The sequence below is a fragment of the Gymnoscopelus microlampas genome (assembly GCF_963454915.1).
Source record: "Gymnoscopelus microlampas genome assembly, chromosome: 14".
NCBI classification, from domain to species: domain Eukaryota; kingdom Metazoa; phylum Chordata; class Actinopteri; order Myctophiformes; family Myctophidae; genus Gymnoscopelus; species Gymnoscopelus microlampas.
Genome location: NC_139951.1, coordinates 41,536,902 through 41,659,096, shown reverse-complemented (window position 1 = coordinate 41,659,096; position 122,195 = coordinate 41,536,902). Strand labels below are relative to the sequence as shown.

General features: G+C 41.8%; 3 protein-coding genes across 4 annotated transcripts; 1 reads left to right on the top strand and 2 right to left on the bottom strand.

Moving 5' to 3' along the window:
• Positions 1 to 26,764: 26,764 nt before the first annotated feature.
• Positions 26,765 to 57,415, bottom strand: polr3e (polymerase (RNA) III (DNA directed) polypeptide E). Its single transcript, XM_084078571.1, has 21 exons — positions 57,278 to 57,415; positions 55,898 to 56,001; positions 55,392 to 55,442; positions 55,104 to 55,181; positions 53,591 to 53,706; positions 53,062 to 53,144; positions 52,733 to 52,840; positions 52,022 to 52,071; positions 51,785 to 51,904; positions 50,926 to 51,011; positions 50,171 to 50,215; positions 49,845 to 49,936; positions 49,375 to 49,495; positions 48,701 to 48,782; positions 48,513 to 48,572; positions 47,615 to 47,772; positions 46,992 to 47,056; positions 45,591 to 46,108; positions 31,711 to 31,788; positions 30,635 to 30,760; positions 26,765 to 28,172 (listed from the first exon to the last, which is right to left on the bottom strand). The coding sequence occupies exons 2-21, from the start codon at positions 55,934 to 55,936 to the stop codon at positions 28,116 to 28,118; spliced, it is 2,133 nt and encodes a 710-aa protein (XP_083934697.1). The 5' UTR covers positions 55,937 to 56,001; positions 57,278 to 57,415; the 3' UTR covers positions 26,765 to 28,115.
• Positions 57,416 to 80,010: 22,595 nt separating this feature from the next.
• On the top strand, positions 80,011 to 88,035 carry LOC311059505 (NACHT, LRR and PYD domains-containing protein 3-like). Of its 2 annotated transcripts, XM_084077507.1 has the most exons (9): positions 80,011 to 80,466; positions 80,811 to 80,948; positions 81,582 to 81,659; positions 82,483 to 84,235; positions 84,525 to 84,686; positions 84,833 to 85,006; positions 85,590 to 85,763; positions 86,612 to 86,658; positions 86,864 to 88,035. In XM_084077507.1, the coding sequence occupies exons 1-9, from the start codon at positions 80,421 to 80,423 to the stop codon at positions 87,382 to 87,384; spliced, it is 3,093 nt and encodes a 1,030-aa protein (XP_083933633.1). In that variant the 5' UTR covers positions 80,011 to 80,420; the 3' UTR covers positions 87,385 to 88,035. The 2 variants fall into 2 exon arrangements, with proteins under 2 accessions (XP_083933633.1, XP_083933634.1); XM_084077508.1 differs by lacking the exons at positions 80,011 to 80,466; positions 80,811 to 80,948 and having other exon boundaries at positions 81,610 to 81,669; positions 82,461 to 84,235.
• Positions 88,036 to 88,070: 35 nt separating this feature from the next.
• sec24c (SEC24 homolog C, COPII coat complex component) lies at positions 88,071 to 120,606 on the bottom strand. The gene is made up of 23 exons (XM_084077504.1): positions 120,465 to 120,606; positions 116,512 to 116,681; positions 111,638 to 111,761; positions 111,241 to 111,410; positions 108,371 to 109,276; positions 107,699 to 107,853; positions 104,706 to 104,814; positions 104,031 to 104,158; positions 101,747 to 101,885; positions 100,970 to 101,085; positions 98,318 to 98,442; positions 97,162 to 97,353; positions 96,951 to 97,044; positions 96,399 to 96,515; positions 94,833 to 95,003; positions 94,112 to 94,208; positions 93,864 to 94,009; positions 93,190 to 93,328; positions 92,792 to 92,910; positions 92,444 to 92,623; positions 91,587 to 91,772; positions 90,935 to 91,024; positions 88,071 to 90,607 (listed from the first exon to the last, which is right to left on the bottom strand). The coding sequence occupies exons 2-23, from the start codon at positions 116,660 to 116,662 to the stop codon at positions 90,467 to 90,469; spliced, it is 3,795 nt and encodes a 1,264-aa protein (XP_083933630.1). The 5' UTR covers positions 116,663 to 116,681; positions 120,465 to 120,606; the 3' UTR covers positions 88,071 to 90,466.
• Positions 120,607 to 122,195: the final 1,589 nt, after the last annotated feature.

Genomic DNA, 122,195 nt, shown 5'->3' with positions numbered 1-122,195 from the left:
AAAATCACAGAATAAAATGTTTTATGGTCATGATTCACCAGGACCCTGGATGGCTTGATTCTAGGCTTAAAATAATTTCTATAAATATGTTAAGAAATCTCTATGGGAGAAATGCATGGACTATTTTTGAGTGGAACCAGAAAATGCCCACCACTGCTGTGCCCTATAGGTATTTGTTATGAGGGACTCCGGTCAACCATATAGGGTTTAAGTGGTTAAACAGTCCGACTCATTCACAATGGAAGATTGTTTCGTTTTTTATCACCAGTACCAAAACCTTGTTATTTATGGTGCTCTGGCGGAACCTGGTTCATGTTTTCATAAACGACAGTGTAGCCTTGCAGAAATCAAGTAATAATAAGTAAATAATAATAAGTCTTCTGGGTAACCCATGTCTATAATGCATTATAAGCATACTCATAATGCATTATAATCTGCTTATAGGGTTAGGCTTTATAACAAAACTCATATCACATTATAAAGCATTCTATAATGATTTATAAGGTCAAGTATTATAATGCCTAATTGCTGGACATTCAGACCTTTTCTTTGGCAAGTATCATAGTGTGTTATAATTATCATAGTTGTAATACATTATAATAATGTGATGTATTATATTCACTGAATATAATGCATCACAACATTATTGCAAGTCACTAAGTGGTCATTGTGTGCTTTGAGTAAAGTAATTACATTCCTGAAGGTGTAGGCAGAAACTGTGTGTTCTTGTATAAATAGAATGCTAATTATTTTTACTTTCATTTAAATTAATTTATTGCTTTAGCCAAAAGCAAAAGTCACTGAGTGACCAGCAATTATGAAGTGATAGGATACTTACACCGAATGAATATAAGAGTGTTTATAATGTGTTGCATTATGAGTACTTGTGATTGCTCATACCTGTAATTTTACAGTGTTATAAACTGATTACATGGCCTTTATAAGACATTATAAAATGCATTATAATGTGTTATGATTATTGTCATAAAGCGTTATGAGTATATATATAAGTTCTGGTAACTGTAATTATATATTGATATAGGTAGATTATAATGCATTATAAATATGTTTATAATGTATTATAGACATGGAATGCATAGCAGGTTTTACTGTCTTCTGAACTTGTAGCATGTTTTTTTTCTTAAGAAAGATGGCTTGAATAGTTTGCGATCAGATTAGTTGGGCTGTGACTGAGAGTTGTATTACGGTTAAATTAGGGCTTACCAAAAAAAATAAACTGTGAACTTGAGAATGCCTTGAAATAATATAACTTGACCACAGCCCACTAATAGGTGATTTTAGTGTACTGTGGAATGTGTATTTCTTTGTCGCATTGCTGCCTATCTTACATGCTCCCTGGTTTTGCTTGATCATGCGCACATAGTTTGTAGATATTGCTGTAAAATCACTTTGAGATGCACTTTAGAGTTGCACAGGGATTATCAACGCTTTGGTGACACTTTACGTTGCGGTTCTATATACAGTTCTAAGGCCTGAGTTATGCGACAAGATCTACAAGCTCGCAGATCTACAAGCTCACAACGCGTTGCAGAGCGACACGTTTTGACCTTGTAGATCGGCTGTTTTTGCCGCGCGACACCCATGCACGAGCAAGTATAAATCAGGCATTTAGACTGTGACATGCTAGTTGTCTTAACTGTTTTCTAGACCAAAAAAAAAATTGCCACATGTGTGTGCAGTATGTATGTACAGTATGTTTATTACCAGTATACTCTGTTAAATGCAGACATGTGAATGTGTTTTAAATGTTTTTTTCACGTTCATTTATATCTGTTGACGCATAAAATCTGTCTGAGAAGGCAAGCTTATCAGCAAAATGTGTCCATTGCCTTGGTTTTTTTAATTCAAGAAATTGTCAAATTATTGGTTCAAATCAGGGTGATGCTTGTCCCAAGTGAAATAATGACAGTACGGTAACACATTATGAAATAAGTAAGGAATTGAGGAATTATGAAAAACGCATATCGAGGACTTATGTGACATCTTTTGCAAAAATGACTTGTATATCATCGTAAAGGTCTATATGGGCTCTATCAGATGGTAATTATAGTGTTTTAATTTTTAAAGTAAAGGCTGACAACCTAAAAGGCGTAAGTGATAACCTTCAATGAGTATGGAGCGCAAAAGGCGGAAGTGCATTGAACTTGGAGCGCAAAAGGCGGAAGTGCAGTTCAAGTGCATTTAAACTCATAATGCACTGAACAATTAATACAAGATGGTGCAGTTAAGGCAAGGAATATTAAGGATGCTGCAGAAGTTGATGTCAGTTTCTATGGAAGTCCATAGGACCAAAAATGTAAAAATAAATAAAATCCACAATGATCTCAGTACTGGGTTTCCAAGTCCCAGACCTACTGTAGTTGAATGTGAAATTGCTATGAATTTGGTAACATGAACAAACTTCAAAAGTCATTGACTGAGTAATGAATAGTCCCCACTCCTTTGGGGTGTTATTTTGTCACATTATCATACTATAATTCTAGTAACCTCTGTCTGTAGTGGTGACTGTCTGTAGTGGTGAAGCCGGTTCTCCTCAGTGGCGTTCTCCTCAGTGGCTGGAGCAATTGCTCTTTTGCACACAGCCATTGACCATTACCATCTGAACTTAGGATAGAGCAGCCGCCTCCCAAGCAGAAGTCACAATTTCAACTGCCACCCTTGCCAGGGTCAAAAACTTTATATTTGAAATCCGAACGTTTATGCAGAATAGATGAATGAATGGGTCAAAAATGGCCTTGCCCCACTGGAATACAGTGTGACTGATATGAATTAATAATATACTGGACCGTACGTACGTAATATACTGGACCATACGTAAAACACAACACTTAGTGTAGTGTAGTAGAGTGGTTCTCAAACTTTTTATTTTTTAATATCAAGGACCCCCGAATTAATGTATTTGGCCGTGGACCTCAATACAAGATTTGTGTTGACTAATTATGGGTCCTGAGGCTGTTAGGAGTAGGTTTCAGGCAATTTAAAGTTGATTGGTAGTGACCTTTTTTTTGGTCCCTAACATTCATCGAGCTCTGGACTTAGTACATTTTTTTCCGTTTCGGTAGTGACACTACCGAAACGAAAAGAAAAAAAAATCCCCCAAAAACCTGTTAGGAGTACGTTTCAGGCAATTTAAAGTTGATTGGTAGTGACTTTTTTTTTGGTCCCTAACATTCATCGAGCTCTGGACTTAGTACATTTTTTTCCGTTTCGGTAGTGACACTACCGAAACGAAAAAAAAAAAATGTTCCCCCAAAAACCTGTTAGGAGTACGTTTCAGGCAATTTAAAGTTGATTGGTAGTGACTTTTTTTTTGGTCCCTAACATTCATCGAGCTCTGGACTTAGTAATTTTTTTTCCGTTTCGGTAGTGACACAGTGGCGTCACTACCGAAACGGAAAAAAAAATGTTCCCCCAAAAACCTGTTAGGAGTACGTTTCAGGCAATTTAAAGTTGATTGGTAGTGACTTTTTGTTTGGTCCCTAACATTCATCGAGCTCTGGACTTAGTCATTTTTTTTCCGTTTCGGTAGTGACACTACCGAAACGAAAAAAAAATTGTTCCCCCAAAAACCTGTTAGGAGTACGTTTCAGGCAATTTAAAGTTGATTGGTAGTGACTTTTTTTTTTGTCCCTAACATTCATCGAGCTCTGGACTCGAAACGAAAAAAAATTGTTCCCCCAAAAACCTGTTAGGAGTACTTAGTGATTTTTTCGGATTTAACTTTTGTTTCGGTAAAATAAATTTTACCGAAACGAAAATTACCAATCAACTCTAAATTGCCTGAAACGTACTCCTAACAGGTTTTTGGGGGGACGATTTTGGCCTCCACACTTAGTGATTTTTTCGGATTTAACTTTCGTTTCGGTAGTAAACTTTCGTTTCGGTAGTGACAAAATGGTGAAAAAATAAATGTACTAAGTCCAGAGCTCGATGAATGTTAGGGACCAAAAAAAGTCACTACAAAGTACTACCAATCAACTCTAAATTGCCTGAAACGTACTCCTAACAGGTTTTTGGGGGGACGATTTTGGCCTCCACACTTAGTGATTTTTTCGGATTTAACTTTCGTTTCGGTAAAATAAATTTTACCGAAACAAAAATTACCAATCAACTCTAAATTGCCTGAAACGTACTCCTAACAGGTTTTTGGGGGGGCGATTTTGGCCTCCACACTTAGTGATTTTTTCGGATTTAACTTTCGTTTCGGTAAAATAAATGTACTATGTCCAGAGCTCGATGAATGTTAGGGACCTAAAAAAGTCACTACAAAGTACTACCAATCAACTCTAAATTGCCTGAAACGTACTCCTAACAGGTTTTTGGGGGGACGATTTTGGCCTCCACACTTAGTGATTTTTTCAGATTTAACTTTCGTTTTGGTAAAATAGATCTTACCGAAACGAAAATTACCAATCAACTCTAAATTGCCTGAAACGTACTCCTAACAGGTTTTTGGGGGGACAATTTTGGCCTCCATTGATGTCTTTCCTATGATTCTTTCCTTTGCAGACTGGCTTCCAGAAGATCAACTGAAAACTACCAGGAAGGCTTTACGTGTCAGCCATCTGTTAGCTCAATGGGTTGAGACGCAGTATTCATGATCCAGAGGCCATGAGTTCAAATCCCTTTGATGTCTTTCCTATGATTCTTTCCTTTGCAGACTGGCTTCCAGAAGATCAACTGAAAACTACCAGGAAGGCTGTACTTGTCAGCCATCTGTTAGCTCAATGGGTTGAGACGCAGTATACATGATCCAGAGGCCATGAGTTCAAATCCCACTGGTGTCTTTACTGTGATACTTTCCTTTGCAGACTAACTTCTAGAAAAACAAGTTAAAACCACCAGGAAACCTGTAACTCTCAGCCAACAGCATAGCTCGACTGGTAGAGCGTCTGTCCAATGACTTGACTTGACTTGAGTGGGTTCAATTCCCACTCGAGTCAAGTGTCCCCGGTAACTTGGGGCAACGGATAAATTGACTGATATCCTTAGTGATGCTTCCCTATGCAGACTAACTTCTAGAAAAACAAGTTAAAACCACCAGGAAACCTGTAACTCTCAGCCTAAAGCATAGCTCAACTGGTAGAGCGTCTGTCCAATAACATGACTTGACTTGACATTAGTGGGTTCGATTCCCGGATAAATTGACTGATATCCTTAGTGATGCTTCCCTTTGCAGACTAACTTCTAGAAAACAAGTTAAAACCACCAGGAAACCTGTAACTCTCAGCCAACAGCATAGCTCGACTGGTAGAGCGTCTGTCCAATAACATGACTTGACTTGACTTGAGTGGGTTCGATTCCCACTCGAGTCAAGTTTCTCTGGTGGTTTTAACTTGTTTTTCTAGAAGTTAGTCTGCAAAGGGAAGCATCACTAAGGATATCAGTCAATTTATCCGTTGCCCCAAGTTACCGGGGACACTTGACTCGAGTGAGAATCGAACCCACTCAAGTTAAGTCATGTAAATGACAGACGCTCTACAAGTTGAGCTAAGCTGTTGGCTGAGAGTTACAGGTTTCCTGGTGGTTTTAACAGAGAAATTTGATGTCTCGGCGGGAGTAATTGGTTCGACTCAAGACTCTTTTGGGTCTTGAGTCTTGGGAAAGAAAAAAAAAGTGTGCTAGTTGGATTTGAACCGGGAATCCTCTGGTTGCAAGTCCTGTATCTAAACCACTACACCACAGAGGTCCTTACATGTTCTGTTGACTTGCGTGGAATTTTCTGAAAGATTATATAAAGGTAAAAGCCCCAGGTAAAAGTTAGAAAGATGACCTTGCGAGATTTGAACTCAGGACCTTCAGTGTGTAAGGCCTGAATCTTAACCACTGCTCCACCATGGTACATACTTTCTATGGTCTCTTACACGCTGTTCAGTGAAAGATCAGATAAAGGTGCAAGAGTCAGGCATTTGTTGGAAACCTGTCCTGGTTGGATTTGAACCAGTAACCTTCTGGTTGCAGGTCCTATATCTAAACCACTGCACCACAGAGGTTCTGACTTGTTCTGTTAACTTAGCCTGGGAAAGTTTGTACCCTTTTCCCTTTAAATATCCATTGCCATTGACAATGCATTAGGCGCTTAAAGTTAAATATTTCAAAAACTACAAATCATTTCAAAGTAAAACATCTCAAGGATGCATGTCCACAGCAAGGGGGAATTTTGAACTGTGAATGGAGTTTCTAGGTGAAAGTGTTTTTTTGAGGTCCCAAAACCTTCCATCCGCCTCCATTCTAAATCTCTGAACTTTTAAAGGAGTACAATTCTAAAACTATGCAACATTTCAAAGATTCCTTTTCAGGCAAACATGTCCAGAGTAAGACAAACATTTTAAAGTATGAATGAGGTTACTAGGCGTAAGTATGTAGTTGTAAGCCTGCCTTTAAATGTCCATTGCCGCATCGACAATGAATGGGGCGCTTAAAGTTAAATATCTCCAAAACTACAAATGATTTCAAAAGAAAAAATCTCAAGCATGCATGTCCACAGTAAGGTGGAATTTTTGAACTGTGAATGGAGTTTCTAGGTGAACGTGTTTTTTTGAGGTCCCTATACCCTAACCCTAACCTTCCATCCGCCTCCATTCTAAATCTCTGAACTTTTAAAGGAGTACAATTCTAAAACTATGCAACATTTCAAAGATTCCTTTTCAGGCAAACATGTCCAGAGTAAGACGAACATTTTAAAGTATGAATGAGGTTACTAGGCGTAAGTATGTAGTTGTAAGCCTGCCTTTAAATGTCCATTGCCGCATCGACAATGAATGGGGCGCTTAAAGTTAAATATCTCCAAAACTACAAATGATTTCAAAAGAAAAAATCTCAAGCATGCATGTCCACAGTAAGGTGGAATTTTTGAACTGTGAATGGAGTTTCTAGGTGAACGTGTTTTTTTGAGGTCCCTATACCCTAACCCTAACCTTCCATCCGCCTCCATTCTAAATCTCTGAACTTTTAAAGGAGTACAATTCTAAAACTATGCAACATTTCAAAGATTCCTTTTCAGGCAAACATGTCCAGAGTAAGACGAACATTTTAAAGTATGAATGAGGTTACTAGGCGTAAGTATGTAGTTGTAAGCCTGCCTTTAAATGTCCATTGCCGCATCGACAATGAATGGGGCGCTTAAAGTTAAATATCTCCAAAACTACAAATGATTTCAAAAGAAAAAATCTCAAGCATGCATGTCCACAGTAAGGTGGAATTTTTGAACTGTGAATGGAGTTTCTAGGTGAACGTGTTTTTTTGAGGTCCCTATACCCTAACCCTAACCTTCCATCCGCCTCCATTCTAAATCTCTGAACTTTTAAAGGAGTACAATTCTAAAACTATGCAACATTTCAAAGATTCCTTTTCAGGCAAACATGTCCAGAGTAAGATGAACATTTTAAAGTATGAATGAGGTTACTAGGCGTAAGTATGTAGTTGTAAGCCTGCCTTTAGGGTTAGGGTTAGGTTAGGTTGAATGTGAAAAGTAACACATTTGTTTTAAGTTATTCAATGTTAGGGACCAAAAAAAGTCACTACAAAGTACTACCAATCAACTCTAAATTGCCTGAAACCTACTCCTAACAGGTGTTTGGGGGGACGATTTTGGCCTCCACACTTAGTGATTTTTTTGGATTTAACTTTCGTTTCGGTAAAATAAATTTTAGCGAAACGAAAATTACCAATCAACTCTAAATTGCCTGAAACGTACTCCTAACAGGTTTTTGGGGGGACGATTTTGGCCTCCACACTTAGTGATTTTTTCGGATTTAACTTTCGTTTCGGTAGTGACAAACTTTCGTTTCGGTAGTGACACAATGGTGAAAAAATAAATGTATTTGTCTTGTTTGTTGTTCAAGTCAAAGCACCAGGAAGGCTGTATTTCTTGGCCAACAGTTAGCTCAATGGGTTGAGACGCGGTATTCATGATCCAGAGGCCATGAGTTCAAATCCCACTGGTGTCTTTACTGTGATGCTTCCCTTTGCAGACTAACTTCTAGAAAAACAAGTTAAAACCACCAGGAAACCTGTAACTCTCAGCCAACGGCTTAGCTCAACTGGTAGAGCGTCTGTCCAATAACATGACTTGACCTGACTTGTGTGGGTTCAATTCCCACTTGAGTCAAGTGTCCCCGGTATCTTGGGGCAACGGATAAATTGACTGATATCCTTCGTGATGCTTCCCTTTGCAGACTAACTTCTAGAAAAACAAGTTAGAACCACCAGGAAACCTGTAACTCTCAGCCAACAGCATAGTTGTACAAGTTATTCTACGGATATCAGTCAATTTATCCGTTGCTGATATCCTTAGTGATGCTTCCCTTTGTAGACTAACTTCTAGAAAAACAAGTTAGAATCACCAGGAAACCTGTAACTCTCAGCCAACAGCATAATAATACAAGTTATTCTACGGTCAAGTCAAGTCATGTTATTGGACAGACGCTCTACCAGTTGAGCTATGCAAAGTGAAGCGCATCACTAAGGATATCAGTCAATTTATCCGTTGCCCCAAGATACCGGGGACACTTGACTCGAGTGGGAATCGAACCCACACAAGTCAGGTCAAGTCATGTTATTGGACAGACGCTCTACCAGTTGAGCTAAGCTGTTGGCTGAGAGTTACAGGTTTCCTGGTGGTTTTAACTTGTTTTTCTAGAAGTTAGTCTGCAAAGTGAAGTTTCTCAAAGATTATATAAAGGTAAAAGCCCCAGGTAAAAGTTAGAAAGATGTCCTTGCGGGATTTGAACTCAGGACCTTCAGTATGCAAGGCCTGAATCTTAACCACTGCTCCACCATGGTACATACTTTCTATGGTCTCTTACACGCTCTTCAGTGAAAGATCAGATAAAGGTGCAAGAGTCAGGTTTTGGTTGGAAACCTGTCCTGGTTGGATTTGAACCGGTAACCTTCTGTTTCCAAGTCCTGTATCTAAACCACTGCACCACAGAGGTTCTGACTTGTTACTTAGCCTTTAAAACTTTGTACCCTTTTCCCTTTAAATATCCATTGCCATTGACAATGAATGGGGCGCTTAAAGTTAAATATTTCAAAAACTACAAATCATTTCAAAGTAAAACATCTCAAGGATGCATGTCCACAGTAAGGGGGAATTTTTTAACTGTGAATGGAGTTTCTAGGTGAAAGTGTTTTTTTGAGGTCCCAAAACCTTCCATCCGCCTCCATTCTAAATCTCTGAACTTTTAAAGGAGTACAATTCTAAAACTATGCAACATTTCAAAGATTCCTTTTCAGGCAAACATGTCCAGAGTAAGATGAACATTTTAAAGTATGAATGAGGTTACTAGGCGTAAGTATGTAGTTGTAAGCCTGCCTTTAAATGTCCATTGCCGCATCGACAATGAATGAGGCGCTTAAAGTTAAATATCTCCAAAACTACAAATGATTTCAAAAGAAAAAATCTCAAGCATGCATGTCCACAGTAAGGTGGAATTTTTGAACTGTGAATGGAGTTTCTAGGTGAAAGTGTTTTTTTGAGGTCCCAAATTCGTCCATCGACCTCCATTCTAAATCTCTGAACTTTTAAAGGAGTACAATTCTAAAACTATTAAACATTTCAAAGATTCCTTTTCAAGCAAACATGTCCAGAGTAAGATGAACATTTTAAAGTATGAATGAGGTTACTAGGCGTAAGTATGTAGTTGTAAGCCTGCCTTTAAATGTCAATTGCCGCATCGACAATGAATGGGGCGCTTAAAGTTAAATATCTCCAAAACTACAAATGATTTCAAAAGAAAAAATCTCAAGCACGCATGTCCACAGTAAGGTGGAATTTTTGAACTGTGAATGGAGTTTCTAGGTGAACGTGTTTTTTTGAGGTCCCTATACCCTAACCCTAACCTTCCATCCGCCTCCATTCTAAATCTCTGAACTTTTAAAGGAGTACAATTCTAAAACTATGCAACATTTCAAAGATTCCTTTTCAGGCAAACATGTCCAGAGTAAGACGAACATTTTAAAGTATGAATGAGGTTACTAGGCGTAAGTATGTAGTTGTAAGCCTGCCTTTAAATGTCCATTGCCGCATCGACAATGAATGGGGCGCTTAAAGTTAAATATCTCCAAAACTACAAATGATTTCAAAAGAAAAAATCTCAAGCATGCATGTCCACAGTAACGTGGAATTTTTGAACTGTGAATGGAGTTTCTAGGTGAAAGCGTTTTTTTGAGGTCCCAAATTCGTCCATCGACCTCCATTCTAAATCTCTGAACTTTTAAAGGAGTACAATTCTAAAACTATTAAACATTTCAAAGATTCCTTTTCAAGCAAACATGTCCAGAGTAAGATGAACATTTTAAAGTATGAATGAGGTTACTAGGCGTAAGTATGTAGTTGTAAGCCTGCCTTTAAATGTCCATTGCCGCATCGACAATGAATGGGGCGCTTAAAGTTAAATATCTCCAAAACTACAAATTATTTCAAAAGAAAAAATCTCAAGCACGCATGTCCACAGTAAGGTGGAATTTTTGAACTGTGAATGGAGTTTCTAGGTGAACGTGTTTTTTTGAGGTCCCAAATTCGTCCATCGACCTCCATTCTAAATCTCTGAACTTTTAAAGGAGTACAATTCTAAAACTATTAAACATTTCAAAGATTCCTTTTCAGGCAAACATGTCCAGAGTAAGACGAACATTTTAAAGTATGAATGAGGTTACTAGGCGTAAGTATGTAGTTGTAAGCCTGCCTTTAAATGTCCATTGCCGCATCGACAATGAATGGGGCGCTTAAAGTTAAATATCTCCAAAACTACAAATGATTTCAAAAGAAAAAATCTCAAGCATGCATGTCCACAGTAAGGTGGAATTTTTGAACTGTGAATGGAGTTTCTAGGTGAACGTGTTTTTTTGAGGTCCCTATACCCTAACCCTAACCTTCCTTCCGCCTCCCTTCTAAATCTCTGAACTTTTAAAGGAGTACAATTCTAAAACTATGCAACATTTCAAAGATTCCTTTTCAGGCAAACATGTCCAGAGTAAGACGAACATTTTAAAGTATGAATGAGGTTACTAGGCGTACGTATGTAGTTGTAAGCCTGCCTTCAAATGTCCATTGCCGCATCGACAATGAATGGGGCGCTTAAAGTTAAATATCTCCAAAACTACAAATGATTTCAAAAGAAAAAATCTCAAGCATGCATGTCCACAGTAAGGTGGAATTTTTGAACTGTGAATGGAGTTTCTAGGTGAACGTGTTTTTTTTAGGTCCCTATACCCTAACCCTAACCTTCCATCCACCTCCATTCTAAATCTCTGAACTTTTAAAGGAGTACAATTCTAAAACTATGCAACATTTCAAAGATTCCTTTTCAGGCAAACATGTCCAGAGTAAGACGAACATTTTAAAGTATGAATGAGGTTACTAGGCGTAAGTATGTAGTTGTAAGCCTGCCTTTAAATGTCCATTGCCGCATCGACAATGAATGGGGCGCTTAAAGTTAAATATCTCCAAAACTACAAATGATTTCAAAAGAAAAAATCTCAAGCATGCATGTCCACAGTAAGGTGGAATTTTTGAACTGTGAATGGAGTTTCTAGGTGAACGTGTTTTTTTGAGGTCCCTATACCCTAACCCTAACCTTCCATCCGCCTCCATTCTAAATCTCTGAACTTTTAAAGGAGTACAATTCTAAAACTATGCAACATTTCAAAGATTCCTTTTCAGGCAAACATGTCCAGAGTAAGACGAACATTTTAAAGTATGAATGAGGTTACTAGGCATAAGTATGTAGTTGTAAGCCTGCCTTTAAATGTCCATTGCCGCATCGACAATGAATGGGGCGCTTAAAGTTAAATATCTCCAAAACTACAAATGATTTCAAAAGAAAAAATCTCAAGCATGCATGTCCACAGTACGGTGGAATTTTTGAACTGTGAATGGAGTTTCTAGGTGAAAGTGTTTTTTTGAGGTCCCTATACCCTAACCCTAACCTTCCATCCGCCTCCATTCTAAATCTCTGAACTTTTAAAGGAGTACAATTCTAAAACTATGCAACATTTCAAAGATTCCTTTTCAGGCAAACATGTCCAGAGTAAGACGAACATTTTAAAGTATGAATGAGGTTACTATGCATAAGTATGTAGTTGTAAGCCTGCCTTTAAATGTCCATTGCCGCATTGACAATGAATGGGGCGCTTAAAGTTAAATATCTCCAAAACTACAAATGATTTCAAAAGAAAAAATCTCAAGCATGCATGTCCACAGTAAGGTGGAATTTTTGAACTGTGAATGGAGTTTCTAGGTGAACGTGTTTTTTTGAGGTCCCTATACCCTAACCCTAACCTTCCATCCGCCTCCATTCTAAATCTCTGAACTTTTAAAGGAGTACAATTCTAAAACTATGCAACATTTCAAAGATTCCTTTTCAGGCAAACATGTCCAGAGTAAGACGAACATTTTAAAGTATGAATGAGGTTACTAGGCGTAAGTATGTAGTTGTAAGCCTGCCTTTAAATGTCCATTGCCGCATCGACAATGAATGGGGCGCTTAAAGTTAAATATCTCCAAAACTACAAATGATTTCAAAAGAAAAAATCTCAAGCATGCATGTCCACAGTAAGGTGGAATTTTTGAACTGTGAATGGAGTTTCTAGGTGAACGTGTTTTTTTGAGGTCCCTATACCCTAACCCTAACCTTCCATCCGCCTCCATTCTAAATCTCTGAACTTTTAAAGGAGTACAATTCTAAAACTATGCAACATTTCAAAGATTCCTTTTCAGGCAAACATGTCCAGAGTAAGACGAACATTTTAAAGTATGAATGAGGTTACTAGGCGTAAGTATGTAGTTGTAAGCCTGCCTTTAAATGTCCATTGCCGCATCGACAATGAATGGGGTGCTTAAAGTTAAATATCTCCAAAACTACAAATGATTTCAAAAGAAAAAATCTCAAGCATGCATGTCCACAGTAACGTGGAATTTTTGAACTGTGAATGGAGTTTCTAAGTGAAAGTGTTTTTTTGAGGTCCCAAATTCGTCCATCGACCTCCATTCTAAATCTCTGAACTTTTAAAGGAGTACAATTCTAAAACTATTAAACATTTCAAAGATTCCTTTTCAGGCAAACATGTCCAGAGTAAGACGAACATTTTAAAGTATGAATGAGGTTACTAGGCGTAAGTATGTAGTTGTAAGCCTGCCTTTAAATGTCCATTGCCGCATCGACAATGAATGGGGCGCTTAAAGTTAAATATCTCCAAAACTACAAATGATTTCAAAAGAAAAAATCTCAAGCATGCATGTCCACAGTAAGGTGGAACTTTTGAACTGTGAATGGAGTTTCTAGGTGAACGTGTTTTTTTGAGGTCCCTATACCCTAACCCTAACCTTCCATCCGCCTCCATTCTAAATCTCTGAACTTTTAAAGGAGTACAATTCTAAAACTATGCAACATTTCAAAGATTCCTTTTCAGGCAAACATGTCCAGAGTAAGACGAACATTTTAAAGTATGAATGAGGTTACTAGGCGTAAGTATGTAGTTGTAAGCCTGCCTTTAAATGTCCATTGCCGCATCGACAATGAATGGGGCGCTTAAAGTTAAATATCTCCAAAACTACAAATGATTTCAAAAGAAAAAATCTCAAGCATGCATGTCCACAGTAAGGTGGAATTTTTGAACTGTGAATGGAGTTTCTAGGTGAACGTGTTTTTTTGAGGTCCCTATACCCTAACCCTAACCTTCCATCCGCCTCCATTCTAAATCTCTGAACTTTTAAAGGAGTACAATTCTAAAACTATGCAACATTTCAAAGATTCCTTTTCAGGCAAACATGTCCAGAGTAAGACGAACATTTTAAAGTATGAATGAGGTTACTAGGCGTAAGTATGTAGTTGTAAGCCTGCCTTTAAATGTCCATTGCCGCATCGACAATGAATGGGGTGCTTAAAGTTAAATATCTCCAAAACTACAAATGATTTCAAAAGAAAAAATCTCAAGCATGCATGTCCACAGTAACGTGGAATTTTTGAACTGTGAATGGAGTTTCTAAGTGAAAGTGTTTTTTTGAGGTCCCAAATTCGTCCATCGACCTCCATTCTAAATCTCTGAACTTTTAAAGGAGTACAATTCTAAAACTATTAAACATTTCAAAGATTCCTTTTCAGGCAAACATGTCCAGAGTAAGACGAACATTTTAAAGTATGAATGAGGTTACTAGGCGTAAGTATGTAGTTGTAAGCCTGCCTTTAAATGTCCATTGCCGCATCGACAATGAATGGGGCGCTTAAAGTTAAATATCTCCAAAACTACAAATGATTTCAAAAGAAAAAATCTCAAGCATGCATGTCCACAGTAAGGTGGAATTTTTGAACTGTGAATGGAGTTTCTAGGTGAACGTGTTTTTTTGAGGTCCCTATACCCTAACCCTAACCTTCCATCCGCCTCCATTCTAAATCTCTGAACTTTTAAAGGAGTACAATTCTAAAACTATGCAACATTTAAGGGATTCCTTTTCAGGCAAACATGTCCAGAGTAAGACGAACATTTTAAAGTATGAATGAGGTTACTAGGCGTAAGTATGTAGTTGTAAGCCTGCCTTTAAATGTCCATTGCCGCATCGACAATGAATGGGGCGCTTAAAGTTAAATATCTCCAAAACTACAAATGATTTCAAAAGAAAAAATCTCAAGCATGCATGTCCACAGTAAGGTGGAATTTTTGAACTGTGAATGGAGTTTCTAGGTGAACGTGTTTTTTTGAGGTCCCTATACCCTAACCCTAACCTTCCATCCGCCTCCATTCTAAATCTCTGAACTTTTAAAGGAGTACAATTCTAAAACTATGCAACATTTCAAAGATTCCTTTTCAGGCAAACATGTCCAGAGTAAGACGAACATTTTAAAGTATGAATGAGGTTACTAGGCGTAAGTATGTAGTTGTAAGCCTGCCTTTAAATGTCCATTGCCGCATCGACAATGAATGGGGTGCTTAAAGTTAAATATCTCCAAAACTACAAATGATTTCAAAAGAAAAAATCTCAAGCATGCATGTCCACAGTAACGTGGAATTTTTGAACTGTGAATGGAGTTTCTAAGTGAAAGTGTTTTTTTGAGGTCCCAAATTCGTCCATCGACCTCCATTCTAAATCTCTGAACTTTTAAAGGAGTACAATTCTAAAACTATTAAACATTTCAAAGATTCCTTTTCAGGCAAACATGTCCAGAGTAAGACGAACATTTTAAAGTATGAATGAGGTTACTAGGCGTAAGTATGTAGTTGTAAGCCTGCCTTTAAATGTCCATTGCCGCATCGACAATGAATGGGGCGCTTAAAGTTAAATATCTCCAAAACTACAAATGATTTCAAAAGAAAAAATCTCAAGCATGCATGTCCACAGTAAGGTGGAATTTTTGAACTCTGAATGGAGTTTCTAGGTGAACGTGTTTTTTTGAGGTCCCTATACCCTAACCCTAACCTTCCATCCGCCTCCATTCTAAATCTCTGAACTTTTAAAGGAGTACAATTCTAAAACTATGCAACATTTCAAAGATTCCTTTTCAGGCAAACATGTCCAGAGTAAGACGAACATTTTAAAGTATGAATGAGGTTACTAGGCGTAAGTATGTAGTTGTAAGCCTGCCTTTAAATGTCCATTGCCGCATCGACAATGAATGGGGCGCTTAAAGTTAAATATCTCCAAAACTACAAATGATTTCAAAAGAAAAAATCTCAAGCATGCATGTCCACAGTAAGGTGGAATTTTTGAACTGTGAATGGAGTTTCTAGGTGAACGTGTTTTTTTGAGGTCCCTATACCCTAACCCTAACCTTCCATCCGCCTCCATTCTAAATCTCTGAACTTTTAAAGGAGTAAAATTCTAAAACTATGCAACATTTCAAAGATTCCTTTTCAGGCAAACATGTCCAGAGTAAGATGAACATCTTAAAGTATGAATGAGGTTACTAGGCGTAAGTATGTAGTTGTAAGCCTGCCTTTAGGGTTAGGGTTAGGTTAGGTTGAATGTGAAAAGTAACACATTTGTTTTAAGTTATTCAATGTTAGGGACCAAAAAAAGTCACTACAAAGTACTACCAATCAACTCTAAATTGCCTGAAACCTACTCCTAACAGGTTTTTGGGGGGACGATTTTGGCCTCCACACTTAGTGATTTTTTTGGATTTAACTTTCGTTTCGGTAAAATAAATTTTAGCGAAACGAAAATTACCAATCAACTCTAAATTGCCTGAAACGTACTCCTAACAGGTTTTTGGGGGGACGATTTTGGCCTCCACACTTAGTGATTTTTTCGGATTTAACTTTCGTTTCGGTAGTGACAAACTTTCGTTTCGGTAGTGACACAATGGTGAAAAAATAAATGTATTTGTCTTGTTTGTTGTTCAAGTCAAATCACCAGGAAGGCTGTATTTCTTGGCCAACAGTTAGCTCAATGGGTTGAGACGCGGTATTCATGATCCAGAGGCCATGAGTTCAAATCCCACTGGTGTCTTTACTGTGATGCTTCCCTTTGCAGACTAACTTCTAGAAAAACAAGTTAAAACCACCAGGAAACCTGTAACTCCCAGCCAACACCTTAGCTCAACTGGTAGAGCGTCTGTCCAATAACATGACTTGACCTGACTTGTGTGGGTTCAATTCCCACTTGAGTCAAGTGTCCCCGGTATCTTGGGGCAACGGATAAATTGACTGATATCCTTCGTGATGCTTCCCTTTGCAGACTAACTTCTAGAAAAACAAGTTAGAACCACCAGGAAACCTGTAACTCTCAGCCAACAGCATAGTTGTACAAGTTATTCTATGGATATCAGTCAATTTATCCGTTGCTGATATCCTTAGTGATGCTTCCCTTTGCAGACTAACTTCTAGAAAAACAAGTTAGAATCACCAGGAAACCTGTAACTCTCAGCCAACAGCATAATAATACAAGTTATTCTACGGTCAAGTCAAGTCATGTTATTGGACAGACGCTCTACCAGTTGAGCTATGCAAAGTGAAGCGCATCACTAAGGATATCAGTCAATGTATCCGTTGCCCCAAGATACCGGGGACACTTGACTCGAGTGGGAATCGAACCCACACAAGTCAGGTCAAGTCATGTTATTGGACAGACGCACTACCAGTTGAGCTAAGCTGTTGGCTGAGAGTTACAGGTTTCCTGGTGGTTTTAACTTGTTTTTCTAGAAGTTAGTCTGCAAAGTGAAGTTTCTCAAAGATTATATAAAGGTAAAAGCCCCAGGTAAAAGTTAGAAAGATGTCCTTGCGGGATTTGAACTCAGGACCTTCAGTATGCAAGGCCTGAATCTTAACCACTGCTCCACCATGGTACATACTTTCTATGGTCTCTTACACGCTCTTCAGTGAAAGATCAGATAAAGGTGCAAGAGTCAGGTTTTGGTTGGAAACCTGTCCTGGTTGGATTTGAACCGGTAACCTTCTGTTTCCAAGTCCTGTATCTAAACCACTGCACCACAGAGGTTCTGACTTGTTACTTAGCCTTTAAAACTTTGTACCCTTTTCCCTTTAAATATCCATTGCCATTGACAATGCATTAGGCGCTTAAAGTTAAATATTTCAAAAACTACAAATCATTTCAAAGTAAAACATCTCAAGGATGCATGTCCACAGTAAGGGGGAATTTTTGAACTGTGAATGGAGTTTCTAGGTGAAAGTGTTTTTTTGAGGTCCCAAAACCTTCCATCCGCCTCCATTCTAAATCTCTGAACTTTTAAAGGAGTACAATTCTAAAACTATGCAACATTTCAAAGATTCCTTTTCAGGCAAACATGTCCAGAGTAAGATGAACATTTTAAAGTATGAATGAGGTTACTAGGCGTAAGTATGTAGTTGTAAGCCTGCCTTTAAATGTCCATTGCCGCATCGACAATGAATGGGGTGCTTAAAGTTAAATATCTCCAAAACTACAAATGATTTCAAAAGAAAAAATCTCAAGCATGCATGTCCACAGTAACGTGGAATTTTTGAACTGTGAATGGAGTTTCTAAGTGAAAGTGTTTTTTTGAGGTCCCAAATTCGTCCATCGACCTCCATTCTAAATCTCTGAACTTTTAAAGGAGTACAATTCTAAAACTATTAAACATTTCAAAGATTCCTTTTCAGGCAAACATGTCCAGAGTAAGACGAACATTTTAAAGTATGAATGAGGTTACTAGGCGTAAGTATGTAGTTGTAAGCCTGCCTTTAAATGTCCATTGCCGCATCGACAATGAATGGGGCGCTTAAAGTTAAATATCTCCAAAACTACAAATGATTTCAAAAGAAAAAATCTCAAGCATGCATGTCCACAGTAAGGTGGAATTTTTGAACTGTGAATGGAGTTTCTAGGTGAACGTGTTTTTTTGAGGTCCCTATACCCTAACCCTAACCTTCCATCCGCCTCCATTCTAAATCTCTGAACTTTTAAAGGAGTACAATTCTAAAACTATGCAACATTTCAAAGATTCCTTTTCAGGCAAACATGTCCAGAGTAAGACGAACATTTTAAAGTATGAATGAGGTTACTAGGCGTAAGTATGTAGTTGTAAGCCTGCCTTTAAATGTCCATTGCCGCATCGACAATGAATGGGGCGCTTAAAGTTAAATATCTCCAAAACTACAAATGATTTCAAAAGAAAAAATCTCAAGCATGCATGTCCACAGTAAGGTGGAATTTTTGAACTGTGAATGGAGTTTCTAGGTGAACGTGTTTTTTTGAGGTCCCTATACCCTAACCCTAACCTTCCATCCGCCTCCATTCTAAATCTCTGAACTTTTAAAGGAGTAAAATTCTAAAACTATGCAACATTTCAAAGATTCCTTTTCAGGCAAACATGTCCAGAGTAAGATGAACATCTTAAAGTATGAATGAGGTTACTAGGCGTAAGTATGTAGTTGTAAGCCTGCCTTTAGGGTTAGGGTTAGGTTAGGTTGAATGTGAAAAGTAACACATTTGTTTTAAGTTATTCAATGTTAGGGACCAAAAAAAGTCACTACAAAGTACTACCAATCAACTCTAAATTGCCTGAAACCTACTCCTAACAGGTTTTTGGGGGGACGATTTTGGCCTCCACACTTAGTGATTTTTTTGGATTTAACTTTCGTTTCGGTAAAATAAATTTTAGCGAAACGAAAATTACCAATCAACTCTAAATTGCCTGAAACGTACTCCTAACAGGTTTTTGGGGGGACGATTTTGGCCTCCACACTTAGTGATTTTTTCGGATTTAACTTTCGTTTCGGTAGTGACAAACTTTCGTTTCGGTAGTGACACAATGGTGAAAAAATAAATGTATTTGTCTTGTTTGTTGTTCAAGTCAAAGCACCAGGAAGGCTGTATTTCTTGGCCAACAGTTAGCTCAATGGGTTGAGACGCGGTATTCATGATCCAGAGGCCATGAGTTCAAATCCCACTGGTGTCTTTACTGTGATGCTTCCCTTTGCAGACTAACTTCTAGAAAAACAAGTTAAAACCACCAGGAAACCTGCAACTCTCAGCCAACACCTTAGCTCAACTGGTAGAGCGTCTGTCCAATAACATGACTTGACCTGACTTGTGTGGGTTCAATTCCCACTTGAGTCAAGTGTCCCCGGTATCTTGGGGCAACGGATAAATTGACTGATATCCTTCGTGATGCTTCCCTTTGCAGACTAACTTCTAGAAAAACAAGTTAGAACCACCAGGAAACCTGTAACTCTCAGCCAACAGCATAGTTGTACAAGTTATTCTATGGATATCAGTCAATTTATCCGTTGCTGATATCCTTAGTGATGCTTCCCTTTGCAGACTAACTTCTAGAAAAACAAGTTAGAATCACCAGGAAACCTGTAACTCTCAGCCAACAGCATAATAATACAAGTTATTCTACGGTCAAGTCAAGTCATGTTATTGGACAGACGCTCTACCAGTTGAGCTATGCAAAGTGAAGCGCATCACTAAGGATATCAGTCAATGTATCCGTTGCCCCAAGATACCGGGGACACTTGACTCGAGTGGGAATCGAACCCACACAAGTCAGGTCAAGTCATGTTATTGGACAGACGCACTACCAGTTGAGCTAAGCTGTTGGCTGAGAGTTACAGGTTTCCTGGTGGTTTTAACTTGTTTTTCTAGAAGTTAGTCTGCAAAGTGAAGTTTCTCAAAGATTATATAAAGGTAAAAGCCCCAGGTAAAAGTTAGAAAGATGTCCTTGCGGGATTTGAACTCAGGACCTTCAGTATGCAAGGCCTGAATCTTAACCACTGCTCCACCATGGTACATACTTTCTATGGTCTCTTACACGCTCTTCAGTGAAAGATCAGATAAAGGTGCAAGAGTCAGGTTTTGGTTGGAAACCTGTCCTGGTTGGATTTGAACCGGTAACCTTCTGTTTCCAAGTCCTGTATCTAAACCACTGCACCACAGAGGTTCTGACTTGTTACTTAGCCTTTAAAACTTTGTACCCTTTTCCCTTTAAATATCCATTGCCATTGACAATGCATTAGGCGCTTAAAGTTAAATATTTCAAAAACTACAAATCATTTCAAAGTAAAACATCTCAAGGATGCATGTCCACAGTAAGGGGGAATTTTTGAACTGTGAATGGAGTTTCTAGGTGAAAGTGTTTTTTTGAGGTCCCAAAACCTTCCATCCGCCTCCATTCTAAATCTCTGAACTTTTAAAGGAGTACAATTCTAAAACTATGCAACATTTCAAAGATTCCTTTTCAGGCAAACATGTCCAGAGTAAGATGAACATTTTAAAGTATGAATGAGGTTACTAGGCGTAAGTATGTAGTTGTAAGCCTGCCTTTAAATGTCCATTGCCGCATCGACAATGAATGAGGCGCTTAAAGTTAAATATCTCCAAAACTACAAATGATTTCAAAAGAAAAAATCTCAAGCATGCATGTCCATAGTAACGTGGAATTATTGAACTGTGAATGGAGTTTCTAGGTGAAAGTGTTTTTTTGAGGTCCCAAATTCGTCCATCGACCTCCATTCTAAATCTCTGAACTTTTAAAGGAGTACAATTCTAAAACTATTAAACATTTCAAAGATTCCTTTTCAAGCAAACATGTCCAGAGTAAGATGAGCATTTTAAAGTATGAATGAGGTTACTAGGCGTAAGTATGTAGTTGTAAGCCTGCCTTTAAATGTCCATTGCCGCATCGACAATGAATGGGGCACTTAAAGTTAAATATCTCCAAAACTACAAATGATTTCAAAAGAAAAAATCTCAAGCATGCATGTCCACAGTAAGGTGGAATTTTTGAACTGTGAATGGAGTTTCTAGGTGAACGTGTTTTTTTGAGGTCCCTATACCCTAACCCTAACCTTCCATCCGCCTCCATTCTAAATCTCTGAACTTTTAAAGGAGTACAATTCTAAAACTATGCAACATTTCAAAGATTCCTTTTCAGGCAAACATGTCCAGAGTAAGACGAACATTTTAAAGTATGAATGAGGTTACTAGGCGTAAGTATGTAGTTGTAAGCCTGCCTTTAAATGTCCATTGCCGCATCGACAATGAATGGGGCGCTTAAAGTTAAATATCTCCAAAACTACAAATGATTTCAAAAGAAAAAATCTCAAGCATGCATGTCCACAGTAAGGTGGAATTTTTGAACTGTGAATGGAGTTTCTAGGTGAAAGTGTTTTTTTGAGGTCCCAAATTCGTCCATCGACCTCCATTCTAAATCTCTGAACTTTTAAAGGAGTACAATTCTAAAACTATTAAACATTTCAAAGATTCCTTTTCAGGCAAACATGTCCAGAGTAAGACGAACATTTTAAAGTATGAATGAGGTTACTAGGCGTAAGTATGTAGTTGTAAGCCTGCCTTTAAATGTCCATTGCCGCATCGACAATGAATGGGGTGCTTAAAGTTAAATATCTCCAAAACTACAAATGATTTCAAAAGAAAAAATCTCAAGCATGCATGTCCACAGTAAGGTGGAATTTTTGAACTGTGAATGGAGTTTCTAGGTGAACGTGTTTTTTTGAGGTCCCTATACCCTAACCCTAACCTTCCATCCGCCTCCATTCTAAATCTCTGAACTTTTAAAGGAGTACAATTCTAAAACTATGCAACATTTCAAAGATTCCTTTTCAGGCAAACATGTCCAGAGTAAGACGAACATTTTAAAGTATGAATGAGGTTACTAGGCATAAGTATGTAGTTGTAAGCCTGCCTTTAAATGTCCATTGCCGCATCGACAATGAATGGGGCGCTTAAAGTTAAATATCTCCAAAACTACAAATGATTTCAAAAGAAAAAATCTCAAGCATGCATGTCCACAGTAAGGTGGAATTTTTGAACTGTGAATGGAGTTTCTAGGTGAACGTGTTTTTTTGAGGTCCCTATACCCTAACCCTAACCTTCCATCCGCCTCCATTCTAAATCTCTGAACTTTTAAAGGAGTACAATTCTAAAACTATGCAACATTTCAAAGATTCCTTTTCAGGCAAACATGTCCAGAGTAAGACGAACATTTTAAAGTATGAATGAGGTTACTAGGCGTAAGTATGTAGTTGTAAGCCTGCCTTTAAATGTCCATTGCCGCATCGACAATGAATGGGGCGCTTAAAGTTAAATATCTCCAAAACTACAAATGATTTCAAAAGAAAAAATCTCAAGCATGCATGTCCACAGTACGGTGGATTTTTTGAACTGTGAATGGAGTTTCTAGGTGAACGTGTTTTTTTGAGGTCCCTATACCCTAACCCTAACCTTCCATCCGCCTCCATTCTAAATCTCTGAACTTTTAAAGGAGTACAATTCTAAAACTATGCAACATTTCAAAGATTCCTTTTCAGGCAAACATGTCCAGAGTAAGACGAACATTTTAAAGTATGAATGAGGTTACTAGGCGTAAGTATGTAGTTGTAAGCCTGCCTTTAAATGTCCATTGCCGCATCGACAATGAATGGGGCGCTTAAAGTTAAATATCTCCAAAACTACAAATGATTTCAAAAGAAAAAATCTCAAGCATGCATGTCCACAGTAACGTGGAATTTTTGAACTGTGAATGGAGTTTCTAGGTGAAAGTGTTTTTTTGAGGTCCCAAATTCGTCCATCGACCTCCATTCTAAATCTCTGAACTTTTAAAGGAGTACAATTCTAAAACTATTAAACATTTCAAAGATTCCTTTTCAAGCAAACATGTCCAGAGTAAGATGAACATTTTAAAGTATGAATGAGGTTACTAGGCGTAAGTATGTAGTTGTAAGCCTGCCTTTAAATGTCCATTGCCGCATCGACAATGAATGGGGCGCTTAAAGTTAAATATCTCCAAAACTACAAATGATTTCAAAAGAAAAAATCTCAAGCATGCATGTCCACAGTAAGGTGGAATTTTTGAACTGTGAATGGAGTTTCTAGGTGAACGTGTTTTTTGAGGTCCCAAATTCGTCCATCGACCTCCATTCTAAATCTCTGAACTTTTAAAGGAGTACAATTCTAAAACTATTAAACTATTAAAGATTTATAATGGAGGTCGATGGAAGATTTTGGGACCTCAAAAAACACTTTCACCTAGAAACTCCATTCACGTCATTTGTGCTGACCGACATGCATGCTTGAGACTTTTTCTTTGAAATCATTTGTAGTTTGGGAGATATTTAACTTTAAGCGCCCCATGCATTGTGGATGCGGCAAAGGGAAACGAGTACAGGCTACTAATCCTACATACTTACTGCTAGTAACCCCATTCATACTTTAAAATGTTCATCTTACTGTGGACATGTTTGCCTGAAAAGGAATCTTTGAAATGTTTAATAATTTTAGAATTGTACTCCTTTAAAAGTTCAGAGATTTATAATGGAGGTCGATGGAAGAATTTGGGACATCAAAAAAACACTTTCACCTAGAAACTCCATTCACAGTTCAAAAGTTCCACCTTACTGTGGACATGCATGCTTGAGATTTTTTCTTTGAAATCATTTGTAGTTGGATATTTAACTTTAAGCGCCCCATGCATTGTGGATGTAGCAAAGGGAAACGAGTACAGGCTACTAATCCTACATGCTTACTGCTAGTAACCCCATTCATACTTTAAAATGTTCATCTTACTGTGGACATGTTTGCCTTAAAAGGAATTTTTGAAATGTTTAATAGTTTTAGAATTGTACTCCTTTAAAAGGTCAGAGATTTATAATGGAGGTCGATGGAGGATTTTGGCACCTAAAAAAAACAAAAAAAAACTTTCACCTAGAAACTCCATTCACAAATTTAAAATTCCACCTTACTGTGGACATGCATGCTTGAGATTTTTTCTTTGAAATCATTTGTAGTTTTGGAGATATTTAACTTTAAGCGCCCAATGCATTGTCAATGCGGAAACTGACATTTAAAGGGAAACGAGTTTAGGCTACTAATCCTACATACTTACTGCTAGTAACCCCATTCATACTTTAAAATGTTCATCTTACTGTGGACATGTTTGCCTTAAAAGGAATCTTTGAAATGTTTAATAGTTTTAGAATTGTACTCCTTTAAAAGTTCAGAGATTTATAATGGAGGTCGATGGAGGCACCTAAAAAATAAACAAAAAAAACTTTCACATAGAAACTCCATTCACAATTTTAAAATTCCACCTTACTGTGGACATGCATGCTTGAGATTGTGGGGGTCCCCGGACCCCACTTTGAGAACCAATAATATAGCGTACTAAGGCACATCTACAAATTGTGGCTAGTGATGGTCTAGTGGTCTAATCATAGGGCTCTCAGCACAGACATACCATGTTCAAATCCCAATGCTCTTGTAAGTTCATTGTTGGAGTACTTTGACATTTTCAAGGCTAAAATACAAATGAACGCTTCATTAGTACCTAGAGACACGTACAGTGAGTGAGTAATAGTATAGTGGACTAATGGCCAAAAGCTCTGCACAGAGGTCCCATGTTCAAATCCCAGTCATCTTATATAGTTCACCCCCTGTATCCCACTAGCCTACAACACAGGATAATATTTCTCACATTTAATAAATCCATGTAGCTTATCAAACCAGTAACCAGTATATGGGGTGTGCTTCATGGGTTGGCAAAGCATTCACCTTTGAATCATATGGTTTCTCTGTTAATACTGAGCAGTAGCATCTGTTTTCTTCCTGCTTTGACTAACAACAAACAATAACGATAATTATGCAGTTGAATTTATTTTTGTTTTTAAATACAGGTATGTGTTGTTTGCTGTGCTGTTGCTTGTCTGGATTTTTTATGGAGCGTTTTTGAGCACAATGGAAACAGGACTTTGGCTTTTTTGTGATAAATCCATTTGGCTTCTGAGGAGCAACAAGTTCAATAGCTCACTGTGTAAAAACATTCTCTGCATGGTTCAAGGGTCCTGGGTCGATAGGACCAAAATGTTATGACTTCATAGTTTTTTTGCGATTGTACTCTGTATCAATTAAATATATATTAAAATCGTCATACTATTTAGTACACGCACTGTATAGTATGTTAAGTGCTGCTGACCACACTGAAACACTAGACAACCACCAGTACTCTCCAAGGCTGTCCTTCTCAATATTCACTTTGCATGATACATGAACTTGGAACCCAAACGATGAGCTAGAGTCCTTCTGCACCCCCCGACAGTTTTGAATGTGTAAAAAGATGACAATAGTCTCTCTTCAGCATAAAAGATTGTATGGATTACATTATAGGCGCATTTGTTTTATTTTATTTCAAATAGGTTTTTATTGACCGTCAATGAATCTGTCAATCACATTCAGACACAGCAAGCAATCCTACAAAGATTACCCAATATAATTCACATTGTCATGTTTCACCCAGGTATTATCAAACATTACACATCCAACTGAATGTGATCCATCTCCACATTTGGTTAACAGTTACAGGGATGTTTGGAATCAGCAGCGAGATAGAGGGATACTTTTATGATTGCCATCAACTTTAGTTCACTCAGCTATTAAAATACATCAACTGCATTTCCATAAATTGTCAGTCAGAGAAGCGCTTAGAAAATTGGCATCATAACATTATAACCAAGTGGGTTTCAATCATGTTCAGTTATGTGCCACGAAGCTCTCTCTGTTTTCAGGTTTTAATTCCAAATCCGGTGCAGTATTGGGTTGGAATGAAAACTAGGGATGCAACTATGGATTATTCCATCGATTACAAATAATCAAATAATGACATTTGTTTTTAAATATATACCTGTAATGTTATACATCAATGAATTGATTTTTTTCTTTTAAAGAAATCCAATAGATAAAAGAAAATAAATAATAGACTCAATTTATATATCTGATTAACCACTTAATCCCCATTTTATAATTTGTGCTACAGCAGTGTTGCGCGAAAATATAATCTGTTAAATTGATTAATTTGTTTAATTGTTGCATCCCTAAAGAAAACCTTAAACCTGAGCACATACAGCCCTCCATGGCACATCACTGATAAACTTTTGCTCATACTGCAGCAGCGTAATCAGACATTTAACAATATCTGTCTTTCCTACATGGAACCAAATATCTTTTCTTTTCAACACACAACTTAACAGGCTTGTTAAGCCTTTTATATATCTCAAATATATGGCCATTGTGTAAATGCATTCAACCTTATGAACCGGCAATTTCTTTGCGTGGTGACGAGGGGTGGTGTGTAGACATACAGTATCGTAACCTTATTTAACCCTTTTAGACCTCGAACGCATCTGTGTCATTTTAGATGTCTTTGGCTATTCAAAAATAGCAGATATACAAGCTCATAGCGCGGCACCGTGCCGCGCTATGAGCTTGTATATCTGCTATTTTTGAATAGCCAAAGATCTGCCATATTTGAAAAATCGTGAAAATTTGAGCAAATAATTCAAATAAACTCAAATCTTTGCTTCTGGGGGTCGCTGGAACAAAACATTTTGAGATGGGGGTCCGCGGCCAAATACACATAATTTTGGGGGTCCTTGACATGAACACGTTTGAGAACCGAAGGCAAAAAAACTGTTAGGATTTAGAAGACATTTGTAGAACCGCCCAGAAGCAAAGATTTGAGTTAAAATGTTTGCTTTAAAATATATATATATATTCAAAGATTCGCACACATTTTCACGATTTTTCAAAAACAGCAGATCTGCAGATCTTGTAGATATGCTTGTAGATCTGCTCTGATTCTTTCAATAGCCAAATAAATCTAAAATTGACACAGACGCGTTCCCGGTCTTAATGGGTTAAATGAAAGCTTTACACCCCCAAAAAAGTAAATTAAGTTGGCTTCTTTTGTAACGTGCTTTATCCGTAAGGCCTCGATCGATGTGACATATGGATGACAGAATGCATTCAAATGAAATGTATGCGTTATTCGTTCAAAAGGCCACAAATTAGGCAAAAAATCGAATTACTCTTAACCTTGAATACTGAACACTAGCTTCAGTTTAACGAAATTTTGTAAAAAAAAAGAAAAAAGAAAACACGGTATTTGAGGTCACAGATTCAAACGCAAACCATTTACATAAGTGGTTCTCAAAGTGGGGTCCAGGGACCCTCAGGGTTCCTTGGGGGGGTTCCAAATGGACCCTTACAGGTAACTCTGAGTGTGTACAAATAACTCTGAGAGTGTACAAACGGAACCAAATGGACCCGTGTAAGGGTGTAGTCACACCGAACTTAGAGTCTGCTTGTGCGGCGGATTCTGCCAATGCTTTTCAATGGGAATGGAGCGGTTTGTTGCCATTTGCGGATTTCCGCAAAAAAAAAAGAAGCTCCATTCCCATTGAAAAGCAGTGGCAGAATCCGCCACATAGGCAGAATCAAAGTTCGGTGTGTGACCGTACCCCAAGGGTCCATTTAGTTCCATTTGTACACTCTCACAGCTATGGGGGTCCTTGAAATTAAATAAATTGAGAAAAAAACAAAACAGTTTTCTCAGGGGTTTTCGTCCCCATCCACCATGCTCCACGTCAGAACACGTGTCTTCTGTGCACAGCAGATGGCTGACATCTTTGTCCTCCAAGTCCGTCCCCGAGAGAGCTGGGGGGGGGGGGAGAGAGGCTGTGATTGGCTCGTCTCCGGCCGCATTGTCCCTGCCACGCAGAGCCCTCCCGCTTCGACTGGAAGGAAAAGTGTTTTGGATCGGGTCGACGATGTGCGACCGCAGAGATGGGGTAGGTTGGGGTGGGAGGAGCGTGGTCTCTCAGTGTCAGGACTGCATCGTTCCTTTCAGGTACCACATTCCTCCAGTAACAGTGCAGCACTCCTGGGAGGAAAACATGACCGCAAGGCATGGTTAGAATGGTGCAGAAACAGGACTGCATGGCATGGTTAGAATGGTGCAGAAACAGGCCCGCAAGGCATGGTTAGAATGGTGCAGAAACAGGACTGCATGGCATGGTTAGAATGGTGCAGAAACAGGCCCGCAAGGCATGGTTAGAATGGTGAAACAAACTGGCCGCCTATTGTGAAGACTAAGTTGCATATACTGTACAGTATGTCAGTGGTTCTCAAACCTTTTTACTTTCAAGGACCCCCAAGTTTGCCCCAGCATTAGGCCACGGACCACTATAACTCAGAGAGTTATAGACCTGCAAGGGTCCATTTGGTTCCCAACTATCAATCATTTCACTGGGGGTCCCGGGACCCCACTTTTGAGAACCACTCCCGTACATGATTGTTTGGTTGCCTATAAATACAGCAAAGACAGTTACGGAATTAATGATATACTATGCGGTCAATGCAAGATACATATTTTACACTGTGTATGACACTATGTATTTGAGTAAATACACTCATGTTTTAGTTGTCAGACTAGTAGATTGCGTCATAACTGTCTCGCTTGAACTGCTATATTAAGAAATGAGGAAACATGACGACACATATGATATCTGGACAAGTCACAATGACCAGCCAATGACCCTTGTGTCTAAAGGTCTGTGATTCAAATAGAGAGGAGAGAACAGACACATGCACATATTAGGTCTGCAGCAGTGGTGAGCTGTGGATTTTTGAACTAAGGGTACTGTATTTTATGACGTCACGCGCGCGCACATAGCCACTCAGCTCAGTGCTAGTTGAAATACTGTATTCAACATGTGATTATTAATGTAATCATATGTATTATTATTTTGTTGTATTGTTGCATTGTTAATTTGTTGTTATATTTTTGTTTCAAATTAATTATTTTATTTTCCTTCTAATTTTATATAAAAGCCCTTTACATACTCACCCACACATAAGTAGGCCTACTTAAAATAATCAGACAACTTGTCTTTGTCTTGTCTCAGAGAACTGGGTCCTCTGCTAAGCGATCCCCTTCACACCTTGCAGTGCAGAGATGTTGTCTGTCATTGTGAGAGGAATGTAACACATTCAATTCAAGTCCGTGTCTTTTCTCGAGTAGCCTAATGTTATGCAAAGCAGCCAGGTAGACGCTATAGAGAACGGCTCGCCACTGACGGCGCGAACCTTGAGAGGCTATTGTTTTTAAACTTTAAGGCGTTAAAGACCGCCGCTGACGGTGCGTGCACGCGCGCCCCCAGCTCCCACAGTGTCAGAACTAAGGGTTCTCCCTTAGTACCCCCTACAGCTCAACCCTGGTCTGCAGCATCAATTTTGATGATGGATGCAGGATGCTAATATTGAAACACCTTGTGATAAGAATAGATTTCACTATGTCTGGCTGATAGTATAAAAGCACCGAGCAGGAACTACATGGTGATTGATGCTGCCTGCTTCTTCTTCTGCGTGCTAGATCAAACCTAGGATGTTGTAATGTATACTTTGTGCTGAATAAATGGTGAACATGCAGACTGTTCTGTCATCCTTGCTTGGGGTGCCTTGCTCCTCGTGATATTCCACAGCAACAGATATCAAATATCTACTTTTAGCTGTCTAAAAGTGGCATTACCTTCAAGCCTTGCTTTACAATTGTTCAAACAAATGACCTACACATCAGTGGGTCCCAACTCAGGGCCTAGTGGACTAAATGGTGCCGGACGTCTACGCTAGTTACTTAGCCTCGCAAGGCACGACACACTGTGTGGATATTAATCTGGTCCCTATCAACGATAGATTTTTTCCCAAGGGGCGGTTACAAAAAGATCCCAACGGACTCTATTGGTTAGACCTAAAACCAATCAGAGCAGAGCTTCCTGCTACGTCACACACAAGCACTGGTGCTGAAATAGTAAACAACGAAAGCTAGCTCCACTCGTATTTAGTCTGGTAACCAGTATATGCAAGCTATTCTTAACACATCTTTCTTTCCAACAAAAGCTTTAAGGGCAATTGTTTGTTCGTCTTTTAGACAAGAAATATTTTCTAACGCGTTTACTACCGATGCTATGGCGGCGTCCATCTTTGTTGTGAAAAACTGAAAACGAGTCTCCTGCATTGTACGTCATTGCTCCAAATAAGGTGATAAGCCCGCCCACATTTGGATACTGGGATAATGAAATCTCTATTGAGGGGGGCCAGACCTAATCTGCCGAGGGCTAAAGTGCGATGCAATTTTGCAAAGGCAGATTCGTCTGGAACCAGGCTACTAGTTACTTGCATTCACCGGCAGTCCCAGGTATATCTAGTCCCTTATTAGACCTTTAAAGGCAGGAATGCATCGCCATGTGAATCAATCAACTCCCTGGTAAGATAGAAATCCAGCATGACCCATGGACATTTGAATTCAGGCATAGTCCATCTGCGACGGCGCTCGTCTCGTCTCACCTTGAGCAATCGGTCTATGTCTGCCTTTGTGACATCTTCTCCAAACTCCTGGGACAGTCTGTTTTGGACCACGTTCCTCCTGACCCGGTGGGTTTTGGAGAACAGTTCGTAGAGCAGCCGCCGGTGCTGATGAAGGAAACAAGACAATTTGAAGACGACAGAACAGATATTCATGTTGCATTTTGGTGCCTAATAATGCTATATAATGTTTTTTTTCAAGGTTTTAAAGAGAAAATACCATAAAAAATACATTATTTTATGTTATATTATAATTAAAATCTTAAGTGTTTAGCCAGTTATTTGGGGGCCCACTTGCAATATCCTCACGGCCCACTGGTGGGCCCCGGCCCACAGGTTGAGAATCACTGTTATAGGTGACAGCTTTCATTGTGTGCATAATTAACCCCTTCAATCTGGGAACGCATGCTGTGTCTTTTTAGATTAGTTTTAGCTATAACAATTATTTTATACTTTGGGCTATTCAAAAATAGCAGATCTACAAGCTCATCGCGCGGCACTTGGTGCCCACTATGAGCTTGAAAAATCATGAAAAAAAAAGCAGAATTGAGTTACAAATGTTTGCTTTCAAAGATTTGGACAACTTTTCATGATTTAAAAAAGAATTGCAGATCTACAAGCTCACATGAGCTTGTATATCGGCTATTTTTGATTCTTAAAATGACACAGATGCGTTCCCGTATTGAATGGGTTATGTGTAGGCCTGTCACAATTATTACATAATCGTCTAGTCGCAATTATTTTATACAATCGCAATTATTTTTGCATAATCGTCATAATCAATTCCTTGTTAAAAAAATGTCATTTTCAAAAAATGTCAAAAATAGTGGAAATAGCCGATCTATAAGCTCAAAACGCGTCGCAGCGCGACGCGTTTTGAGCTTATTTTGTTAATTTTTGAGCTTATTAATGTTTTTAAGTATAAAGTAATTAAATGTGTTATTTGCCATATCTACCCTGTGCAACTTCTGTTTACAGAAGCTAAAAGCCAAACAGATATGTAATGTATGTGTTACATAGTGTGTGCCCCTAGTTATGTGTCATTCCACGGTGCTTACCTTATCGAAGGTCTCTCCACTCTCCCACAGAGCAAACACTTTCTGCTCATCAGGGGCGAGAGATGTCTGAGCAGGAAACTGGAAGGAGAAATAGATATAAAAAAATAAACAAAAGGTTAGAACACAAGAACTTGACAGTTGGAACATTTAATCCCTTGACCCACCTGCGGAAATCCACATGGGAAAAGTAATGGGGTTTGGGATTTGGAACCGGATCCAACATTGAGGAATCATCACATTTTTGGAAACCGTTTAACGAAACCGGTTTTATCACGCTGTCAGAGCTGGTGTGTGGACTTCACGTCTGCTATACAATTACAATACCAGTGGTTCTAAAACGTCTTAACTTCAAGGACCATCATAACTCTGAGAGGGTATAAATGGAACCATTCCATTTGTACACTTTCAGACGTTCCAGATTTGGAACCCTCCCCACCCCCCCAAGTAACCAGAAGGCCCCTGTACCTCACTTTGAGAACCACAACAATAATATGTATGCAATAATACTGTATGTATGATTGAATTTCTGTTTAAAAAAATCAATATCATTTTGGCCTTCATTATAATTTTTTATAAATAGAGGAAATTGTTAAATGGAACTGTGAAGAGGGAATCGTTAAGGGACTGGAATCATTAAAATCCTAAAGCAGGGGTCTTCAACAGGGCGTCCGTGACCCCTAGAGGGTCCTCAGAGTTAGTACAGGGGGCCGCCAAATCTTTGTGCGATATGATTTTTTTCTTTTTACATGAACCACTTGAACCCTAGCATCCCTTTTCTGAGGAGAACTTTAGCAAAAAATAGCAGATCTACAAGCTCACAACGCCTCGCACTGCGGGGCGTTGTGAGCTTGTAGATCGGCTATTTTTGGCAAAGAGGTTTAGGTGTAGAGGGGAAAAAAAAGAGCAGACCAAGTTAAAAAAAACGTTTAATCTGAAACACAATTTTATACAATATGTAGTGGGAGTCCCCGCTTCATCTCGCTCTCAGCTAGGGGGTCCTTGGCCTGAAAAACGTTGAAGACCCCTGTCCTAGGGACAAGTGAATGACTTATTTTGTTCTACTCACAATAAGTAGCGTAGCAAACCCTAACAGGGAGCTTAGCGCAGTACAGTCTACATTAGAAACAGGTTGTACTGGACCAGTGATTGACTAATACATTAATATGAAACAGGGGGAAGGTATAAGAGAGAAGGCTCTCATTCTCACAAGGCTAAAAACACTATTATCTCTATTACCAAATTACAGCGTATTAGACTAGGCTATCCTGGGCAGCTTTCACTTAACCCATTCAATCTTTTTTTTTACAAGCTCATAGCGTGGCACAGAGTGCCACGCTATGAGCTTGTAGATCTGCTATTTTTGAAAAATCTTGAACATTATTTAGTGCAAATCTTTGAATACATATATTCTTTTGAAATTTTTTAAACTCAAATCTTTGCTTCTGTTTTTTTTTGTTAAAAAACAGACAAAAACATAATAAATGTTTGTATGTAGATTCATGTTAAAGTATTTTCCAGATATTTAACCACATAAACCCTCAATACTTTTGTCTCTGTACTTTGATTGCTCTTTCTTTTTAGCCGCCAGCTGAAAGCGCGGCTCTGTATTCACTCTGACTCTAACCCGACAGATTTCCGACATGTATTCAACACTTTTTTTGCTATTGGCTGTCCTGGCTGTCCTTCACTACTTCACAGCCAATGGGGAGACACTACTTTAAAGCCAATGGACGGCCATCCTAGCCAATGGACGGCCGTCGTTTACAGCACCCGCCTTGGTATGTTGTTAGCTGCTAGCATGGCCTGCTACTTGTATTGTGTAACTGCTGGTTCATAATGCAACCTGATAATAATGTCCAAAGCATGTCTGTGAACGTTTACATCCATTACTGTGTTGGCATTAGTTGGGATTAATGATTATTAGCCAAACCAACTTAATATGAGCCGTTAGCGTGTTGCTAAGCTAACGGACGTTTAGCGTTAGCATGCGGCTAACGTTAATGCTAACGTCGTCACCGTGACTGAACTAGCAATGTAAACATCTCATCTACAAACTTTATGAACCTTACTGTGGTTAATGTTATCAGTGCTACCCAAGTAGTCCATTGAAAAGTATTATTTTGGTGTATTTTGTGTATTGTAACTTGGACACTGTAACTTAATGGTAGAGGGGGACGCGTTGTACGTTCAGAATGCCTCATGGGTAATGTAGTCATTTTCTGCTATTTCGGTTCTACTGTGATAGACTGTATTGGGGCAAAAAAAGCCTGCCGCTGGCGGCTATATTATGACTTGTCATATCTTGTTTCTACAATAGTGATGCTGGGGTTCAAGTGGTTAATGTAAAAAAAAACAAGTTTAAAAAAAGTTCCTATTACACAAAGATTTGGCAGCCCCCTGTAGTAACTCTGAGGACCCCCTGTTGAAGGCCCATGCTCTACACCAGTGGTTCTCAAAGTGAGGTCCAGGGACCCCCAGGGGTCCTTGGGGGGTTCCAGGGGGTCCCCAGCAAAAGTAGTTAATATAGCGTCACAATCATTTTACCCAAATGTTACACTTTGGCTATTCAAAAATAGCAGATCTACAAGCTCGGTGCCGCACTATGAGCTTGTAGATCTGCTATTTTTGAAAAATTGTGAAATTTTTTGCAAATCTTTGAATATATATTTTTTTTAAAGCAAACATTTGTAACTCAAATCTTTGCTTCTAATAAAAAAATATTTTGAGATCTGCGGCTAAATACATATCATTGTGGGGGTCCTTGACATGAAAACGTTTCAGAACCACTGCTCTACACCGACTCCACACCAGCCTACACGTTAAAGAGAGACATACACAGTGGATAGACACTGATCTATGGACAGATGGGCATAATCACCCTTCACATAGATAGTAAGTGTTAAGCTTAAGTCGTGGTAGTACTGGGTAGTGCCTAAGCTGATTCGACAACTGTTTATAAACCTCCTCAAACGTAACTGTGTGTCTGCTCAGCCAATAAGGTGCTGCATAATGGCATCAGGTCAATCCCCCCTCCCCCCCCCCCCCTTGGCCTTTTAACATCCTATAGCTTCCAGGACACAGACAGACAGTGGTAAGAGAGCTAATAAGACACATGACTAAGACTTGAAGCTCCGCACTGCAGCAGACCTGCTTGCTTTAGGAAAACAGGAGGGTGTGTGTTCACACAGAGCACAGTGTAACCCAGGCCCACACACACACACACACACACACACACACACACACACACACACACACACACACACACACACACACACACACACACACACACACACACACACACACACACACACACACACACACACACACACACACACACACACACACACACACACACACACAGCGGCTACTTAAGTAAAAGTATCAATACTGCAATGTAGAAATACTCTGTTACACAAAAGTAAAAGTCCGGAATTCTAAATTTACTTGAGTGAAAGTATTGGTATAATAATGTACTTAAAATTAGGGAAAGTAGAAAGTACTCATTATGCAGAATGTCCCATTTCGCAATTTTTCAAATGTATACATTCTATGAAAAATATTTGGAAAATAGCAGATCTACAAGCTCACAATGCGTCGCATTGTGAGCTTGTAGATTTTCAAATGGCCGAAATGTATATAGGGTTGAAGTGGTTAATGTGTGTTTCGTAATAATAATAATAAAAAAACGACAAAGTAACTAGTAACTAAAGTTTTCAAATAATTGTAGTGGAGTGAAAGTACAATATTTGCCTCTGAGATGTAGTGGAGTAGAAAGTCAAAGTACTGACAACGTGAAATACTCCAGTAAAGTTAAAATATCTCAAAATTGTACTCAAGTACAGCACTTGAGAGAAATGTACTTAGTAACTTTACATCACTGATGTACAGTACACACCATTGTCCCTAAAACATCTTCCAGGACTGGTTGCAAACCATGCTTTTCATCAAGTTTTATTTCACTTCACTTCTGCCTGCATCCGGCAACACTGCGTTTTGCATCCCTGCTCAGAAATGCACCAGCCAGGCTCCACCTGTGAGTTTCTTGTGGTCTGGCAATCTAGTGCAGAGTTTACACACAGTGATGGTTGTGAAAGTACCGCGGTAATTTCAGAGAGAATATTACTGTTCCATATAAAAGACAAATATGCTGTAGTTTGACCACACTGTCGAGTTTCCTGTTTTCAAAGAGCGCTTGAAAAGCCTTATCGACGACACCTCACTGTTTTTTAAGAAAATGTTCTGTTCTGGCCCCACAGTGGTGGAATGAACTTCCCACTGATGTCAGGACAGCAGAGTCACTGCCCATCTTTCGCCGCAGGCTGAAAACCCACCTCTTCAGGAAACACTACCCTTCCTCTTTGCCTGGCCTACTTGTTGTTAACTAGTTGTAGGAACTATTGTTGTATTGTTGTATTGGATCTATTAGCTCGTGCTCATTTGATTTGGCTATTTTATCTCATGTGTTTATGAAAGTAGATAGCTGATATATTGCACTTTTACCTTAGCGCTAGGTATACTCTTGGTTGCTTATTTTTACAGGAAATGCACTTAAGACCTCTGGTGATTAGTAGTTTCGTTCCCTACCTATGTTGAATGCACTTATTGTAAGTCGCTTTGGATAAAAGCGTCTGCTAAATGACTGTAATGTAATGTAATGTAAATGCAGCAGCGTGATAAACGTCTCAATGCTAAAGCTATCGGCGAGGTTGTGCTATGCATGACTAGAAATAATGGGAACCAACACATCTCCTTTAACACTGCACCACCGTTAAGAAAAGCCCTCCCTTTAACGCGTCCCGAGAAATAAACACAGGTTTGAAAATGTGGCTCTCAGAGAACGTGTCTGGTATCAAGGAAAAGCTAGGTGCAGACTGATGGGAGAGAGCAGAGCAGAGCAGAGCAGAGCAGAGCAGAGCAGAGCCACTCTGCAGTAGCTAGCAGCACCAGGCCACCTGGCCATCTGCAGGAGCAACAGCAGCTAGCAGCATCCAGGCCTAGCCACCAGCAGCAGCCGGCTCCACCAGGCCGAGCCACCAGCAGCAGCCGGCTCCACCAGGCCGAGCCACCAGCAGCAGCCGGCTCCACCAGGCCGAGCCACCAGCAGCAGCCGGCTCCACCAGGCCGAGCCACCAGCAGCAGCCGGCTCCACCAGGCCGAGCCACCAGCAGCAGCCGGCTCCACCAGGCCGAGCCACCAGCAGCAGCCGGCTCCACCAGGCCGAGCCACCAGCAGCAGCAGCTAGCACCACCTGGGCCCTCCTCACCAGCAGCTAGCACCACCTGGACCCCAGCAGCAGCTAGCACCAACTGGACCCCAGCAGCAGCAAACACCACCAGGCCGGGCCCCCAGCAGCAGCTGCTAGTACCACCAGTCCAACGGTACCTCCTCTTTCCACCGCTCCGATGGCCACCGCAGCGAAAGACGGCAAGAAATCAGCCGTCAAAGGGGTAGAAACCGAACCGGAGTCCGTCACACTAGATGTGGTGAGGAAATTGATTAACCAGGGATTGGCGCAACAAAAGGCTGAATATGCCAAGAAGCTGGACAAACATCTTGCCCAGCAAAAGGTGCACTATGAGGAGCTGCTCAGTAAACAGGCTGATGCATTCAGCAAACTGGTGCGGGTACTGATGGATTCAACCAACGAGCGGTTTGACTCTGCAGTCAACACCGTGCATGAGCTCAAAACCAGCCTCCACTTTACCCAGCAAGAAGTAGATGATCTAAAGAAGATCGCTTCCAAGCTATCCACAGACAGTGAGTTGCTTGAAAAGAACCAGAAAGTAGTATGCGACAGTCTGAAGATCCTTGACAGAACCACAGACTATCTCGAGAATCAATCCAGAAGGAACAACTTGGTCTTCGATGGAATCGAGGAGTCTTCGAGGGAGACCTGGGCAACCACGGAGGAGAAGGTCCGCAGCGTGATCTCCAATAACTTGAAGCTGGATAGCAGACACATGACCATTGAGAGAGCACATCGCGCAGGCAAGCCTGACGCAAACGGCAGAAGACAACGGCCCATCGTGGTAAAGTTTCTCAGTTTCAAAGACAGAGCAAATGTACTAGAGAACGCAAAGAAATTGAAAAACACAGGTATCTATATAAACGAGGACTTCTCTGCCCAAGTACGGGAAAGAAGGAAGGCCCTTCTGCCTCAGATGTGGGCAGCTCGGGAAAAAGGTGACATTGCCTATTTAAGGTATGACCAGCTGATCTCTCACCCCCCAAGGAGAAGAGACGACCCATCTGGTCCCTCAGCTACTGTACCTCAAGTCCAAAGTAACCATCATGACCGCAATATAGGTGGAGACACCACCTGATTTTTATTTTGTGTTTATTTTTTATTTAATATTTTCCTATATAGCCATAAGTACACCAATGAAGGAATCAAACACTTGTCCTAAATGCTTAAAAACTGTGAAATCACAAATTATTATCTGTAGTATATGTAAAAATAAGTTCCACCTTAAGTGTTCACCTGCTTCAAAACTAAAATCCAGGTTATGGGATTCTTGGACCTGCCATATATGTACTACTCTCTTTCCATTTAATGACGTTGAAGATGATGATCCTGTTTTACTGTCAAATGTGAATACAAATTATTGCGGTACAAACTTTGAAAATATGCTATTCAATCCCTTTGAACTAAATAAGGAGGTGGTCAACACAGGACTACACAGTGTAGACCCTGATGTAAACTGTAATCCACAAATGAAGGAGCCCTGTAAATACTACTCTGAGAAACAACTGGAGGAGCTTACTAGATTATTGCCAGCAGAGAATCAACTGTTTACCACTTTCCACCTCAATATACGCAGTCTAAATGCAAATTATGGGCCCCTCTCACTTTTTTTATCTTCTCTTAAGCACAACTTCTCTGTTATCGCTTTAACTGAAACATGGGCTAGTGACGAAACAAAAGGTTTGTATGAGCTGCCCTATTATAACTCTGTACATGTAACTAGAGATGTGAGAACTGGTGGTGGGTTAGTGATGTATATCCGAACGGACTATGATTATATAAATAGAGCAGACTTGTCACTAAACTCAGATGATGTAGAATCACATTTCATAGAAATAACTCTGCCCAATGGTGGTAGGAAAATCATTGTTGGATGTGTCTACAGACCACCTGACACAGACATTGATAAATTCAATGAGAGCTTGGTAACCGTATTAGAACAAATAAATAAAGAAGGCAAAATGTGCTATATTCAAGGTGACTATAATATTAACCTCTTTAAAAATGAAGTACACTCTCCTACCCAAAATTTCCTAAACACCTTATATTCAAGCTACTTTTATCCAGTGATCCACAAACCAACCAGAGTGACTGACAAGTCTGCTACATTGATAGATAACATCATAACAAATGAAGTGAATAAAGTCCTCCAGGCAGGTATTGTGTGCACAGACATTTCGGATCATTTCCCCATCTTTCAATTTACCCTCCTTGACAAAATTAATAACCAGTGTGATGAAAATTTTAGCTACCGGAAATATAATGAAAAAAATATATCAACATTTAAAAATGTACTTGAAACTATATCTTGGGAAAATGTCTACACACAAACCGATGCAAATGGTGCATACCAAGCCTTTATTCAATCTTTTAATCATGTCTTCAACAAATGTTTTCCTATAACAACTGTGAAAAATGCTAAAAGGCAGGAGCTTTGCAAACCCTGGTTTACAAGCGGATTGCAAAGGTCCTCAAGGAAGAAAAACAGACTCTATAAAATGTATATAACTAACCCAACCCCAGAGAACCAAGTCAAATACAAACTATACAGAAATAAATTTAATCACCTCCTCCGAGCAGTAAAAAAAAAGCATTACAGTGATAAATTCAAGGCATCCTCCAGTAACATTAAAGAAACATGGACAATCATCAACCAGTTACTCAACCGAAGGAAAGCTAGATCAAAGTTCCCACATCAGTTCCTTGATGGTGGGAAAACCATCACAGACCCCCACGAAATAGCTCAAAAATTTAATAATTTCTTTATAAATGTTGGTCCCTCTCTCAGTAAAAAAATAGCAAGTACAAATGGAAGTCCCCTGGACTATATTGATGGTTGTTACCCTGTATTTAATAATTTTGAATGCCCTGCCCCACAGGAGATACTTGACATCATAGACAAGCTAAAAACAACAGCAGCTGGTCATGACGAAATTAGAACTTCACTCATTAAAGAGGTAAAATCAACTATCATAAATCCACTAACTTTCATATGTACAATTTCACTGTCAACTGGAGTGGTACCAAATGACCTAAAGATAGCTAAAGTCATCCCTATTTACAAATCAGAGGATCCAAACTACTTTACAAATTATCGCCCTATATCAATATTACCATCTTTTTCAAAAATTCTAGAAAAGCTTGTTTACAAAAGAATACTCCAGCATATAAACTCAAATAATATACTTTATAATCATCAATATGGCTTTCGTAAAAACCACTCGGCGTACATGGCTCTACTTGACCTCACTGAAAAAATTACAGATGCACTAGATAACAAAGAATATGCACTGGGACTTTTCCTGGACCTTTCGAAAGCTTTTGATACTGTCAATTATAACATATTGCTTGCTAAAATGTTCCGATATGGGTTTCGTGGTACTACTCACAATTGGCTTGAAAACTATATTACAAATAGACAACAATATGTCGCACTGAAAAATACGGAATCACCTAGAGCAAGTCTATCATGTGGAGTGGCGCAAGGTTCAATTCTTGGCCCACTGCTATTTTTAATTTACATAAATGATCTACCTGCAGCATCAAATACCTTATTTTCAATCTTATTTGCCGACGACACAAGCGTCATCCTTTCCCACAAAAATGTCAATACACTTATCAACGAAGCGAATCAAGGTCTGCAAATACTCTCCAAATGGTTCCAACTTAATAAACTGTCATTAAACATAAAAAAAACTAAATTTATAATATTTCCTGGTAGGAAGAAATTCAACCCAGAGGAAGCTAAGCTGAGTATTGACGGTATCGAAATAAGCAGAGTACCCTCCACCCCTTTTTTGGGAATAATGATAGACGAAAAATACTGCTGGAAGGAACACATCGACCAGGTAACAAAAAAGGTCTCAAAATCAGTGGGGATTATTCGAAAAATCAGCCCATTCATAAACAGAGCCTGTCTAAAAACCCTTTACTACAGCCTAGTATATCCTTACCTAACCTACTGTAATATTGTATGGGCCAGTACCTATCCTTCTTGTCTCCATAAATTATTTATACTACAAAAAAGGTTTGTCAGATTAGCCACAAATTCTAGTCCACGGGAGCCTTCCTCACCCCTTTTTTCAACGCTCAGTATACTAACAATCTTTAATATAAATGTACTCCAAACATGTCTATTTGTATTTAAAACTAAATACCAATACACCCACCTCCCAAATCATTTTAAATTGTATTTCCAGCCAAATTCCAGCTTTCACCCATATCCCACTAGGCAAGCAAACCAACTGCATGTCCCACTATGTACCACCAATAGGGGGCAGTTCGCCATCAAGTACAAAGGAGTTTCATTATGGAACGCTCATTTCAGTTTGGTGGCTACCACATCCTCCCTACCTACCTATAAAAGAAGCCTAATAAGTAAGTTAAATACCCAAATGGAAAACTAGACCAGCTTCCAAATAATTTTAATCCTTATTCACATGAATATGTAACAGCATAATTGTTTTTGCTTTGTTCAATACTTTTTGTTGTTTTGTTTTGTTCTGTCTCTTCTGCTCAGTCTTGTACTTTTATTTTTTATTTTTTTTATCAATGTCCTATACCCTTTCTCATAGGTATATACTTTTATATTTTCATTTTGTTTTTTGCTTTTTCTGTCTTTATTTTTAATATTAAATAACTCTTATTATATGTAATGTAAACGGTGAGGTTCTCACATAAGCCCCTCAGGGTTTCTTACCTCACCGGCACAACAACTATCACGTAATGTTTCCCTCGGAAATAACTAACATGTCTTGTAAATGTATACAAAAAATGTTGTGCAAATAAATCAAATCAAATCAAATCAAGACTAAGACCCTGCCATCCAATCAGAGAGAGCACAACCAGGTACGCCGCCCACACGGTCTGACATAATACATTAACACAGCAGGCAGCGCCGGGTTCGAAACCCGAGAATGCAAGGTCTGGTCTGCACTGCCTCACTGCACTTTAAGCTTCACTTAGTTTCGTGCAGGTGTCACGTCACCAAGAACTGTCGTGGAATTCTGGATCAATCGAGAGGAGATCAAGACAATATTCTAGGTGGTGATGATGATGGTTATGTTTTAATGTACAATAACACTCATGTCGGTGGTACGGTAGTTCTGCCAACGAGCACACAGGGATCAGACCATAGTTATACTAGCTGTCTGCTATAAGGACACACTGAACCTAGGCCTGTCACAATGATTACATCACAATCGTCTAATCGCAATTATTTGAGATAATCGCAATTATTTTTGCATTATTTTTGCATATCGTCATAATCATTTCCATGTTGAAAGATTTTTACACATTTTCAAATAATAAAAAAAAGCAGAAATAGCAGATCTACAAGCTTACAACGCGTCACTTTGTGACGCGTTGTAAGCTTGTAGATCTGCCATTTCTGCTTTTTTTACAATGTTCAACGCCAAACACACAATTAAAATCGTTAATCGCAATTATTTGAGTGACAATAAATCGTCAACTTAAATTTGTAATCGTGACAGCCCTAGCTGAACCAAAACAAAGACAGGCTGTACCAAAACAATGGCTATCAGGCCTACATTCTTCCTCAGTGCCACACCTGCGCGCAACCAAGTGTAACTCGGGCTTTACTGCTTGCCAAGAAGTATAGCCATCACAAAGCCAAGAGACCGTTAATGTCGTTATTCTGTTTGTGAAAGCCGATAGTTAGGGTTCAAGGCCGGCTTGCCCCGCAGCAGAGAGAGAGATAACATCCCCCCGTCTATGAAGGTAATTTCAGCTGGACGGGAGACGAGCCGGGGTCCTCGAATTCAAACAAAGGCCACTGTTATCAATACCACTCTCATTCACTGAAACAGAAGAACATTCCATTCAACGTGTTTCCAAAGAGAAGCCCATTTATCTGAATCTATATTAAGTGAAGGTCCAAGATAAAGTTACTACTATATCGTACCATGAGGCCCGGATATCTAATTACAGCTGAAGCATGTGAAGTGCCACAATGGTAGTATTACATGCCAACAGGTGATATGTCCTATCATAAAACAGCAGGAGCCCTCCGGACACCACGCCACAATCAATGGCTTTTCACAAGTTCTTCCATTGCAAGGGAATGCACAAATTGCACAACACAGAATACAACAACGACCACCAGAACAGGGAGGAGTGTGGGATCTAGGCCGGTCACAATTATTACATAATGGCCTAATCGCAATTATTTGAGATAATTGCAATTATTTAGCATAATCATCATAATCGTTTCCATGTTGAAAAATGTTCAGTGTAAAATTATTAAATATCTGCCCTGTGCAATATTTGATTACAAAGCCTTTAGACAAAAACAAAAGTGTTTTATTCATAATGTTCGATGTCAAAACACAATTAAATCGCAATTATTTGTGTGACAATTAATAGTCAATTTGTAATCGTGACATCCCTAAGAGAATCCACTGCAACTTAACATGTTTTGTACAAAAGAAAAGACAAGAGTTTGGTGAACCCTGGTGAATTTGCCAGCTAAAGTCTCAAACACATGACATCTGCAGATTAAACTCCCAGTTTGGGACCAATTTAGGGAATTTTACAATTTAAGACATTTAGAGGAAGCTCTAATGACAGACGCATGAACGCTGAGTCAGCCAGCCCAGCATCTGGGGAAGTGGTCAAGTAAACAAGAGTGCTAAGAAAACAAATGTGTGCTAGGAAATAAGGTAAACATCACACCTAGCATCCGTTTTAAATAACATGCAATCTAAATAAACATTCATTTATGGACATACATTGCAGACAGATACTTTTATCTAAATAACATATCGTTGCCGACCGTCAGGCAGACACCTTCTTCATATTCCAACTTTTTATGTTTTTTTTTTGTAAATGAATGCCCTACTTCATCATACAAGTGTTGCACAAGCTCACAACGCGGCGCGGCAATGCAACACGCCGTGAGCTTGTAGATCTGCTATTTTCACTATAAAGGGAAAGGTTTTGGACATGCAAGTTTCCACCCGACAGTGAACATAAATCTATCTGAACCACATAACTGCCATCCACCTAAATAGGTAAATAAGTACAGACACAATGAAACAAGGAGTGCTGGTGGGACGAGGTGGAGACTTAATCCTCTAAAGTCGGCCGGGACACCCATTCAAATTGCATTATAAAATAAAATGTGAGACGCCAGAGGGGTTTGCGGTTGAGTTTTCAGACTACAGTGCGAGACTTTGTAATTTCTCCCAGTCATGCATTGTCATCTCTCCACTGGTTGAAGATTATAAGTACAATATAAACCCATGACAAGTGGGGATTGACACCTGAATGATGGTAGAAAATGATTTGCGAGAGACTCCCTGGGTCAGACATAACATTTTGCAGCTAAGCCTATCTGTTTTTGTTTTTTTTACTTTTATACTTCATACTACTGTCATGCGGCAAAGATAGCACAACGCATCGCATTGCTATTTTTGGAAATGTTGGCCCATAATGACATGCCTAAAATAGGGACGCCAGGTTGAAAGTGTGCCAACGCCCAACACAGTCTCATATGTCCAAAACTTTCCGGAATAAAATGGAAAAGAAGCAGATCCACAAGCTCAAAACGCGTCGCTTCGCGGCGCATTTCGAGCTTGCAGATGTGCTACTTTTGATACTTTTGCGTGACACTGTAGTATCAAGTAGGGCAGGGGTCTTCAACGTGTTCAGGCCAAGCCCCCAGAACCCAGTGGTTTCATTGACGCCAAATGGACATGCTGGCCATTCATGGTACTGCAGCTTAGGGGCCTCAACATGAACGAGCGAAAACGGTTTCGACCAATGGGCTCGACGCACGAGCCCATTGGTTTTGCGTCACAGAAGTGACGTATTGGGCCCAAAATAGGCCTCGCCCACCACATTTCACAACCCGGAAGAAGGGGTGATTTAGGCCCATGCGCTGGGTGAGCAACTCAATGCAAGTGGATGGGAGGAGATTTCGGGTGCCCTCTCTATTATTTTTAACTCTATGGTTCAGGCCAAGGACCGACCCCTAGCTGAGAGAGAGATGAAGCAGGGACCCCCTCTGTATTGTATAAAATTGTGTTTCAGAAAAACTTTTGCTGCTCTTTTTTTCCCCTCTACACCTATAACTCTTTGCCAAAAATAGCCGATCTACAAGCTCACAACGCCTCGCAGTGTGAGCTTGTAGATCTGCTATTTTTGGCTAAAGTTCTCAGAAAAGGGATGCTAGGGTTGAAGTGGTTAATGTAAAAAAGAAAATACATCATATCACACAATAATTTGGCAGACCCCCTGTAGTAACTCTGAGGACCCCCTAGGGGTCCCGGACCCCCTGTTGAAGGCCCCTGAAGTAGGGCATTAATTTACAAAAGAACACAAAAATATGATTAACTCTCTCAGTGCCAATGAAATAAAAAAATATGTTCATACTGTGCCAGCAATTTTTTTTCAAAGTAAAAAAAACAAGGAGTGGATGGAGCTGCACATCTTCAGATAATGATATCTTGGGTTCTGAATTTTTTTTTCAAAAAATAAAAAAATAATAATAATTAAAAAATAATAATTTTAAACTGGATTTTTCGTTCTGGGCACTGAGGGCATTCAGAAAAAACTCGGGATATCTCGTTGTGTGGCACTGAGAGAGTTAAGACAGACTGTCATATATACTCACAGGCACCAGGATCTGTCGGCACTGGCTGAGCAGCACGGTGTCCTGCAGCAGCCGGTCGGAGACGGAGTGGAACTGGCCGTGTCCCGGCTGCATGGAGGCCAGGTGCAGGTTGAACAGCCTCTTCAGCTCGCACAGCGTCAGCACCACGTGCTTCCTAAAAGTCTTGGACACAAAGTCCAGCAGTTCGGGGGGCGGGGAGGTGATGGGGCTCCCCCCGTTCCCGTTGGTGCGGTCGAAGGAGGCGGGCGAGATGGAGCTGGGGTAACCGTTGAGCGCTCCTCCTCCGTTGAGGAAGGAGGAGGAGGAGGCGGAGGAAGGGGAGGGGGAGGAGGTGTCCATGAGTTCGCCCTCGCCGTCACTGACTGGTTCCTGTTTGACGTGGAATTCGCCTACCGCCGGCCTGCCGTCGGCGCCGCCCTGTCTTTTGGCGTTTAGGTCCTTTTGGAGGGACGGCTGGTTTTCCCGCGCGTGCTCGTGGGCCGCCTTCAGACGCTGCTCCCCGCTGATGTATAAAGGATCTGTGAGGGGCGGGGGGATGCAAAACAGACAAATTACTTGTTTTCCTATCGATTAGTCACCCCATGGAGACTTGAATTCATGAATATTTTTTGTTTTTTGTCGCATTCCTAAGCCAATAATTTGATGACCTATCACTCTACTCTGAATGTTATCACTCTACTTGGAGGAGAATCTGAACTCTGCAAAATGAGTTCCGCCCTCAAATGGGGGACAGCTTTACGATCAAGCTCCCTGACAGCTTTGTAAAATAGCCCCTAAAACTTGTTCAATCAGTCCTATTGACTATCTCTCTTAATAATGGAGGAAGTAAGACAAGAAGTAAGACAAGCACGGGCGTGATAGAAAATAATTCTGAATCAAGGTCAGGCAGAAAAATGCAACTGTCACACATGTACCACATGGTGAAGATGGCGACTTTAGCCTGCAAAAGCATTTCAAGAGACAACAGGGTATGGCTCTACGACATTAAGAAAGAACTTTAGAGAGCATATTACAGATTAGACGAGGCAGAGGTGAGAGTTGATGAAATGGGAGATTGCATTCTAATCAACATCAACGATAGTCAAGCAGCTAACGCAGCACTAAGCTAATCTGGAAGCCAGGTTAATAAGACCAAGAGAGTCGAGCACAAAGATTAAGGATTTACAGAATACAAGAAGACAAAGTGGGAACTGATATGGTAGGTTTCCTGAATAACTTGTTGAAAAGCGTGCTCGACTATCCTAGTGACATGGAGCTCAGAATTGAGCGGGCACATTATAGAGCACTGGCAGCAAAGCCTAACAGCCTGCAGGCAAAACCCTGATCCATGGAGGTTTTTACAGAATCTCTGGCAGCCTACATTAAAAATGCACCGGTCACAAGTTATGGCTCAATTTATACCTGGCTGTGGTGCAGCATGCTTTGGCATGAAGTCCTCTTTTGAGATATTAAAGACCTTTTCCAACCTGAGGAGAGACAAAATAATTAACATTTGTAGAGATTAACGTTGCTCGTTCCCAACGTACAAATTTGACATTTACTGTAGCAGACTAGAGCGACTTACAAGTGCAAGATCCCTAGTCAACCAAGGGACAGGGTAAAGTCACAAGTCAAGTAGAGTGCAAAGAAAAACGATTTAGTGCTTCGAAGAAACTCGGATACCAGATAAACATCAAATCCATTCTCCACAGATAGAATAGCTCTCTGCCATGATGCTTCCTAACATATAAACACACATGCTGGTCTGTGCCAGGGTCAGTCTTATTAGGTCACACTACTCCAGGGGTTCCCAAACTCTTGCGCTCTACAAAAATAAATTTGATAAATTGAATCTTGCATCAGGTCAAAATTTGTGTCAGAAGCTGTGTCTATGTGAGACATGACTAGCAGGGAGACTAAATACAACCACCCCAATTGTAAAAGTTATATTGCATAAACATACCATACAGACTGGAAAAAACTTTATTTTATTCATTGATAAATTACATGAAGTCATTGCATTACATAGTGCCGCTTTAACCTACTTGCTCTGGATTCCCAGCCACAGCATGTGCTGCCTGTGGGCCACATCCGGGTGCTTCTTGATGAACTCCACGTCGCTAGGCAACAGGAACTCCCATCCCCGGTTGACGCGAGGCACCGCCATATGCTCCAGGAACTCCTTCACGTCCTCGGGAGGGAGCTGAGCGAGACACACAGCGGAAGGAAGTCGTTGTGGTTACTGTAACATATGTATCTGAGTGACACTGCTGTCTCGTGGTTACATGGAAGTCAGCCTGAGGTTAAGTGTTTCAAGTAAGTTATTTGTTATACCTGCCCTGTGCACCTTTTGTTTACGAAGCCTAAAAGCCAAACAGAAATGTAATTTGTATTCATACGTTCAACGACAGATGCAATTAAATCGTTAATCGCAATTATTTCAGTAAAATTTCAGGATCGTGACAGGCCTAAGCCTCATTGGGGCTGTCAGAGCTACAAGTACTGAGCATTTCCCCGCTAAGGGTGATGCATCTCAATACACCTGCTGCACAGCTACTTTCAGTGTCAGTACTGTTATCACAAAGGTTAACCAAGGGTTTTACAGCTGCAACCCACAACTTTTGTGTGTGTGACTAAAATGTTATTTTAACCAATCTGTATGGTAGAGTAGGTTAATACAATACAACTAGTACAGCTTTCTGTTTTAGCTCTGCAGTACAACTTTTAGCTCTTGCTAGGAGTGTTAGATAGCAGTTTTACAGGAAGGGAAGGGTAATTATTCACATCTGCCCAATTAATTGCAGGTCATTTAGGTATAAGCATAGAAAAGGCTTCCGCCCCCCTTTTTTTGGGGCAATTGGACTGGAAACATAACCAGTGGCTCGTCAGGTTGAACAACCTTTCAAGAGACCATTGTGTAGAGTTATTTTAATCCATTCTTACTTTGATAACGGCAGCGATCTCCTTCCTCATTACAGATCGTTCCAGAGTGAACCTCCACATCTAAGGACAGGAAAGAGACACACAGTCACTTAACACAGGCTACTACGTCAAATCCTGAGGGTTAATTTAACTCTGAGAATGTCTTAATGGAATCAAATGCACCCTTAGTTTTTATATGTCAGGCTCACCACAAAATCCCGGCCTCGACACAGAACTTCAGCAGGCACCCCGCTGTGTGGACTGCAGGTATTTTTAGGATATAGCACATCACTGAGGACAAAAACATAAACAAGCTTACTAAGCCATCATTTATGACAATAATGTTCAACTACAAACATCCTAACAGTTGTGTAGTTATTTGCCGTTTCCCTTTTATGTTTCATCCTCTGTGTGCACACCGTGCAAAAACCTTTTTGGAGCACGCATATGCATATATTTAAAACAACTTTAAATTCACACCTCAACAAAGTTAACAAAGGCTGCCGACCGCCAGTTGTCACACCAGCATGAATTAACATAGGATTAACATAGGAATGAGCCTAGATGAATATAAAATGTTCATTGTGTGACCTAGGTGTTAAGCGACGTGCGCGTTACGTCATGAAAATAAAGTGCAACCACTTTCCAATTCACCAATGCAACACTGTGGGAGATACCACAGATCTTTAACAGGATTTTTCTCAGCTTCTAGATATGAGGTTAAATAACATTCAAAATTGGTATAACTTCAACAGTTTTCTTATAATCCACACATTCTTAATCTGTAAAAAAAATAATTAAAAAAAGTCACATTCATGTTCTTTTTGTGAATGTGAGAAGATGCTCTGTCACTGTGTTGGACTGTGTGTGTGCTTGGTCTCACCTCTTCACCACCCAGTTTCCCTGAACCAGCAGTGCCACCTGCTGGATGCAGCGCAGTACTGAGGTGGAGTCGGTGCCCGAGGCCAGCAGACCCATGAGGTTGGCGAACGGCATCACTTTGACTAGACACCAGAAAACATGACAACGTAATTAGCAAATGACTAGGGCTGCCAAATATCCATTATTTTCTTAGCGATTATTCTATCCATTACTTTTTTGATTGTTTTTAGCATATATTTATCAACAAATTCAGGGATTCTGCCAGACTAATCCAGTCTAAACTGAATTGGTCAGCATCCTAAATGTCAAACTATTATGTTTAAGAAACCTTGATAACTTCAATTATGCGATTTAGTTTTACTCTGTTGCTACACTTAAAATATTAAATAAAGTGTTTGTAAATTAACTTCTACGGTTGCTGTTCTATTGGCATTTCCATATAATTTACAGTACATCACATCGATGCCATACCATTCTTCATGAGCCTCTTGACTTGGTCTGCCAGTGGTAGTGTTCGGAGCTGAGCCATGGAGAAGACGTTGCTGGGTCCAACAGGCACCACCCTGGAACACCACGTAAAGAAGGAACAGCAGGGATAAAGGCTCCATTCATCTCATATCTCGCCCTAGTTCATACTTTGTCGTACGACGATGGCGTCGCACAGTGAAAATAGCTGATCAACAAGCTCACAACACGCCGTGATGCGACGCCTTGTGAGCTTGTAGACCCGCTAGTTCGAAAGGGAACGCTAGGCTGAAAATGTTTATATAATCCCAACAGGAATAAGGAATACTTACACTTTCTCCTCTGCCACCGGAGGCATAAGCACTGCCAGATACTCCCTGTGGAAAGCCAAGAGAAATGGATCAGAAATGGGGAGGGAGGGAGAGAGAGAGAGAGAAGCACAATTTGGTGTGTTAATAGACACACCATTTTGCAGAAGGTGGCATAGGGACACAGTCAGACTGGACAGACTGATTAGGCGGGCTGGCGAGGTGATAGGGACTAGCTCGACTCTGTGGTGCCAATGGCAGAGAAGAGGACTTTGGCTAAGGCATTATCCATTATGGATGTCAGCCACCCACTGCACACTTTACGCACAGATTTGGGAACTCCTTCATCCCAAGGGCCATTAGACTGTAAAATCAAGCACACTACTTATATTGTAGTTATAGTGTGTAGGAATTTTAACTTCTTATAACTTATAGTTTTTTACTGCATTCTATTTCCATTGGTGTAATGTATTTTATATGTTCATCATGCTTCTTTTTATTGACAATATGTATGAATGTATTGCAACTGGAGCTGTTGAACAGAACACATTTCCTTCGGGATTAATAAAGTATCGATCTATCTATCTATCAACATTTCATTGCTGTAGTGTTTCCAGCTCTTTAATGAACAGAAAAACACATTTTCTCACAGCGAACATGTTTGAACAATTTCACCTCTAATCAATGCCCACTAATCTTATGCCCAAAATAGGGAATACCAGGTTGAATGTGGTTAAAGCCTGGCATGTGACATTCAGAATGACTGTCTTTGTACTTACTTTGGCGTTTGGACCAGCTCAGAGTTCTCTGCGGCGTCCATGGACTGACAGAACAGATACTGTCTCTCATGCTCCGACCGCCCGTCCTGAAACACAACCATGACAGCTGAGATAGGATAGATAGGATAGATAGGACCACCCCATACTAAAATACCACTCCTAACAACCATGTATACAATTAATCCAATCATCAATTTGACAGAAAATTAATACAATTTTAGCCTAATTTAATATTCGGTTTAGTGAGGTATGATGTAAACATCTTAATATGAGCTATTAGCAACTATGAATACTTTTCTTTCTTCCATATTATAACATTTAAAGTTATGTTTTTGGACTGCTGGATAAACAAAAAAGGGATAGTTCACCCCAAAAAATATTTTTCAATCAATTATTCACCCCATGGAGACTGGATTTCTTTTTTTTTTTTTGTTCCGAAGCCAATCATTTGACCAGCGGACCGGTAGGCAGCGGTTCCGGTAGGAGAGACAAAGGAGACTCTTTGTGTCTCCTACCAGAACCGCTGCCGGTCATCAAATTATTGGCTTAGGAATGCAACAAAAAAATATCCATGAATTCCAGTCTCCATGGGGTGACTAATCGATAGAAAAATAGGCATTTTAGGGGTGAACTATCCCTTTAAACAATTTCGAGGTGTCAAACTAGATTCAGAAAGAAATTGTTTTTATCACTTTGTACTTTACCTCATTTTACCATCATTAAATCGCATAAATAATCTATTATGACTTGAGTATGGAAATTCAGCAAAGTGAGTACATTCCCTAAAGGCCCCTTTATGATGTACTATATATGTACATACAATCAGTCGTGAACAGGAGTATAAATACGTCTAAGTTACCCTGACACCATGGTAGCGCAGGTGAGCCCAGGGTTCCTCTGCTTGCTTCTTCTGGAGGAACTCGTAGGACTGGGTCCTCCTCTGTCTGGCTTGCTCCGACTCGGGACGAGAGAACCTCACCTGGAGAGAGAACGGAGGGAGAAGGATGAGGGACCAAGGTAGACGTGTATAGTCACTATAGAGGCTTAAATACAGTGTGTAAATGTATGTGTGGATGTTATGTGTTTAAAATCCTACAGTAATGGCTTTGACTTCATCCTCGGCCTCATCCTGAGACGAGTCTCCACCTAGAGAAGGGGTCAAAACAAAGAATAAATGTTTAAAAAAAAAACAAGTCTATGTTGAAATGCTGGCTCGGGAAATCTGGTTACATGGCGGCTTTCCGACATGTCGGCTTTCCGACGTTAACGAACCCTATACCTAACCCTCACCCTAACCCTAACCGCACGCGGAAGCCACTAGTCGGAGTGGCGAGATGACGCCATGGAAGACGGTTACCGGGAAATCTATGCTCCACAAATCCATCTATCTACGACAGTGGTTTTCAAACTTGAAGGTCCATTATTTATTCGGCATTTCGGACCACCATTTGATGAGATTTAGCCTCTCAGACCAAAAACGTATTGAATATTTTGTTGCCGTTAGATAAGATTTTGTCCACAATTCCATGCCGTATTGATGTGGTATCATAGGAGAGATAACAGGCAAACGTTGATCAAAATAACAATTCTTCTACATTCTCTAATTGTGTAGACTTGGGTAATGTGGTTTCATTTTACGCTCCAGAGTTAAAGATCTATAAGGGTCTGTTTGGTTACCAACTCGCCATCATTTAGCTGGGGACCACCTGGAACCCCCTCAAGGACCACTGTTGGTCCCCGGACCACTGGTTGAGAACCACTGATCTACGACGATCTCAACAGACAGTGATGACGTGAACAAACCCACCTTTGTTGGCGGCCTCCCTCTCCCTGTGCTTGCTGTCAGCCTTGTCCAGGTAGGAGAAGCTGGGTCTCATCTGAAGGATTCCCTGCAGAGGTGTGATGTGGAGCTCCCCTGTTCACATCAGCATGGAATAAAGCAAAATTTAAATCTCATGCCTGAAATATTTTAAATCTGAATCCGATTTGTGAAGCAGCATGACAGGATATATATATATAACATTGCTGAAATGTCACTTCAAAATGCATCGATAACAAACAGGACAGATAAATGAATGATGTTTAACTGTATGTTATGGCTCTTTCTTGACCGTGTTTACAACAGATGTAGTGTACCTTTGCGGAAGACTGCAGCTGCATATCTGGAGGTGTTGGTGGTGGCCTGAATGGAGCAGAACGTCTGTTTGTCCATCATCTTCCTGCAGGGAAACAAAAATTCATTCCATTACAACACTGTTTCCAAAACAGTGGGTCGGGCCCATTTGTGGGTTCCGGACCAATTTTTAAGGGTCGCAGGTAAATAGTCCATTTATTAATATTAGATTTTATGGGGATTTTGTTTTTAAATCCACAACAAAATCCCAAATGTACATGAATAAAAAACTAATTTCATTTGAAAAAAAGAAAGACATTTCAAAGAAATTCTATTAAAAAAACATAATGCAACACATTGTGAGCTTGTAGATCGGCTATTTTCACTAGTTTATGTCCCGGGGAGACATCACATTTCTCTTTTGGGTCTCGAGCTAAAAAGGTTTGTGAACCACTGCTTTACAACATTGTAAATCCAGCCAGCTGAACAGTGGCACGGAGATGTATTTCTTAACAGTGTGAGTGCAGCGTGTCTCTCTCACAGCAAACGTACACAGAGTAGGTGTTGGACTCATCGTAGGTGGTACCGTCCACATTGAGAGAGATCTGTTCTCCTTTGCTGCGGCAGTAGTTGGGGCTCGATGTGTTGATGGCCATCTCCAATTCAACCTGCACAAATGGTACATGACAACAGTCACACATAAGAAATTCTTACTAATTCAAATAGAAAAATCAACTTGAAGTTGACATTTTTTATTTAAAGAAATGCAGAACCGGTTTCTGCATTTGTTATATATTGTCAGAATCCACTTTTTTTGTGTTCATTTATGTGCTAAAAGAGTAATTTTGAGTCTATTTTGGATGATCAAATTATACATCAACTATTTAAGATACCTCACCAATATGTGGAGTTGGTAAGGTAACTACACAACCCAAACCTCTAGCACAGTCTCATTCTGCTTCAACAACATCAGTAGCAGAGATTGTGTGGATGGACATGTGTGAAAGGGGAGGCCTGGTCAGGGGTAAAGCCTAAAATAGTCCAAAATAACCATCAGACAACATCAGCAGGGCTCACAGTGGCAAGGGTCGACAGTGATCCCTTCAAAAACAATTAAAATTGTCCAGCTGAGCACCCTCACTTCACTGATGCGTTTCACCATCTTTCGCATTACCTTATCATCAAATAGTGATTTAACCATATGAACTACAGCATCCCTATTCTGGGCACGTCATAATAGGCAAATATTTGACTAAAATGGATAAACATTCTGCGACCCATCTGCTTTATTGCGGTACTATAATACTACGAAATACTACATAGTGGTATTCTTCCCTCAGTCAAACACACCAGCATCTTCATTTTCATCATAATCACTACACACAACCGGATGATAGGTTCTCTGAGTGGAAAATATGCAACCCCAAGCCCCCTTTTCCCTCTCAACCGCATTCTCATTGGCTAAAAATGAATGGACTACAATATTTTATTTATATTTATTTATTTGTGCATTTTAAGCACATTCATGCGAGATTTGCAAGTCTGAGAAGTTCTGTGTTAAACTAACACTAAAGTTATGTGAAACGCAAACTGAGCAACAATGCACACACATTTGAAGACTAAGCAGTCCATTACTGGCTTCAGTGATATTCAAAGAAAATCTTCAAGTGTATTTTTCTAATTTGATTTTGATCAGTCATGCACGTCCCTACTCCCAACGTCTCCTGTGAGGTCCAACTACAGCCAAACAAAACACGCTCACAGTAAGAGCGCTACCCCAATTTGACCCCCGCTGTTTTCTGGCCAACCTTGAATACATAGGACCACAATGGAAACAAGTCCCCAGGACTTTTTTGGGTCATTCTTTTAGCCCAAATGTATGACTGTACCTCGTGCTGTTTACATTTCTGGCAAATAAAGTATTCAATCAATCAAACCTTTCAGCCTTGTGTATTTTGGGATTAATTGGTAATGTGTGTTTTGGGATTAAGGGGAGGCAGGTGGGGTTGAGGACTCTTGTCAATCGACAGTGATGTGGTGTAGGTGGTGGGGACGCCATTGTTACCTTTTGTTGCTTGGGTTTGATCTTGGCAGATAGGTGATTGACATCGTCATAGGTCATAGTTGATGGTCTGACTGGGTACTGTGTGGAGATCACAAATACAGGATTAATGACCCTTAGAAACTTTGCTCTCTCTGTAGAACATCACATGACAAATCCATCTGGATCAAGACATACTGTATATCATCCTCGTGAATATCGGTAAACAGATGTCAACACCGATTTTTAAACTTGTTTTGAGGGTTGGGTGGGCATGTTTATAAATTGTTCATTTCAAAAATATAAACGTACCTGGAAGAGATAGAGCTTTTCTGCAAGGCTTTTGGCTAGATAGACATCAATCTGAAGACAGAGACAAAGTTGACTCAAGGTTAGTTTTTCACATCTAAAGCAAAAAGTAAACTTTGGAGTGTTTACGTGACGACCACACACTTGACCAGTCTGAATACTGAGCATCAAAATAACTTCCATGTCAACTAAATGAAAGAGCCATGTGGAGTCCGTTTTCCATTAGTGAATACAATAATTTAGCAGTCAAAAGTTGTTTTGAGAGTAATACACTTATACTGACCAGAAGTCGATTAACTGTGCCAGTTAGTTAGTCGTTACAACCACAGCCAAAATGAAGCTGTGTCTGCAGTAACTGATTAGATAAGGTTCGATTTATACTTAGTTGTGTGTGGTTGTGTCGTGCACCAAAAATAGCCGATTTACAAGCTCACAGCTTGCATGACAACCCCACTCAATCAAGTATAATACAAGCGTAAGATACATGTCAAACTGTGGTTCTACAGTACCTCTTCTACAATGGGGTCATCATCCTCCCCGCTTGCCATACTGGAGGGACACAGAGTGAGGGGAGGGAAGAGATGTCGATGGCAATCAGCCGCAGAGGCCCAACCTAGACTCAAGATAAAACATAGAATACATACATATAGGTTAACCACTAGAGGCTCAAGGGCACAAATAAGGTTGGGATCCGGAACCGGAGGAACCGCAGGAACCGGATCCAACATTGATCATCCATCCATCACATTTGGAACTGTTTCCCCAACCGGTTTTATCACACTGTCAGAGCTGGTTATGTGGACTTCACGTCTGCTATACAATTACAATACCAGCGGTTCTCAATCGTTTAAATTTCAAGGACCGCCATAACGGGTCCATTTGGTTCCATTTGTACACTCTCAAGAGTTACAGACCTGTAAAGGACCATTTGGAACCCCGTATATTGCCTATAAGAATCGTTAAAGGGAACCGATACGGAATCAGAATCGTTAAAATCCTAAAGGATCCTAACCCTATAGGCACACACACCCAAGTCCAACACAAAGGTTGAACCAAACACCTCTCTTGCATCAGCTAAAATCCTGAGTCAGTAAAGTCCATCCTCCTTATGACACCTTGTTAGTTAAGATTAAGGAAGGGAAACGTTCAGTAGACCAATACTACTAGACATGATCCTGTGGTAAAGGATCTGAACATATATGTACACTAACAACAGACACCCAAGCTATAGCCAGAGATGTTACAATCTGACAGGTAAAGTTATGATGCAAGAGCATTTGGAAATGGCTTGGATGTTACACTAACTACTGACAATTCTACACTAACTACAGACAACAAGTTAAAGCCAGAGAGATTACAATATGACAGGTAAAGGTATGAATGATGCAAGAGCATGGAAATATAGCTTGAACCTCGAGTTGTATTCATTTCACATGACAGCCAGCAGCATACGATGCTTTCAGGTCATTTGGTACATTACAAAAAGCCCAAGCATACATTGACACAACAAAACCTCTTTAAGTTTACCTACAGCTGACAGTGGGGTAGGCAGGTAACGTTACTGTGTTAGCTTCCACGCTAGCCACGAAGCTCTCATCAGGCCCTAACCATGTCCTACAACAAGTCCTGAAAACGTCCAGAAAAACAAAACAACATGGGCTCAAACTCAACGGATCTCTTCCTCTGTGGCTAATAACGTTAAGATGTAAACACAGTGTACGTTAATGGCAGCTATAGCTAAACCACCCGGCCAAGCTAGCTAAACATTAGCTTCTGATAGCTTTATGGACGTGCCAGTCATAATAATAGAAGTCATTCAAGCAGGAGGAGGCCGTGGGTTTCCAGCTTGTGTTCGCAGACAGACAGCATTGTTTTGACGTGGTTCTCACCTGCAACACTTCACAGCGGGACGTCTTTGGCTATCTCATTCGTGTTGTGGAGTTTGTGTTGTGCCAGGCTGCTGTAGTTACTGCAGTACTGTAGTGTAGTACTGACTCTAAAGTACTAGTGCTGGTGTTGGTACCATGTTGACTCTCTCACACACACGTGGGGAGGAGCTGCTAGTGCTGCTGCCCCACACAACCAGTGTTGCCAGGTTTCGTGAGAGAAACAAGCAACCAGGTCTACGAAAACAGGCCTTTTTTTCTAAATCCCAACAGTTTTTCGGGAAAAAAAATAAAAAAAAATATTTTTTCAAGATTTTTCAAAAATAGCAGATCTACAAGCTCATAGCGCGGCACTCAGTGCCGCGCTATGAGCTTGTATATCTGCTATTTTTGAATAGCCAAATAAATCTAAAGTGACACAGATGCGTTCCAGGTCTTAAGAAGCAACAACTAGGGTAGCTTTTTGCAAATGATTGATTGATTGAATACTTTATTAAGACGTTTGCAGAGAAAAAGCAATACAAGGTCAACTAAGTAGCATTGATAAAGCCCAGAAAAGCCGCAATGGCTTGTTTCAAAAGGGGGCCTCACGTACTCTCCTGGAGACATTAAATGACAGACAGATAAACGCTATCATATATCATATAAACAGTTTAAAGGTAAGAAAAACAGGACCCTGGCACGAACCACTGGTTTAAATAATACATTTAAAAAATGGAACTACCAATTTTTACAAGCAACTTAACAGAAAAGGAATCCCAAAGTCGCTTATAATGAGCCCACATGGCAACACTGCCCACAATGCACCGCGAATATATATCGCTTTCTGCCTGCATAATAATGTAGAAACTTACTTAAAATGACAAAGGATCATTTTCTCTTGTTTTATACTTATTTGTTTAGATTGATTGTGAATGGAAAGAGGTTGGAGAATCAGTGTGTTGTTTGAATCCGGTAGTATTGCGCAAAACGTATGGCAGCGGTGGGATTCGAACCCACGCCTCCGGAGAGACTGGAGCCTTAATCCAGCGCCTTAGACCGCTCGGCCACGCTACCTACACACTCCCCATTGCTTTAAAAAAACACTAATAAATTATCCAACGTATTATAGGCTCTGCTATTGTTACAGTTTGGACTAGTTTTGACTTTTGGGCAAGCTGAAATGCTGATGTAAAACGCTGATATTTCAGCATCACCATGGTTTAAAATTCACTGAGGCCTTACTTTACAGTTTCAAATGTAACGACGTCATGTTGATGACTTCAACATTATTCTGGTTCTGACTTCACATGGACTCTGACGTCATATCTGAGTTGACGACACAACTTACTTTTAGAGTGTTGGATCATGCGCGCACACAAGGAAGAATTGGTCAAATTAGTGCACAAAAGAAAGTCTGCACTGAATGTGCTGCTACTCTGAAACCAGCAGGTGAAACTGATCATCTAATTTGGCCCAATTTAGATGTAGATTTCTATATCTACTGAAATCTCTCTGTTTGAATTCCACAATAACAATACATGCCTGAAAATTAGAAAAGATAGAAAATATTTCCATTCCAAGCAGGCTCATTATCACCTTACTCAACTGCAACGGTCATAGCAAGATCCCATGGGAAGATTATGTTACAGCACCCCCTATTGTGTGGTTGTAGAAAGTACACCCACGGCATCATTTTTGTAAACCTATTTCATCCCGCGGGGGGGATCTCAGTTTCCAGCTTCACCCAGATGAGTGCTGCCCACAGAGGAGTTAGGGGTTACGTGTCTTGCTCAGGGACACTTCCGACACATTGCTGTGGTCTGGAATCGAACCTGCGACCACCATGCAGCTATTGGCCGCGCCACAAAGCCAAAAGTCAGCCCTTGTGCCGTGACATTGTATTCGCAATGCCGTGACCCGGATTCGAACCGGGGTTGCTGCGGCCACAACGCAGAGTACTAACCACTATACGATCACGGCGCGCTACCGGGACTGGTGACTCACATGCTGCTAATTGTGGATTAACTAATTTGAGCTGTAATCAACCATGATTGATTCTTATGAATACCTGCTCTACCCTTTTTGGTACTTTAATTTTTTGTGTTTTAATCTTGTTTTCATTGTTTAAATATGCTTTGATGAGTTCTATCATGTATGTTCTAATAAGGGCCACTAGATGCTCCTTTGACAGTATGTGTTAGTGTTGTTCACAATTATCCAACCTTATATAAACACGCAGATCAGTGTAATGACTGAATGATTGAATACTTTACAGTTTGTAAATAAAATAGTACGTGGCACGATTATTCAATGATATGGTGCTAATCGGTCGAATTGACCACGCAATTAACCGAGAATCGAATATGTAGCAGAATATAAAATGACAGCAACACTTACCTTAGATGCACGCACTCCAAGGAAAAACTGGTCAAATGAATTGCACAAATGAAAGTCTGTGCCTCTACTCTGAAAGCAGCAGGTGAAACAGATCATCTAAATTGGCCCATCTCTGTTCAAATCCAGTGGTGTAAAGTAACTAAGTACATTTACTCAAGTACTTAAGTACATTTTTTAGGTGTTTTTACTTTACTGGAGTATTTTCAATTTTCAGTACTTTTACAGTACTTCTACTCCACATCTCAGATATTATACTTTTACTCCCCTATGATTATTTGAAAACTTTAGTTACTATTTACTTTGTATATTTTGATTATTATTACATTATACTTCAGCCCTATATACATTTCGGCCATTTGAAAATAGCCGGCTATTATTTCAATAGATTCTTTATACATTTTGATCTTGTGAAATGGGACATTCGAATGAGTACTTTTACTTTTGGTACTTTAAGTATATTTTGATGCCGATACTTTTTGTACTTTTACTCAAGCACATTTTAAATACTTGACTTCTAACAGAGTATATCTACAATGCAGTATTGATACTTTTATTTAAGTAAAACATGTGAGTAGCTGACTTCTTCCATCTCTGTTCAAATCCCACAATACCATGCAGGCTCATCTAATCCTCCTACGGTAACAGTCAGAACAAGATGCCATGGGAAGATTATGTTACAGCATCTCCTAGTGTGTGGTTGTAGTAAGTACACCCAAACTATTATTTTTGGATACCGTACCTCATACAGTATCCGTTTTCAGCTTCACCCAGCTGAGTGCTGCACACATGAGTGCGGGGAGCAGTTAGGGGTTGTGTGTCTTGACCAGGGCCACTTCTTCGTCGCATTGCTGGAAGTCTGGAATCGAACGTTCCACCACCATGCAGCTATGGCACTGAATGGCAGACCCACAAAGCCAAAAGCCAGCCCTTGTGCCGTGACATTGTATTCGCAATGCCGTGACCCGGATTCGAACCGGGGTTGCTGCGGCCACAACGCAGAGTACTAACCACTATACGATCACGGCGATCTACCGAGGCTGATGCCATACACAGGGCAAAAAGGATATATCTCCATCAGCCATATTGTCAAGAAATAAGGCCGCTTCCTTACTTCACAGGTGTTACCAATGATACTAATGAAGGCTCTGTTCCATTCTGGTCAAACAGAGTCAATTGTGTTGTGCGCGTTGGTTCACTGGAAAGACTCTGCTACCCCAGTGGGTCTCAAATTGGGGTCCAGGGACCCTCATGGTTCCTTGATGGGGTTTCAAATGGCCTCTACGGGTGCATAAGTCTGAAAGTTTACAAATGGTCCATTTGTCCATTTGGTTATGGAGGTCCTTGAAATTAAAAAGAGATATGAGCTTGTATAACTATCTACTATTTTTGAATAGCCAACACATATGGTTAAAGTGGTTAAAATGATTGACAACATCAAAAATTATATATACTCCAGAAGCAAAGATTTATGTAAAAAAAAAAAAAATCAGTTTTCAGCTTCACCCAGCTGAGTGCTGCCCACAGAGGAGTGAAGTGAGCAGTTAGGGGTTACGCGTCTTGCTCAGGAACACTTCCGACAAATCATAGTGGTCTGGACTCGAACCTGCAACCACCATGCAGCTATGGCCGTTGCGCGAAGCCAAAAGTCACCCCTTGTGCCGTGCATGACATTGTATTCACAAATAATGCCGTGACCCGGATTCGAACCGTGGTTGCTGCGGCCACAACGCAGAGTACTAACCACTATACGATCACGGCCAGTTACCGGGGCTGATTCTTCAATAGCTGCTGATTGTTTTATAACACATTTTGCTGTAATCAACCATGATTGATTCTTATGAATACCTGCTCCATCCAGTAAAAAGGGTTGTTTTTGTGCTATAGATTGTTTTCCTTTAAAATGTTTTCATTGTTTAGATATGCTTTGCTGAGGTCTGGAATGGGCATGCGACCACCATGCAAAGCCAAATGACAGCCCTTGTGCCGTGACATTGTATTCGCAATGCCGTGACCCGGATTAGAACCGGGGTTGCTGCGGCCACAACGCAGAGTACTAACCACTATACGATCACGGCAAGTTACCGGGGATGGTTCTTCTCTCGCTCCTGATTATGTTATAACACATTTTTGCTGTAATCAACCATGTTTGACTCTTATGAATACCTGCTCTATCCAGAAAATGTATTTTTTGTACTTTAGATGTTTTGTTTTTTAACTTTTTACATTCTTTAAATATGCTTTGCTGAGGTCTGGAATCGGCATGCGACCACCAAGCAGCTATAGCGCCCCACAAAACCAAATGACAGCCCTTGTGCCGTGACATTGTATTCGCAATGCCGTGACCCGGATTCGAACCGGGGTTGCTGCGGCCACAACGCAGAGTACTAACCACTATACGATCACGGCGAGCTACCGGGGCTGGTTCTTCACTCACTGCTAATTGTAAAATAACGCATTTTTGCTGTAATCAACCGTGTTTGATTCTTACCTGCTCTAACCAGAAAATGCATTTTTGGGTTTTATACTTTACACATTCTTTAAATATACTTTGCTGCGGTCTGGAATGGGCATGCGACCACCATGCAAATATGGCCGCCCAAGAGAGCCAAATGAAAGCCCTTGTGCCGTGACATTGTATTCGCAATGCCGTGACCCGGATTCGAACCGGGGTTGCTGCGGCCACAACGCAGAGTACTAACCACTATACGATCACGGCGAGTTACCGGGGCTGGTTCTTCAATAGCTGCAGATTGTTTTATAACACATTTTGCTGTAATCAACCATGATTGATTCTTATGAATACCTGCTCCATCCAGTAAAAAGGGTTGTTTTTGTGCTATAGATTGTTTTCCTTTAAAATGTTTTCATTGTTTAGATATGCTTTGCTGAGGTCTGGAATGGGCATGCGACCACCATGCAAAGCCAAATGACAGCCCTTGTGCCGTGACATTGTATTCGCAATGCCGTGACCCGGATTCGAACCGGGGTTGCTGCGGCCACAACGCAGAGTACTAACCACTATACGATCACGGCCAGTTACCGGGGCTGATTCTTAAATAGCTGCTGATTGTTTTATAACACATTTTGCTGTAATCAACCATGATTGATTCTTATGAATACCTGCTCCATCCAGTAAAAAGTGTTGTTTATGTGCTATAGATTGTTTTCCTTTAAAATGTTTTCATTGTTTAGATATGCTTTGCTGAGGTATGGAATGGGCATGCGACCACCATGCAAAGCCAAATGACAGCCCTTGTGCCGTGACATTGTATTCGCAATGCCGTGACCCGGATTCGAACCGGGGTTGCTGCGGCCACAACGCAGAGTACTAACCACTATACGATCACGGCGAGTTACCGGGGCTGGTTCTTCAATAGCTGCAGATTGTTTTATAACACATTTTGCTGTAATCAACCATGATTGATTCTTATGAATACCTGCTCCATCCAGTAAAAAGGGTTGTTTTTGTGCTATAGATTGTTTTCCTTTAAAATGTTTTCATTGTTTAGATATGCTTTGCTGAGGTCTGGAATTGGCATAGGACCACCATGCAAAGCCAAATGACAGCCCTTGTGCCGTGACATTGTATTCGCAATGCCGTGACCAGGATTCGACCCGGGGTTGCTGCGGCCACAACGCAGAGTACTAACCACTATACGATCACGGCAAGTTACCGGGGCTGGTTCTTCTCTCGCTCCTGATTATGTTATAACACATTTTTGCTGTAATCAACCATGTTTGACTCTTATGAATACCTGCTCTATCCAGAAAATGTCTTTTTTGTACTTTAGATGTTTCGTTTTTTAACTTTTTACATTCTTTAAATATGCTTTGCTGAGGTCTGGAATCGGCATGCGACCACCAAGCAGCTATAGCGCCCCACAAAACCAAATGACAGCCCTTGTGCCATGACATTGTATTCGCAATGCCGTGACCCGGATTCGAACCGGGGTTGCTGCGGCCACAACGCAGAGTACTAACCACTATACGATCACCGCGAGCTACCGGGGCTGGTTCTTCACTCACTGCTAATTGTAAAATAAAGCATTTTTGCTGTAATCAACCGTGTTTGATTCTTACCTGCTCTATCCAGAAAATGCATTTTTTTGGTTTTATACTTTACACATTCTTTAAATATACTTTGCTGCGGTCTGGAATGGGCATGCGACCACCATGCAAATATGGCCGCCCAAGAGAGCCAAATGAAAGCCCTTGTGCCGTGACATTGTATTCGCAATGCCGTGACCCGGATTCGAACCGGGGTTGCTGCGGCCACAACGCAGAGTACTAACCACTATACGATCACGGCGAGTTACCGGGGCTGATTCTTCAATAGCTGCTGATTGTTTTATAACACATTTTGCTGTAATCAACCATGATTGATTCTTATGAATAACTGCTCCATCCAGTAAAAAGGGTTGTTTTTGTGCTATAGATTGTTTTCCTTTAAAATGTTTTCATTGTTTAGATATGCTTTGCTGAGGTCTGGAATGGGCATGCGACCACCATGCAAAGCCAAATGACAGCCCTTGTGCCGTGACATTGTATTCGCAATGCCGTGACCCGGATTCGAACCGGGGTTGCTGCGGCCACAACGCAGAGTACTAACCACTATATGATCACGGCAAGTTACCGGGGCTGGTTCTTCTCTCGCTCCTGATTATGTTATAACACATTTTTGCTGTAATCAACCATGTTTGACTCTTATGAATACCTGCTCTATCCAGAAAATGTCTTTTTTGTACTTTAGATGTTTTGTTTTTTAACTTTTTACATTCTTTAAATATGCTTTGCTGAGGTCTGGAATCGGCATGCGACCACCAAGCAGCTATAGCGCCCCACAAAACCAAATGACAGCCCTTGTGCCGTGACATTGTATTCGCAATGCCGTGACCCGGATTCGAACCGGGGTTGCTGCGGCCACAACGCAGAGTACTAACCACTATACGATCACGGCGAGCTACCGGGGCTGGTTCTTCACTCACTGCTAATTGTAAAATAACGCATTTTTGCTGTAATCAACCGTGTTTGATTCTTACCTGCTCTATCCAGAAAATGCATGTTTTGGTTTTATACTTTACACATTCTTTAAATATACTTTGCTGCGGTCTGGAATGGGCATGCGACCACCATGCAAATATGGCCGCCCAAGAGAGCCAAATGAAAGCCCTTGTGCCGTGACATTGTATTCGCAATGCCGTGACCCGGATTCGAACCGGGGTTGCTGCGGCCACAACACAGAGTACTAACCACTATACGATCACGGCGAGTTACCGGGGCTGGTTCTTCAATAGCTGCTGATTGTTTTATAACACATTTTGCTGTAATGAACCATGATTGATTCTTATGAATACCTGCTCCATCCAGTAAAAAGGGTTGTTTTTGTGCTATAGATTGTTTTCCTTTAAAATGTTTTCATTGTTTAGATATGCTTTGCTGAGGTCTGGAATGGGCATGCGACCACCATGCAAAGCCAAATGACAGCCCTTGTGCCGTGACATTGTATTCGCAATGCCGTGACCCGGATTCGAACCGGGGTTGCTGCGGCCACAACGCAGAGTACTAACCACCATACGATCACGGCGAGCTACCGGGGCTGGTTCTTCACTCACTGCTAATTGTAAAATAACGCATTTTTGCTGTAATCAACCGTGTTTGATTCTTACCTGCTCTATCCAGAAAATGCATGTTTTGGTTTTATACTTTACACATTCTTTAAATATACTTTGCTGCGGTCTGGAATGGGCATGCGACCACCATGCAAATATGGCCGCCCAAGAGAGCCAAATGAAAGCCCTTGTGCCGTGACATTGTATTCGCAATGCCGTGACCCGGATTCGAACCGGGGTTGCTGCGGCCACAACACAGAGTACTAACCACTATACGATCACGGCGAGTTACCGGGGCTGATTCTTCAATAGCTGCTGATTGTTTTATAACACATTTTGCTGTAATCAACCATGATTGATTCTTGTGAATACCTGCTCCATCCAGTAAAAAGGGTTGTTTTTGTGCTATAGATTGTTTTCCTTTAAAATGTTTTCATTGTTTAGATATGCTTTGCTGAGGTCTGGAATGGGCATGCGACCACCATGCAAAGCCAAATGACAGCCCTTGTGCCGTGACATTGTATTCGCAATGCCGTGACCCGGATTCGAACCGGGGTTGCTGCGGCCACAACGCAGAGTACTAAACACTATACGATCACGGCGAGCCACCGGGGCTGGTTCTTCACTCACTGCTAATTGTAAAATAACGCATTTTTGCTGTAATCAACCGTGTTTGATTCTTACCTGCTCTATCCAGAAAATGCATGTTTTGGTTTTATACTTTACACATTCTTTAAATATACTTTGCTGCGGTCTGGAATGGGCATGCGACCACCATGCAAATATGGCCGCCCAAGAGAGCCAAATGAAAGCCCTTGTGCCGTGACATTGTATTCGCAATGCCGTGACCCGGATTCGAACCGGGGTTGCTGCGGCCACAACGCAGAGTACTAACCACTATACGATCACGGCGAGTTACCGGGGCTGGTTCTTCAATAGCTGCTGATTGTTTTATAACACATTTTGCTGTAATCAACCATGATTGATTCTTATGAATACCTGCTCCATCCAGTAAAAAGGGTTGTTTTTGTGCTATAGATTGTTTTCATTGTTTAGATATGCTTTGCTGAGGTCTGGAATGGGCATGCGACCACCATGCAAAGCCAAATGACAGCCCTTGTGCCGTGACATTGTATTCGCAATGCCGTGACCCGGATTCGAACCGGGGTTGCTGCGGCCACAACGCAGAGTACTAACCACTATACGATCACGGCGAGTTACCGGGGCTGGTTCTTCCCTCGCTGCTGATTGTGTTATAACACATTTTTCCTGTAATCAACCATGTTTGATTCTTATGAATACCTGGAATGGGCATGCGACCACCATGCAAATATGGCCGCCCAAAAGAGCCAAATGAAAGCCCTTGTGCCGTGACATTGTATTCGCAATGCCGTGACCCGGATTCGAACCGGGGTTGCTGCGGCCACAACACAGAGTACTAACCACTATACGATCACGGCAAGTTACCGGGGCTGGTTCTTCTCTCGCTCCTGATTATGTAATAACACATTTTTGCTGTAATCAACCATGTTTGACTCTTATGAATACCTGCTCTATCCAGAAAATGTCTTTTTTGTACTTTAGATGTTTTGTTTTTTAACTTTTTACATTCTTTAAATATGCTTTGCTGAGGTCTGGAATCGGCATGCGACCACCAAGCAGCTATAGCGCCCCACAAAACCAAATGACAGCCCTTGTGCCGTGACATTGTATTCGCAATGCCGTGACCCGGATTCGAACCGGGGTTGCTGCGGCCAAAACGCAGAGTACTAACCACTATACGATCACGGCGAGCTACCGGGGCTGGTTCTTCACTCACTGCTAATTGTAAAATAACGCATTTTTGCTGTAATCAACCGTGTTTGATTCTTACCTGCTCTATCCAGAAAATGCATTTTTTGGTTTTATACTTTACACATTCTTTAAATATACTTTGCTGCGGTCTGGAATGGGCATGCGACCACCATGCAAATATGGCCGCCCAAGAGATTCAAATGAAAGCCCTTGTGCCGTGACATTGTATTCGCAATGCCATGATCCGGATTCGAACCGGGGTTGCTGCGGCCACAACGCAGAGTACTAACCACTATACGATCACGGCCAGTTACCGGGGCTGATTCTTCAATAGCTGCTGATTGTTTTATAACACATTTTGCTGTAATCAACCATGATTGATTCTTATGAATAACTGCTCCATCCAGTAAAAAGGGTTGTTTTTGTGCTATAGATTGTTTTCCTTTAAAATGTTTTCATTGTTTAGATATGCTTTGCTGAGGTCTGGAATGGGCATGCGACCACCATGCAAAGCCAAATGACAGCCCTTGTGCCGTGACATTGTATTCGCAATGCCGTGACCCGGATTCGAACCGGGGTTGCTGCGGCCACAACGCAGAGTACTAACCACTATATGATCACGGCAAGTTACCGGGGCTGGTTCTTCTCTCGCTCCTGATTATGTTATAACACATTTTTGCTGTAATCAACCATGTTTGACTCTTATGAATACCTGCTCTATCCAGAAAATGTCTTTTTTGTACTTTAGATGTTTTGTTTTTTAACTTTTTACATTCTTTAATTATGCTTTGCTGAGGTCTGGAATCGGCATGCGACCACCAAGCAGCTATAGCGCCCCACAAAACCAAATGACAGCCCTTGTGCCGTGACAGTGTATTCGCAATGCCGTGACCCGGATTCGAACCGGGGTTGCTGCGGCCACAACGCAGAGTACTAACCACTATACGATCACGGCGAGCTACCGGGGCTGGTTCTTCACTCACTGCTAATTGTAAAATAACGCATTTTTGCTGTAATCAACCGTGTTTGATTCTTACCTGCTCTATCCAGAAAATGCATGTTTTGGTTTTATACTTTACACATTCTTTAAATATACTTTGCTGCGGTCTGGAATGGGCATGCGACCACCATGCAAATATGGCCGCCCAAGAGAGCCAAATGAAAGCCCTTGTGCCGTGACATTGTATTCGCAATGCCGTGACCCGGATTCGAACCGGGGTTGCTGCGGCCACAACACAGAGTACTAACCACTATACGATCACAGCGAGTTACCGGGGCTGGTTCTTCAATAGCTGCTGATTGTTTTATAACACATTTTGCTGTAATGAACCATGATTGATTCTTATGAATACCTGCTCCATCCAGTAAAAAGGGTTGTTTTTGTGCTATAGATTGTTTTCCTTTAAAATGTTTTCATTGTTTAGATATGCTTTGCTGAGGTCTGGAATGGGCATGCGACCACCATGCAAAGCCAAATGACAGCCCTTGTGCCGTGACATTGTATTCGCAATGCCGTGACCCGGATTCGAACCGGGGTTGCTGCGGCCACAACGCAGAGTACTAACCACTATACGATCACGGCGAGCTACCGGGGCTGGTTCTTCACTCACTGCTAATTGTAAAATAACGCATTTTTGCTGTAATCAACCGTGTTTGATTCTTACCTGCTCTATCCAGAAAATGCATGTTTTGGTTTTATACTTTACACATTCTTTAAATATACTTTGCTGCGGTCTGGAATGGGCATGCGACCACCATGCAAATATGGCCGCCCAAGAGAGCCAAATGAAAGCCCTTGTGCCGTGACATTGTATTCGCAATGCCGTGACCCGGATTCGAACCGGGGTTGCTGCGGCCACAACACAGAGTACTAACCACTATACGATCACGGCGAGTTACCGGGGCTGATTCTTCAATAGCTGCTGATTGTTTTATAACACATTTTGCTGTAATCAACCATGATTGATTCTTGTGAATACCTGCTCCATCCAGTAAAAAGGGTTGTTTTTGTGCTATAGATTGTTTTCCTTTAAAATGTTTTCATTGTTTAGATGTGCTTTGCTGAGGTCTGGAATGGGCATGCGACCACCATGCAAAGCCAAATGACAGCCCTTGTGCCGTGACATTGTATTCGCAATGCCGTGACCCGGATTCGAACCGGGGTTGCTGCGGCCACAACGCAGAGTACTAACCACTATACGATCACGGCAAGTTACCGGGGCTGGTTCTTCTCTCGCTCCTGATTATGTTATAACACATTTTTTCTGTAATCAACCATGTTTGACTCTTATGAATACCTGCTCTATCCAGAAAATGTCTTTTTTGTACTTTAGATGTTTTGTTTTTTAACTTTTTAAATTCTTTAAATATGCTTTGCTGAGGTCTGGAATCGCCAGCGACCACCAAGCAGCTATAGCGCCCCACAAAACCAAATGACAGCCCTTGTGCCGTGACATTGTATTCGCAATGCCGTGACCCGGATTCGAACCGGGGTTGCTGCGGCCACAACGCAGAGTACTAACCACTATACGATCACGGCAAGTTACCGGGGCTGGTTCTTCTCTCGCTCCTGATTATGTTATAACACATTTTTGCTGTAATCAACCATGTTTGACTCTTATGAATACCTGCTCTATCCAGAAAATGTCTTTTTTGTACTTTAGATGTTTTGTTTTTTAACTTTTTACATTCTTTAAATATGCTTTGCTGAGGTCTGGAATCGGCATGCGACCACCAAGCAGCTATAGCGCCCCACAAAACCAAATGACAGCCCTTGTGCCGTGACATTGTATTCGCAATGCCGTGACCCGGATTCGAACCGGGGTTGCTGCGGCCACAACGCAGAGCACTAACCACTATACGATCACGGCGAGCTACCGGGGCTGGTTCTTCACTCACTGCTAATTGTAAAATAACGCATTTTTGCTGTAATCAACCGTGTTTGATTCTTACCTGCTCTATCCAGAAAATGCATTTTTTGGTTTTATACTTTACACATTCTTTAAATATACTTTGCTGCGGTCTGGAATGGGCATGCGACCACCATGCAAATATGGCCGCCCAAGAGAGCCAAATGAAAGCCCTTGTGCCGTGACATTGTATTCGCAATGCCGTGACCCGGATTCGAACCGGGGTTGCTGCGGCCACAACACAGAGTACTAACCACTATACGATCACGGCGAGTTACCGGGGCTGATTCTTCAATAGCTGCTGATTGTTTTATAACACATTTTGCTGTAATCAACCATGATTGATTCTTATGAATACCTGCTCCATCCAGTAAAAAGGGTTGTTTTTGTGCTATAGATTGTTTTCCTTTAAAATGTTTTCATTGTTTAGATGTGCTTTGCTGAGGTCTGGAATGGGCATGCGACCACCATGCAAAGCCAAATGACAGCCCTTGTGCCGTGACATTGTATTCGCAATGCCGTGACCCGGATTCGAACCGGGGTTGCTGCGGCCACAACGCAGAGTACTAACCACTATACGATCACGGCAAGTTACCGGGGCTGGTTCTTCTCTCGCTCCTGATTATGTTATAACACATTTTTTCTGTAATCAACCATGTTTGACTCTTATGAATACCTGCTCTATCCAGAAAATGTCTTTTTTGTACTTTAGATGTTTTGTTTTTTAACTTTTTACATTCTTTAAATATGCTTTGCTGAGGTCTGGAATCGCCAGCGACCACCAAGCAGCTATGGCGCCCCACAAAACCAAATGACAGCCCTTGTGCCGTGACATTGTATTCGCAATGCCGTGACCCGGATTCGAACCGGGGTTGCTGCGGCCACAACGCAGAGTACTAACCACTATACGATCACGGCAAGTTACCGGGGCTGGTTCTTCTCTCGCTCCTGATTATGTTATAACACATTTTTGCTGTAATCAACCATGTTTGACTCTTATGAATACCTGCTCTATCCAGAAAATGTCTTTTTTGTACTTTAGATGTTTTGTTTTTTAACTTTTTACATTCTTTAAATATGCTTTGCTGAGGTCTGGAATCGGCATGCGACCACCAAGCAGCTATACTGTAGCGCCCCACAAAACCAAATGACAGCCCTTGTGCTGTGACATTGTATTCGCAATGCCGTGACCCGGATTCGAACCGGGGTTGCTGCGGCCACAACGCAGAGTACTAACCACTATACGATCACGGCGAGCTACCGGGGCTGGTTCTTCACTCACTGCTAATTGTAAAATAACGCATTTTTGCTGTAATCAACCGTGTTTGATTCTTACCTGCTCTATCCAGAAAATGCATTTTTTGGTTTTATACTTTACACATTCTTTAAATATACTTTGCTGCGGTCTGGAATGGGCATGCGACCACCATGCAAATATGGCCGCCCAAGAGAGCCAAATGAAAGCCCTTGTGCCGTGACATTGTATTCGCAATGCCATGACCCGGATTCGAACCGGGGTTGCTGCGGCCACAACGCAGAGTACTAACCACTATACGATCACGGCCAGTTACCGGGGCTGATTCTTCAATAGCTGCTGATTGTTTTATAACACATTTTGCTGTAATCAACCATGATTGATTCTTATGAATAACTGCTCCATCCAGTAAAAAGGGTTGTTTTTGTGCTATAGATTGTTTTCCTTTAAAATGTTTTCATTGTTTAGATATGCTTTGCTGAGGTCTGGAATGGGCATGCGACCACCATGCAAAGCCAAATGACAGCCCTTGTGCCGTGACATTGTATTCGCAATGCCGTGACCCGGATTCGAACCGGGGTTGCTGCGGCCACAACGCAGAGTACTAACCACTATATGATCACGGCAAGTTAACGGGGCTGGTTCTTCTCTCGCTCCTGATTATGTTATAACACATTTTTGCTGTAATCAACCATGTTTGACTCTTATGAATACCTGCTCTATCCAGAAAATGTCTTTTTTGTACTTTAGATGTTTTGTTTTTTAACTTTTTACATTCTTTAAATATGCTTTGCTGAAGTCTGGAATCGGCATGCGACCACCAAGCAGCTATAGCGCCCCACAAAACCAAATGACAGCCCTTGTGCCGTGACATTGTATTCGCAATGCCGTGACCCGGATTCGAACCGGGGTTGCTGCGGCCACAACGCAGAGTACTAACCACTATACGATCACGGCGAGCTACCGGGGCTGGTTCTTCACTTACTGCTAATTGTAAAATAACGCATTTTTGCTGTAATCAACCGTGTTTGATTCTTACCTGCTCTATCCAGAAAATTCATGTTTTGGTTTTATACTTTACACATTCTTTAAATATACTTTGCTGCAGTCTGGAATGGGCATGCGACCACCATGCAAATATGGCCGCCCAAGAGAGCCAAATGAAAGCCCTTGTGCCGTGACATTGTATTCGCAATGCCGTGACCCGGATTCGAACCGGGGTTGCTGCGGCCACAACGCAGAGTACTAACCACTATACGATCACGGCAAGTTACCGGGGCTGGTTCTTCTCTCGCTCCTGATTATGTTATAACACATTTTTTCTGTAATCAACCATGTTTGACTCTTATGAATACCTGCTCTATCCAGAAAATGTCTTTTTTGTACTTTAGATGTTTTGTTTTTTAACTTTTTACATTCTTTAAATATGCTTTGCTGAGGTCTGGAATCGCCAGCGACCACCAAGCAGCTATAGCGCCCCACAAAACCAAATGACAGCCCTTGTGCCGTGACATTGTATTCGCAATGCCGTGACCCGGATTCGAACCGGGGTTGCTGCGGCCACAACGCAGAGTACTAACCACTATACGATCACGGCGAGTTACCGGGGCTGGTTCTTCAATAGCTGCTGATTGTTTTATAACACATTTTGCTGTAATCAACCATGATTGACTCTTATGAATACCTGCTCCATCCAGTAAAAAGGGTTGTTTTTGTGCTATAGATTGTTTTCCTTTAAAATGTTTTCATTGTTTAGATATGCTTTGCTGAGGTCTGGAATGGGCATGCGACCACCATGCAAAGCCAAATGACAGCCCTTGTGCCGTGACATTGTATTCGCAATGCCGTGACCCAGATTCGAACCGGAGTGGCTGCGGCAACAACGCAAAGTACTAACCACTATACGATCACGGCAAGTTACCGGGCCTGGTTCTTCTCTCGCTCCTGATTATGTTATAACACATTTTTGCTGTAATCAACCATGTTTGACTGTTATGAATACCTGCTCTATCCAGAAAATGTATTTTTTGTACTTTAGATGTTTTGTTTTTTAACTTTTTACATTCTTGAAATATGCTTTGCTGAGGTCTGGAATCGGCATGCGACCACCAAGCAGCTATAGCGCCCCACAAAACCAAATGACAGCCCTTGTGCCGTGACATTGTATTCGCAATGCCGTGACCCGGATTCGAACCGGGGTTGCTGCGGCCACAACGCAGAGTACTAACCACTATACGATCACGGCGAGCTACCGGGGCTGGTTCTTCACTTACTGCTAATTGTAAAATAACGCATTTTTGCTGTAATCAACCGTGTTTGATTCTTACCTGCTCTATCCAGAAAATGCATGTTTTGGTTTTATACTTTACACATTCTTTAAATATACTTTGCTGCGGTCTGGAATGGGCATGCGACCACCATGCAAATATGGCCGCCCAAGAGAGCCAAATGAAAGCCCTTGTGCCGTGACATTGTATTCGCAATGCCGTGACCCGGATTCTAACCGGGGTTGCTGCGGCCACAACGCAGAGTACTAACCACTATACGATCACGGCCAGTTACCGGGGCTGATTCTTCAATAGCTGCTGATTGTTTTATAACACATTTTGCTGTAATCAACCATGATTGATTCTTATGAATACCTGCTCCATCCAGTAAAAAGGGTTGTTTTTGTGCTATAGATTGTTTTCCTTTAAAATGTTTTCATTGTTTAGATGTGCTTTGCTGAGGTCTGGAATGGGCATGCGACCACCATGCAAAGCCAAATGACAGCCCTTGTGCCGTGACATTGTATTCGCAATGCCGTGACCCGGATTCGAACCGGGGTTGCTGCGGCCACAACGCAGAGTACTAACCACTATACGATCACGGCAAGTTACCGGGGCTGGTTCTTCTCTCGCTCCTGATTATGTTATAACACATTTTTGCTGTAATCAACCATGTTTGACTCTTATGAATACCTGCTCTATCCAGAAAATGTCTTTTTTGTACTTTAGATGTTTTGTTTTTTAACTTTTTACATTCTTTAAATATGCTTTGCTGAGGTCTGGAATCGGCATGCGACCACCAAGCAGCTATAGCGCCCCACAAAACCAAATGACAGCCCTTGTGCCGTGACATTGTATTCGCAATGCCGTGACCCGGATTCGAACCGGGGTTGCTGCGGCCACAACGCAGAGTACTAACCACTATACGATCACGGCGAGCTACCGGGGCTGGTTCTTCACTCACTGCTAATTGTAAGATAACGCATTTTTGCTGTAATCAACCGTGTTTGATTCTTACCTGCTCTATCCAGAAAATGCATTTTTTGGTTTTATACTTTACACATTCTTTAAATATACTTTGCTGCGGTCTGGAATGGGCATGCGACCACCATGCAAATATGGCCGCCCAAGAGAGCCAAATGAAAGCCCTTGTGCCGTGACATTGTATTCGCAATGCCGTGACCCGGATTCGAACCGGGGTTGCTGCGGCCACAACGCAGAGTACTAACCACTATACGATCACGGCGAGTTACCGGGGCTGATTCTTCAATAGCTGCTGATTGTTTTATAACACATTTTGCTGTAATCAACCATGATTGATTTTTATGAATACCTGCTCCATCCAGTAAAAAGGGTTGTTTTTGTGCTATAGATTGTTTTCCTTTAAAATGTTTTCATTGTTTAGATATGCTTTGCTGAGGTCTGGAATGGGCATGCGACCACCATGCAAAGCCAAATGACAGCCCTTGTGCCGTGACATTGTATTCGCAATGCCGTGACCCGGATTCGAACCGGGGTTGCTGCGGCCACAACGCAGAGTACTAACCACTATACGATCACGGCAAGTTACCGGGGCTGGTTCTTCTCTCGCTCCTGATTATGTTATAACACATTTTTTCTGTAATCAACCATGTTTGACTCTTATGAATACCTGCTCTATCCAGAAAATGTCTTTTTTGTACTTTAGATGTTTTGTTTTTTAACTTTTTACATTCTTTAAATATGCTTTGCTGAGGTCTGGAATCGCCAGCGACCACCAAGCAGCTATAGCGCCCCACAAAACCAAATGACAGCCCTTGTGCCGTGACATTGTATTCGCAATGCCGTGACCCGGATTCGAACCGGGGTTGCTGCGGCCACAACGCAGAGTACTAACCACTATACGATCACGGCGAGTTACCGGGGCTGGTTCTTCAATAGCTGCTGATTGTTTTATAACACATTTTGCTGTAATCAACCATGATTGACTCTTATGAATACCTGCTCCATCCAGTAAAAAGGGTTGTTTTTGTGCTATAGATTGTTTTCCTTTAAAATGTTTTCATTGTTTAGATATGCTTTGCTGAGGTCTGGAATGGGCATGCGACCACCATGCAAAGCCAAATGACAGCCCTTGTGCCGTGACATTGTATTCGCAATGCCGTGACCCAGATTCGAACCGGAGTGGCTGCGGCAACAACGCAAAGTACTAACCACTATACGATCACGGCAAGTTACCGGGGCTGGTTCTTCTCTCGCTCCTGATTATGTTATAACACATTTTTTCTGTAATCAACCATGTTTGACTGTTATGAATACCTGCTCTATCCAGAAAATGTCTTTTTTGTACTTTAGATGTTTTGTTTTTTAACTTTTTACATTCTTGAAATATGCTTTGCTGAGGTCTGGAATCGGCATGCGACCACCAAGCAGCTATAGCGCCCCACAAAACCAAATGACAGCCCTTGTGCCGTGACATTGTATTCGCAATGCCGTGACCCGGATTCGAACCGGGGTTGCTGCGGCCACAACGCAGAGTACTAACCACTATACGATCACGGCGAGCTACCGGGGCTGGTTCTTCACTCACTGCTAATTGTAAGATAACGCATTTTTGCTGTAATCAACCGTGTTTGATTCTTACCTGCTCTATCCAGAAAATGCATTTTTTGGTTTTATACTTTACACATTCTTTAAATATACTTTGCTGCGGTCTGGAATGGGCATGCGACCACCATGCAAATATGGCCGCCCAAGAGAGCCAAATGAAAGCCCTTGTGCCGTGACATTGTATTCGCAATGCCGTGACCCGGATTCGAACCGGGGTTGCTGCGGCCACAACGCAGAGTACTAACCACTATACGATCACGGCGAGTTACCGGGGCTGATTCTTCAATAGCTGCTGATTGTTTTATAACACATTTTGCTGTAATCAACCATGATTGATTTTTATGAATACCTGCTCCATCCAGTAAAAAGGGTTGTTTTTGTGCTATAGATTGTTTTCCTTTAAAATGTTTTCATTGTTTAGATATGCTTTGCTGAGGTCTGGAATGGGCATGCGACCACCATGCAAAGCCAAATGACAGCCCTTGTGCCGTGACATTGTATTCGCAATGCCGTGATCCGGATTCGAACCGGGGTTGCTGCGGCCACAACGCAGAGTACTAACCACTATACGATCACGGCGAGTTACCGGGGCTGGTTCTTCTCTCGCTGCTGATTGTGTTATAACACATTTTTGCTGTAATCAACCATGTCTGATTCTTATGAATACCTGGAATGGGCATGCGACCACCATGCAAATATGGCCGCCCAAAAGAGCCAAATGAAAGCCCTTGTGCCGTGACATTGTATTCGCAATGCCGTGACCCGGATTCAAACCGGGGTTGCTGCCGCCACAACGCAGAGTACTAACCGATATACGATCACGGCGAGTTACCTGGGCTGGTTCCTCACTTGCTGCTAATTGTGAAATTTTTTTTTTTTCTGTAATCAACCCTGATTGATTCCTATTATTACCTGCTCTATCCAGAAAATTACTTTTTTGTACTTTAGATTTTTTAGTTTTTAACTTTTTTCATTGTTTAAATTTGCTTGTGTTCTATCATGTATTTTCTAATAAGGGCCACTAGATCCTTCTGTCCTTTGGGAGGGCCCGATTTTGTCCTTTGACAGTATATGTGTTAGTGTTCATCACAATTTTCCAACCATCTTAAGTTGTTTATAAGGCATACCCTTGTTTCCAGGGTTTATTTTTACATTGGCAAATCCTAATAGTGATTGTCAAAATTGTGTCTAATAGCGAGATAATTGAATAACTTCATAATTCCAACACATTCCTTTTTTTCTTCCCTCAACCATTTTAGTAGGTAAAATATCTGAAAATTCAGAAAATGCAAACAGTCCTCTCCTCTGCTGTTTATTACAAGGCCTCAGCAATGCTCCCCAGAATATTATGACTGAAATTAATCATAAAGAGGCTATGGATTTGTCAATAAATATTAGGGCACAATTCATTTGTCATCATATTGGTATAGGCAAATGAATTGTTATAGACCTTAAAAATGCAACATCAGTCGAACTGATATCAAAATATTATTGGTTTTAGCTGATATTTTTTTGTACAAGTATGTTTGAATGTGAGGCTGAAAAAGCCTTTTGAGAAGATGAAGGCTACAGATTCAATCAATGTTTTCTGGGGAAGCTTTCAAGAGGTCAACAAGTTAGAAAAATGTAGAGTAAAAATACCACATTTAAGTTCTTCGAACTTAAATCAACAGTATGCTTAGTAGGCCTACACGAGGAAATAAGAATGCACTGTTTTTTAGAAGTCGGCAGATCCGCGCCCAGAATCACAGTTTCTGTACAATAGTTGTAAAGGTAAACCCTACTGGAAATTTGTAGTGCAATATCAGCATCTGTCGAATTGACCACGCAATTAATCGAATATCGAATATCAGCCAAAATGTCTATATCCCGACCCTAATAAATATTATTCTGAATATCTGAAGAGAAGAATTTCAATACCAATCAATATGCTAGACATAATTAAAATATGAAAAAAATAAAGCATGTAACAGAATATAAAATGACAGCAACACAACTTACACTTAGATGCACGTCGTCGTACAGGAAGGAAAAACTGGTCAAATGAATGCACAAACGAAAGTCTACACTGAATGTGCTGCTACTCTGAAAGCAGCAGGTGAAACTGATCAATTGTAGATTGCATTTTCTGTTCAAATCCCAGCTCATTACATTCCCCTGACCTCCGTCAGCAGAACAAGATCCCATGGGAATATTATGTTACAGCATCCCCTAGTGTGTGGCTGTAGAAAGTACACCCAAACTATTATTTTTGGATACCGCTCAGTTTTCAGCTTCACCCAGCTGAGTGCTGCCCACAGAGGAGTGCGGGGAGCAGTTATAGGGATTACGTGTCTTGCTCAGGGACACTTCGACACACTGTTGAGGTTTGAAATCGAACATAGCGACCACCATGCATGCAGCTATAGCCGGCCGCCCCACAAAGCCAAAAGTCAGCCCTTGTGCCGTGACATTGTATTCGCAATGCCGTGACCCGGATTCGAACCGGGGTTGCTGCGGCCACAACGCAGAGTACTAACCACTATACGATCACGGCGAACTACCGGGGCTGGTGCAAGGGCTGGTGCAAGGGCTGGTGAAAACTACCCAACTAATAGAGCACTTAACAGACGACGTCATACTGCCTCCAAATGAAACCCATTCTGCCAGGTGGTCTCGCTAGGACGCGCCTCACTAGCCAACACACAAGACGGGGTTGGGGTGCCCGAAAGAACAGGTTTAGAATTGATTGCATGAAACAATCGCCTGTGCATCCAGTCTCAATGTTGGTAAACAAATAATTGGTCTATTTGATCTCTAATCCGTGGTTCTCAAACTTTTTCATGGCAAGGATTGCCAAAATATGTATTTGGCTGCAGACCCCCAGCTCAAAAATGTTTTGTGCCAGGGACCTCCACAAGCAAAGATTTGAGTTAAAAATGATTTTTGTTTTTCAAAGATGTGCACAACTTTTCAAGATATTGTAGGGGAAAAAAAGTTCTTGTGGATTTTTTCAATATCTACAATCATAAAGTGACTATGAGCTTGTGTAATTATCTGCTTTTGAATAGCCAACGTATAAAATATGGTTATAAAGTGGCTAAAATGATTGTGATACTATATTAACACATTTTCCTGAGACCCCCTAAGGATCCCTGGGGGTCCCCAGGACCCCATTTTGTGAACAAATGGCCTAATAAGCAACCATGATTCATTCTTATGACTACCTGCTCTATCCAATAAAATATGATTCTGAATATCCGAAACTATTTCAATTGATACCAGCTGCAATTTAGCCAATGTAATGAAAAATATAACCCTTAAATAGTTTTCAGGTCTTCTGTTAGTTTGTGAAAGACATCAAGTGCTTGACAAAAGAGGGCTGGACCCAGTTGTTCTCATACATTTTCATGTCAAGGACAACCATATGAAAATATTTTGTGCTGGGACCCCCATAATAACAGAAGATTTGAATTAGATTTTTCAAAATGTTTTGAAAACATCCGATCTACAAGCTCACAGCAGATCTGCTATTTCTGAAAAGCTGAAGTAAAAAAAAGGGTTAAAGTGGTTACTGATTTTGCTGGGGATGTACATACCTTACATTTCTATACTGTACTTTTTATTTTGTCCACACAGAGGAGGTGCCAAGATTTCAAAACAAAATAAAACTCAAGGGCACCATATCAAAACCAGACTTCCTGTTATGCACTTACTTAGAGAGAGGAAGTGAGAAATGTGGTCTTCGTCTGTCACGCCATAGCTCTGCTAATGAGCAACCACACCAGTCAACATAAGTATCTGACAGCAACCTGCAGGAGTGTCACTCTGCAGCTGAAACAGCAACAAGCTGGGAGTATTAGAGAGAATGTTATGAGGTGGCTTACATTATCCGACTATTTATCAATTTCCTTTACACTTCTTCATATTATTGTAATAATTAATCTAACAAAGACTGGTTGGAGTCATCTGGAGGAAGAGAAACAATTTCTTTGTGGTTTCTTTGATGGAGATGTATTGATATAGGTTTGATGTGCTGTTGTTAACTGACAGACAGGATGTGCATGTGACAAATGCCATCCCAATACGCAGACAGTGAGTGAGTCTTTTTTCAAATGTTTCTCTTTATCTTGTAAGATTATTTTTTTGTTTTGTTTTTATGCACCTTTTGTGTTATGGTTACTGTAACGTTATTTAGCCTATTTCCATGGGAAAATGAGTCTTCTGTATTTGACCTACTGAAGCAGTGAGAAGCCACAGCGCAGGGATCGATGAAGTCAATCTAGATTTGAATATATGGATGGCCAAGTAAAGATAAGTGACTAGAACGGAGCTGTGTTGCCCTCAGTGGAAGCCTAGAACAAAATGGAGCAGGATCAACTTTCTGAAAGGACATATGAGGGCTATCCAGGTAACAATGACATTTTTTTGAGAAAAAAAAAAGAATGTTAGCAGCTCAGATTCTGACATTGTTTAGACACACATTGAAAAGATTGTAATTAATTTCATAAACAGTTCCAAAAGAAAATGCTGTATAGACACACACAACATTACCTGAATTCATATCAATGCGTATCTCTTCCTTGTTCAAAGTCTGTATAAGGTATTATAATTTTGTCAGTCAATACACCTTTAAAAAGTGCAATAATTCCCATTAGTGGTGTAAAACTGTAATTGTGGCATTTCCCCTCTCGACTCTCTCTGAGCTTTTAACATTGAATAGGTCATTGCTTTTAATTGACTTTTATTGGGCAGGTCCTTCTGTTATACCCACTGTTCCTCCAGCCCATGGCATTTGTGAAGCCCAGAATGGAGGCACAGCCATGGCTCCTACCATCTCTGGGTGTCACATCAGTGGGTCGGTCAACATCAGTGTCAGCTCCACAGGCCCAGGTATGCCTACATAAAAACCTTGTAGGTCTAGAACACGGTACTTTTCAGGAAAAAACAAAAAAACAAACCTGTGTTTCAAAGGATCCAAAGCCGTTATTATTCAGTCACAAGCTCTTGTTAATACTTGTCATTGGTTAAATATGAATAAAACACACTAATATATTTTCAAAAAATAGTAGATCTACAAGCTCACAACATCTTGGTTTGCGATGTATTGTGAGTTTGCAGATCTGATAATTTCACTACATTTGCGTGACACTGTCATTCGACTAAATATAGAATAGGGCATGTGTCGCAGACGCATTGAGAGCCTGTAGATATTTTCGGTTATTATTTTAAGACTAGAGCATTTGAAGTGTCAAACTCGCAATTATGTTCAGAAGCATCTTCCAAAAAATCTTAATAGTCTTGGGCATTTCATATAAAAGCAAAGGTTAAAGCGTCAATCTGTGATTTCTTCACATTATGTTAATTGTTTAGGACCAATTAATTGTTTAGTGCTTGTGTGTGTGCTTGTGCGTGTGGAGGGGGGGGGACTCCTTTCACACTGTTTTGTTTTCACAAATCGCACATTAGGACTTGGTCATACAAACATTTTCAGCTGTTTTATTTTTCTTTCATCCATGTATGCAGGACCTGTACTTCCATCACAAGACTCAGCTAACAATCATGCTGCAGTCCCACCTGCCCATCTGCCTAGTGAAATAGATGGTGAGCTATTGTAATACTATTTAAATTCTTTTTTTTTTTTTTACAAAAATGCTGTTGTACATTTAACTGCCAACAAGGGTTGTCACGAATCACGATCATGACATTTCATACAAATAATTGTGATGAACGATGTAATTGTGTTTTTGGCATTGGACATTGGAACATTATATACAAAAAAAAACATTTCTGTTTGCCTTTTAGGCTTTGTAAAAAAAAAATTTGCACAGGGCACATAATATGGCAAATAACTTAAAAGTAGGGTAAGTGATTTACTTTGGTTAAAATAAGTGTTATAGCTCTATATTCTGATAGTACTCATTGCTATAGAGTGTTTGTTCAGTAAAAGGAGTCTCCCATGTCTCTCCAGCTCTATTAAACAAAAAATGCATTTTCAGTGCTCTCTCCTGATTGCCGTACATTTTGTCACTTACCTGAAAATGTACTATATTCTGTTTACTAAAGAGCTGGAGACCCCTGTGACCAAACAAAGCTCTGTAGCAATGATTACTATAAGAATAGTTCTTTAACCTTTTTAACCCCAAAAAAATAACAAAAAATATCACTTACCCTACCTTTAATGTACAAAGGAGAAATTACTGTCAATGACGCTTACCAATGATCAAAATATATAATGTACAATGTGTAGAGCTAATATTTATGCTATTGTTTGCAATATTGCAAAATACTGTAATTGCGAATGACTCAAATGATTGCGACCAGGCGATTGTGTAATAATTGTGACAGGCCTGGTGCCAACGTCACTTGACACATTTCCTTGACTGCGCTGATGACTTTAAATAGTTTCACACACTGCCTCTTTCAGAGGGATGGGTTCTGAAGACTGGAGCAACAATTAAAGCCATTCTGAGGGACAGGTTCAGACACTGTCTTCAGGGAGTGATGGCAGGTGGGAACAAGATTCTTCTCAATAAGATCTACACAGAGCTATACATCACACAGGGAGGAAGAGGGGAGGTCAACAATGAACACGAGGTGAGACAGATCGAGGCAGTGTCCAGAACAATGACACAGGAGACGCCGATCAAGTGCAATGACATCTTTGTGCTTTTGCCCGGACAAGACGGCCCTGTGAGAACTGTGGTCACAAGGGGCGTCGCAGGGATAGGAAAGACGGTGTCCGTCAATAAGTTCATCCTGGACTGGGCCGAGGGGAGAGCCAATCAAGACCTGGAACTTGTCTTTCCACTGTCTTTTCGAGAGCTGAATTTAATGAGTAAGAGAGTCCTGAGTCTATCACAGCTTCTCGTTGTCACTTTCCCCGAAATTAAAGAATTGCAGATTTCAACGAAGAACAAGGTACTCGTAATCCTGGATGGTTTAGATGAAAGCCGGTTCTCCCTCGACTTCGAGAACTATGACATAGTGTATGATGATACACAGCCAGCCACAGTAGATGTACTCCTGACAAATCTTATCAGGGGAAGTCTGCTTCCCTCCGCTCTTGTCTGGGTTACTTCCCGGCCAGCAGGAGTCAATCAGATCCCTATCGAGTACATTGACCTGGTGACAGAGGTACGAGGGTTCACAAATCCCCAGAAGGAGGAATACTTCAGGAAGCGTATCTCTGACGAGAGCCTGGCCAACACAATAATCAAGCACGTCACATCCTCCAGGACTCTCCACATCATGTGTCACATACCAATCTTCTGCAGGATGGCAGCCACGGTTCTTGAGAAGAGGTTGCTGGCGACAGATGGTAGAGGCACACCCAAGACGCTTACCCAGATGTACATACACTTCCTGGGCTCGCATGGACAAAAGGATTCAGACACTGACACGACAAGAAACTGCATAATTTCACTGGGCAAGTTGGCCTTCAAAGAGCTGGAGAGAGGCCACTTGATCTTCTACGAGAAAGACCTGATCGCAAATGGCGTAGACGTAGCACAGGTGCCTCTGCTCTCCGGGGTCTACACTCAGATCTTTAATGAGGAACTGACACCGTGCAAAAGCAAAGTGTTCAGCTTTGTGCATCTGAGTATTCAGGAATTCTTTGCTGCTCTTTATGTGTTTCTCACATTCAACAATGACAACGTCAATGTCTTGGTCAGGAAGTCCTCCATTTCAAGACTTTTGCCGGTCAGAGATTCATCAGCACTAATCCTTTACAAGGCAGCGGTGGACAAAGCCTTGGCATGCGAGAGTGGACATTTTGACATTTTCCTCCGCTTTCTTTTGGGCCTCTCCCTGGAATCCAATCAGGAGATGTTGGGAGATCTTCTGACCAAAAACAGGACAAAATCACAGACCAGACCGGAGATCATCAAACACATCAAGCAGAAGATCAGGGCGAGTCCATCTCCAGAGAGATGTATCAATCTGTTTCACTGTCTGAACGAGTTGAATGACCGCTCTCTGGTGGAGGAGATCCAGAGTTACCTGACCGCAGGTAGTCTCACCAGAACCCAGCTCTCACCAGCACAGTGGTTCACACTGAACTTTGTTCTGCTGACTTCAGAGGAGGACTTTGGTCTGTTTGAGCTGAGCAAGTATGCCAAGTCTGAGGAGGGTCTTCTGAGGCTGCTGCCCGTCATCAAAGCATCTAAAATAGCATAGTGAGTATTGTTATGATGTAAATAGTTGATCTAATCTCCATATTTGCATGAAATTGTATTTGCTCATAATTCTTAGCGTTTGTTTTGAATTTTTCCAAGTTAATTTGGCATAGTCTGTCTTCAGTGACAGCACTTAGCAAAGTCTTTCTGAATTGCTATCTAATCTAATCTAATCTAATCCTGCAAATGTAAATCTACAACTACAAGGTCACTCTCTGACCCGGGTCTCTTATGTGGGAACGTTTTTAGTGATTTTAAGCTGTTTGTAATTGTCCGTCCCCTTTTGCAGTCTACATGGATGTAACCTCACAGAGAACTGCTGTGAAAGCCTGGCAGCTGGTATCAGCCTATCCCAAATTAGAGAGATAGACCTAAGCGAGAACAACCTGACTGATGCAGGATTAACACTGCTCTCAGCTGGACTGATCCAGTGCACACTGGAGACACTAAGGTTGGTATACAAGCTATATGTTTTATCATTTGTATATAATTGTATCCATCCACGCCATATCAAGTATAAAATATTTTTTTTTTTCTATGAGCAAAATATATTTTCCTGGGTTAATTTTGGTACTTTGCCGACTTCGGTTGATCAAGCCTGAAGCACTGCAAACTTACAGAGCAAAGCTGTGATGACATAGCCGCAGTTATCAGCTCGAACTCATCTCAGCTCAGGAAGCTAGATCTGTCCGACAATGACCTGCAGGATCTAGGGGTGAAGAGGCTGTCGGATGGACTGGCGAGGCTTCAGTGTAAACTGGAAATACTCATGTAAGTGTCCTGAAGAAACTCCACGCCTACAGGTTTAATGGCAACAAGTATTCACTGTACATGCAATCATACATTTCAGTCATTGAGATATCGTCACTGTCGGGCAGAAAGCAGCTCCATTTAAACAATTAAATAAAAAAATATATAAATCAGTGCTATTGAACACCCTTTACGTCTGTGTGTGTGTTTTACAAATATTGAACCAATGAAAAGTATTAAAAAGCGCTTCTGACTAAACCTCCTAACTCCACTGGATCCTCAAACTGTCTGTCAAACCACTTAACTCCAACTTGTGGAGATAGTTGTTTTGTCCTTCATTGATTAGAATTACGAAGTCACATGATCTCCTCATTAATGAAATGGTCAATAAAAGCTGTATTTGGGTAAAATGGTGATAATATAAGGACAGATTCAAGTATCTGACAATGTATAAAGTCACCATACCAACTTTGATGAGGCAGAGTTGTATTGTTCTAAAAACATGTTATTTTTTTTAAATTTCCTTTAAAGTTAATATTTTGAACAACATTTCTGCCCGACAGCAGAGATACATAAAATGTAATATCCATCTTCTGTTTTGAAGTTTGCGCCTTTGCAGAGTCACACAGGGAGGCTGTGCTTTCCTGGCCTCCGCTCTGAATTCCAACCCCTCTCGTTTGAAAGAGCTTGACCTCGCCTTCAACCATCCAGAAGAACTCGGGCGGAGCCTGCTCTCCACCCTGCTGGAGGACTCACGCTGTAGTCTGGAGAAACTCAGGTACAGTATAGTGATGAAGGTGTCTCTGTAAAGGGGCCTATGAGTTAGTACCTAGCCAATAGAGACTGAGAGTTTAAGAAAGTGAGTGTAAAAGCGAATTTAGACTTTTTCACTTCAACACTGCAATCAGTGGTGGAAAAAGTACCAATACTGCAATGTAGAAATACTCAAGTAAGAGTCTGGAATTCAAAATTAGCTTGAGCAAAAGTACAAAAGTATTAGTATGAAAATGTACTTAAAGTACCAAAAGTAGAAAGTACTCATTATGCAGAATTTCCCATTTCACAAGTTTTCAAATGTATAAAAATCTTCTGAAAATAGCAGATCAACAAGCTCACAATGCGTTGCATAGCGACGCATTGTGAGCTTGTAGAGCGGCTATTTTCAAATGGCCGAAATGTATATAGGGCTGAAGTGGGCAATGTATGCTTAGTAATAATAATCAAAATCTACAAAGAAACTAGTAACTAAGTTTTCAAATAATTGTAGTGGAGAAATACTCCAGTCAAGTAAAAAAATACCTCAACATTTTACTTAAGTACAGTATTTAGTTACTTTACACCACTGACTGCAATTGAAATTGCGTCATGTTGACAATGTCTGTCTTGGTCAAATAAATATTATTCTGTGGGCGTAACTTCAGTGTTGTTCTGATTTGCAAACAGAAAGTTGTGAAAATAGCCAATCTACAAGCTCACAACACGTTGCAATGCGACACGTTGTGAGGTTGTAGATCGCTATTTTCGCTACTTTTGAAAACCTATAAAAGAATGAAATAAGGCTTACAGTATGTGCTGAATTATGGTTGCAGGTTAGTAAATCTCTCTCTCTCTCTCCTTATACGACAGCATGGATCAATGTGGGGAATCCAGGATCCAACCTGAACCAAAGAAATGTAGGTCTAGTCGTCTGATAACTAAACATGCATGTAGCACCTTTCATACATTATGGTGATATATATCATCTTTTATAAATGTATTTATATACAAATGGGGGGTAAGGGCAGGGAGGTAAACCTGACCCATTCTTTCAAACTGGGTCGGACTGAAAAATAAAAAGTACCACTAATTCCTTTGATGGTTTCAATTGTTTTTTACCAGATACGACTGAACTCACCCTGGATCCAAACACAGCTCACAGAGATCTCCTTCTGTCCGAGGGGAACAGGAAGGCCACGCGGTGGACCGAGCAGCCGTATCCTGACCACCCGCAGAGGTTTGATTTCTGGAGACAGGTGCTGTGCAGGGAGGGTCTGACCGGTCGCTGCTACTGGGAGACAGAATGGAACGGTAGAGCTCACATAGGAGTGGCCTACAGGCGGATGCACAGGAAAGGAGAGGGTGACGACTGTTGGCTTGGGAAAAATTACTTCTCCTGGAGCCTGAGCTGCACCAAGGACAGCTACAATGCTTGGCACAAAGGCGTAGACACTCCCGTGAAACTGCCCCCGTGCTCCAGTAAAGTCGGGGTGTATCTGGACTGGTCGGCTGGAAGGCTGTCCTTCTACAGGGTCTCCTCTGGTACGCTGACCCTACTGCACTCCTTCGAGAACACCTTCACCGAACCCCTCTACCCAGGCTTTAGGCTTGGGTGGGTGGCCTCCACAGTGGTCCTCTGCTAAGTGCAAAGCGCTGCATAGACAACTGGTTGGGTCCTTGAGGGGGTTCCAGTGGGTCCCCATCAAAATAAGGAACAGTTTAGACGTTTTTTCCCCCCCTAACGTACTGTAGCTGATCTAGCTTGTTGGTCTATTTTTGTAAAATGATGACAAATCTATTATGGGGTTCAAAATCTTTTCAAATGGGGGTCCGGTCTGCGGTCAAATGCATATCAATTTGACATTTAAATGTTTGAGAAACACTGGCATTGACAAAGGGAGACACATAGAAGTATCCCATTTCAGATAAACACAGCTGACTGCTAATGACTAACATTTTCTGTTGGGGCTATTCAGTACACCAAAATAAAGTGTGATTATTCAGTCAATGAGCAATAATTGATTTACCTTTACATGTACTGTATCAAAACACATACTGCAGGTGTGACATAATCCATTGTGCTGTTTAGCATGAAACAACAACGTAATAAAACCCAGTGTAGACATCAAAAGATGAAGGCTGTCACAGATGTCCGGGTGAATCGGGCCCACGCTGCCTAGAGGGCTCAGCTCAGCAGTTTAACCTGCAGTGTGCAACTAAATTACACTTAAGAATTAAATGATGATTTCTCGTCTGTGTTCAAGTTCATGTAATAAAGTACATCTCATCTCTGATCTTGTGTTAAAATGTGCATATCACAGAAAGTCACTTTCAACAATCATTATTTTATTAGCAGTCCCAAGAGTCAATGAACAAAACAAAATCGAGGAGAAAAGAATCAAACTAAGACTGTCTATACGAGTCGTCAGATGGGCGACCTCACCAGACAGAGCAGGTGATCAATCCATGAACAGAAGACGGAACAGAGGGGTGCACACACACACCGAAGAAACACAAAGAACACATAGTTAAAAAAACGACAAAGAAACAGAAAGCCATCATGGAAAAAAAAAGATCTGAATCCAATCTCATTGGGGGAGTGTGTGTGTGTGTGTGTGTGTGTGTGTGTGTGTGTGCGCGTGTGTGTTGGCTGATCCCTCTGTTCCTCTGGAGAAATTCACCAGGACCGCCCCCCCCCCCTCACCCACCCACATTCACACAAGGTTCATAAACACACTGTGAACATAGCTCTCCCTCTCTCTCTGTCCCCATTCGCTCTCTCTCACATACACACACACACACACACACATACACAAAGACGTCAAAAAAAAAAGAAAAGAAAAACCCCAGTCTAGCCCTTTCCCCCCACCTGAATGAATGAGAGGATTTTACATTTAGGCTACTGGTGTGTGTTTGTGACAGAGAAACCAAGCAATCGACTAACCGCTGCCATTCCATCTTTTAAAATGGAGATTTTTCTTTTGTTACTCTGTACAGATTATATACTTTTATTTACGTTCTGAAAGTCTTCAGTGCGGCGACAACCCACATACTTAGCTAATGGACTGCTGACGTCCATCTCTCCCATCTGGCCTGTCAGCTCCCGGCCCTCGCAGTGTGTCTTCAGCTCAGTGCAACCTTATGCCTGATTTGTACTTGGTTGCGCGCCGTGTCACGCAAAGTAAATGGCAGCAGATCTACAAGCTCATAAGGCATCACGGCATTGTGAGCTTGTACATCGGTTATCTTCAGTGCGCAACATCCGCGCGCAACTGTGAGCATAACTCAAGCTTTAGTGTATATGCGTCCATTACGGTGCAGTCACAACAAATGCATTGGCAACGCATCTGGACGCACCGGATTCCCAACACTGGAACCATCTACTTGACGTCCATCAATGCATTAGTTGTGATGCACCGCGAGGCTGCCAAATGTGCATTACTGTCCTCTTCTTCCATAACATGTTAACCAACCACATGCTTTGTGCAAGGTACATCATTCATCCTCCGTTCGGAATCCGACCTACATACTGTACCCAACCCAACCTTGAGGACAATCTCCCAAGGCTGAGAATCAAAAGCTTGTGTCGTTTTGCTTTTTTTTGCTTTCGTCTTTCACACTGGATGCATAGAATTCGAAAAAAAACTATCAAGGATTTCACCTCGGGTATCGCACGTCACTAGCGACGGATCAAAATACGACCCCGCGTCCCTCGGTGGCGAATATTTTAAGACTCCACTTGAGCTAAATGTCAGCGTCCGTGGAGAAGACTCGAGATCAGGGCTAAGAGTCCAGTCTCTCAAGATTGTACTGATCCCCGATCGGGGTAATTACTTAGGTTTAACAGGCGAGCCGTTGCTGCCGTTGTTTCCTTTACATCTGTGACACCAGAGAAGTTCAAATGTAAGATACTCGTATGTTAACATGAGTTAATAATTATTACAAGGCTAAGTTATTTATACCAGCTTGTTGAGTATCTAGAACTGAAATTCTGTCACTGGGCCCTCAACATTCACACTGGGATATAACAACAGAGCGGAGAGTGGAATAAAAGTTTTATGTACATTATGATTGGTGGAGTGACATGGTTGGTGGGGTGGGTTAATAATAAGGCCATGGCTGAGAAATAGAGGGCTGGCGTGGGGGTGGGGGGGAGAGGGAGACAAATAGAAAAATAATTCTAGGGATGGAAAAAAAGAACAGCGTTTATTTAATTTCAATACATGTCCTATGTAGTTGTCCTTCGGTCTACCGTGCGTTGGATTCACATATAAAAAGAAAAAAAGTTTTTCTATTGTCGGGTCGGTAACGCGCCCAGAGCGGCTTTCAGTGCTAGTGTCACAAGATAGTACACCCACTACTATCTACATCCACCCTCTCTCTCTCTCTCACTCACTCACACGAACACACACACACACCGTCAGTCCATACACTCCCTCATACACACCGTTTCTCTCTTAATGCACAGCCACGACAGGGAGTCCGTCAGCATGTCTGAGTTTGCATCCTGGCCCTTGGCTGATGGGGGGGAGGGGGGGTGCGGGGATTTTCAGGTTATTTGGGTGAATAATAAAAGATTAAGCTCTTTCAGAAGAAAGGCAGGCGGGAGGTGGAGGAGGGGAGGAGGAAGGTGGAGGGGTGGTGTCGGGGGGGGGGGGGGACAGGTGGAGTAGGTCGGACAGGTGGAGTAGGGTGCCACCATGTTGGGAGAGGGGTGTTGCAGTCCTAGCTGAGAAGCTGGCGAATCTCCTTGTGCATGTGACACAGGAAGTCCACGTACGACGCTCCCCCGCTGGCGCTCTTGTCCTCCACCAGGAAGTGCCTGAAGATCAGTTCATTTTTAGATTCCTGTTTCACCAGCATCAGCTACGGTCGGAGGGAGGGAGGAAGACAGAGAGACAAAGAGGAAATTCAGATATTATAGGCTAGGCATTGTTCAAAAATATGCAAAACATTTTCCAAATTTGGTGTCTCCATTTTGGGTATGACATTATAGGCAAACATTTTCAACAATATGCATTGCTGAAAACATTTTCCACAAGCTCACTGTGAGCTTGTGGATCTGCTATTCATCATATGACAAAGTATATACTGTAGGGCATAAAGTGATTAAAATAAGGGAAATAAATGCATAAAAAGTCTGAGACGTTCAGAGGTCAAGAGAAAGAGCGAGAGAAGGTGGCGGTGGCCGACCTTCATGTATCGCGATCGCTTTGTTCTGAAGGACTCTATGATGTTTCTGAGTCTCTGGGAGAAGGGGTTGTCCAGCACAGGCAGGTTGGTCTGCAAGACAAGAGAGGAACGTGGTAAGTACAGTACAGATGCGGACCACCCGTCAAATCACACAAACACAAGCAGTGTTCAAAGTTCAGCAACAACACATACTGTACACGTATGCCAAGACATGGAGACGTGAACCTTGTGCGTTCTGGGTTTCTGCCTGTTTAGGCAAGTTGGATTTAAGACATTTCAATGCCACTCAGAATTAAATGTAACCACTTGAACCCTTGCATCCCCAGTCTGGGGGTGGCATTAGCTGAAAATAGACATATTTTCGGATAAGAGATTTAGTGTAGAAATGATAAATCCACAAAAATAACATAGATGTTCATGGATTTTAAGTATATACGTAGGTTTTAAGTGGTTAAGCCCAATTTACCAATAAAGAAAACACAAATACAACGCAAGACATTTGTATTCTAAACGTTATTTTACTTTTTTTTTAAACATATTTTACCTTTGAAGCATGAATTTAAGACTTTGTAAGTCTTTTTTCGCCCTCATCTTTACATAAACTAATTTAAGACTTTCAAAGGATCCTCAGAAGCCCAGTATTTTCTCTCACCATGTTGGGGTCTATCTGGCCGAAGCTGGGTGTGCCAAAGATATTGGCCAGCAGTTCCTGCTGTGCGTTGGCTCCCACCCACAGGAAGAGGTGGAGCCCCGTCTCCAGGAGGTACAACCCGCCTTTCGACAGCCTCTCCTCGGAGCACCTCACCGCCATTGGTAACGAGTCAGCCTCCAACTTCATCTGCAAAGTCAGGACGGAAAAACACATGTATCTAATGCTGTACGTATATGAGCTACGCCAAGGGTTCCTAAACTTTTCAGGCCGCGACCCCCCCAAAATAATCATATTTGAACTGGGGACCCCCACCCCGACAAGCACTTGGAATTGTAGGCATTACATTTAGACTCGGTTCCACAGATAAATATTGTGAAAATAGCCGAACTACAAGCGTTCTGAGCTTGTAGATCGGCTATTTTCACAATGTTTGCCTCTTTGTTATGTAATATTTGATAATTTGAAATTAAAAAGGTCTTAAAAGTCATTAAATTGTAACTTTAGAAATGTGCAGATACCCTGTATACATTTAAACTGTATGTTGGTTTGTTTACTGTTGAGTGAGAAAACAATGTTGCACGTGGCCAGGAACTGATCAAAATCAAATTAGAATATTCTAATGCCCTGGCGAAGATTACTCGACCATCCCCACGCCCCCTTTGATGAATAAACCATACAAAATCGCTGGCGGGTATTTCGAAACAACAGAATAATAATAAAGCCATTTATATTATTGATGCCTCATTCATACAGGTTGATGCTTTTATTCACGGTGGTGGAAAAAAGTGTACTATTCATTCCAGCAATTGATCAAGTTTGTGCCAGTCCACTAATAAGTTTGTGTCTTTGGGTCTTACCAGTGGCAGTAAACGCGGGTAGAAGAACACGTGGCTCTCTGATACATCCATACAGCCGATGAGCTGCCTCAGGTACGCCCGGTCGTCCAATGACACGTCGGCACCCGGCAGCAGGATGTCGCTCTTCAGAACGCAGTTCAGATACACCGGTAACAGCTTCATACACTCTGGCAGGATGAGCTGGGACAACAAGCAGTAAAATCATCAGTGTTAAGCCCTTTCAACCTGGTGTCCCCGTTTTTGGCAGTGTGAATGAAAATGAATGAAAAATGAAAAAAAAAATGTACAAAATAATTAAAGTAAGGATAATATAACGATAAGAAGGTGGGTTGGTAACCAGTGTCCTACCTGCCCAGCGGACGAGGGACTGGCACAGTTCTTGCGATAGCAGGCCAGGATTTGAGCACACTGGTTCACTAGGGTGTCTCTTACTGCTTTGGTCGGGCCGTTCATCACGCTCCGGAACGCTGCACATAGACACACGTAGAGAGAGAAAAAACATATATGAGATAGACAGACTGGTACTGGCAACATCACTAATGAATATCTAACTCTGACACAGTACATGAAAAACATATACTACATAAAGTGACTTTTGTAGGTATTCAGTGCTCTCCACAATTGCGATACATTGGAGTCAGGACCACAAATTATGAATGACACAGACGAAGAACCACTTGAACTTTAATAGTGGAATATGATCACATTTAATATACAATAGGGTCCTGATTTCAGCTCCTGCTCACCGTATTTGGAGAAGAAGTTGATGATGGTGTCCGTCTCACAGTTGCGGTAGAGATCGGCCAGCTGGGAACAGCAGTTGACCGCCATGTTGTGTACCCGCAGACGCCTCTGTCCACTGCAGCTGGTGTACAGCACCGCACACTGACACACAGACACACAACATAAAGCTTTGGTTTGAAATTCGAACACTGACTCATCATCTGTTAATTCAATACAACTGCCATATCTGCAGTGTTTGGAAATGGTCTCCATACTTTTCCATTGAGAAATTTAGACCCTGGTGTTGGGTAGGACAACTACTGGTTGATAATGTCAATAAAGCTATTTGAATCAGACACTAGATACACCGCATCTTTATTGTAGTTCGGACTTTGCAAGTATCTATCTCTCTCGGGAGACGAACATAATGCTCATAATAACTTATCGAGTGTAGCTTTAAAACCTCAATTCAGGCAAACCAAATCATTACTAGATCACTGAAACGTTTTCCAGCTTATGTTATGTGAACAACACAGGCCTACTTCTTTACATTTCATTCCCTGACGATAAGCTGAATCTAAAGCTACTTTAGAAATGATTGACAGTGAGACCCAATAAAAAAGGCATCACAAGGATCTGCCCATGTTTCCAGTCTACCATCAACCAGTGCACTCCCAGACCAACCACACACGCCCACCTGCATGAGAGCCCCAGTCTCCTCGCTGAGCTTGTCGTCGTGTTTGAACTCCACGGTAATGGTCTTGTCACAGTCCAGGCCCGCCAGCTCCACGTCTGTGGTGTTGTTCATGTAGAACGACCCGAAGAAATCTGTCGGCCTGATACCTGCAGGGAGACGAGGAGAAGGGGCATTCAGGTTAGACATCGGAAAACAAATAATGAGATGAGGTGGTGTGATGATGTGTGTGAGACTTGGTGCTGGCTCACCTGTGCTGGTTCGCACTCTCATGACAGCGTCGAAGCCTACTAGTTTCTGAACGTCTCTCCGAAGGTCGTTGAGGAAGCGCTCCCGGTCCGTCTCAGCCTAACCACACACACACACACACACACACACAGTAATGTATTATAATGGCATTACATAGCCATGTGAACATCAGCTGGACCAGTGACAAGAGTTAAGAGTTGATTTTCAAGCCATATTGCATCACGATGATGCGCTTTAGCTTGAAAACTACTTATTTTTGGGAAGTGACACCATCGTTCGATGGAGTATGAATTAGCGATTTTCATATTCACTGTCGTCGTTTTTGGGCGGTGCAACCGCCCCTATATGTGAGGTTTGGACATCGACATTCCATTGCACCCCCCCAACCCTGCGCTGTGATTGGCCACCATTGTACCCCCCTAACCCTGCACCGTGATTGGCCACCGTGACTCTATTCAGGACTGTGATTGGCTAGAAACACATGACACATGTGCATAGCCCTATAAATAGGACTATGCACTTAAAAAAACACTTTATGTTTTTTTTTAAGTGAATCACTTCCATCACTGTGATGACCACTGTGACCACACCGCCAACTTCACACTGGGTGTGATTTTTTTCCTGTTATTTGTCTTTCCAAATTTGTTAAATTCTTAATAAAGTGAGAAAAATACTTTGAACATTATGGGATAAAGTGAGAAATCGTTTTGCCGTCGTCCTCACCTGGAAGTATGTGTATTTGTAGATGGAGCCCCCAGTGGAGACGGGGACGACCCCCAGCGTTGCCACGTCAACGTACTGGTTGGGGAAGAGGAAGAGGTCCACGCAGCATCCCTGTGCCACGCACTCCTTAGCCAGGGTGGCATAGAACCCCGCCTGAGGCTGGAACAGAGACTGGGGAGGGAGACCAGAAATCAGCCAGAGCTCCGCACCTTTAGCACTTAAACCCCTGTAGTCTTAAGAGAACTGGACTGCATTTTCCATCTACACCAAATGTCTTGGCAAAAAATGGCCAAAAAAGCTCACAATGCATGATCGGCTATTTTTGGCTAATGTTCCCCCAAGAATATGGACGCTGGGGTTCAACTGGCTACATCCCAAAGTTCACACAGTAATATCCTCAACGTTACAAATGTAAATGTAACAAGTGTACAAATGGAAAGAAATGGATACTTTACGGGTCCATTTGGTTCCATTTTGTACACTGAGTTACATAAAATGGCTGTACACACCAAGAACAATAATTATAAAAGTATCGTTTTAAAAATCCTTCTCAAGTGGATGGCAGAGTCCACACTACAATGACAGTGGATAATGATATAATTGGGAGCACTTTCAAAGATGTTTGATGAATGACAGAGACCCTGCACTCTTTAGTAGTAGTAGTATTAGTAGTAGTATCACTATTACTAATGACCGACAATCAAACACGTCCGAATTTGCAGGGCTCAACAGGACACAATATTACTCATGTTCAACATGTTTACAGAATGTTATCGTTCATCATTATCATTATAGTAATCTTCATGGTTATCATTCTTGGTGTTGGACTCCCTTTAGCACTGAGAATTTTACAGTGTATGCAGAGTATAAGGAAGACACATCCACACAAAGATTTCAGTTCATACTGTGAGGTCAGCGTCTATCATCATGTGGCGTCTGAACTGTGATCCTTTCATTTTTAATGACGTTCTACTGGTGTTGAATTTCAAAATGCCCTGACCTCATGGAATCAGTAGGCAATGTGAGCGTTAAGACACAGCCGTGTCACGAGTGTGTGTGTGTAGAGCAACAAGATATTTCCATGGGTCAAGACAATTTGTGATGAGTATTTACCATCATTTTAAAACCAAGCGCTTGCTATTGTAATGGGAGAATTATGAGTTTCTGTAGAGATCTTGACCTACTCTACATGTAAAGTGTCTTGACAAAAGTTATTGTGATTTGGCATTACAGTATATACTGTATATATATATATATATATATATATATATATATAGCAAAACTAATTAATTGATACACTATATAAATAAAAACTGATTGACTGATTGAATTTTGTACCAAATTACCTTATTTAACTATAAATGTATGGCCTATATTAATGAAATCTATTTATCAATTATGAAAATGATCATTAGTTGCAGCCTTATCATCATAGCAAAGTCCTCAGTGTTAATTTGAACCCTTACGAGTCCATTTGGTTACATGCTCAGAGTTAAATTAACACAGTATTTTACTGTGCACAACGGTCCATTATGCCAGTGTAAACATGATGCTCCGGTTTGGTACCTTCTCCTTGTCTGTGCCGATGAGTTTCTTGTCTTCTCGGTTCTTTAGTTTGCCGGGGGCTTCAGCGATGGGCAGCGATGTGTGGAACACAAACAGCTTCCCTGCACAATCTGCAGCCTGGAGGACGACACAACCATCAGACAACACCCAAACAATCACCGGTTCAACACAGTAACATCCACTGTGTTTATGTAACTCTGTGCTTGCATTACTATACTTGTGAGGTCCAAACGCCCCAACAAGTATAGTGGAACTAGAGAAATAGACATTGCGACGACCATTGTCCTGGTCCTAACAAGAGAAATTATTGTTTTCTGGATAGATTTGTTGATTTTGGCTTACAATTAGGAGAAGATTCAGGTTGGGGTTAGGCTACATTTAAAAGTTATGTTTAGGGGTTAGAGAAATTATGCCCAATGTATTGCACGCCGGTGTGGCAGATTGACTATTTTCAGCATTATATTTAAGGTTAAAAATGACATTGATTAAAATCACCGTCCTAAAATGTTGATGTGGGTGGTATGATAGAACCAAGCAAACCATTTTTGTTACCTTGAGTGCCTCCAGTCCTGCCTGGATGACGGGTCCAAACACCGTCTCTGTCTCCCGTGTGTCAGCAAACATTTCTGGGATTTGATCCAGCAGGCTGAAACACAGAGACGACACAGTGTGTCATTCATTTGAAACGCTTAATCTGTCCAACACAACACCTCATTCATCTATGCCATGTGCGTGTTCTGCCGTCTCTCTCTCTCTCTCTCACCTCTCGATGACCATCCTGCTCTCGGCGACGTTGACCAGGAAGCCGTCGAGCAGCGGTACGAACATGTCCGACACGTCCGACACCACCAGCATCTGGGGCTGGGCCAGGCTGGACTTCACGTTGTAGAAGTGCAACACCTTGTTGTATGTGACGAAACCCACACGCACCACAGAGTCTACCTCTGGGTTCTCCCTGGAGAGAGAGACACACACAAACACAAACACAAGAGCATGAGCTAACAGCAGTGGTTCACAGATTGGGGTCCTTGAGGGGGTTCCAGGAGGTCCCCAACTAAGTGATGATAGTTAGGGACCAAATTGAGCCTTATGGGTCCAATTCTGTGGCCTAATATGAATACCAAACTGCGGGTCCATGAAATTAAAACGTTAAAACGTTTGAAATTAGAACGTTTGAGCCAATGCCTGTTGTAAGGTAAGGGGCAAAGAGTATATAAATGGACTGTGTTAGTTAGTTATATGTTCTGGGAACGTAAGTGTTTTATATCTTGACAAGTCCTGTGATAGCGACTTGTCAATCACAACATGGCTACACCCTGGCTTAAGGCATACCCTGCTTTACTGACTATTTCACTCTAAAATGGGAACATACTTTATTAAATGAACAACATGCTGAAGACTTGAAGCTAGCGATTGAGAACATCTATGTATTTTTGTAACCAGACACCCCCTGCTGGCCATTAGGAGAGAATGCAGATTTAAGTAACCTGTATTGGCTTAATTTTTCAGACCAGGAGCTATTTGTTTATATCTCCGTTTCCCTTCTATTCTCTAGTTGCCCTTGTTGCGCTGCTATACAATATGTGTTCAACTTTGAAAAGGGCAAAAGAAAGGGCTCGCAACTAACTTTAATTGCTCCCAACCTTATTAATCAGAAGTAAATGACATTTCGACCTTGCGGTTTCAAAATGTTTTTTTGCTGCTGTTTAATAAAATGTTGGTGCTTTTGCAGTTTGGCTCAGTACCAAGGACAGAGGATATGCGTTATTACTGTCTTTGAAACTTTGAATAGGGTTCGTTTTCAGGTTAGAGAGAGTGTGTGTGTGTGTGTGTGTGTGTGTGTGTGTGTGTGTGTGTGTGTGTGTGTGTGTGTGTGTGTGTGTGTGTGTGTGTGTGTGTGTGTGTGTGTGTGTATGTACCTTGGCAAGCAGTCAAGCAGGGTCTTGAGCTCTTGGCAGACCATGCTGACCATGCCGCTCTTCACAGCGTTGTAGGAGACATCGATGAGGAAGATGAAGGCAGGAGGCTGAGGAAGCTTGTTGTTCTGTGCCAGAAGGAGAGAAAGTCGTGCTCCATTTGATAAACGCAGAACGAGTTTCTACAATTATTCCAGTGGACAGCCTACACAGGGAGACTGTGTGGCTACATTTAAGACTTTAATCTCAGAAAGGTTTTGTTAGGCCAAGTCATAATCTGCAAGTTATGAAACACAGTGAAAGGAGCACCCCTCACACTAGCGACATAACAAGCAAAATATGTCAAATAATCATAATGTTTTGGTAGCCATACAGCCAGCCAGTTGAAGAAATTGCAGATTGAGGCTTTAACCATTGCTCTTATGAAATACCCGAGATCCTTAGGTTTTTCTGGAAGATTGGACGTGTATTCTATCGCTAGTTTGACCACTTCATATACTCTTTAATCTTAAAATAACTAATATCCAAAAATAGGCTACAAGCTTACAACGCTTATAGATAGCCTATTTTCGGTGAGTGACACGCTTCCATAGAAGTCATGCTGGAATTCAAATGACTGAAATCAGGCGTGGCGACTGAGAACTTTAATCCATGTATACACAACATGTAACTGTATTAAAAGCCTGGAACACAATGGCATTTTAAAACTCTCTCAGTCAGTCAGGACCTGCAGGCACCCTGCCACCACTCCATTACTACGATTGGGTCGTTGTGACAATGTTCAGTCTGCTCTGGTTTCATAATTTTGCCAAACGCCTGATCATACCAGTAAATGTTTAATGTTAGGGGGCACATGCACAAGCTGTTCCAGACTAGAGCATATAATATAAGAAAACACACAATCAATGACATGAATGCAGTTGTTTTTCTGTTTTTAACTTTATCTCTGCTGTTCGGGAAGAAACCAACCAATTCCCAAAATATAAATTTTTCAGGACATAAAATACAAACATGTTTTTAAAACAACACTGCCTCATCAAAGTTGGTATGGCGACTTTAAACATTGTCAGATACTTGAATCTATTGAGTAGTTTCTGTTCCATATACCAAAGTGTTTCCATAATGGTATATGTTGTGTTTTCATTGACATTATTGTCTACCAATGCAAGTATGCACCTGATGCACATCTACACTGTGCCACTGGTTGGTCGTAAACACAAATTCGCAACGGAAAACAGGCAAATTCGACGTCACTCTTTATACTCATCTTCAATTCTTGGCAGTGGGGGAAAAGACAGCCAGAGTTACAGCAAGAGTTACTTTAGTTTTCTCGCCATTGTTCCTCTATCTCTGCTGGCTCACTGAAAAGGAAATGCTGGGGAAATCCCCTCTCACTTCTTCTAAGAATGCATGGAGTGCTGCTGTTATTTGCCGTTTTTTTTCTGACGCAGTGCAGCAATATTAACCCATTAAAACCGGGAAAGCATCTTTAATTTTATTCTTTGGTTTCTGAAATTTCTGAAAATCTTTGAATATATATTCTTTTAAAGCGAACATTTTTAACTCAAATCTTTGCTTCTGTGGGTCCCTGCAACAAAATATTTTGAGATGGGGGTCGGCGGCTAAATGCATTTAATTTTGGGGGTTCTTGACATGAAAAGGTTTGAGAACCACTGATATAGAAACATACGTTTAGGATTAAAAAACTGTTAGGATTTAGAAGACATTTTTAAAATCAGCCTCAGGTCTTAATGGGTTAAAGGATGTGCAACAGGAACAGGTCTACCCCTGGCAAACTAAAACCAATGCACCAACAATGTGCCAGGTGCTGTGGCGCCTCATGATGACAAAATGCTGGTACAGTCAGATTGCATAAAGTTAAAGTGATGTAAGCTCATACTAAATTACATTGCACTGGGCCGGTAAAACCTGACAGAGACCCAACCCTCAAACTGAAAATATTAAATCCAGATTTTTGCATACATTTTGCTCAGGGCAAATACCGGGGCAATTATGTCATGTTTGTCAGCGATCCTTCAGTCCCATGCTCAAGCCTACCACACTGATTAGAAATTAAGTCATAAACCTTCTATGAACCATCCCTGGTGCTAGCCTATAGGGCAGTGAAAGGAACAGCTCCTTCTTACCTCCGGGCTATGGTCAAGGCTTACACCCCTGCCCGACTACTTTGGTCTGCCCATCTTTCGCCGCAGGCTGAAAACCCACCTCTTCAGGAAACACTGCTCTGACCCTTCCTCTTAGCCTTGCCTACTTGTTGTCAATTATTTGTACGAGCTCTTGTTTTATTGGATCTTGTTTATTTGATACACTTATTGGTTTTAGCTCTTGCTCATTTGATTTTCCTATTTGTCTCATCTGTTTAAGAAAGTAGCTAGCTGATATATTGCACATTTACCTTAGCGCTAAGTACTCTTAGTTGCTTGTTTTAGAAGAGAATGCACTTAAGACTTCTGGTGATTAGTAGTTTTCTTGCCTACTGTACCTATGTTGAATGCACTTACTGTAAGTCGCTTTGGATAAAAGCGTCTGCTAAATGACTGTAATGTAATGTAATGAGCCAGAATTGTATCCGGTATAAGGGGGCAGGTTCCCCGGTGCAGAAGCCAGTCATCCACGATGTATGGGAAGTCTTACCTTACAGTAGTCGACGGTGGCTAGGAACTCGTAGCTGCCCAGTGAGAGCTCTGGCCGTTCGTAGCAGTCCACCCTCTTCCCCGTGTGGTCCAGATGCTGGAAGTAATGTTGAGGCACTAGTGGGAACAGTCGAAAGGTTTTTCCATTACTCCTTTTTACATTTTCACTCAAGAGACACTCAAGAAGTGCTGCACGGAAAAAACTAACGATTCGTGACGAACACTTTCTTTCAGATGAAAATATGTAATTTTGTCATATGACACAGGTGTGCAAATAAGAACAGTATAAATGGTCCCTTATCTTTTAACCCGTAGGCTCATGGATTAAAGCAAAATAAAATCTCCCCACTGAAAAATTGTTTCCTAATGTGCGATTCGGGAAACAGTGTGAAAGGAGCCCCCCCCCCCACTAGCGCTGTTTCCTAGTTATATTGTTCCTGCTGTTCTACATAGGCTACAGCCAAATAAATCACAGATTGAAGTTTTAACTTGCTTAATTTGCTTTTATGAAATATCCCAGACCATTAGGATGTTATGGAAGATGCTTCTGGACATATTGATAGTTTGACCACTTCAAATGCTCTAATCTTAAAATAATAACCGAAAGTAGCCTATCTACAAGCTCTCAATGCGTCTGCGATGCATTGCGAGCTTGTAGTTAGGCTACTTTGGGCAAGACATGTTGGCTTCTATGGAATCCACATGACTGTAATCAGCCTGATTTCAGACTGAGGCTGAGAACTTCAACCTATGCGTAGGACTCGGCTATGAAACATACCCTCTGTGACGCAGCTGCAGAAGCCACATTGGAAGCGGCGTCCTCCCTCTATGAACTGCATGTAGGGGCACATGTAGGCCTTGCAGCGGTTACAGCGGATAGGACCGCTCTCCCCGTGGTCCACCACGTATGGAGGGGCCTGGGAGGGGGGGAAAAAAGTCAGGATTGGATTAGAGAAAAATGTGTTCCCTCCCCTCAGAAGGAAGGTGCCATGTTAAGAAGCACAGGACCACATTGGAAATAAGTGTTTTATTACACTTCTATATGTACTGTACATACTGGGCTGAAGTTATAGTGTTAAAACTTGTATTTATTTTACCAAAATCTAATTAAATCAGGCACAAACTTGGAAAGCTGATAAGCCACAGCTTGATTCATACTGGGTTGCGTGCCAAACATTAGCCCATCTACAAGCTCACAAACGCGTCGCCTCGCCAACACGTTGTGAGCTTGTAGATTCAGCTTATTTTCGACATGTGAAAATGGGCATGCAACTAAGTATAAATTAAGCATAAGGCTGACAATATAAATCAAACTATAACATAATTAGGAATGTTAAAATGTGCTGACAAAACGACTCTTGATAGGTTGTCCTTGTCAACAGTAAAAGCAGTCATCAAAAACGTTCTCTTCTTTTCTATTATAATGGCCAATTCAAAACATTCAGTTGGCTAGTCAGTAGTCACGGTTCAGGGCATGTATGTATTGGTGGGTTCAATAAGGTATTGATGGGGAAAGCCTGGTGCCAATAACCCAGTGAAAGCTCTCAGTTGGCATGGATGAAGTGTCAGCTGTCAGTTAGACAAGACTAAGTACAGTTAGTTGATCTTCCAGCATGGTTTCAGTCTGCTGTATGGGCGCAGTACAGCTTTAGTATTACCTGTGACAATGGGGGGAGGATAAAACAGTAACTGTGTGCAAGCACTGTGCCACAGTATCACTTAAGCTAGATGCCTAAAAATAATGTATTAGAATGAAAAAGCATTAAGCCACAACTGCGGTTGGAGAAATATGATGCCTTTTCACACAGTAAAATATCCAAGGCAGGCTCAGTCAGGCCTTAACAAAATGATGACTTCCAGTGGTATGGCTATTAGAGACCGACTGATAAACCGTGTCCATGACTTCCAGTGACATGGACATTAGGGCAAGACTTATAAAACCCTGTTGCATTCCTATAATTACAGGGTTAGTTAAAGGATAGCCCCATCTGTGACCTCCTCCTTTGCTGTACCTCTGGGAATCAGTCACAGCATTGCCATGCAGAATTTAGGGGGCCGGGCGAAACTGTCTATTTTGTGTCCTATTTCTGAAAGTCTTATCAAAAATGTAAAGGTAGTACAGAGTCTTTACATGTCTTTAGTAAAGATGGTGGTGGTCAAATAAATACATGGCTGTGAACATCCTTTTAAGTCGGGTTTTTTGACAGCCTGTGCTGGATTTAACAGGGGTCAGAAGCGCGTAAGCGATCAGCAGCAGATCAGTAATGTGCTTTAGTGTTGAACTCAGGACTACCGTTTAGAAATAGGCATTTTATAGAATTGTTCCCACCGATTCTGGATGGCAATGCTATGTGACCAAGTCCCAGGAGCTACAATGAAGGGTGTCAAAGATGAGGCTAGCTAAAGGAGAACTTCAATGTTTTTCTTTTGCAGAGGTTATTCCAACAGGGCGTGGTACATTGACGTGTACAAGAGGACATTTTTCAAACACAGTCAATGAACTCAATGAACTCCTCCCAACAGTGTCTACAGACCCAGAAAGCACTGTGTTGTTTCTGATAAGTATGTGTTCATACAGTGAAATGAAGGATTAGGTTGATAAATGGAAGTTATCCAATAGCTTAACGGTGACTGGCTCATCACCAAATGTTCATTTCATCTCAGAGGGAGCTCCAGTAGCTACTGGCAGGAAACAGTGGGAGGTAGCGTTGGGATCCGGAGGAACCAGATCCAACATTGAGGAACCGGAATCGGTTCCATCACATTCTTTTTCTCACACTGTCAGAGCTGGTATGTGGACTTCACGTCTGATATATAATTACAATACCGGTGGTTCTCAAACTTTTTAATTTCAAGGACCACCATAACCATAACATTTGTACACTCTCAGAGTTATAGACCTGTAAGGGTCCATTTGGAACCCCCTCAAGTAACCCAGATGGTCCTTGCCTGGACCTCACTTTGAGAACCACTACAATAATACTGTATGTATGATTGCATTTGTGTTAGAAAATTATATAGAAAACTGGAATGGTTAAAATCCTAAGGGAGGAGTGAGGTACCTCGTCCGCGGGCAGCGTGGCAAGGGGCTTGATGACCGCGGCTAGCGGCACTTGGGACTGCTTGGCCATGTCGGATGTGCAGGGTATGTTGTAGGCTGTACAGCGGACGAAGCTGGGGCTGGCGTTCCCTGGACACACAAAGAGACACACGCAGACAATGTCACCAAAAACATCTTCACCTCTCTTTGTCAAGAATGATGATCATATTATTTATGAAAGGCAAGACTGGTGCAACACATATATCGAACTAATCGATTTAACTGGTCATAAAGAAAGAAAAAAATAGCTAATTTACAAGCTCACTACACGCTGTACTGGCTCTACACATGGCTTGTAGATTGGCAAGCCATTAGATTTTCGTCACACCATTGTACAAAAGTACTGCATAAAATAGGGCTTCAGTGGTTGATTGATTTGATGATATGTGTATTTTTCTTTTATTATACCCAAAAGAATACAGGCTTCTCGATGATTCGATTAATCAAAAAAATAATCCATAGAATAATTGCGGCCCAGTCCTAGACAAATTATGTTTGCCCTGAGGATGACACCTTCATTTTACTAATAAACTACAAACTCAAACTACAAACCATTCACAGACAGGGGTTTGTGTGCACACAGAGACACAGAGGACACACATGAAAGACCATAAACAGGAAATACGTAGGCGCTTACCTTGATCTTTGGCCAGGAAGTTGGTGGTGACGAGGGGCGGGGCCTGACCCCTGACCCCGGTGGTGAAGGGCTCGGCGCCCTTACTCTTGTCGTCCTCAATCACCTGGATCTGAGCGGGAGAGGAGAACGGGGGGGGGCGGGACGAGGTAAGACAGGAGTGCAGACACGCGCCTTTAGTCGCACAACAAACACGTACACAGAACACACATGCAGGAGAAGTCTGGCATACAATCCTAGACGCACACACACACACACACACGCACGCACCCACACACAAAGACACACAACTAAACAGAACTAAACAGAACACACTCAAATAAATCCCATAGTTTGTCAAGGCTGAGGTCAGGAACAAATAGCAGATGACATGTGTGTGCACAGATCCCGGGACTCGCTACAATGAAAAGAATCACTCCCCACAGACACCTGAAGGAACAAGCAGATGAGAACATCCTTGGGGATGCTCAGTGCATGCCACTGAAGCTACGAACCACGGGCAAGTGAGACACTGCAGACTGGCATGCGGGGCAGGGGGTTGGGGGTGTGGTTGGGTTCGGGTGGGGTGGGGGGTGAAAGTTCTTAAGAAAACCCACCCAAACCCAGGAAACTAGGGAACCCTCTTTAAAGTTTGTCAAAGCTGAGATGGGCTGCCTCGGGGGAGTTCAGTGAAAAGTGAATATCCACTATTTATTTACGCTAAAGACATGGGAAAATATTCACCTTTTAGATTAAAATTGTGACTTAAGCACGTTATAACTGACCAAAAATGTTGTTGTGGTTTAAAGAACTAATCAGCAAGTCCTAAACACTACCATTCTTTTCCCCCTAGTCTTTCCTCGGGTATGTTTATTTTAAACTTTGCTCATAAGTGATGTTGTGTTAAAAGCATTATTGTATGCTGGTGAAGTGGTACAAAAACTGCTGTTTGAAATCTTATGTTAATGTTAATATCCCAAATGACCACGGAACTTACAAATTGGGATTTTAAAATAAATCAGATTCATAGTCATCACGATCCAAGACAAATATAATCTGGCCAGTAGTACAGAATTGTCCTTAATGTCTACTGTAAACTTGAAATGTGCAAATGTGTTGGCGCCATAGTGGTTTAGCATGGCAGAGGCATTAAAAATGGTCTATAAATGTTGTATGTTTCTAGTGTCTCTGTTGCTTGCTGATGGCTCAGAAACACTGAGTTATCAACAGGTGACACATGTTGATATATCCAATAGCAGCCCATCTTCAACATTTTGAATACCAGCGGCGAGGTTTGAGGGGTTAAGAGTTTGGGGTTAGGCGGGGTAGGAAGGTAGTCTGGAGGGCAGCTGAGGGTTAGTGCGACAGGGCACAGAAGAAAAGGGCAAAGGCAGGCAACACAGGAGACTTACTGGGCTGGGGATAGCGTCTGGGTCTATTCTATGTCTTGATTTCTGCACAGCCGGCATGTCAGACGCTTGCTTTAAGTTTGAAAACAGAGTGTGTCCAGCGCGTTATGCAGAAATAAAATGAAATTAAAATACAGAGAAGAGTGAAAGATAAAAAAAGGGGACAGATTGAGAGTGAGTAAAAAAAGAGAACTCTGCCAGATTGTCCTGACTAGCAGGCAGACATTTGTCTATGTGCAGAGCTGAACCGAGCAGTAGTATAGATTATAGATTATTGATTAGTGATATAGCAGACTATACGCGACAGATTCAAGCAGCGTAATAGTCTTGTTTGACGCACATGCGGAGCTGGTCTACATGTACAGAATGCTGCAGACGGTATACTGCAGCGAGCAAGGAATATTAAAAAGAGAAATTAGCACGGTTAGACTTGTGTCGTGCATGTTGAATCATATCATTTATGTATACATACAGTTATGACACTTTACACATAAAGTATACCACTTCCACCTGATACCTTGATAAAGGCATCTGCCGAAATGTATGGTGCGATAGGATTTTATTTTTATTTTTTACCAAGAAATTATAGAAATAGCTAATCTTTTAAGGCTTACGCCTTGTTTTTTGGGTAAGCACTGTCTGCTGTGCAAAAGCCCCCCAAAGGAATTTAGCTTTTCTGCATCAGGAGATTTTAAGTCCAATTTTGGGATTCACACTCCATTTGGTTTGCCGACTCTTTTATTGTTGGTTACTGGAACGACCACAATTCCCCTCAGGGATTTACGAAGCTATAACCAGGGGTGCACATAACTTTTTAGGTCTGGTACGCAGAAGAGCACCTGGACATGTGACTTGGTGCGCATGGCGCCCGTCCCGTTTTGTCAACGGGGGGGGGGGGGGGGGGTTCAGCCCGGACAGTTTTGTCAACGGGGGGGGGGGGGGGGGTTCAGCACGGTGCCCACCGGACAGTTTTGTCAACGGGGGGGGGGGGGGGATGTGGGGGGGGGGGAGAAAGAAAGGACGCTCTGCTTCTAAATTCCGCCGATTTTCGCCGTTTCTTTTTTTCTCACGCTGTTAGATAAAGCCCCCAAGGTTGGTGCCCTGTGCTGCTGCGCTGATTTTATCCGCCAGATTGGGACGTTCACGGCATATTTTGCACCATTACGGTGCGTTCATCATCGGTGACGAGTGCCTCTAACAGCCGCTGCAGCGAGGCAATGCGAGGCGATGCGAGGCGATGCGAATCATATCTCTACCCCTCTGCCTAATGGCTGTACATGGGGCCGACGGGTGCTTTAGAGTGATTGTGTGAGTGTGGCTTCAGGAAGTAAATTCCTAGCCTCGATCTCCAGGCTTTTATTTTTTAGTTTTGCTAAAAAATAAAAGCTTGGAAATTCCTGTCCCAGCTGTTGGTGCGCAAAAGCGCCTCGCGTCGCCTGATGTGGTGCGCATTTTTTATTTTGGGTGCGCATGCGCACCTGCGCACCAGTTATGTGCACCCCTGGCTATAACCTAACAATTGTATCACAAAATTACACATTCTGTGTATATATTCTACGATTAATGTTCATAAAACAGAAACTGTGTGTGTGTCTCTCTCTCTCTCACCGGGCTGGGGATGGAGTCTGGGTCGAGTCTTTTCTGTGGAGGGGGAGCTGGACCAGGGCCTGGAGCCTGGGCTCCGTAGTTTGGTGGTTGGCCAGGATAGCCGGGCTGTGGGCCTCCGTAGCCGGGCTGTGGGCCTCTCACTTGGCCAAATGCACCTGGAGGGGAACAAAGAACCACTGAGGCACCGTACAGAGCAATTCCACTTATCTTACACTGGAGACTGTATTGAAAATGCTTAGGTTTCGTTTTTTTTGTTCCCTCAAGAGAATCGGCAGGGTAAGGACAGAGGAGGGACTATGTGCAACACAGCTGGGACCTGTGGGATTCGAACCCGGGATGTCACGTCAAAAAGCCACCAGGTAACTCTGTGATTGTTCTAGTCCAGTGGTTCTCAACGTGGGGTCCTTGGGGAGGGGTTCGAGGGGGTCCCCAGCTAAATGATTGGTAGTTAGGAGCAACCAAATGCACCCTCACAGGTCTGTAACTCTGAGAGGCTGGGCGTACAAATGGAACGAAATGGACTGCAGAGGATTTTACAGTGTAGAGATATAAAGAGATACAAATCGCATCAAATGGGGGTCCATGGCCTAACCTAACGCATATCAAACTGGTGGACCATGAAATTAAAAACGTCTGAGAAACCGCTGTTCTAGTCAACGACCGTCTCCTCACCATTCTGCTGAGGCGGATATCCTCCCTGCATGCCAGGCTGAGGAGGCTGCTGTTGCTGCTGGGGCCCGGGGGGCCCGAGGGGCCCCGGTGGCCCCGGTGGCGGGCCTTGCGGCCCCGGAGGCAGGTGGTTGGCCTGGGCCATGGAGGTGGGAGGAGGATGCATCTGAGCTCTGGGAGGAAGGGGGCCAGGGTGGTAGGGGGAGGACTGCTGGGGAGGAGGGGGGCCCTGGGATTGGGGAGGCAGCGCTCCCGGCGGCGGGGGGAACTGACCCGGGCCGGCCGAGGATGGAGGAGGACCGACGGGAGGGAAGGAGCCCGGCTGAGAGGAAGGAGGAGGGCCCGGCGCTCCTCTAGGAGGGAAGGAGCCCTGTGTGGGGGGGGGAGGACCGGAGGCGTAGGGAGGTTGTGGGGGGAAGGACTGCTGGGGCTCAGACACCGGGGGAGCTTGGTTGGGAGGCACGGGACCGGAGTAGGAGGAGGGAGGGAACGCTGGCTGGGAGGGAGGGGGGGCAGAGGAAGCGTACGATTGTTGAGAGACGGGAGGATGCGGAGCGGAGGTGGTGTACGGCTGCTGAGCAGGAGGAGGAGGACCGGCCGAGGTGTATGGTGGTTGCTGAGCGGCAGAAGGGGGAGCGGAGGAGGGGTACGATTGCTGAGGAGCAGGAGGAGGAGCAGAGGAAGTGTATGATTGCTGAGAGGCGGGAGGGGGAGGCGCGGGGGAGGCAAAGCGCTGGGAAGGAGGAGGGGGGCCTCCGTAGTATTGCTGCTGCGGGGGTGCGGCGGGGTCACTGGGAGCGGGAGGCAGGGTGTGGTCCGTGGACGCGAGCGGAGGAGCTTGGGTGTAGGAGGCAGGAGGCGCAGCAGAGTAGGCAGCGCTGACTGGAGGCGCAGCGCTGTGCGGCGGAGCTGAAGACACAAGGAGAAAAGGTCAGTGACTCATCATGTTGTCATCCTACTAGACAATAAGCAAAACTCTCAGTGGGTTGCCATGTTGATGAGTTGAATACACAGGACCACAATGGAAACAAGTCCCCAGGACTTTTTTGTGTTATCCTTTTTAGCTTTAATGTCTTACTGTACCGCGTGCTGTTTACATTTCTGACTAATAAAGTATTCAATCAATTAAACAGGATTTGTATTCCCATATGCTGAATTGACAGCAATGCCATGGATGGTTCTATGGGAACTGTAGTTGGGGTCGCAGGTAGAAATGCGGATATGGACTAGTGATGGCTGGATGTGGCACTTTGAGCTACTTTCTATTCAATAATGAAACATTGGTACCTCGTGCAGTGCTTAAACATTTAACAAAAATGTGTTTTGCCAACATCATCCAGCCAATATGCTATAAAAGCTGTATCATTGTACACACAGATTCCGTGAATGAAGGCATGCTTGCAGATTTCTACACTTTACTCTTCAAAGCCTACCCACTACCTAACCTATCCCCCTCAAATAATAAAGAAAGGCACAATATAGGCCTAATGCCTTTCACAGAATATTTAGAATGCCCATTTATCCTCAATGTTAGAAAGAACAACAGTTGCCATGTACAACAACAATTGTTGTAAATGAATGCCCTGCTTGATCATACTAGAGTGTCACAGAAAAGTAGCAGATCTACAAGCTAGAAACACGGGTCGAAGCGGCGCGTTGAGCTTGTCGATCTGATCTTTTTTTTATTAGATTTTTTTTTGAGACAGAGACGATATACATTTTTCATTCATTAGGCTGAAACGAGGTTGGCTCGAGAATCCTTCATTTGGCCAAGAAAATGATAGGCCTCAATATACTCCAACTAATCCAAAATTCTTCTTATTTTTAGAACTGTTAAGCTTGATTTATACTTGCAATGCTAGTGACGCGCTCCGAAAATAACAGATCTGCTATTTGTGGTGCATGACATGATGCGCAACCAAGTATAAATCAGGTATTTGATACTGTATGTAGGAGATTCTATCTAGGCAATCTGGGGGCTGGCAACAAGAAATAACCCAGGCACGGACACACAGGTGAAGTTGTGCATTTTCCGTTACTGTACACTAAAACAAGATGGTGGCGTCAAGTTGAGCTTTAGATGTCTAGAACTCCAAAGCCAAATTCCAACACCCAAAATCTCTGCTCACTCGCTCAATCACACTCGGTCCTCCAGCTTAACCCAGAAATAGTTTTGTCCCAATTGGTAATAGGCTTTTTGGAGGAGCCGTGTGGAGGAACAGAGTGGGCTCTCAAAGCCGCTTGGAGCGTCAAACAGCATCGAGTGTAGGCTTCAGCCTGTTCTCATCCCCTCGCCGGAAGTGTTGTCTGCCTATCTGTTCTGTTATTGGATGGACCGCCTCTAGGGCTATTGGAGGGAAACCCATAACTACGCTGTCAGGGAGAAAAACAGCATTGCCGTGTCGCGGACTTCAAAGGGATGTTTTAGAGCCGACAAAACTGATTTCGAAACGGTTTGAGGGTGAAAGTGTCCCATTTGATTAAACTGCAGAGATACCAAAGTGGATTGCCATTTATATATATATCATTCTGAATAACAGGGATCGAAGCTACTGAAGCAACAAATAAAATAATGGGTTGATTTTTAGTCATAAAATCATGCTGTTATCGAGAATGCATGTCAAACAGCTCATAAAGGCCTATGAGAAATACAGCATCTAATAGGCAGATAGATACATTACAACATGAAATGCAGGAGTAAAGAGTGAGTGAGCAGGAGAGAGGAATTGGAGTGTGGCTGTCAGTCCAGCCGGCTTGATTCCTCCGGACTCGCATAATAATCCTCTCCTCCTCGCTCGGAGGCGGGACTAATGTGCAGGTGGAGGACGCGAGTGGAGTGAGCGAGTGTGGAAGTTGCGGTACTGGAATTTTACCATATCCTCCTGGTCCAGCAGGGGTAGGCGGTCCAGAGGAAATCTGCATCCCAGTCATCTGATTGGTGACCTGCTGCATGCCGGGCGGTGCCCCATACTGCTGGGGATAGGAGGGATGTGGCCCCGACAGGTTGACCGCCCCCTGGTTGTATGGCTGAGACACTGCAGGCCTACAAAAGGAAAACACACTTATCATCACAGCACAGTGTGACCAATACCACCTGTGGGTTAACCGCCTTCAACCTGGCGTCCCTATTTTGGGCATGTCAGAGTTCACAATTGACCCATTTCGCTATTAGTCATACGACTAAATACATAGGGCTTAAATGGTCATCCTCACGATGAGGACAGACAACTCACAACCCTGACGCACGCACACACAGTAACCATTCATTACCTGAGAGGTGCCTGGGTCATGGGTGGTGGGGGTCCGTTCTGGATGTCCCCCGGACTGTAGTGGGAGTAGGACTGTGGGGCAGAGACTGGTGGGGCCCCAGAGGTAGGAGGAGCCCTGGGAGGACCTGGAAGTCAGAGAACAGATTAGATATTTACCAGCTCACCAGCTGTTAAATCCAAATCACTTCGGATCATGACGATCCATAATCCACTAGTCTGAGATCAATCTTTCAACAGTGATGGGATTATTAGAGCACACATCTAAGCACGGCCTTGCGGTCACGCCACTGCAGTTGCCATATGCTGTAAATGGAATGTTAAAAATGTCAGATCTACAAGCTCACAGCGCGTCAATTTTCACCGCATCCTACAACAAAGTATAAAATAGGGCTTAAGTGGGTAATGTTGTTAACTTTATTAATTTAGAGTGAACTTGTAGCGTAGAATTACAACGACCCTTATATGATTATGGATGACTGTTTAGCCTCACTGCGTTTGTGCTGCATTGTAGATTCTGTCGGACAGACGGCACGAGGACACTCTCGTCTACACACGAAAAGACTTTCTAGCCTTTTTGAACAACACTGGTGATGTCTTGGACTTATTTTTACTCAAGGACTTCAATAAAATTCGTTAGACTAAAATATTACCAAAAAGAGCAAAGAAACGAGGCTCGAGACGAGGAGGCGTTTTAACAGCTTAGAAGACTTGGCTGTAGCAGCAAACTGGAACAGACTCACAGCCAAATCAGAACAGGACTGTGAATTCAGGATAAGTAATCTCATCTGTTTTACCGAACCTTGGCTCAAGGAAGAGCAGGCAACTCCCAGAGGCTAAACCACAATCAGAGCAGGCAGAGAAACAGCTCACACAAATCAATAGGAGGGGGGGGGGCTGTGTATATTTGTTGAAGAGACCCAGGGCAAAACAATTCTGCTTACGCAAGTACGCATGTACTCTGTACTTTGAAATACAGATTCATTTAGAGTGACCCTTCTAAATGGTAAATGGTGCATTTCTATAGCGCTTTTATCCAAAGCGCTTTTACATAGATTGTGCATTACATTCACCTATTCACACACACACACACATTCATACACCGATGGCGGAGGAAACCATGCAAGGCACCAACCTGCTCATCGGGAGCAATTAGGGGTTCAGCGCCTTGCTCAAGGACACTTCGACACTAACTCTGGGGAAGCCTGGGATCGAACTGGCAACCTCACGGTTACCCATCCGGCCACTCTACCCCTGAGCCACTGCCACTTCTAACTCCGATGTGAGTTTGACCAGATTACTATTATCCATGCCTATAGTATATATATCTGGCCCAGACAATAAAGAAGCTGCAGCAGAGATGATAGCAGAGATTTACAATAATGCACTCTCTCTCTCTCGCTCTGTGGATCAATCTGTTTTTATCCTTTTTAATACTTAGTTGCAACCTATCTGGATACCTGCCCACCCTTCAGAACTATGTGGACTGTCCCACTTGTTCTACCCATTCTGCTTTGGAATATCCCAGACGCTTAAAAGGCCCTTGGCAGGGTCAGACCACAATGTTCATATTGTGCCCACGTACAGAGCTATTGTTAAGTGAATGAAACCTGCCACCAAAGTGATACAAGTACGGTCCGAAAAGGAGCACAGAGGAACTGAGGGACTGTCTGGAGGACACCGAATGGGACAGTTTCTTCCTTGAGACGACCACAAACTCACAGACATGATCTCTTCATATATCAAGTTCTGCAAAGACAATATAATTGAGACCAAATCTATCAGGATTTCCCCAAACAAGAAATCATGGGTTTCTAAAGAGCTGAAAAGATGTATTAAAGTAAATAAAAATATGAAAAGTATTGACTACAAATATAAGATTGAAAATAGGTTCTGCACAGGTGATGTGTGACACGCCTAGGAGGGTCTCAATGCACTTACTTGGGCCAGTGAAAAACTGGAATGCTCAACAAATACCAGTCAATCCTTTGCTAATGAACTGTATGTCTTTTTTTGGCAGATTTGACAAAGAAAGATGATGTGATCAATTATGCTCCAGTGTTTCTATAACCTCTCCTAGGATATTAAAAGAGGTGGAGGTCGCAGCAAGCCTTGCCAAGCTAAAGCCAAACAAGGCCACAGGCCTAGATAGACTTAAAGGGTATGTCATTAAAGTCTGCCTCCTCCAATTAAAAGGGGTTCTCATATAGGCTGTTCCAGTATATATTGGATACCTCCACCATACCTGAATCGTAGAAACTTTCCATCATCAAAACTGTGCACAGGAAATCAGGAGCCAGTATGATGAATAAAGTTATTCAAGGAATAGCACCTACTTATTTTCTGCGCAAGACTATGGAAAGGCTTTAGTCAATCACATTACTCCTCTGTTGCTTAGAAGTTTAAACTCACTTAATTTACCTTATAAAAGTCATAGAGGAACAGACGATGAAATCTTAACCTTAAGCCTAAGGATACACTAGAGAGCCATTTTTAAATTTTAGTTCTGCTTTAAATAATACAATGAAAACACCACATATTATTTTCAAAAGACTTGGTGAACTTGGGATTAACAGTGTTGTTAGCGTTCTTTGGTTAATAAAGTTCCTCTCAAACCGACAACAGAAAGTCTGCGTCAAAGAGAATATGTCTGATCAACTCACCAGTAGTACAGACTGTACAGTTCTGTCCCGTAATGTTTTCTTTGTACACAAATGAAATGATGATCCAAGAACAATGCTACAGTTGTACAAACTTATGCTGATGATGGCCTTAAGTTAAGTGAACTATCTGATATTCATACACACACTTCAAACATGGTGTCAATGTAGTACTCTAGATTTAAGCCATTAAGACCTGAGGTCGATTCTACAAATGCCTTCTAAACCAGTAGTGCTCTTCACCGTCAAGATGTTTCAAAAATGTAAAAGAAATAGCAGATGTACAAGCTCACAGCGCGGCACTAAGTGACGAGCTGTGAGCTTGTATATCTGCTATTTTTGAATAGCCAACGCTAAAATCTTTCCCGGTTTTAACGGGTTAAACACTGGTAAAAACTCAAGAACTCCTACTAATCAGTACTGGGGCACAATTATGGATTGTTCATTAAGCTTCTCTGGAAATACTAAATATATTTTCAGGAACCATTCACAGCACATTTACTGTCTGACAGTTTTAGCCTTTGTTGTGTTTAGGTGTCTTATCTATCTTATTTATTTACTCTGCCATGACCAGGACCTGAGTAGCAAATTTCGTTCTGTATGGAATGACAATAAAGCTACCTTGACCTTGACCTTGTCTCAGAAGACTCAAACGTCTTAATGTGAGCCAACCAATTTTAGAAGCTGGGTACAAGACTGTGATTGACAAGTGTACTCACTTTCAACCTTACGTCATTGTTTGGCAAGCTCAACTGCAGACTAAGGCGTAAGCTTGTCACCATTGTTGGCATGGATGGAGAGATGGCCAAGAAACCTCAGACCGAACTGAGTGACCTGAATTAGAAACAGTCACAATGCCCTGAGCATTCTTAAGGATCTGCTCTTGTGTTGTTGTTGTTGTTGTTTTTATTTGTATTTCTTATATGTTAGATTGTGTACATAGTAATTTAGAAATTATAGAATGCATCTGAATAACTAAGTCTATGTTGACTTAACATCATTGCGCACGTCATAGATCTAGGAAGTTAAAATTCCTTATTTTCTCTAGGAATATTTTCGGCTGGCCGTGTAAAATAAATCAGCGCTTTAAAACGAATTGGAGCGAAGTAATTTTCACACTGTTACCGTACTGAAATTTATGGAATCCAATGGCTAGTTAGTATACAGTGAGTTGTGGTCAATGGGCTATGCCAGACCACCTGTACGTACGCTCCTTTAACCACTTTCAACCTGCAGTTCCTAGTTTGGTCCTGTAATAGGCAAACATATTGACACACATTTAAAAATATTTACTGATAATGTAATCCGTATTGAGCTTTTTTATTTTATTGGCTGCTTTAAAAAGCTTTTCTGTACCTTGTTATATGCATTTAATGCTGAAAACTGCTATGGAAAAACCCAATAAACAAAGTTTAAAAAAATATATATATACATATATTTACTAAAATGTACTAAAGTAAAACATTAAAATAAAAAATATGTACAAGCTCAAGTCAAAACGGGTCACGATGCGAGCATTGTGAGCTTGTAGATCAGCTATTTGCTATTGGTCAAACGACTAAGTATCCACCTGTTTCCTAGGCCTTGTGTTTTCCACTTCCTGTCGGATTTCATTGGATATCATTAGTCATCTGACCGGTTTCATTGGATTTCATTGGATCAAAAGACAAGAAGTGGAACACAGTGAAAAGCCTAGGAAACAGGTGGATAGGACTTAATGGTTAATTGAGAAAGAGAGAGATGGAAGCAAGAGAGAGAGAGAGAGAGGGGAGGAAGCAGTTACCTAAGTCAAGAGGAGAAGACAGGTCAGAGACAGGATTGGCTGCCACAGCCTTAGAGGGAAAGCTTGCATAAGGAGAGTAACCTGAAATACAAGAAAAAGAGGGAGAGAAGGCGAGCACAATAGAGGAGAAGGGAAATCAGTGAAGCCAGGCAGAATGAGAAGTGATGGGTAGGAGAACAGAGACAGCACACTCAACATTCTGACGCAGAGGGAAGGGGGTAGGACACTACGAGGTTATGGCTGGGTGAACTGCCTGATGCCCTATCTGTTGTTGTGTATCTCACCCACTACAAGCTTGTAGCCGATCTACAAGCTTGCAACGTGTCATAATGCGTCACGTTGTGAGCTTGTAGATCAGCTATTTTCAGCCTTCAACGTCATGCAAGGCAGTCTATACTGTAGGGCTTATGTGCTTAAAGTAAAACCATACTTTACCTTGCGGTGGAACCCCGGGCTGGTAGGCCGATGTGGGCCCATTGTAGGGAGCAGGGTAGCCCCCTGCCAGGGGAGCATAGCTGGGCTGGCCGTAGCCAGGCTGGGGCTGGCCGTATGGAGACGCCATTCGAGTCTGCTGGTTTACATTCATCCTCAGTTCATGCCTAAATCTGGGTCAGATTATGACATAATCATCAAACAGTTGCTCAGGAGGAATGATCATTGACAGAGAATGAAGACAATTGAGCTGGTTAAACCTGCTGAAAATATAGCGTTGCGTTCACATCTGGAATGCCTCGGGCAGAGGTTCCCAAATTATTTTTTTTATGGCGTGGCTCTGCAACAGCCTAGCCGTATATATGACACGTCACGCTGCCAGTAGGCCAAGTACTTCCACAAATGTATTTCACGTTTTATACTTTTTGAAATATTACATATTTAATTTGATATTTTTAAGTTAAGTTAATGGGGTTGTGGTCATGCCATGTGGTCGTGCCATAAGTAATGCCATAAGTAAATGCCATAAGTAAACAAGGCACCTGCAAAAAAATACATCAGCAAAATTCCACATGGGAACAGCGTGGCACCGATGTGCGTGCCAACCTGTGACCTGCCAACCTGTGACTTCAGTCATCAATGACATCAGTCGTCGTGTATGACAATCAGTGGTGTGTTCTACCGTCATACGCTGTATACGGCGTACACAGTCCAGATTATTTTGGGAAGAAGCGTATACAGTCTAATAACCATTTCATCCCTTGAAAACGCGAGAGCGTATACCCACGACCACGCGCATCGTATCGTAGCGTATACCCTCCTAAAAAACCTAGAACACAACACTGATGACAATTATTACATATCTATGACGTAAGGTATGACTCCAAATTTAGGCAAGGTTTCAGCCCCAACAGAACCCCTTTGAAGTCCTGATTGGCGCTGATTGGTCCATTGGTTTGTGAGATTAGCTCCAGACACAGATCGATAGACAAACCTTAATTAGTGACTAGACTTCTGCATAGCCATGCCGTAATAACAAGACACCTCAACTCTTAGCTAGAAAAAAAAAACTACCATCTCACAAGCTTACTTGGTACCATACTTGGCTGCATGTGACAACTTTTATTTGCAGACAATGCATAACGGTGTGATTAACTTGCGTCTGTACATTGTAGCCTAAATAGATGTCATTGTCGCGTTTGGGATTTTTTTGCTGCTGGTTGCTTGAGTTCTGACTGCCTTGCTCGTGTTGATGACTCTCCATTCCATTCGTTTAGTTAACTGTAAGAAATGATCGATCCATTTTATAATCACTGCAGGGTTCTCTTAGTGATGATGAGAAAATAAATCTATCTCATGGGAAAGTGGGACTGGCAAGAATGAACAACACTGCCACCGTTGCCAATAGAAACCAGACTCACTGTGCTTGATTAAAGTTTAGGAGTTGCCGCTTGCCACATAGCCTATAATATTCTGTATTGTCTAGATTTTCGACATGTTAAATGTTCCGCCGTAATAGCTTCAGGGTTGGGTTAGGCTTTATAGTGAATCTAAATTACAAATCAACTACTGAACATAAATTCCGAATGCGAGGAGTCAATTCTGCTGCACCCCTATAATTATTATTATAGTGCAAGTGAGGCAGGGTAACAGTGTTAAAAAACTGTTATGACAGACCTAATTCCTCTGGGTCTTGGCATCTCCCTCCTGCAGACAGGGAAAAATCTGCCCACACAGCAGTGCTCCAACTAAGGGGGGGTGAAGTACCTGCTGCAAGGCAACAGCCGGAGCCCCGAACACAGCGGGAGTTGGAGTTCAGATACTGTACAATGTGAGATTAGACGTCTCTGTCACATCCCTGCCGCCTTCACCTTGATGTGCGTAAAAGTCAACTGAACTATGTGCAGCAGTTCAGTCAGTGGTTATATAAGAAAGTGTGCATATTGCTCAGGTTTGACCAAAATATTACACAAAGATTATATATAAGAGGAGATATTATGTATAAAAACTGAATCGTGTTAATATGCAGCACTCTTCTGCACTTACAACTCACACAGAAGTCAATACACAAAATTTGCACAGTACTTAAGTGACAGAATAGCAGTTATATAGTACGTCATCGTTTCCTTTATGTGAGAAACACCTTTATTAGCTTTCGTTGTTTGTGCTGACCACACCTTACCCACCAACTCTTCTCTGGCTCAGCAAACGCAGACTCAGAGGCTTGACACACTAACTCAGTTTCTTGCACTTTACTCAGGGGGTGTACATGATTCTCATTATGTTAAAGCGTAACAAAAGACACTAATTTAACATTCATTCTGTATTCTGTGGTACTGACGGCCTGACAGCCGCAAAGTCTCATAACTTGTAACTAAAGGGCTGTCCACACACCAAGAATGATAACTACAACGATAACTATAAATATGTATAATTTGTTCTAACTCAAGAGGAAGACAAGAGTCCAAACCACAACTATAATGACAACGACAACGGGGAACTAAATAGTTGGGATGACTTTCAGAGTGATTTGATGAACGATAAAAACACTGGCAGCCAATCAAAATCCATCTGAATGTACAGGGTGTAACCATGTGTGTCATGTTCAACACATCACTCTCATTCCACATGTTTTACAGAATGTTATCGTTCATCATCCATTTATTGTTATTCTTTATAGCTGTATTTGTGGCGTGGACAGCCCTGTACTCTCGCAACAATGTGGACAGTACACAGAATTGAAGAAAAATCTAAACCTTATGTGGGTTCAACTGAACCCATGGCTCGGTCTGATTGGAGGTGTCAAAGACGGGTCAGTTAAGTATTTGTCTAATAGGGTCTGGGACCCCTCTCAGCCAGGGGTTCCTTGGCCTGAAAAACGTTGAAGACCCCCTGATCTATCTAATAAGTAACTAACTTGGGAGGCCATTCATCGCAGCAGTGGGCCGGATTACACTGAGGGGACCACAGCCTCATAACTGACAGATGTGTGTAGTGTACACAAGTTATTCTGCGTCTTTCCTGGACTCCAGATGATGAGTATCATCTGACACAAACACACAGGCTCACCTGAACAGGAGCCGGTGAATAATTCAGCGGTGTGTACAGGTGCATACACACACGCACACACACACACACACACACACACACACACACACACACACACACACACACACACACACACACACGGGGGAAAAGAAACACAATCGCTGGACTAGTCGTGTGGCTATTTACCGTGACGGACGGGCCTGTACGTGTTGAGTGACCCAAAGCTGCCCCAGCCATAGGCTTCCATCCACACTAGCAGCCAGCTATAGCTAATGGATGTTAGCTATAATGGTAATCCGGGACTCGACCCGGCCGTGACACTGTCACAACAACACATAAGCCCTTTAAATCATCCAGCAGCGTGTTCTTGATGTCAGAGGCACTTGTTTGACAGTAAAACACCATGTCGTGCTGTCAGTGTCAGAGGAGCCACTGTTTACTAACGTTACCTTGAAGAGCTAGCTTAAGCTAGCACAACAAGCGAGCTAAACGGGAACGTCTCCAGTCCAGCCTCAGTGCCGCATTACTGGTCGCCCTGCTAGCTGATACGTTAGCCTAGTGTCAACCCCCATGGAGCTATAATAACACTGTCAGCCTGACAAAATGCTACTAACAACACACGAATCATGTGTAAAAACATATCATAATAACATCCCTCTGGTTGCCAACCACCGGTTAGTTTAGAACGGAACGGAACGACTCGGGATACTGATGACAGCAGCAGTTGTTGCGATCAGCTGGAGGCTAGCTAGGTTAGCATAGCATTAGCATCCCCCCCATAGATAGCAATAGCATTGACGTTGGCTTTAAGCTAGTAATGTTAGCTACCCGCACCTAGCCTCCCGGAATGCTATATTTATTTGAGTCGGGAATGTCACACAACCACCGTCCCCCCGCTCACAACGTACCTGCGGCGGTGTGGTGAATGGTGACGGTGTCCCCGGTACGGAGCAGAGTGTTAAAAACCCGGTGGTACGTCTGATAAAAACTGATGTATGAATGTTCGTCCCCGGTCGGTGTAATCCCTTCTTCGGTATTTTCCTCTCACGGTGAGGGTCTGCATCCCATAGCCCGGGGGGTGGCTGGTCGCGTTGTGATTCGTTAACTGGGACGGTTGTCCGTGGCAACGCCATGTCAAATCGCCGATTTGACATAACTATTGGTGCTTAAATTTAATAATAATAAAGCAAGGTTTAGTGATGTGCGCAAACCCAAGAATGACATTAACCACTTTATGCCCTGTTTTATTTTATACATTCATATATTTAAAAAAAAAATAGCGAATATAGCAGATCTACAAGCTCACAATGAGTCTATTTTTGATTAATATATATTTATACAATATTTTCATTGTAATTTTTTGGTGACATTACATACAGCATCACATACATACCCTTGCACTTGCCTGATATCAAAATAATAATAATAAATACATTAAATAAACATTAAAACAAAAACAAAAGTATTATATTTTTGAGCATTTAACTTTTTGTCCGCACAAAGGTTAAAACATAGAGTTATAATATATCGGGTTAAAGTGGTTAATTGTTGTTCTCTTTACTTTATTACGGTGCAGTTGTGAAGACAACCAGCAAGCCAATCACATGTGGAGCCCAGCGCCACCGTCCCTCCGGACTATGGGGTTTACTCTCTCGCAAGCGGACATTCACCGGAACTGCTGTGCCGCTGTGCCACGTCCACATCCGGCCACTGCGTCGAGAGAGACATCAGAACCTGATCAGAACCACTGATCCAGGTGGTTCACGTGTACATTGATCTGAAATAAATGATTTGAAGGCAGGGGTCATCTCCATGTTGGCTTGTGGTGGACATTTTTGTCAAAATTCAATATTTGCCAGAGACATACAAAATGAGCAGACAATATTACCAGAAACACATAAAGAGATATAGCCTTGAATGACCATAATAGGTCTGTAACTCTGAGATTGTACAAATGGAACCAAATAGGTCCATTTGGTTCCATTTGTACACTGGACCCTATGGGTCTCCATTTGGTTACAGTCTCTCAGTCAGAGTTATGGGGGTCCTTGAAAATAAAAAGTTTGAGAACCACTGTACTTGCCGGCGGACTCCTAATGTGCCATACATAGTGTCATAGTAAAACAGTGTCATACATATTCTGAAGAAAACCTGGAGACTGACGTTCAGTCTAATGATCAAAATAAGAACATTATAATACCATTATTTTAGATTTTCTGTCTTACACACCATTAAATGGTGTGTAAAACTGAAAATCTAAAATTTGCGACGGACAAGGCCAAGTCTTTGCCACAGACACATTTGTCTGTGTATGGACATAATATTATTCAATATTAGGGGTCATTAATATTATTGATGACCCCTGTTTGAAGGGTCGAGAAAGATTGACCTGTTTGTTTGTTTGTTTGTTTGTTTGTTTCATTGTGCCCAGCATGAAAGTAGCTTACTATTTGGGATTCTTGACACATTGAATGGGGTGTAATATGGTGAACACAAACATTTGTTGCAACTACTCTCTATTTCAGGGTCTTCAATGTTTTTCAGGCCAATAACCCCTGAACTGAGAGAGACAACGCAGCTAGTGACCTCGACTAGTCTTGTATAAAATTGTGTTGCATAGATATGTTTTTGAGAAAGCC

Bases quoted from the DNA above. Each gene is read 5' to 3' on its own strand.
- sec24c (XM_084077504.1), bottom strand. From the start codon at position 116,662: ATGAATGTAAACCAGCAGACTCGAATGGCGTCTCCATACGGCCAGCCC. The intron at 111,762-116,511 runs GTAAAGTATGGT...TCTGACTTCCAG, and splicing joins GCCCGGGGTTCCACCGCAAG to GTCCTCCCAGGGCTCCTCCT. The intron at 109,277-111,240 runs GTAAAATTCCAG...TTGTGTCTTCAG, and splicing joins TGCTGGACCAGGAGGATATG to CTCCGCCGCACAGCGCTGCG.
- polr3e (XM_084078571.1), bottom strand. From the start codon at position 55,936: ATGGCAAGCGGGGAGGATGATGACCCCATTGTAGAAGAG. The intron at 53,145-53,590 runs GTACGTTTGCTG...GTTTCCCTGCAG, and splicing joins GAGTCCAACACCTACTCTGT to GAAGATGATGGACAAACAGA. The intron at 49,496-49,844 runs GTATGGCATCGA...TCTGGTGTCTAG, and splicing joins CAAGAGGCTCATGAAGAATG to TCAAAGTGATGCCGTTCGCC.
- LOC311059505 (XM_084077507.1), top strand. From the start codon at position 80,421: ATGGAGCAGGATCAACTTTCTGAAAGGACATATGAGGGCTATCCAG. The intron at 80,467-80,810 runs GTAACAATGACA...TTTATTGGGCAG, and splicing joins GACATATGAGGGCTATCCAG to GTCCTTCTGTTATACCCACT. The intron at 84,236-84,524 runs GTGAGTATTGTT...CCCCTTTTGCAG, and splicing joins AAAGCATCTAAAATAGCATA to TCTACATGGATGTAACCTCA.